At 49.8% G+C, this 135,559-nt stretch overlaps 10 protein-coding genes across 18 annotated transcripts in view; 6 read left to right on the forward strand and 4 right to left on the reverse strand.

The window, feature by feature from the left end:
* Positions 1 to 1,308: 1,308 nt before the first annotated feature.
* Positions 1,309 to 29,207, forward strand: atp10a (ATPase phospholipid transporting 10A). Its single transcript, XM_084675868.1, has 21 exons — positions 1,309 to 2,054; positions 6,347 to 6,551; positions 7,432 to 7,517; positions 9,998 to 10,104; positions 10,201 to 10,332; positions 10,881 to 11,011; positions 11,276 to 11,528; positions 11,882 to 12,099; positions 12,732 to 12,926; positions 14,373 to 14,946; positions 18,487 to 18,590; positions 19,101 to 19,227; positions 19,466 to 19,650; positions 20,440 to 20,803; positions 22,040 to 22,116; positions 23,658 to 23,783; positions 24,795 to 24,995; positions 25,446 to 25,526; positions 25,832 to 25,936; positions 27,118 to 27,305; positions 27,621 to 29,207. The coding sequence occupies exons 1-21, from the start codon at positions 1,627 to 1,629 to the stop codon at positions 28,249 to 28,251; spliced, it is 4,518 nt and encodes a 1,505-aa protein (XP_084531994.1). The 5' UTR covers positions 1,309 to 1,626; the 3' UTR covers positions 28,252 to 29,207.
* A 9,140-nt stretch (positions 29,208 to 38,347) lies between these two features.
* Positions 38,348 to 45,474, forward strand: ube3a (ubiquitin protein ligase E3A). The gene is made up of 11 exons (XM_084675521.1): positions 38,348 to 38,572; positions 39,213 to 39,254; positions 39,520 to 39,815; positions 40,150 to 41,387; positions 41,621 to 41,765; positions 41,891 to 42,096; positions 42,307 to 42,471; positions 42,854 to 43,009; positions 43,113 to 43,186; positions 43,299 to 43,442; positions 43,842 to 45,474. Coding segments are annotated over exons 2-11 (2,547 nt in total). The 5' UTR covers positions 38,348 to 38,572; positions 39,213 to 39,252; the 3' UTR covers positions 43,963 to 45,474.
* A 1,571-nt stretch (positions 45,475 to 47,045) lies between these two features.
* cnga3a (cyclic nucleotide gated channel subunit alpha 3a) lies at positions 47,046 to 51,884 on the reverse strand. The gene is made up of 8 exons (XM_084675522.1): positions 51,784 to 51,884; positions 51,465 to 51,581; positions 50,979 to 51,152; positions 50,614 to 50,673; positions 49,704 to 49,898; positions 49,416 to 49,517; positions 49,201 to 49,307; positions 47,046 to 49,097 (listed from the first exon to the last, which is right to left on the reverse strand). The coding sequence occupies exons 1-8, from the start codon at positions 51,882 to 51,884 to the stop codon at positions 47,710 to 47,712; spliced, it is 2,244 nt and encodes a 747-aa protein (XP_084531648.1). The 3' UTR covers positions 47,046 to 47,709.
* Positions 51,885 to 54,067: 2,183 nt separating this feature from the next.
* Positions 54,068 to 68,732, reverse strand: LOC146254590 (von Willebrand factor A domain-containing protein 3B-like). 3 transcript variants are annotated; one of them, XM_084675519.1, is made up of 26 exons: positions 68,549 to 68,732; positions 68,337 to 68,425; positions 67,993 to 68,243; positions 67,573 to 67,729; positions 67,154 to 67,323; positions 66,613 to 66,719; positions 66,338 to 66,451; positions 65,872 to 66,059; positions 65,595 to 65,749; positions 65,372 to 65,510; positions 65,140 to 65,271; positions 64,634 to 64,732; positions 64,245 to 64,433; positions 63,842 to 63,972; positions 63,616 to 63,752; positions 63,340 to 63,507; positions 62,892 to 62,952; positions 62,380 to 62,536; positions 61,155 to 61,276; positions 60,974 to 61,024; positions 60,596 to 60,788; positions 59,846 to 59,972; positions 59,613 to 59,734; positions 59,343 to 59,474; positions 58,874 to 59,045; positions 54,068 to 54,598 (listed from the first exon to the last, which is right to left on the reverse strand). In XM_084675519.1, the coding sequence occupies exons 1-26, from the start codon at positions 68,676 to 68,678 to the stop codon at positions 54,309 to 54,311; spliced, it is 3,783 nt and encodes a 1,260-aa protein (XP_084531645.1). In that variant the 5' UTR covers positions 68,679 to 68,732; the 3' UTR covers positions 54,068 to 54,308. The 3 variants fall into 3 exon arrangements, with proteins under 3 accessions (XP_084531645.1, XP_084531646.1, XP_084531644.1); XM_084675520.1 differs by having other exon boundaries at positions 64,245 to 64,346; positions 66,338 to 66,454; XM_084675518.1 differs by having other exon boundaries at positions 66,338 to 66,454.
* Positions 68,733 to 69,195: 463 nt separating this feature from the next.
* On the forward strand, positions 69,196 to 93,360 carry tmem131 (transmembrane protein 131). 2 transcript variants are annotated; one of them, XM_084676427.1, is made up of 41 exons: positions 69,196 to 69,384; positions 72,426 to 72,487; positions 72,998 to 73,038; positions 75,402 to 75,470; positions 77,398 to 77,518; positions 78,192 to 78,308; positions 78,418 to 78,540; positions 78,672 to 78,752; positions 79,001 to 79,151; positions 79,451 to 79,507; positions 79,737 to 79,798; positions 79,892 to 80,000; positions 80,323 to 80,431; positions 80,664 to 80,817; positions 80,978 to 81,148; positions 81,479 to 81,589; positions 81,752 to 81,886; positions 82,012 to 82,116; positions 82,450 to 82,536; positions 82,978 to 83,130; positions 83,285 to 83,360; positions 83,605 to 83,719; positions 83,844 to 83,982; positions 84,098 to 84,207; positions 84,323 to 84,395; positions 84,530 to 84,681; positions 84,947 to 85,089; positions 86,048 to 86,234; positions 87,115 to 87,300; positions 87,829 to 87,984; positions 88,161 to 88,630; positions 88,882 to 89,066; positions 89,156 to 89,286; positions 89,487 to 89,611; positions 89,693 to 89,848; positions 90,116 to 90,272; positions 90,652 to 90,767; positions 91,058 to 91,139; positions 91,232 to 91,335; positions 91,590 to 91,735; positions 91,894 to 93,360. In XM_084676427.1, exons 1-41 carry the CDS (start codon positions 69,255 to 69,257, stop codon positions 92,158 to 92,160), a joined length of 5,424 nt encoding a protein of 1,807 aa, XP_084532553.1. In that variant the 5' UTR covers positions 69,196 to 69,254; the 3' UTR covers positions 92,161 to 93,360. The 2 variants fall into 2 exon arrangements, with proteins under 2 accessions (XP_084532553.1, XP_084532554.1); XM_084676428.1 differs by having other exon boundaries at positions 90,119 to 90,272.
* A 42-nt stretch (positions 93,361 to 93,402) lies between these two features.
* LOC146254592 (inosine-uridine preferring nucleoside hydrolase) lies at positions 93,403 to 95,946 on the reverse strand. The gene is made up of 6 exons (XM_084676436.1): positions 95,809 to 95,946; positions 95,351 to 95,593; positions 95,009 to 95,191; positions 94,779 to 94,890; positions 94,461 to 94,597; positions 93,403 to 94,314 (listed from the first exon to the last, which is right to left on the reverse strand). Exons 2-6 carry the CDS (start codon positions 95,531 to 95,533, stop codon positions 93,949 to 93,951), a joined length of 981 nt encoding a protein of 326 aa, XP_084532562.1. The 5' UTR covers positions 95,534 to 95,593; positions 95,809 to 95,946; the 3' UTR covers positions 93,403 to 93,948.
* A 196-nt stretch (positions 95,947 to 96,142) lies between these two features.
* On the forward strand, positions 96,143 to 100,817 carry LOC146254593 (basic immunoglobulin-like variable motif-containing protein). 6 transcript variants are annotated; one of them, XM_084676435.1, is made up of 10 exons: positions 96,143 to 96,274; positions 96,857 to 97,360; positions 97,939 to 98,068; positions 98,347 to 98,442; positions 98,696 to 98,800; positions 98,894 to 98,988; positions 99,072 to 99,204; positions 99,295 to 99,378; positions 99,461 to 99,557; positions 99,685 to 100,817. In XM_084676435.1, the coding sequence occupies exons 2-10, from the start codon at positions 96,868 to 96,870 to the stop codon at positions 99,985 to 99,987; spliced, it is 1,536 nt and encodes a 511-aa protein (XP_084532561.1). In that variant the 5' UTR covers positions 96,143 to 96,274; positions 96,857 to 96,867; the 3' UTR covers positions 99,988 to 100,817. The 6 variants fall into 6 exon arrangements, with proteins under 6 accessions (XP_084532561.1, XP_084532558.1, XP_084532559.1 ...); XM_084676432.1 differs by having other exon boundaries at positions 96,145 to 96,274; positions 96,791 to 97,360; XM_084676433.1 differs by having other exon boundaries at positions 96,147 to 96,274; positions 96,796 to 97,360.
* Positions 100,815 to 103,560, reverse strand: LOC146254594 (betaine-homocysteine S-methyltransferase). Its single transcript, XM_084676437.1, has 8 exons — positions 103,318 to 103,560; positions 103,107 to 103,174; positions 102,720 to 102,892; positions 102,292 to 102,395; positions 101,934 to 102,095; positions 101,630 to 101,835; positions 101,239 to 101,315; positions 100,815 to 101,075 (listed from the first exon to the last, which is right to left on the reverse strand). Exons 1-8 carry the CDS (start codon positions 103,408 to 103,410, stop codon positions 100,987 to 100,989), a joined length of 972 nt encoding a protein of 323 aa, XP_084532563.1. The 5' UTR covers positions 103,411 to 103,560; the 3' UTR covers positions 100,815 to 100,986.
* Positions 103,561 to 103,721: 161 nt separating this feature from the next.
* Positions 103,722 to 114,622, forward strand: enc3 (ectodermal-neural cortex 3). Its single transcript, XM_084676429.1, has 3 exons — positions 103,722 to 104,562; positions 105,773 to 107,579; positions 112,880 to 114,622. Exon 2 carries the CDS (start codon positions 105,781 to 105,783, stop codon positions 107,548 to 107,550), a length of 1,770 nt encoding a protein of 589 aa, XP_084532555.1. The 5' UTR covers positions 103,722 to 104,562; positions 105,773 to 105,780; the 3' UTR covers positions 107,551 to 107,579; positions 112,880 to 114,622.
* A 12,629-nt stretch (positions 114,623 to 127,251) lies between these two features.
* The window catches only part of xxylt1 (xyloside xylosyltransferase 1), a 15,810-nt gene continuing 7,502 nt past the window's right edge, over positions 127,252 to 135,559 (forward strand). Inside the window, exons 1-3 of the mRNA XM_084676496.1 lie at positions 127,252 to 127,463; positions 127,908 to 128,556; positions 131,352 to 131,499. Coding sequence (XP_084532622.1) covers positions 128,035 to 128,556; positions 131,352 to 131,499 — 670 coding nt within the window. The 5' untranslated portion in view covers positions 127,252 to 127,463; positions 127,908 to 128,034. The remainder of the gene's footprint in view (positions 127,464 to 127,907; positions 128,557 to 131,351; positions 131,500 to 135,559) is intronic.

Raw genomic sequence — 135,559 nt, forward strand, 5'->3', positions numbered from 1 at the left:
AGAGCCTGTTCAAACCCAGGCCACTACGGTGAGGCCTTTGCCTATACGAGTCAGAAAATAACTTCTCTCTGAAGGGTAAGATCTAAAACCTCCTGCCTATACCACAAGGGGGCGTGTTTTTCAGGGCAAAACCTGAAGCTTGTGCTGGACACCAAATGGTGCCCCCCCCCCCCTTTCCTATTGATGTACATGCCAAATGATTGTATACATAAAAGCATTATAGTTAAGAGCCCCATTTTAACAGAACCAGACAGAATAGTAACCAATAAATATGAACACATTAGGATAGTTAAATTACAGATTTTACACACCCAGACATCTAACACAATGGTAGAGAAATTGCATGGGCGCCCATATGTATGGAGCCACAGGAGTATTTTCCTGGAGAAAATGGTAGCAGAATCCCCTAGTATTTCAGCCTCTGAAAGACAGGCTGGCCACTTAGCCAGCCGTGGCCCTGTAGGAGATAAATCAGAGGCCTATCTCAGGGCCGTCCGCTGTGATTTGCAATATGACCATCCAGCTGTTGGGCTAAAAAGTAATGGTTGATTGGACTCTGTGGCATTTTGGCACGGGGAACAATTCAATTTCCCTGTGATGGATGGCCAGAGAGAACTGGAACCGAGACAACTGGGGCTGAACCTGACCTCAGAAGCGACCAGCGACAGTACTGAGTCACGTTGGTCTCCATGGCGACCAGACGACTTAAAATATGGCAGCTCGTTTCTTCCATGGCTCAGAGAGCTGTGGTTAAACTTTTTTCAACATATAGGCCCTGCGTACTGTGTTTAATTCCTTTGGTCACTGGAGTATTGGTCCTGTTGGAAGCTGGCTGATTACAAATTAACTGTCCTTGTAAATTAATTATCATTTAGCAGATAGTGTAATCCAAAATGACGAGGCTTACCAAGGGGGGCTTGAACCTGCGACCTATATTGATCTGTAGTCAAACGCTCTACCACTTAACAACTGAAAAAACTATTCCAAAACCATATATAAGATAATTTATTTTATCGCACTGGTTTCTCTTTACAAAAACCTCAAATCCTCAACAGATACTCAATATAGCCTACCGGTATCCCTCGAGCCTGCCGCATGGGAATCAATAGTCAAAACAGACTTTGAAAAACAGAGAAAGTTGTCTGACTTCCCGGCAGAACTGCATGAACTCAAATAATACCGCGTGGCACTTCCATCCAGGGAAAAAAACGCAGCGTGGTTGAGAGGGGCTTTCGGTCGTATTTCGTCAGAAATGACCAGCCTACTCCCTTCCTTCACGCACAACTGTTTGCGCGTAACCTGCACAAATGAGCTGATCTTCATGCATCATACGTCCTTTGGTTTCTAAATGAAGTAAATCCCTGCAGGTTACAGATCGTCGATTGAGGTGAGCGTGTTTCTGTGCCTCGCTACTCGCTTTCAAAGCATCTTCACTCGCAACAGGAAAAAGACAATAAAAGTTTCTTCTACTTAGACCGTAGAGGGAATGGAAAAAGTCGAGGATGTGAGTAAAAAGGATAAACCTGCTTAAAAGGAACGATGCAATTCTGCGGAAACAAAACAGCATGATAACGTAGGCTACTTTCAGACAACGGACAAGAAAAGTTTGGAAGTTTGAGGCAAAGTATGGCGCTAGATGTTGGAGAAGCTGAAGCAACCAAAGGTTCAAAAGTTAAAAAGCAGAGAAAGAAGAAAAACAAGAAGGAAAACAAAGCCAGAACTGTTCACTCAAATATATTGTATGATAACGCGAAAGGAGAGGACAATCCAAACAGACACTATGCAAACAATAAGATTAAAACGACCAAATACACATTTCTCTCGTTTTTACCGAAGAATCTGTTCGAACAGTTCCACAGGTTTGCGAACGTGTATTTTGTTTTCATCGCATTGTTAAACTTTGTTCCCGTTGTTAATGCATTTCAACCAGAACTGGCATTGGCCCCTGTGGTCTTCATTTTGTCTGTCACCGCTATCAAAGATCTATGGGAAGATTACAGAAGACACCGATCTGATCAAGAAATAAATCACATGGATTGTCTGGTATACAGCAGGTAATGTAGCCTACGGATCGATGCATTTGATCCGATTAGCCATCATCTTTGGGCGAACATAGTGTGTCAACAAGTATCCGTTTCAAGGATACTTTGTTACTGTTTGTAGATCAACATCTGGTATTCTACGAACATTATTGTCAAGATAATCGTCGTTTTGCTAAGCACAAGCTGTCCTTTGCAACAGTTAGCCTCCGTTTCTGTCAATTTGCCAAATCGTTGGTAAAACATCACCCTAGATTATCTTTCCAGGTTGTTGATAGTTCCGTTTGAAATATCCAATCGCAATCACATCCAGAATGTTGGATTAGAATTGGTTACAATTCTGCAAACAGCTACTAGCAGTCGGATTCTTGAGTCTGTGATTGATATGGCGGATGATTACAGGCCTCTGGGTCGCTCATGCAGAGAAACCTGGACATTGGAATTAGGATTTTGACACGTAAAAAACGACAACTATAAATAGTGTCTATTGTTCCTTTTGGCAGTTTTTTTTTTTTAACATTTTAGTGATGTTTTCCTCTTCTACTATGGGCCTAACCCGTCTGTTTATCCTCATTTGTAAACAACATCCTCAGTATCTCTGTGGTGGTCAGAAGACCAGCTTCCAACTGCCCGAATATATTGAATAAAAATTGACCTGATCCTGCTCTGGGTTCATGTGGTCTGTAGGATCTCTGTCCATTCTCTTTGCTGTTGCTGTTATATGGACTGTAAGAAGTGTTCAGATATCAGCCCGGCTGTAGAGAACCCATGCTTCACATTGAAAAATCCCTGAACAGGACAAACTTGAGTTCAGGTCTTTGTTGTGTTTTTGCTGTGCATATCTTTTCAAAATTCAGGGCCGAGGAAGATTGGGAAAGTACCTTGACATGCTGGTACTCATTTAGCAGAAGACTGTGTTTCGGGCAAGGCACATTAGGCATGCTTGAAAGGAGCTACACTTTTTTTGTTGTTTTCGGCCCACAGTGTTTACAGGTGACACTTGGAACAGCAAACAAAGTGTTCTTTGTGTGGCAGTAGAAGCCAGGCCGTCTAGTGTTTGAACTGTAATTATTTGTTTCCAAACATTCTCCTGGAAGTGGCTTCTTCGACCTCCGCTTCCCCTAAAGGGATCCTGAGCTGCTCTCTGTTCGCTGAGAAAGTTTGTACTTATTTATTTTCTGGAGTCCCTGTGCTGAGAGCGTACTGCCCCTAATGAAAAGCAGCACTGTCAGCCATGCACAGTCCATGATTCATGGTCGGAGAAAGGTTCAGTGTTTTTGTGACTGTACAGTTTTTAGGTAACTTCTGGCCAGAGCTGTTCTCCAGGTTGGACATGATTGAATTTTCTTCTGTTACTTGTGCTGTGGGCAATATGTAGCAAAACAACCCCAGACCAGGCAACAACTAGGCTATGCGGCAACAATTGTGCAATTAAGATGACTTATCTTTTTGAAATTTCAACAAGCAGCCCCGTTTTCTCTTTCCTCCCAGGTGGTCCGAGTGGCAGTCATTTTCCCAGAGTTTTTCTTTTAACGAACATTTGTGGTAGATCTCAGCTGATACAGGCAGAAAACAAGACCTATTATTCTGTGTGGTTGTCACCCCACAACAACAGTTGGGGGGGGGGGGGGGGGGGGGGTTACATACCTGTGTGGCACAGTTCTATCATTCCAGCCTTATCAAACATGCTAAAGCCGGGGGGGGGGGGCAGATGCTAAACCGGCTTGTGTTTCATCAGCTCTAGGTTGTCCACCTCTCAACACGGGAGGTTCACTATCTACTCTCTTCATTGGGGTCGCGGGCCTGCAACACTTGCATCAGGCTTCTGCTAGATGTTTACCTAATACACGGAGAGACTCACATGCTATTTGGTGTTTTTGTCACCGTCTCAAAGGTCAGAGTGACAATCCTCCTCTCAAGCTACGAGGAATGCAATGTATGAAGGTCGTAAGTGCTCAGATATCAGCAAATATTCCTAAGTATGTTTCTGCGCAGCACATGACAAGTTGTTATAGAAGTTGTTGTTGTTTTTGTGAGATTCCTTTTTATCTTTGCTGAAATTTGGTTGTCTGTTTCATGGTTTGTACTTCCCGGTTGTACTATTTCCCGGTTGTATCGCTTTTATTTGTCTCTCAGGCAACAGGGAGTGACAATCTGCCTTATTTCCCAGGCTGCATTCTACTGTTGGAAGAGGTGATTGCCAGAACTCCAAAGTGGTTAAACAATAGAATTTTCACATTGGGCATAACAAAAACTGGCCCCCACCTAACATTTCCTGTGTTTCCTGTGAATTATAGTTTTTAAAGTGCTCGCATGAGGTTGGGAGTTGTCTGAAGCATTGGTCTGAATACAAAATGAACAGTATTCCAGCTCCTGTTCACAGGTTTATGATTTAAAAAATCTGTTTCCGGGGGTGTTTTAAATATTCAGCCTTGGCTGTTAGATGGAGAAACAAGAATGCAGGGAATTTTCTCTGCACAGAGGTTTGTTGACACTTCCTGCTCACAGTACAGAGTCCATTAATGATATGGCTTCAAAACCTTAACAAAAAACAGAATGGAGGACAATAGAAGAGCATAGGGGTATATGAAATTGTTCAAGTCCCTCACAACATTGATGAAGGGAAGTCTTTGGCCTGTTGGCTACTGGAGTAGGTTAAGCACTGCAGCGCTGAAAGACGTGGTTTTGCGTTTTTGGAATAAATTACTAATTTATACTGAAATATGGACTGGTATCTTCTTTGGAGCTGGGGGGGGGGGCGCATGGTTTCTGAGGAAGTAAATATCTTGTGCAATGTACCAAACTTGGATCAAATCATTTGGCCTTGTTATTTTCTTATTATATTGTTCATGTTCTTTCTCGGCGTTCTGTTGGCTGTGCGTAAAGATGTTTTTTGTGGTGTTTGTCCTGTAACTGAATGCTGATGTGAAAGATCTTCAGGCTCAGTTTGAAATGGAGCATATCTGGAACATGAGCAGAAGTCTGGGAGACCGGGTTGTGTAAGCGACACTATTGTTTACCACAGTCCTCATACACATTGAGATCCATTTAGGCAGATCCTTCATATACCCTTTAGGAAGCCTCTTCATGTTCACAGACACTTCAAGAGGGAGTGGGGGAAGCCGAAACACAACTGATGGCTGAACGTGGAAGCTTTTAATGCAGAGAGAGCTGTGTGAATTAATACATAACTAATTCTGAAGGTTCTCCATGCGTTCAGCTCTTGTGGGCTGGTTTTGGGCTGCTACCATATCTGTAGGGGAATGCATTATTTAGCAATCTCGCTATCAGGAATATTTGAAACGTTTAGAAATGTATCCCTCCAGTATATAATTAAATATATTTTGGGGCGTTCTTATCAGTGTGTTTGCAGCCTGTTTATAATGGTGGATTGAGACACGGGCTGCAGTTATCTCCTATTTAGAGAACTGTATTGAGACATCTGTTTTTGAGGGTAAACAAACTTGGTGGTGAAACAGTCATCGTACGAACTTGTGTGGTTTGGAGAGTCCACTTATTCTGCTGTGCAACCCAGACTGCTTCTATATATAGCTAGCCTTGGTTGAGGGGAAATGATTCCCTCCAACAAGCTTCTCCTTGTGTGAAAGACAATGTATGGTGTCATGTGGGTGGGAGACTTCCTGTTAAAGGGTAGCATCCTCCGACTATCTCTGACCCCATAGACGGTTGTCGTCCACGGTCAACCAGTACGTTGCTATCACTCCAGTGGAATAATCCCAGGTTGCTGCTGGCTGGCCTGGGAGGGCAGGTTAAGTGGTGGTCAAGTTTCCTTTATGATCTTGGATAACGCAGAAGGTTTTCCAGGGACCGGGAAAGAAAGAACCACCGCAAGCGGCAGTTTTCCCGTCCGTGTTTTTCCTGTTAGTCTCTACACCTGGAACAGATGTCCCCACATCACCTCAGAGACAATGGGGCACAAGCTCTAAGGTGGTCGACTGGAGTCTTGTGAGCGTCTGGCTCGTGGGATTTAACCCTGTAGGACCCGGTTTAAAATTACATCACTTTTAACCCTCCAAGCTTGGTCTTTAAAAAAAAGAAAAGAAATTAGCAATTAGAGAGCTAGGGTTAAGTAGTTGCCTATGTAAGCTATGGTAGTCATTCAGTCGTTCGTATCGTTGTGGTTACCCTTCCATCATCACAATATCATATGGCAACAGAAAACAAAACAAAAAAGGCATCCCATTCTCCTATTGTTCCCCATGATAAAACCCTCAAGTGTAACCAACTGATTTCTGTCTCTTAACGTTGTTGTTGTTGTTGTTGTTATGTTCCGTTCCCTGCGGCAGACCAGAGAGGCGGTACGTGGAGAAGTTCTGGAAGGAGGTGCGCGTGGGAGACTTCATCAGGCTGCGCTGTAATGAGATCCTTCCTGCCGACGTCCTGCTCCTCAGCTCCAGTGACCCGGACCGGCTGTGCCACATCGAGACGGCCACCCTGGACGGCGAGACCAACCTCAAGCAGAGGCAGGTCGTCCGCAGCTTCATCGACCTGGTGAGAACCTTGGCTCCTGACTTCCTCCTAAACCCAGTCAGGCGTATGTGGATAGGATACGGTATATAACCTTGGGGTCTTTGTGATGTTTTTTTATGCGTAAAAATAAATAAATAAATAGCAAGTGGTGTAAGCTACGACGGTAAACATCCTATGGCTGTGCCAGTAGAACCCAATTTCTATTCCGAAACACCTATTCATGTCGAGAAACACTCAGACTTACTTAAACTAAAATGGTAAAGCTCATCTCGATAAGCAGTTTAAACTCTACTAGAGGGGAGGGTGGTGGTAGTGAGGAGGAGGGGAAATGGGTAGTAGTGATTATTCCTTCCTTTTTTTTTTTGCGCGTGTGTTTTGTGGATTGGAGAGGTGTTTGTTTTTGGGTCGGTGTGTTCAGCTGGTGGTCTGATTGGCCAGTTCCAGCAGTCTGCCAAAGCCTAGACACAACACCCAGGTGTGAAGCCGTCGTTCTCATCCCTGGCCTGTTTCCCAAAACACAAGCTGCAGAAGAGCACGGTTCCTGGATGCAAAATCCTAACTTCTCCGACTGCATTTTATACCTTTGACCTTGAACCTAAACCCCCACGGGATGTGGACAAAAGCTAATGGACTTTTTTGAGCTAGTCTCTTTGTTTACCCGCACTCCACAAACGAAAGCACTTTAACAGCTCTGTCAGTGTTCTGAAACCAACTTTAAAAAGTTTGTTTTGCCATTCACACACTGGTGGCAAGAATCCATTGGCCTACTTAGTGGGTAATTTCTCAATTTTTATTAATTTTGTCACCTACTCTAGAGATTGTTGATGCATGAATGCTCTCTTCAGTTGAGGTGTCTGTTCTTCTTAAGGACTGAATCACTAAACTAAGTCTGTTCTTGCAGGATTGTGACTTTGACCCTTCGAAGTACAACAGCGTAATTGAATGTGAGAAACCAAACAACGACCTGAACCGTTTCCGTGGCTACATGTGAGTATAATTAAATTTTCCATGCAGTGTAATTTGTCATCCACACACTGGTGCCTGTTAATTGCACAAAACAGCTTGATTCAGCTATAATCATTTGTTATCAGGGTTAATTGTGCTTTTGGTCATTGGGATGATTTTTTTTCATCGCAATAACTCCTAGATGGGGGTAATACTTTCAAATGTCTCAGTCCCGTGGAGCCCATCTTGGTTAAAAGCTCATTAACCAGTAAAATCTCCTGGATGAATGGGTATTTTTGACCCACAAACCAAAGTTTAATAATGTCCTCACAGGGCTGTGCTTTGCATTTCACTTGCAGAAGCATTATTCAGATGGCTTCCCCACTCTATTATAGCGCATAATTACCCAAGTAACTCTTTGCCGGCACATTTCCAGAAGCGATCAGGTCTTCCTTCCTCAACTCTTCCTCCTCCTCGTGTCGAGGAGGGGCAAATCGTAAGCAACCGGGGTCTCCCTGTCTGAGAAGGTCAGAGGTCGCGGTAGTGCAGGGAGCTTGAGGAGATCCGCTCTCGGTGTGGGATCGATACTGCGCTGTGAGGACTGTACATGCTGTTCTCTCTCTCAACTGTCTCTATTCTTAATTTTATACATATGTATTTTGGGGCATTTTTCCTGCTTTATGGACAGTTTCAAATGATGTGTGACTGGGAATTGCATTGAGAAAAAGACTTGCAGCAAAGGGCCAAGGCCGGATTCTGAACCCAGGCCCCCGCAGTAAGGCCTTAGCCTGCGTGGTACGTGCAGTGATTTGGTGAGATACCTCCAGGCTCTCTCCTAGCCTGGGTTAGGGTGTTCCTGGTCTCCAGGCTCTCTCCTAGCCTGGTGTCAGGGTGATCCTGGTCTCCAGGCTCTCTCCTAGCCTGGTGTCAGGGTGTTCCTGGTCTCCAGGCTCTCTCCTAGCCTGGTGTCAGGGTGTTCCTGGTCTCCAGGCTCTCTCCTAGCCTGGTGTCAGGGTGTTCCTGGTCTCCAGGCTCTCTCCTAGCCTGGTGTCAGGGTGTTCCTGGTCTCCAGGCTCTCTCCTAGCCTGGTGTCAGGGTGTTCCTGGTCTCCAGGCTCTCTCCTAGCCTGGTGTCAGGGTGTTCCTGGTCTCCAGGCTCTCTCCTAGCCTGGTGTCAGGGTGTTCCTGGTCTCCAGGCTCTCTCCTAGCCTGGTATCATGGTGTTCCAGGTCTCCGGGTTCTCTCCTAGCCTGGTGTCAGGGTGTTCCTGGTCTCCAGCAGTAGGATGCAGGCCCCGCGGGGCCAAAGAGAGTCCCCAGTGTTGCTGCGGGGCTATGGGGGGCTCCGGCCAGGCCAGCCAGTCTGCTGACCTGGTCGCCCCATGATTATGACATTTATTCCCAGCGTTGATGGGGACCAGATGCTGCCATCCTTCCGTTGCCATGCTGCGCGCGTGTGTGTGGGTGGTGTGTGGGTGGTGTGTGGGTGGTGTGTTTGTGCAACGGTACACTTCCTGGGTAACTATCACAGTCCACTGGCATCACGGTCTAATCCCACAACGTTGCTGGGAGAGAAAGCGGAGAATCCGGAGGTCCGAACTGTGATCCATTTGGTGACTGTGCCCCTGGCTGTGATACCAGGGGCAGACGCCGCCAGAGAGCCCAGGGGCATGCTTATCGATCCCTAATGGCCTATGTGTCAGACTGGCTGCCGTGCGGCAAAAGGCTCTACCACTCCCCCCCCCCCCTCCCCTCTAATGTAGCTAAACATGCTGACAGAGCTTCTTCCCCAGAAGACCCACTGGGAAGGGGCAGGCGATTAAACGGCGCTCCAAACTAACACTTGTGGGCTATTTAACTAACACAGATGTAATCCTCGATTTAGTAATGGGATTAGGGCTGACGTTAAAAGCTTAGCCTCTCTGCACCAGAGGCGTCGAACGCTTTGGCTCGCGCTTAAATCTCTCCCATTTGCATTTGACTTCTTATCCAGGAAGCTTGCTCTCAGAGCTGTTTGAACCAGCCCGCAGGTCCAACTGGTCGTTAGGACTGATGTGGGATTCTGGTCGCGTCTGATGCTTTCTGTCAAGCGTCCTGATTTGTATGCATTAAACTCTGGGATGTTGAGGTGAGATGATGGGGTTGGAGGATGGAGGGTTGCCAGGTTGGCTCCCGTCCCTCCCCCAGAGGTAGCCACCCCGGCCGTACTGGAGACCCTAGGGTATCTCCTCAACTCTACGTCCCGATACCCGGGGAGCGTGTCGAGATACGGTATCCCTCCTGAGGCTCGCCTGTGATTGGACGAGTCACACCGAGTAGAACGCCGAGTGCGCCCCTCCTTCAGATCGACCTCGGAATCTTCAGATTCACAACTTTTACCGTGACCGAGGGCAGCAGATGTGAAATAGCCGTAGACAGGACTAGGATAGGACTCCTTGGTCTGTTCAAATGCTGCTGCATCCTGAGTGCTGCGGTCGCCTGACCAGCACCAGTAATGCTGTTATTTCTGGGCTGTCTGGGACAGTGGGCATCGCAGCGGGAGAAGGGATGGGCTGTACAAGGACAACCTGTTGCTGCGAGGCTGCACCGTCCGCAACACCGAGGAGGCCGTGGGGATCGTGATATACGCAGGTAACCGCCGCCGTGACACCACCGCAGACAGCCTCCACGACCATCCACCACACCCCCAGCCTCTGTGAAGGTCTCCTAACTGTGGGCTCCCCCCAGGTCACGAGACCAAAGCCATGCTGAACAACAACGGGCCGCGCTACAAGCGCAGCAAGCTGGAGAGGCAGATGAACGTGGACGTGTTCTGGTGTGTCATCATCCTGCTCATCATGTGTCTCCTGGCAGCAATCGGTAGGTGTGTCCACAGGTCGGGACGGCCTCTGGAAATTGGACCGAACTCATGTATGTCAAAACGGTCACGAGCATCTGATTGTCTCAACGGGGGGTTTGTTCCCAAGAAAATGTCATTGAAGTGATGAGTCAAAAATCTTTGCGTCTTTATTTCAGTTGCTTGGATAGGTTAGCCGATTTGAGAGCTGAGAACTGTCTTTTTGCTTAGAGATTTGAATGCGCTTTACCGCTGGGTAGTGGGCTTTGAAAACAGCAACATCACAAGTTGTATTCCCAATAGAATTTCATTGAATTTAAATCATTCTTAAAAAATGTTTTCAAGCTATTTATTTTGAATGGAATGGACTGCATTTATATAGCGCTTTTCTACCTTAGCGTCACTCAATGCGATTTACAATGTTTGCCTTTCATTCACCCATTCATACTGATGGTTGTTGTTGACTGGAGAGCTTCTGAATGTCTTCTAGCAACTTGGTGCTGTACCACTGTTTAAATCTTCTACTTATCAACAGCGAGGGTAGAATGACCTTGTTCTGCTGCTGTTCCAGGTCACGGGTTGTGGATGTTTCAGTACGGAGATAAGAGGCCTGTGTTTGACGTTCTCAGTCCTGAGGGAACCGACTTATCGCCCGCCCTGTCGGCCATCTATCTCTTCCTCACCATGATCATCGTATTTCAGGTATGGAACGCCCGGGTCCCAGATTACCAACAACCAATGACGTGAAGATGCTTCTCACCCCCAAAAAAACACAAAAACATATATAAATATAATCACGTATGACCTTCACAGACACTATTATTTACTACAATTGATCTGGTTAGGACTCATAAGCCCAGACAGCAGGCCCTTGATACCAAAACCTCACAGGATGTGGAACCACATTTCCTGTGTATCTCCCACCTCGCAGTCTTGTTTACCATCCCCCCCCCCCCCCCCCTCCAGGTGCTGATCCCCATCTCGCTGTTCGTGTCCATCGAGATCGTGAAGATCTGCCAGGTGTTCTTCATCCACCAGGACGTGGACCTGTACGACGAGGAGACCGACTCGCAGCTGCAGTGCCGGGCCCTGAACATCACTGAGGACCTGGGCCAGATGCAGTACATCTTCTCAGACAAGACTGGCACGCTGACGGAGAACAAGATGGTGTTCCGCCGCTGCACAGTGGCCGGGGTGGAGTACTCCCATGACGCCAACGGTACGAAGGGCCGGGGGATAGCACATGGGGTTAGAGCGCTGGGCTGTGGGTCGACAGGTCGCAGGTTCAAAGCCACGTGCAGCCACGTGCAGCCACACGGCTTCGGATTGAGATAAAGGGACAAAGGGACGTTGCTTTTGAGAGCGGCCGGAGGGCAAGGGTGGGACACGTCGGGCGGTGCTCTGTTTAGCGATGTTTTTGTCTGTTTATACTACGGATTTTGACCGGAGAATCTCTGTTTAGTGGCTGTGACCGTGTGGGATGGGAAGTGGTGTGTGCGCGTGCATCATGCATCATGAGTTTATTTTTCTGTGCGTGTACGTGCATGTGTGTGACCCTCCCTCCCCTTCCAGCTCGGAGACTAGCCATGTACCAGGAGCTGGACTCTGAGGAGGAGGAGTGTGTGTCCCACGGTGGCACCCTGCCCAGACGCGACAGCGTCACCAGCCACCAGAGCGCCAAGGTGGTGCTGCGCTCCCAGAGCACCAAGTCCCATCGCCGGACGGGCAGCCGGGCTGAAGCCAAGCGGGCCAGCATCCTGTCCAAGCACACGGCCTTCAGCAGCCCCATGGTCGGTCCCTGCCTGTCGGCACCGGCACCAGTACACCCTGCTGTCTGCTGGGGGTCCTGTCTGTCTGGCTGTCTGGCTATCTGTTTAACTGTCTGGCTGTCTACCTGACTGTCTGACTGTTTACCTGTCTGGCTGGCTGTCTAACTTTCTGGCTGTTTACCTGTCTGGCTGTCTGGCTAGCCGTTTACCTGTCTGTTTGTTTACCTGTCTGTCTGGCTAGCTGTTTATCTGTCTGGCTAGCTGTTAATCTATCTGGCTGTTTACCTGTCTGGCTGTTTACCTGGTGTCTGTTTGGCTAGCTGTTTACCTGTCTATCTGTTTACCTGTCTGTCTGGCTAGCTGTTTATCTGTCTGGCTAGCTGTTTACCTGTCTGTCTGTTTACCTGTCGGTCTACCTGTTTGTCTGTCTGGCTAGCTGTTTCTGTCTGCCTGGTCATTTTGCCTGTTAGTCCGGCTGTTTGTTTATCTTTTCCTCGGCCTGCGTGTCTGTCTTGTCTGCCTGCCTGCCTGTCTGTCTGTCTATTTTTGTCTATCTATCTGTCTGTCTGTCTGTATGTCTATCTGTCTGTCTGTCTCTGTCTATTTTGGTCTGTCTGTCCCAGGGTCTGACCTGTGTGCTCTGTGTCCTGCAGGAGAAGGACATCACCCCTGACCCTCAGCTGCTGGACAAGGTCAACGAAGGCGGCAGCCAGATGGACTTCATGCGTTTCCACAGCCAGCCTCTCTCCCAACTGCCCTCCGACCTCTGCGACATCAACGACTTCTTCATCGCTCTCACCATCTGCAACACAGTGGTGGTGTCGTCCCCCAACCAGCCCAGGCAGAAGGTGAAGCCCTCTACACGCGCTTGCTTTCCCTGCCCCCCCCTCCCCCTCTCCTCATCCACCCATCTCCTCTCCTCCACGCCTCCCTGTCTCCATTCCTCACCCCGTCCAATCCTACCCTCCATCCATCCCTCCTCTCCTCAACCACTCCTCCCCACCTCCATTTTTCAACCCTTCCAATCTGGTCCTCCATCCCTCCGCCCCTCTCCCCCTCCATCCCTCAACCCCCTTCCACCCCCTTCCTCAAACCATACCTCCACACCCTCAACCTTCCCTTCCAGCCCCTAACCCTCCTCGACCCCCCCCCCCCCCCCCCCCCCTGCACCCACCCTCACCCCAGTTACCATGCAGACCTATAAACCATGTGTGCCCCACTGCCATGACTCTCCTGGGAGAGACGCACAGAGGCTCCAAACTGGCAGCCCATCGCTCCATGCAGCCAGTAGCTGTGTTGGTGGTGTGGGCAGAGCAGAGTGAGGTGTAATGAGTTGTTTAGGGGTATCGATCCAGATGGGGTGACATATAAGACATATGACGATATTCCATCAGTTGGCGGAGAAAACCTGCAAGTTTTGCCGGTTTGCTGTGATTTCTGGAATTCATAAATCTGGATGGTGGTGTGTGTCTTTTCAGTGTGTGTTTGTGTGTCTGGTTGGGTGGGTGTGTGTTTGTGTGTGGAAGTGTTGGCTAATGGAAGCCTAGGTGTGGTCCTACTGTCAGGGTTGGGTAACATCCTGCCCAGCTGTGCAGCCCAGCTCCTGTCCCATCTCCGTGCCAACCCCCTTCCCATCGAACACCTTTTATATCTCTACTGCGTCCCTGATGGGTTTCTGTGTGGAGGATTTTTCAGTTTCCTGAACTTTCTTACGCGCGTCCACTAAACAGTGACTGACCTTTTTAGAACGTGTATGGAAACGGGTCTGTCTAATGCAGCTGGCTTACATGCCGAACCTCAACACTCTGATTGTCCTCACTTTTTTCGAGCTTTTCCCCCAGTTCCTTTTTGTAATTGCCTGTGTTTTATTCTTTTTGTCGTGTGCCCTTGTGCGTAAGCCAGCTGAATGATTAATATCTTGAGTTCTGCTGCCGGGGGTCCTCCGGGAGAGCTCCAGAGTAAAGACCCACGTCGGAGTAAAGAGTTTAGGGGTCTCCAGTCAGGAGGTGTGTTGGCTGGTCTGGAGCCCAGGAGATAGGGCCTCCACTCCCCGGTGTGGAGGAACACCCGGGCTGGAAACCCAGACCAGGAACCACCTCCTAGGTGTGACTGAGGAGTCTCACGTGAGGGGAGGGCACTGGGAGAAGAGTAGATAAGTGTTCGCGTGTCAGGTTCTATCGCGGTATGATGCGGAGATGATGAACAACCTTGTGGGCAGTATGGCCGACAAACCCGGGTGTCGACGTTCTCTGTGTTTTATGACCTCTCCCTCCCCCCCCCCCCCCCACCCGTAGGTGAGGATGAGGTTCGAGCTGAAGAGTCCGGTGAAGACCATCGAGGACTTCATCAAGCGCTTCACCCCCAGCCGGCTCACCTCCTCCAACAGCAGCAGCTCCTCCAGCCTGCTGGCCGAGCGCTCCGCCCGCCGGGGCGCGTCCGGCTCCATGCCCTCGCCCTCCTCGGAGAGCACGCTCACCAAGCTGGACGAGGGGGAGGGGGGGGAGGGCGGCGGCGGCGAAGGACTGGACGCCAACGCCTTCAGCCCCGCCCCCCCCTCCTACGACGCCAAACCGGCGCCCGTCGAGGAGGGCGAGCTTCGCTACGAGGCGGAGTCCCCGGACGAGGCGGCGCTGGTGTACGCGGCGAGGGCCTACAAGTGCTCCCTGGTTGGCCGGCTGCCGGATCAGGTGACCGTGGAGCTGCCTCACCTGGGGAAGCTGAGCTTTGAGCTGCTGCACACGCTGGGCTTCGACGCCACCAGGAAGCGCATGTCGGTGGTGGTGCGCCACCCGCTGACCAATCAGATCACAGTCTACACCAAGGGAGCCGACTCGGTCATCATGGACCTGATCAGGCCTCCGTCTACAGGTAGGCCGGGGGAGAGAGAAAGACACACACAGACACACAGACACACACACAGACACACACGCGGCCAAATGAGGTTCCCAAGGTTCAGACCTCCATCTTTTTCATAAACAAATAACACACATGTAATTATTGGAGTATTGCCCCGCTCCAGATATTAAAATGTGGTTGGATGTGTCACTGAAACTCGGATGTCATTTATGAGCTTGAGCGTCGATACCTGCGGCTGTGAAATCCTGAGCTGGGAGGGCTGTAGAGTTAGACAGTAGTGTAGGTTGGGTTCCTGGATGATGGGGGGTATTTTCAGGCGAGAGGTGATATAACATCGAGTCCCAGAAGAGTACGAACCCACTACGAACATGCTGTTAACGGGGCTGTGTGTCTGTGTGTGTGTGTGTCCCGAGTCCAGACTGTGTGTGGGCCAGTCTGCTGTCTTCCGACTTAATCCTCCTGTAGGATTGATGAATCTTGGCACAGGACCAGAAAGGCTACAAATCACTGGCTGTAATCCAGGCTCGGCCAGGGAGCGAACACCCTAACAAATGGAGATTTTCAGCAGCACTGGTCAATCTGCCGTGATTAATTGCTTTCAATTATGGATAGGTCCGTTTTTGCGGAAGAAAGGCTGTTGTCACATCGTGATGATAACCCCCCTGTGTGTGTGTGTGTGTGTGTGTGTGTGTGGATGGTAGTTACCTCGTCTGATCTGTGTTCTGAGGATAGGAACACCAGTCAGCCCAGTAGAAGTTTCTCCCGCCCATGTGTGTAGCCTGTGAAGGTCGGGTTGGGGGGGGGGCGGGCGGGCGAACAGACAGGGATCCAGACCTTACCTGATCACCTGTATTTTTAGGTCCAACTTTTAACTACGTCGCTCTCTTTCTATTACAATTGCTGAACTTGCACGTCACGCTGAAAACCCCACAGCGTGTTGGCCCCTCCCTCCCTCTGTCAGCAGAGCAGAGCTGGGAGTGGAGGCCTAATGACGGAAACGTGGAGGGGGTTGTGGGTTTTCCAGGCCTGCAAAGACCCATGGAGGCACTCTGCTGTACTGCAGTGTATCAGTACTGCAGTGTTTCAGTACTGCTGTGTATCAGTACTGCAGTGTTTCAGTACTGCTGTGTATCAGTACTGCAGTGTTTCAGTACTGCAGTGTTTCAGTACTGCAGTGTATCAGTACTGCAGTGTTTCAGTACTGCTGTGTATCAGTACTGCAGTGTTTCAGTACTGCAGTGTATCAGTACTGCAGTGTTTCAGTACTGCAGTGTTTCAGTACTGCAGTGTTTCAGTACTGCAGTGTATCAGTACTGCAGTGTATCAGTACTGCAGTGTTCCAGTACTGCTGTGTATCAGTACTGCAGTGTTTCAGTACTGCAGTGTTTCAGTACTGCTGTGTTTCAGTACTGCTGTGTTTCAGTACTGCAGTGTTTCAGTACTGCAGTGTTTCAGTACTGCAGTGTTTCAGTACTGCAGTGTTTCAGTACTGCTGTGTATCTGTACTGCTGTGTATCTGTACTGCTGTGTTTCAGTACTGCTGTGTTTCAGTACTGCAGTGCATCAGTACTGCAGTGCATCAGTACTGCAGTGTACGAGGGCCCCCGTTGCCTGTCCACCAGAACCCAGCCTGGACCCCTCGCTGCCCCGCTGGGTGAAGGACGGCTGCGGGAACGACCAAAAACAACTCGGTCATGGAAATCACCGTCCCTCTATTTTTTTGAAGCACGTCCAGTGGAGTTGTGGGGGGGGGGGGGGGGGGGTTACAAAGGGTTTTATTTCATGGCCGTGTCGTGAAACTAGGTGGTTCCAGAAGTGCAGTGGAAAGAGGGGCGTCCAACGGGAAAACAGCGGGTTCAGAACCCCCTGGGGAGAGGTGCTGGTTCACGCTCAAGGACGCGTTCAACATCACTCTCCGCTGCATTCCATGACAAGGTTCAGATTGGAGCTCTCAGCAGCCTGATGGTGTGGCGGCGCGCAGCTGGAAGGAAACGGGGCCGTTTGTGGATTCAAACATGGCGTCACGTTGTGTGGGTTATGTACTTCCTCCTGCAGTCGGGTTTGAGGTGTGTTGATTGAATATGTTCTTTTCAAACTTCATTATGGAGACCCAAGTTCATCTCAGTCTCAAAGAAATACCACCCCAAATGACTTGAACCTCTCTCCTTGAGCAGTCATTTTTCTTAAAGCGTATATCAGAAGAAAAAAACCCGACCAGGTTGTTTTGACGTCTGAGAGCAGTCGGACCCCAGTGAAATAATTCTGAATTAAAATGTGATTTACAATATGGATTTTTCCATTACTAGAACTCGGCAGCGCGTTCCTGCGTTTTGGTACGCGGCCGAATGTTCATCATCTTAAGTGTCCTCTGCACAGGGCTGTCTAAAGCAGGGTCGCAGGACGTTAGGATTTAGACTTACGAAATGACTCAACTTTACCAAAATATAAAACTTGCAGTGTCGTCTCTTACTTGAATGGAGAGTGAGAGAGTGGGACATTGATCCCAGCCCCAGCCCCAACCCCAGCCCCAACCCCAGCCCCAACCCCAACCCCAACCCCAGCCCCAACCCCAGCCCCAACCCCAGCCCCAGCCCCAACCCCAGCCCCAAACGTTTCATAATTCCAGGCTTTCAGTGCCCTCTGTCCAGGACCAGCCCTCCCTGCAGGCTGGGTGTGTCTGGTGGAGCCCCCCTCGCTACAATGGCTCCTTTCAGGCAGCCAGGGGGTAGGGCGCACCGCGTCACTCTAATAACACTGCGTGTGGAGGGGGGGGAGGCCACAACACACCCAAGTGACAAACTACCCATTTGTCACAATGTAACTTCAGCCCAAGGCCTAGCCAGGCCCCGTTTTAAAGAGGAGTCAGGTGGTTGAGCGGTTAGGGAATCAGGCTAGTAATTCGAAGGTTGCCGGTTCAATTTCCCGAGCTGTGCAAAATGACATTGAGTCCTTGGGCAAAGCACTTCACCCTACTTGCCTCAGAGGAATGTCCCTGTACTTACTGTAAGTCGCTCTGGATAAGAGTGTCTGCTAAATGAATAAATATAAATGTAAAGCGCAGGGAAAACAGTCTGTCTGTCCCTTACATCTGATGCACTCCCAATTCATTTTCTCCGTCATCATCCAGGGGGGATTTAAACCTGTGACCTGCAGGTCTGCAGTCAAATGCTCTACCACTGAGCGACACCCATCCTCAAGGTTGCCAATCCGTCCTCACGTGAGTCTCGATTGAACGTCGTCGACCGAGGACGAGGACTTGTATCGGAGGAGGACTTGTTGTCACGCTTGTTGAAACTTCCTGCTGAAATATCTTAGTTTGTTCTAGCTGAATGCTCTGTGTGGGATGACTAACATGGCAGTGCTGCGCTAAGACACCAGCCTGTGGGTTTGTTTTTGGTGTGAAGGACAGATGGCTCTCATGTGCTTCGTGCGAGAACTTTCAGAGAAAGAGCTGTTAAGTCATTCAGGATTAGAACATGGCCTCCCAGAACAAGATGGAATCCTCCCTTTTTTCATTAGATTTACTCCCCATGTTTTTTTGTGTGTTTCCAGATGATTCCAAAGGAAAGCGCCAAAGAAAGATTCTCTACAAGACCCAGAACTACCTGAACCTCTACGCGGCCGACGGGCTACGCACGCTGTGCATCGCAAAAAAGGTAACACTTACCAGAGAAAACGGCAACACTCCCACACACCCCCCCCCCCCCCGCTACACACGCAGCGCATTGCCATCCGACACCATCCGTTTCCAAACCTGAAACTCGACCGTGACGTGTCACCGAGCCGACCGCGGGGGAAAACTTTCCAGAGAGCCGTGTTCTGGCAGGCTGCGGGGTGGCGCGGCACAGACCGCGGCGTGATTCCGTCTCCCAGACTTACATTGTCGATGACTCAGTCGAAGGCCGGGCCGTTTTCCCCTGCCTGTTAACTCGTGAGATCGTTAAGCTTCCCTCGTGTACGGCGCGTCCTGGTGATGAAACCCTTCCTCAAGGTCTCGCTCGCTCCCACCCGCCACTGGTTTGTTTGCCTCCCCTTGCCCAGTAAGGAGGCAAAAACCTTGTTTTTGAGTTTAGAGTTCACATCAAGATAAAAAAAATGTAAGAAGACTAAATATGGGATTTTACCCTCTGTGTTGTTGTGTGTGTGTGTGTGTGTGCTGGCGTCAGACTCTAACCAAGGAGGAGTATGCCGCCTGGTTGCGGCGCCACCTAGAGGCCGAGACGGCCCTCCAGGGCCGAGAAGAGCTGCTGTTTGACTCGGCTCTGCGCCTGGAGACTAACCTCCATCTCTTGGGTAAACGCACTCCTCGACACCGGCACCAGCAGCGACAACACGTTCTTTCTCATTTCGGAATTTAGAATAAATCCAGATGTTTTTTACAATTCAGAACACGTGTTTATTTTGGGGGTTTAAAGAGAATTTAGAATGCGTTTGTTTTGGGGGGGTTTTTTGGGGCGGGGGAATGTGTAAGGGTCCCTGTGAGGGTCATGTGGGAAGTAAACAAAGCGGTTGTGTGCGTGTGACGATGCAGGTGCGACGGGTATCGAGGACCGTCTTCAGGACGGCGTACCGGAGACCATCGCCTCCCTGCGCAAGGCCGGACTCCAAATCTGGGTGCTGACGGGGGACAAACAGGAGACGGCCATCAACATCGCCTACGCCTGCAAGCTGCTGGAACCTGAGGAGGAGATCATCACTCTGAACGCCGACTCCCAGGTGAGCCCCCGTGGGCGGTTCTGGCTGGCTCGCCCTAGTCCGCTGCCCTCTGCTGGCCCCCATGCAGAGAGATGGATGGAGGGAGTGCTGAGAACGATTGATGGATGGTTTCTGGGCCTTTTCTCTGTGAAGGAGAAGGTATTTGGATGCTGTTCAACACCTCAGCTAACGCTCTCTCCTGGCTAATTATTTTTGGCTCGCGGAGGAGAAAGTTATGCGATCGGGTCAGGCGTGGCAGGGAGTTCTGGCTTGGTCTGGTACCAGGGTCTGGCTGCCAGATGTGTTGAGGGATAGACCGGTGCTGGATACTGACAGTGTCCTCTCCTCTAGCCCTGCCCCCCTCACTCCCCCCACTGACTGTGTGTCTGTAAATCATGCGCCTTGTGTGAAAGTTAGATATAAACTGTGTCCTCAGCCTGACCCTCTCTCTCTCTGTCTTTTTCTCTCCCTGACTATTTCCTTATTTTCCCTCTCTACGCCTCTCTCTCTCTCTCTCTCTTTCTCTCCTCTTCACCTCTCTCTTTTTCTCTCCAACTCCCTTCTCTCCAATTCCGTCTCTCTCTATTTTTCCCTGTGTCTCTTCCTCTCCTCTTCACCCGTCTCTCCTTCTCCTCCCTAACTCTCCCTCCTCTCCAATTCTCTCTCTCTCTGTTTCTCTCTCTCCTCTCTTTCTCTGTCTCTGTCTCTATCTCTCTCTGTCTCTCGCTCTCTGTCTCTCTCTCTCTCTCTCTCTCTCTCTCTCTCTCTCTCTCTCTCTCTCTGTCTCTGTCTCTCTCCTCTCTCTCTCAGGAGGCCTGTGCTGCGCTGCTGGAGGAGAGCCTCCACTACATCCAGGCCAAGTTCCTGTGCCCCTCCCCGGGGGAGGCGGCCGGGGCCTTCCAGCACGACTTCCCCCTCTTCGACCTCTCTCCTCCCCCCTCCTCCTCCACCTCCTCGGCCTCCTCCCAGGCCGCGCCCGTCCTGGTGCACCGCCTGGGGCTGGTGATCGACGGGCGCACGCTGGCCTACGCCCTGGACCGCAGCCTGGAGGACAAGTTCCTGGCCGTGGCGCGGAGCTGTCGCTCGGTGCTGTGTTGTCGCTCCACGCCCCTGCAGAAGAGCATGGTGGTCCAGCTGGTTCGGAACAAGCTGAAGGTCATGACCCTGGCCATAGGTGGGTGAAGCGACGCCCTCGCCTGTGACTCCCCGAATGGCTTTTCAATCGATCGGGTGTGTTTTCGTGGCCTCTCTCGCACCAGCTCGGTGAGATGGTCTTCGTGGAAGCCCATAAGAATGTGATTGGTGAATTAGTCCCACCAGCAGGTGACTGGCTGGTCATGCGCTCGGTCCATTCGTCACATCAGCAAGGGGATTGGTCGATTCGTCACGTCAGCAGGCGATTGGTCGATTAGCCCTGTCAGCAGGTGATTGGCTCGTCATGTGGGGAGACCGGGGCAGCTGGAAGTGATCGCTGCAGTTTTCTTTGAGAAAACCCCAGCTCCTCACCTCCTAAAACACTGTGGCAGGTGATTCCCGGAAAACAACCCAACTGATGGATGGAATGCCTCGAAAGCGGCTCGAACCCCGAAGCGTAGCGTACCCCCCCCCCCTCCCCCCCCCCCCTCCCACATCACTCCTCACTTATCCCCCCGCAGGAGAGGGGCTTCATGGCTGTGAAATATGCTGGCATGGAGCGCGTTGGCAGCCAATAGCAGGCAGAGACCTTCTGACGGACTGCTCCCTCACTCCAGCAGCTCCCCATCACAAGACCTCCATCCATAATCCCCCCTCCATACGACAGCAGTTTCCACTGGTGCCAAAACGATTTGCTTTATTAGGGGGGGGTCCACCATCGGACCTACCCACAACAACGATAATAAAACACCCAGAGATATATATATATATATATGCTGTGTATGTGCCCCCCCCCCCGCCCTCCCTCCCTTTGATAGAGAGGACTTTCTGTTTACGCAGAGGTGTGTTTTGGGGAAGGGTGTGCCGTCAGGATGAAGGTGCTGTGGTGTTCCGCGGGGACCGCTACGGCTCACTGTGGTCTCGTCTGTTTACTGTGTGTGTTGTTTTGCCGCTGCGCTCGGCTAGCTCACGTTTTTCTGCCTGCCGAGCGCTTTTCCGTCTCTGCTGTGTTAGCAGTTAGGTGGAGTGACTTAGTGGTGAGGGATGGGGAGCTTTACACCCTTTACTGAATCTCTCTCTCCTTCTTTTCTTTTCATTCCCACTCTGCTTCCCTGTTTCTTTCTCTCTCTCTCTTTCTCTCTCTCTCTCTCTCTCGTCTCTCTATCCACCTCTCTCCCTCTCTCTACTTCTCTCTCTCCACCTCTCCCTCCTTCTCTCTCTTTTTTTTTTTTCTCTATCTGTACCTCTCCCTGTCCTCTCCCCACATTAATCTCAGGTGATGGGGCTAATGATGTCAGCATGATCCAGGTGGCGGATGTGGGCGTGGGCATCTCGGGACAGGAGGGCATGCAGGTAAGGAGAAACATGGGAGGGAGGGGGCGGGGGGGGGGGGGAGGGAGGTGACGGATGGACAGAGAGATGGGGGGTGCGGGGGTGACGGGGGAGCAGGGTTGGGGTGATTTAGAGGGGACTATAAAAGATATAAAAGAGTGACTGAGTAGATGGGGGGGGGGGGCTACAGGGGGGTGAGGAGGGAGGATGGAGGAGGGAGGATGGAGGGAGGGAGGATGGAGGGAGGGAGGATGGAGGGAGGATGGAGGGAGGATGGAGGAGGGAGGATGGAGGGAGGGAGGATGGAGGGAGGGAGGATGGAGGGAGGGAGGATGGAGGGAGGAGGGAGGGAGGGAGGGAGGGAGGGAGGGAGGGAGGGAGGGAGGATGGAGGGAGGGAGGGAGGATGGAGGGATGGAGGGAGGATGGAGGGATGGATGGAGGGAGGGAGGGAGGGAGGGATGTACAGTAATAGGCCTGGGGAAGCGAGGGATGACATTTAAAAGGGAGATCCAGGCAGAGGCAGGGTAATGGTAAATGGCTGGGTTAACTGGGTGGTTTCCTGTAATGCACTCCACATCCCCACTCATTAACCACACCAGGTACTGTCCTTTGGGCTCTGAGGAACTGTCTGCCATGTGTGTGTGTGTGTGTGTGAGTGAGTTTGTGTGTGTGTGTGTGTGTGTGTGTGAGTTTGTCTGTGTGTGTGTGTGTGTGAGTTTGTCTGTGTGCGTGTGTGAGAGATGTGCGTGAACTTACAGTGCAACTGTGCACCGCGTTCCAGGAAGGTGACCGCGCATAGCAACGACATAGCAACGGAGGGAGCCGTCCAATTAACCTGCAGGCAGGGCTCTGCGGGCGGCACGCAGCACCTCACATCTGTTTAAAGACTCGATATCCTGTCTCTGCACCGCCCGCCAGATTAATCATTGTTAATAAAATTTGGTCTTAATGAGAAGACAGTCACTCCTCTAGAGCCCGCGGTTTGCTGAGGTGGTCTTTTCTCCGCTGGTGCTCCCCCCTCCCCCCTTTCCCCCTCCTCGCGCCGAACGAGGCGCTGTGATTAACTGGCCTTCTCTCTAGTCGGTACCGGTTTCCCCGTGTGGTCGTTTAAGCTCGGTTATGAGGGGCGCAGCAGAAATTAAATGACTGTACAATGAGGCAGCTGCTGTTATTTTGACAGTCGTGAGGCCTTCCAGAAGGTTCCTGGTGTCCCAGGGATCTGTGTGTGTGTGCGGGGGGGGGGGGGATCCGTGTGTCTGGTCGTGTTTGTATTTTCAACGATGCTCCTCAGCTCGCCCTGCGCGGCTCTGAGGAGAGGGAGTCTTTCAGGGGATGTTAAGATAATTTCAGGAAGCTCTTTTAGTCGAGAAGAAGCAGCTGGTTTGTCATGCTCCCACAGCAGGAGTTAGGGTGGGGAAGGGATGTGTGCCTAGTAACGTGTGTGTGTGGGCAATAGTGTGTGTCAGCACTTGTGAGTGAGTGTGTGTGCTCATTAAACATGTTTTTTCACCCGACACTTCCTCCTCTCCTCCTTTCCCTCCTCCCCTCCTCCTCCGCCAGGCTGTCATGGCCAGCGACTTCTCCCTCCCGCGTTTCCAGTACCTGCAGAAGCTGCTGCTGGTCCACGGACATTGGTGTTACTCCCGGCTGGCCAACATGATCCTCTACTTCTTCTACAAGAATGCAGTGAGTGTCTCCTTCCCGGGGGGCCCGGTCTGGATCTGGGACTGTGGCGGGAGACGGGGAAGTCATTGTGCTAGAGGATGATGGTTACAAGATAACCTGAGGGTTAGATGTAGGCTAAACCTCTTTTTGTCACCCTGACTCCTTTCACTTTCATCTTTAGTCCAACACGGAGGTCACTCCAACAAACCAAAACCCCCAAAAATTGGAAGAGGTCAGATTTTTCCTGCTTTGTCCTTTGCTAATATTTTCCATCAATATTTCCAATGTCCCCCATCTGAGCTCTCTACTAAGTGGCCAGCGTGGCCCCCTGTTTGTGTGTCCCATGTTGGGATCTGTTAGATGAAAGCGTGCCTGTGTACAGTCTGGGAGCTGCTGTCTGCTGTCTGGTCTGTGGGCCAGCCGTCCTGTGTGGCCTGGGGCTATGAGATTCTCCCGCGTTTGTTTACCTGAGAACAGCTGCAGATGCTCACTTGGCTCATTCTCCATCTCTCTGCCTTTCCTCCTTTCCCTCCCTCTTCCGCTTTCTCTCATTCCTCTCTCTCTTCACCTTTTATGCCTCTGTCTTCTATCTCCCTCTCTCTCTCTCCCCATATCTCTCTCTCTCTCCCCATATCTCTCTCTCTCTCTCTCTCTCTCTCTCTCTCCTCCTTCCCTCCCTCTTCCGCTTTCTCTCATTCCTCTCTCTCTTCACCTTTTATGCCTCTGTCTTCCATCTCCCTCTCTCTCTCTCCCCATATCTCTCTCTCCCCATATCTCTCTCTCCCCATATCTCCCTCTCTCTCTCTCCCCATATCTCTCTCTCTCTCCCCATATCTCTCTCTCTCTCTCTCTCTCTCTCTCTCTCTCTCCTCCTTTCCCTCCCTCTTCCGCTTTCTCTCATTCCTCTCTCTCTTCACCTTTTATGCCTCTGTCTTCTATCTCTCTCTCTCCCCATATCTCTCTCTCCGCCTCTCTCTCTCTCTCTCTCCCTCCCCGCCCTCCCCCTCTCTCTGTCTCCCCCTCTCCTCCCAGATGTTCGTGGCCCTGGTCTTCTGGTATCAGTTCTACTGTGGCTTCTCCGGCTCGGCCATGATCGACCAGTGGTATCTCATCTTCTTCAACCTGATGTTCTCGGCGTTCCCCCAGCTGGTCACGGGCACGCTGGACAAAGACGTCTCCTCCCAGACGCTCCAGGAACTACCTCAGCTCTACATGAACGGACAGAACTCCGAGGTGCACGTCCACACACACACACACACCTGTGCCCTCAGCCCATCTTTTAAGAGGTACGAAAGCAAATTGGGGTTTCACGGAGGGGGGGTCGTGTGTAGAGCACGCAGCGCGGGGAGGGAAGTTTCCGGAGAGGACGTCCCAGCTGTAGCCTCTGTAGCGGCTGATCCTAACACATCCGTCTCTTGACATCCGAGGAAGGCATGCCTCTGGTTTCTAAAACCCAATCAGCCGCTGAGCCGAATCACCCTACACGGAACAATTAACAGTTAGGGCTGATCTGGGGCCTCTGCGACTCTTCAGAGGACATTTATGATTATTGTTCACGGACCATGACTTCATATAGGTCCATTATGAGGACGTCCTAAGCGGTGGACTGTTTCTGGTACAGACACAGGGGAGCAGTGGTTTGTGATGCTCAAAGCTAAGGCTTTGGTTGGATCTGTGTTTCAGGAGTACAAGCCATACATGTTCTGGATGAACATGATCGATGCCTTCTACCAAAGCCTCATCTGTTTCTTCATCCCCTACTTTGTGAGTGTTTTTTTTTTTTGGGGGGGGGGGGGGTTTCGATTGTGTTTTGTGATATTTTCCGCTGGATTTTTTTTCGTTGCTGACCCTGATTGTGGTCTCTCTGAGACGGCGTTGTCACTCTCCGTCTCACTTTTGTGTCTCTGGCGTTGTTTGGTCACCCTGTGTCTCTCCCTCTGTCTCTCCCTCTCCCTTTCTCTTCTTCTCTTGTCCCTCTCTCTCTCCCCTCCCCATTTCCCTGCTCTTCCCCGTTCCTTTCCCTGTTGACTCCCTCCCCCTCTCCCCCCCCCCCTCCCCTCCTCCTCCAGGCCTACGCTGACTCCGAGGTGGACCTGCTGACGTGGGGGACCCCCATCACCACGCTGGCCCTGCTCACCATCCTGCTGCACCTGGGCGTGGAGACCAAGACCTGGGTGAGGACTCCACCAGCCCACCCGCGCTCCTTCAGTACTAATTGACTGTGCGCTCGAGTTCCGGAATCAATCGAGTTGAGAAATCCGATAAAGAAGCTCACGGCTGGATGAGGCCCTGGTGCAGCAGGGGCTCCCCGACTTAAGCGGGAAAACGTTTTAGCTACAAAGGAAAAAGGGGGAATTTGCGGTAACTGAACCAAAGCTTGTGAGGTTTAGTTGCTGCAGCTTTTTTGGGGGGGGATTAAAAATAATCCTGTTCCTCAGCCTGGGCCCTGGCAGTAGAGAAACTCCCTCTCCCAGAATCCCCCTCTCCTGCAGCCCTCAGACCACCCCCCTGGCTGAGTGTCTGCACCAGCCCGAGGCTTGACAGGACAGTAGGTGTTTCCGCATGCGTCTAGCCGAGTAGATCAAACCAGAAGACACTGCGGCACCCCGAGGCTATCTATCACCGCGGCAACGAGCCCCGTCTGTGCTCAACCTGTCGACGCTGCGTTCCCCTACGAGGCAGCGCAACGCACAGCCGCCAAAATAATGGTTAATTTAGTTGGGTGTCCCACGACCCGGTTCTCAGGTGCGTGTGTGCCTCCCCTAGCGTCCGAGGCTGCTCGCCGGCCGTTTTTAAAACGGATGACCCTGGACTGGATTAAAGCCTTTTCCATTACGCCGGGAGGCTGTAAATTTTGTTTACCTGACAGCATTCGTACATGAAAAATGTCCTTTTCGCCGGGGCGCTGCCTTCCAGACACGATGGCCTCGTACAGGGCAGGGAGGAAGCCCACAGTCCCAGTTAGCCGTGGCAACGCTTGAGAGCAAATGTTCAGCTGGCAGTTCCAGTACCGCCTGCCTGGCTGGCCAGGAAAATAAGTCTGTTGACTGGGACAAGTTTGTGAAAGTCATTCAAAAGGTATGTGAGGTAGGGAGGGGGTGTGAGGGAACATTCTGTATCCCCCCCCCTTCCGAGAAACAGACCACCTGCCCCCCCACCAGAGAGAGAGGGAGAGAGAGGAAGACCACTCAGTCCCCCCCCCCCCCCCCCCCCCCCCCCCACCTCCCTTTAATTGGTGACACACCGGTGGACGTTTCTCCGCGTTGTGAATGTTTTCGTTCCGTGACCAGTGGTGCGGTGAGTCAGCAGAGTCAGATGGCGGTGAGTCACCGTGCCTCTCCCTCCCTCCCTGCAGACCTGGATGAACTGGCTGTCCATCGGCTTCAGCGTGACCCTGTTCTTCGCCGTGTCGCTGTGCTACAACGCCTCCTGCCCCTCCTGCTACTCCCCGTCTAACCCCTACTGGACCATGCAGAGGCTGCTGGGAGAACCGCTCTTCTACCTGCTGTGTATCGTCACTCCCGTGGCCGCTCTGCTGCCCAGGTGAAGTGTGTGTGTGTGTGTGTGTGTGTAGTGTGTTTGTCTGTCTGAATGTCTGTCTACCTCTGCATGTGTACTGAAGTGTGTGTGTGTGTGTTCGTTGGTCTTGGAGTGAGTGCAAGTCTTTCTGTGTGTGTGTGTGTGTGTGTGTGTTACAGCATTCTCAGAGCGGGGTAATGTTGTCATAAGAGTCCTGGGTTATTTCTGTTTTCATTACCAGATGCTTTTATGTTTATTCCAGTGAAATGTTTTTCACATCCCCAGATAGAGCTGCCAGGAAGGTATGTCCTGATGTCTCACTCCCACATTATCTTCCAGATACTTCTACAGGGCGTGTCAGGGCTCGCTGTTCCCCAGCCAGGTCCAGGTTGGCCGGCAGCTGGACCGCCTCCCAGCCGAGACCCGCCGGAACATTCTCAGCCTGAGCGGCTTAGCCGTGGGCGCCCGCTACGCCCTCCGACCCTCCCCCTTCCCCTTCCCCGGCGACTCCTTCCCGAAAGACTGCGGCCTCGGAAGCCAGGGCGGCCTCGGCTGTTCCAAGAGCCCCCTGGAGGAGAGGCCGGCCAGGCCGCGAGGGAAGGCCACCAGCGGCCTGGCAGGGCTCAGAGACAACGACCTCAGCCTCACCGATCCCTTCACCCTGGCCTCCACAGAGACCGACACGCTCCCGTACACCGAGCGACACCCTTCCCCGGCTGAGCACGCGGCCAGCGACCTGGATGCCAGTCTGGACCTCTCCCGCCTCGGTCTGTCCGGCTGGATCAGCTCCACGCCTCTACTCGGCCCGGCAGAGAGCGTCCAGCTCACAGTGCCCCCTGCTGGAGGGAGGCAGAGTGCCACCTGCAGGAGGGACTGTGAGGAGAGGCAGGGGGCTGACCACGCCGTGCTGGAGCCAGGGCCACAGGCCTCACGCGGCCCCAGGGACTCGCTCCAAACCAGCTTACTATGATGGCTCAACCATCTGTACCACGTTACACTAACCATCTGATTTGCACGATAGCTTTATTGAATTTTTATATTTTTTGGAGATATTTTATAAAGTTATAAAAGATTTGTAGGTACTCAACGTTTGTATTTTAGATGTATAAAGTGAAGCAGAGTTAGTCGCTCTGACTGGGGAGATTATCAAACTGGACGGTCGCTTTTTGGGAGTTGGAACTCTGCAGGGGTATTAGAAAGATGTCTTGCAAATTGCAGAGGATTTCTGCTTTCAGCTAAAGCAGACCAAAGGCATTCCATTTCCAGCTTGTATAGATATATTTTGTATATCTCTCTTTCTCTCTCTTATAGAGAGAGTACAGTTATTTCCATGTGTCTTTGATGGGAGAAGGAATCTGTGTTCAGCTGCACGATGTTTATTCCTTGAGCCAGGTCTGGGAGTGAATCCATTCATCTATGTCCAGATTCACAGTGGCCTTGCTCTCCGAACGATCAGTCCTTTTCAATGTGCCTTTTATGCTCCAACCCAGGCTAGCCTCGACGCTGTGGCGCGTTCGTTCGGAAGATTCCACGTGCCTTTTATTTCCCACCAACTGTTACTGGAAGCTTCCCCGTGGTTCTGGTGAGAGAAAGGGGGTCCGTTTTGTTCCATGTGCAACCCTCCTCGGTAGTAGTTTTTGGAGGATGGCGTCGGAGCAGGACTTATTGAGGCTTTTGCCATTACTTGAAACTGTATCACACGCGTGCTGTGTTGAGGCGCCTCGCTTCAAAGCACATCTAGGTCTCGACACAGGCCTTTTTGTTTTATATAACCGTGTGAATGTCACTCAGTTCCTTGAATTTGGCCGTTTTCACCTCTTTATGGCTCCGCTGACCTTAAGTGCATTCCATGAAGTATTTATATAAGCTACAGTCTTAACGGTAGAAGCAGTAATTTTGCAGCAATAAAAAATGTAGTTCTTCTCATCTGGTTCTCCTCAGTTTCCTCCTGTGCTGTTTCTATGGAGACATGTAGTCCTTTACAAAGCCAAGTAATGTAGCCCTTGTGAGAGCCCCTCAGATGCCTCTGAGTGTCTGTCCTGAGCACAGCGAGGTCACTTCTGTGTTTCAAGTCTTCACTCCTTCAGACAGTGTGCGTGGGGTGCACGTGTGTTTGTGTGCGTGTATGTGTGTGTTGAGGGTCAGCTGAAGGTTCACAGACTGCAGTAGAACTGTAAGTTGTAATAATAGTTTTTTGTGTTTTTTTATCTCAACCAATACACACAGTTTACTGGTGTCCCAAATCCAGCATTCCAAAGGACCAAGAGAGTATGACCTTTGACTCATGATTGTTAAGTTTGTTGTTTTTCTGCTACCCACTGCTCCTTCCCAGATAGAATCCAAAGTTGCACTACGGAATTTTCCGGCGATTTGGCAGCCAATGAAAAAACGGCCTGACCATGAGTAACGTGAGCAACATTCTATGGAAGAGCATTCCAAGTACCTTGAGCAGATGGCTTCAAAAGGATAATGTCTAAAATATCAATGCAAGTTCTCTGTTTCTAGTGTGTACTTACTCTGAATTTAAGCAGTCACGTTTGTTACATATTCTTCTCTTTCCTACCAAAGATTCTGGATATATATCCTATCTCAAATCGTACTGTTTTTTTTAATTATTTTTTTGATCATGTTCAGTTACAAAAGTAATTGTTTCTAACTATGCACACGTTGCAACACTCGCATTTGGTGTTGTTTAGTTTAGGTAAATGAAACCATGTTCAGCCATACCATGATGCTAACAGTGCTTTTTCCAAAAACTTCAGGGTTGTACCAAGCAGTGCCTGTAAAGCCTTTTAGCTGATTGTTATGATGCTATATAATGATATGTCCAAATCTGTTCTGACAGTATCATCTCTTGAAGTGTTCGATGGACCAACTGTTATCCAGTCCATCAGGGTGTATTTCCTAAACAGTCACGTTCCTCAACACTGGAAAAGGTTATTTCTTATTGAAGACTTTGATACTTACCATCACCAAGATAACACTAAGATAATTCAGCTGCACATCCATAAGGATTTTAAATCCATCTCTTTTTCATGTGTTTTATTTTTAAATGGTCACCTGTTTCACAGTTTAGGTCTCCAGTATAACATCCATGTTTTGATGGAGGTGTTGCTGTTATCGCGCTGCTGTCTCCTCTCTTCTCTTTGCTGTTGAACATGCGGAACACTCTAGAACTCTGGAACCAAACCAGGCCTCAATTCCTGCTGCCATCTACGGAGCTCTGATAGTTGTGAGCCCTCTTCTCTGACACCCGGTCACCCTCTCCCAGTACTTGACCCTGGGACACCTCCTGGTTTGTTGCTTTGTTCCTTTCACATGGTGGCTGTCATAGTTATCTGTTAATTTGAACTGTCACAGCATTTGTTTGAGGGTTTCCTGTTAAGGGTTTTTTTTTTTTTTACCACCAACAACGTTGTTGCGGTGTTATGTTATTATGGGATGTACTGTTTACGGTGCCGTTGCTGATTCACGGACTTCTCCAGCTGTTCTCTCTGTCTGATGTGGTGTTCGGGCAATGCCTACTTAATGCCGTTTTTAGTTCTGATGCATCTGAAATATTTAATAAATTTAAACTGATTTGGAAAAAGAGAACACCTGTGTCTAATCCTTTTTTGTGCATATCAAAACTGAAACCCTGAGCTGAATAAAAGTAATTTGATAAATCGCTACTTGCAGGTTTGAACGACATCGCGACCAGTGTATTGAGGAACCAAACCGAACCCCCTTCCGTGCTGACCTATGGAGGAGCAGCTGGGAGTGTAACCCCGGGAGACGGATGTTGCTGTGGATCTGGACTGAGGGGGCATATGGTCATCCCTGTCCCAGCGGGGTCCTGGTGGCAGGAGGACTGCGTGTGTATCTCTGTGTTTGCCCATACACACAACCCAGGTCTCTGGAGGGGTCTTGCTGCCCCCTCCCTTGCCCCCTCCCTTGTCACCTCTGTTCAACTCCAGCGGTCAGACGAGGCTTGATGTTGTCCCATAAGCACAGAAGGCACTGCCGTGTCCCTGCAGACCGGGAGTCCCTGCCATAGGTTCAAAGTTTGTAGCTGACTTGGCAACTGTCTGTCTTGTGTGCTTGCTAGCAAACAACAAGGTTTTCATTCAACGTAAAAAGAACGGAACAAAAATACAGGTAATTACACCAATGTCACAGTAACATTGTTAGCCTATATGTGGAGTTGGTCAATCAGTGCTCAATATTTGACGTGCTGGCCACTCCTGGGGAAAATCTTTGTTTATTGAAGGAGTGCCCAAGCCTGATTGTGCTCTCCTCTCCATCCCTCTCCCCCGTCTCTCTTCCCTTGCCCCGGCACGTCTCTCCTCTGAGACCTGGCGGGCGGGCGGGCGGGCGGGGAGGAGGCGATGGGCCTTTACAAGATGAATGATCTTTGGCCTGTTGTTGCAGAGGTTTGCTTTAGCTGTGTGAGCGGTGCATCTGTGGTCCCTCGCCAGGTGAAGCCGTTATTAATGAATTTCTTTTAAGGCGCAGCGAGGGCGATGGGACAGAGGCGGCAGTGCTGATGCCGCCGTTACTCCGCCCTTACCCTGGGATCGGCAAATTACTGACCGTCACTGCACTTTTCAAAAGCAAGTTCCTCATTTTAACACAGATAATGATGACTAGCCCGCCCTTGCGCGATACTCTCTCTATCTCTTTCAGCGCCCTGCTGCCGAGGTCGTATACGCAGACAGATTGATCAGCTGTTTTTTTCTGCATAATATGTGCATCTTTTGCGACTTTGTAGTGCTTTTTGTCTCTCTCTCTCTCTCTCTCTCTCTCTCTCTCTCTCTCTCTCTCTCTCTCTCTCTCTCTCTCTCTCTCTCTCTCTCTCTCTCTCTCTCTCTCTCTCTCTCTCTCTCTCTCTCTCTCTCTCTCTCTCTCTCTCTCTCTCTCTTTGTCTCTCTGAAGTCTTTTGGGGTTTGTTCCTGCTTTCTAGAATATGACCAGGAATAGAGTATGAAATTAATTGCCGTCACAAGCTTGTCCTATCTCAGTCCACGATGATATGTAGCAGGTGACTAATGTGATTGGACGACCTTCTTCTGTGCGAATAAATGGATCCGCTCCTCTCTCCTTTCATCGTCCTGACAACTTTTTTTGATTACCTGCGCCCGCGGGCAGAGATGAGGCTCGCGCAGCTGCAGTTGTGGAGGTTATTTGCATGTTTTCCCGCATGTGAGGCCGGTGGGCTCCAATCGTGAACCACCACGACCCTCTTCACCGTTCATAGTTTTAATAGGTGCAAATCAGAACGTTTCCAATCTCCTGAGCCACCTCATAAAAGTGTCTGCTTCGATGTGACTGCCACCGGGCCGTGTTACAGCCTCCTACCGACTAGTTTATGTGTTGGGCGGTCCCCAACTCAACAGAGGGTGTGGGGGAGACCGGAGAGTAATACTGGCCTCTGATTCACACCCGTGCAGAAGACGTGCGTCAGGCGTCAAGTCACTTTAGGCTCCAATTTTGCAAATGAAAGAGCGGGGTTGGCCAGGGCCATCTGCCTCCATACCCAGAAGACATGGAGAGGCTCTGTCCTCCCAGAGTGACACGGTCGGTCCAAACCTCCCACACCTCTTCAGTGTTCACTCCCCCGCCCCCCACCAACACACACACACTCTTTATTAAGAATGTTATATTTAACGACCACATCCTCAGTTTTAACAACAACAAAAAAATGCCCCACCCACATTTGAAAACAAACCTGCACCTTTGCATACTGCCTGGATGTGCTGTGAGGTAACTGGTACTGTAGTCTATCAGTACTGAGCAGAGTTAGATGATGGGGAGAGTGGATAATGAGAGCCAGCGGTCCAAGTCGGGAGAGAGGTAGGACGTGTTAATTATGCTGGCCATAGACACGGCCCAGAGACCATGCTGTAGCCTGCGGGACTCTGGAGAAGCAGGCTCACCGTGATCATGGAGCACTTGGATTCTCTTTTAATGGCCTCACTTACCCTCGTTCTCTCTCTCTCGTTCTCTCTCTCTCGTTCTCTCTCTCTCGTTCTCTCTCTCTCGTTCTCTCTCTCTCGTTCTCTCTCTCTCTCTCTCTCTCTCTCTCTCTCTCTCTCTCGCTCTCTCTCTGTCTCTCGCTCTCTCTCTGTGTCTCTCGCTCTCTCTCTGTGTCTCTCTCTCTCTCTCGCTCTCTCTCTGTGTCTCTCTCTCTCTGTGTCTCTCTCTCTCTCTCTCTGTCTCTCTCTCTCTCTCTCTCTCTCTGTGCGTGTCTCTGTGCGTGTCTCTCTCTCTCTGTCTCTCTCTCTGTGTGTCTCTCTTTTTCTGTCTCTGTTTCTGTCTTTCTCTCTGCTGGTCCCGTGGCACATTTCCAGGAATCACTTAACGATGATGAGGAAACATTCCTATATAGTGCCCCCTTCCCCCTGTCCTAGGAACAACCTTCCCCCTGTCCTAGGAACAACCTTCCCCCTGTCCTAGGAACAACCTTCCCCCTGTCCTAGGAACAACCTTCCCCCTGTCCTAGGAACAACCTTCCCCCTGTCCTAGGAACAACCTTCCCCCTGTCCTAGGAACAACCTTCCCCCTGTCCTAGGAACAACCTTCCCCCTGTCCTAGGAACAACCTTCCCCCTGTCCTAGGAACAACCTTCCCCCTGTCCTAGGAACAACCTTCCCCCTGTCCTAGGAACAACCTTCCCCCTGTCCTAGGAACAACATTCCCCCTGTCCTAGGAACAACCTTCCCCCTGTCCTAGGAACAACCTTCCCTCTGTCCTAGGATCAACCTTACCCCTGTCCTAGGAACAACCTTCCCCAGGCCTCAGTCTGGCTGGCTGCGTGAACACGGCTGACAGTCGCCCGCCGTCGCCCGCACATATTTCACGTCAACGATGCATCCGCAGGGTCAGACTGATGTGTTCCCCTGGTACAGTGTGCCTCGTGTAGGCGACACCGCGGTCCGTGCTGAACTGTGTGTGTGTGGGGGGGGGGGGCTTCATCTTCACTGTGAAGCCTCTTTCCGTCGTGTTACCCTCTCATCTTGTCCTAAGGCTGACTGGGATCATGAAGGCTGGGATGACTAAACGTGTTTGCCCTCCCTGCGGGGGCGGGGCTTATACAGTGCAGAGCAGGTTTAGCTCAGCGCTGGTCTGTCCGACGGGCAGTCTGTTCAAATCCCTGATTTTGCGGCGTTGAATAATTGAGAAGGTACATGACCTGAGCAGAGAGGTTAGTTAGGAACAGCGCTTGTGTTGTAAAATGGAAATGGTACAGCAGGCCCTTGTGTCAGAGCTGTGGACTGTAAAGCTTTGGTTGGCTACAGATATCGATGGGGCAGCTTCTCTCTCTCTTTCTCTCTCTCTCTCTCTCTCTCTCTCTCTCTCTCTCTCTCTCTCTCTCTCTCTCTCTCTCTCTCTCTCTCTCTCTCTCTCTCTCTCTCTCTCTCTCTCTCTCTCTCTCTCTCTCTCTCTCTCTCTCTCTATTTATCTCTCTCTATTTATCTCTTTCTGTCTCTTTTCTTTCTCTCTGTCGCTATAGTTCTCAGGGTTAGGGTTAGTTTCCACTCTTTCTCTCTCTACCTCCCTTTCTCCGCCTCTCTATCTTTCACTCTTGTTTTCTTTGTTTCTCTTTCTCTCATTCGTATTCCCAATCTCTCTCCATCTCTCCCTCTCCGTAGCTCTCTCTCTCCCTCTGTGATCTGTAGCTCTCAGCAGCTTGCGGTTCTGAAGGACTGGGAGTGCTACGCAGTCCACGCTTCATGGTATTATCAAAGGGCAATTTCTCGAATCATTGAAGATGCTGTAATCAGCAAAATCTAAAGATGTGAAAATGACACAGATTCACATTTGTTTAGCTGAAGAGGTTGACTCACGGTCTCCTCAACAGAGGGAGAAGGGAGAGGAGGAGGGCATTTGGGACGACAGGAGCCATTCTAAATCATTCTCGTAATCCCCGAGAACATGCATTAATCCCAGCGTCCTGGACTGATCCACGTCTCTCCCCCAGATTGTGCCGTTACTGCTGAATGCAAGGTCTCCTATCAGTCACACTGTTACTGTTCCTGTCTCTGTTTCAAAGCCGCACAGAATTCATGAGGTATCATTAAGCACGCCCCCCACCCCTCCCCCCACTCCCCCTCTCCCTCCCGACCCCAACCTTCCAGTCTTTATGGTCTGGACGTGAGGGAGGTAAATCACAGAGTATTACTGTAGATGCGGTGGGAAAAGAAATCCAGTTTGCTTCGTTATTATTATTTGAGGTTCTTGTCCCCGGGGGTGGCACATCTGTTTTAGGTGTCCTGAGACGACCCTCAGGGCTTCACGGAGCCCTGGAACCAGATGGAAAGCACATCATATGTTAGATGTGTCAGAGTGTCATAGCATGATGACAGCATCTGCCCATGTTGGTGTTGACACTGAAAAATGAAACACTCCAGAGGTTTTGTTTTGTTTACTTGTTTACTTGTTTACCCCTTTAAAGAAATGACAGAGATAACTTTGCTCAAATGGGCATGCAAACACAACAACACAAGCACACAAACTGTAACATAACCCATAAGCGTGTCACAGCATATGTGTGTGTGTGTGTGTATGTTCACATTCTGTATTCAATATTGACATCCATTTAGACACCTCTCTATGGAACAAATAGCTACAGTGATTAATTGTTTACGAGATATGCATGGCATAGCAAAAATGTTATCTCCATCATCAATCTTAGGGTACAAACTGATGCTTTCCTGCGATGGCTGCCAGTGTGCCTGAAGCCGGTCTGTCGTGAAGTTGTAGAGACTCCCAGTGTTGGAGTTGGTAACTGCATGCAGTCCCCAAATGCACAGCTCAGTGTTAAACAAAGAAGACATGGATTCCCTTTGTTGTCGTTTGTTACCTTTGTATTGTGTTCCGACTGAGTAATAGGGGCATCCCTCCCTCATAGTGCCGTCATTGACAAGCTGCTGGGGTCCTGTTTAGAAACGTAGCTTAAAGTCATGAGAATGAGACTCTTCCCTGTCTTCACCTCTAATCTAATTGTGTTTCAACTACCCCGGGATTCTGACTCTAGTTAGTCAGTTTGTCACGTGAAATGCCACGTGCATTAAAAGGCATGTTGAGCAGCTGCTTTGACCCCTGGCGACCTCCCTCATACCGCTGGCACATGATTAAACGACCAAACCTTCTCCCTGTGACACGGAGGACTGATAACTGCTCAAACAAAATGTCACAGCGAATGCAAAACTCCATCCCAAGCTGGCACGCGCACGCACAGAATGACAAGCAGTCCCCAACACCATGGGGGCTGTGCACATGGATTAAATAATGCATAATTTACAAGGCACTATTTCAGAATGAGGTGCCATGGGTTTGGAGTACCAGTGACGCATGCCAGTGTTGATTTATGAAAGGTTATGATTCTGATTGCATTGCTTCCCGCTAGCGAGGAGCAAGGTAAACGACCGCGGTGGTGTTCAGGTATTGTAAACCCGTCATAAGCCCCTTAAAAATACTCAGCCGGTAATCCTATCCCATAATGCTCACTGGGGGCTTAAGGTGTGTGTGTTGACTACCACAATGCGGGTCTCAGCAGACCAAAGAGGAAAACCGAGTTAATGAATGTATGTACCATTGAATTGATAACATCTGCAATGCATGAGTGTGAGAAAAAAACAATACCAGAAGGATCAATCATAGTCTGGGTATTATATCCCGTGTGTAGGCCTAAATATGCATCCGCTACTCAAGAATTATGTACACCTCACCTCCCACCTCCAGCCTTACATCAGATGGAAATAAGGTCCTTGTACCGATAGAATATGCCATCTGTATGTAAATAATGACACAAGCAGTGCCGTCGACTTCACCTAGGCCGAAAATGTGTGCGTGTGCGCTTTTGTGAGTGTGTGTATGTTGGTGATGTGTTGGGATAGTAGGCTCAGCATTGTATTAGAAAAGATCTATACAGATGCTGTTTATGTTTTCTCTCCACAAACTTCCTCCCCACCATTAGTATTGTGATACAGTGTCGATGGCTGGCTCCCAGGATGTAAATGAATTGGACTGTGGGTGTCAAGGCCGTGGGTTATTTGATTCATGAAAGGTTGTTCGTCAGTGCCATTTAACTAGATCCTAAAACTGATGGAGAGGAAAGCCTAGAGAAATGAGCTGTCTGGCGAACGCATGCTCCACCGGCTCAGACGATCTTAAAGGGGTCCAGACCACGTGTCCCGTCGACTCGTTTTCTTCCACCCGATTGATATAGGACTCGAGCACGGTGAGTGCTTTAAGTTCTGTAAACAAATGATCATACACACATATACACACACACACACACAGAAACTAAAACGTTGCCTTGGTTTTCTGTAGCGTTTTTTTTTTGCTTTTCACATCTCCAGCTATATCTGTGATGTTCACTTCATTGTATTACATCCCCTTTGAAAAGGTCATTCAAAATGAACATAACTCTCTATCCCCCCTTGCTAAAAAGGTCGACAGTAATATATTTCAACTACAATTGTGTAAAAGGAGGGAAAGGTTATAAAAGGTTTAAAGGAGTTGACAGGTTTTCCCGAGTGTGTTTTAAATATCTTCACATTTTGTTCTGATCAATCTGTTCAAGTTGTTATGGAGACAGTTCCCTTCCTTAGAAACACGTTCACAGCACAAGGGAGAAATAACCATAAATTGTAATTGCGTTACATGCCTGGCTTTGATTGCGGTCATTACTAACCACTGCCATCTTCTGATTATATTTAGTATTACAGGTTGCGATCAAGAACAATTTTGGAAGGACTGTATGATATGCATTTTTATTTATTTTTGGAAAAGGATAAATCCATCATATTTTTCAACACCTTCCCCCCAACACACACACATATTTCACTCTTGCAATTGAAATGTAATGTGTGCAATAATTTTTACACACAACAACTTTTCACTCATTAATTATCAATTCTTTAATCCAATGTAGGCATTAATATCACAACCCTCAACCCTTATCACAAAACTATCCTAGGGCCCCCATCTATCGTGTCGTCATAAGATGAGTTCTGATTGGACGTTTTTTTTGACAAGTCGCGCATTGCACGCTGGGATATATCAGTGTTTACTCAAATGGCAGTGAACATTTCGTGACTTGACAGTTCAGGCCCCAAAACAAAAGTACTGTATCTTAGATTAAAAGAAAATACCAGTATTATCAGAAATATAGAGAAACAGAAATCCACATCGAAAGGACACAGGTTCTCAACGTGAATTAATTTGTGGAGGACTGTCAAGGAGAGGACTTACGCACCGCTGTAGAAAAATCAGTCCCAGTAAACGAAGCTACTGTACTTTGACAGGTCGGTAGAAAAATATAAGCCTACAACCTTTCGTTACTTCTCTACATTTGTGTTAGGAACTTCTTTAGGACATTAGTTTACACCCCGCTGTAAATACTGTATTCATGTATGCACTTATGTTGTTATTTGTCTCATAAATAGAGAGATTTGACTTGGAGGACATCGCTAGAATTAGCCAGAAGCGGCTAAAAATGTCCTTGCCCCCTTCCCCTCCCCTCTTCTCCATGTTGACAAAACTGTGCATGTGCGATGTGAACCAATAACCGTAAACATTGTTGCAACATGATGTTCAAGCAGCATTAGCCAAGGCGACAGTGTAGCCCAGCAATGCTGAATGTGACAACTAGGGGGGAATTGTGTCAACAAGTCGAGAATTAAGTTTTTAGACCGTTGTGTTGAAGGGCTTTGACCTCGTAAGAGGGCTAGAGAAATTGAAGCCATTCAAACGTTCTGCATTCTTCCATCATCCAGTTGGTCTACTGGCACTAGCATCCATATGTATGGCAATGGATACCATGAATTAACATGTTTGGGCCTACCATATTTATGGCAAAAGCTTGGATACCGTGAGTTAACATGTAGGCCTAGTACTACACATCAGGAGATTATACCTCTTAAGATTGCTTTCTTGTGATTTCAGAGCACCATCAAATATCACAAGTGACTCTGAATCAAGCCGAATGTAAGTGGTCTCAGTTGGCATGCCAATACTAATTCCAGTGTTGCCATGGTTTCGTACTGTACCATTTTCTTGATGTGCTTGGTCTAGGACACTGGCCCGGACCATCAGTGACAGTCTGACAGGTGTCTGTTGTTAGATGGCAACATGGGCCAGTGAAGGGCATTTTAAACATCCTTGATTTGTTTTAATGGGTCATTATTTGGATGTATGAGGAGAGCTAGTATGAATTAAACCTTCTCATTTCCTGTTTGAACATTTTGTGCAGGAAGAAAGCGACTGCAAAGCATCTAATCGAGCGCTACTTTCGCCAGTTAACCGAGGGCTGTGGAAATGGGGACTGCACGAATACATTCTGTGCGTCGTGTCTTGATTTTCAACCCGTGGATAGCAACACAGCCGCGGTCAGGGCACTGGAGCTATGTAAGATTAACGCCAAACTCTGTGATCGCCACCCCTCTGACAAAGAGAACGACGGGGCCCATCCGGACGACGGAGCCAACGGCATCCACCCGGCTTTAACCAGAAGCGACAGCGAGATGAGCGCCAGAGAAGACTACAAAGGTAGCCTCAGATGAACCAAACGCACTGCATGTGTCTTCTTTCATATATGTATGTATGTATGTATGTATGTATGTATGTATATATATGTGTGTGTATATATATTTGTTTAGCAGGTAAAATTCATGAGGTCTTTTTTTTTTTTTTTTTACATTATTTTAACCTCTCACCCCCATTTACCCACTCCAGGCCTTACAAAAGATTCCAATACAAAAAACATTTCAGTAATAACAATAAATGTTCTCTTTTTCACTTACTGTATGACCTATCCTAAAACGACAGTTTCCTGTGCTTCCTGTCTGTTTACTCACTGTGACTCTGCTGGATCTGTCCTCAGAGGTGCATTACCTGACCGAACACACAGTGAACAACATCATGGACGCCTGCGAGGCGACGGGCGACTTCTCTCCCATGATCCGGGTGATCGGCAGGATCTTCTCCAACGCGGACGCCCTGGTGCACAGCTTCCGGAAAGGCCGGGTCTTCTGCAAGGACCGACGCGAATCCCGCCCCTCCGGAGACGAGGAAACGGAAGCCGGCGAGGATGAGAAGACGTCGGCGGAGGAGGAGGGGTCAGGGGCCTTTGCGGCGGCGGCGGCGGCAGAGGCGGAGCCCTCCAGGGAGGACAGCGCCCCTTCGAGGTTCGACCCCTTCGACGTGTCTGTGGACATTGACGCGGTGAGGAGGGTCTACGACAAGCTGCTGTCCAACGAGCTGACGGAGGCGGCCTTTCTCAACGCGCTGGTGTACCTGACTCCCAATCTGGAGCTGGACCTGACCTATCTGGACGTGTACGACAGCGACCCCAACTACCTGAACATCTTCATCATCGTGATGGAGAACCGGAACCTCCACAGCCCCGAGTACCTGGAGGTGGCGATGCCGGTGTTCTGCAAGGCCATGAGCAAGCTCCCCCTGCCTGGGCTCGCCAGGCTGACGCGCCTGTGGTCCCGGTATACCGGCGCACAGATCCGCCGCATGATGGAGACCTTCCAGCAGCTCATCACCTTCACCGTCATCAGCAACGAGTACGACAGCGACAACCTGGTGAACGACGACGAGGCGGTGGTGGCGGCCGTCAAGTGTCTGAAGCTGGTCTTTTACGCCAACGTCCTGGCCGGCGACCTGGACGTGGGGCACAACGAGGAGGAGGACGAGGAGCTCGAGTCCAGCGAGCTGACCCTGCAGGAGCTCCTGGGGGAGGAGCGCACCCACCGGAAGGGCCCACGGGTGGACCCCCTGGAGCAGGAGCTGGGCGTGCGCACCCTGGACTGCCGGACGCCCCTCGTCCCCTTCGAGGACTTCGTCAACGAGCCGCTGAACGAGGTGGTGGAGATGGACAAGGACTTCACCTTCTTCAAGGTGGACTCGGAGAGCAAGTTCTCCTTCCAGAGCTGCCCGTTCATCCTCAACGCCGTCACCAAGAACCAGGGCCTGTACTACGACAACCGCATCCGCATGTACAGCGAGCGGAGGATCACGGCGCTCTACAGCATGGTGCAGGGCCAGCAGCACAACCCTTACCTCAGGCTCAAAGTGAGGAGAGACCACATTATCGATGACGCCCTGGTCCGGGTAAGCCTCGGAATGCCACACAGAGTAACAGCACTGGGGGGGGATAATCATGTCTTATTAGCCCTTAATATTATCTAAATTATTATTATTAGTTAATTTAAGAATAATCTAATAATTATTATTATGGTCTGCCTTTAGGCCCTTTTCTCCTAAGCAAAAATATGGTACAGGCGGGATTTGAACCTGCAATGTCATGATCCCAAGTGCCTCTAACCGTGTTGCGTGTGTTTCAGCTGGAAATGATTTCCATGGAGAACCCTTCAGACCTGAAGAAGCAGCTGTTTGTGGAGTTCGAGGGGGAGCAAGGAGTGGATGAGGGAGGCGTTTCCAAAGAGTTCTTTCAGTTGGTTTTGGAGGAAATCTTCAACATTGATATTGGTGAGAATTGCATCTTGACAGACATCACGCGTCAGACGATCATTTCACTTTCTCCGTTTCTGGGTTCGAACCTCCCTTTTTCTGAACTCCTTTCTCCGTGTTTGTCCGTCGCGGTGGCCCCGCAGGGATGTTCACGTACGACGACGACACCAAGCTCTTCTGGTTCAACCCCTCATCGCTGGAGAACGAGGCTCAGTACACACTGATCGGGATCGTTCTAGGACTGGCCATTTACAACAACTGCATCCTGGACGTCCATTTCCCCATGGTGGTCTACAGGAAGCTCATGGGCAAGAAGGGGACTCATCTGGACCTGGCTGACTCGCATCCAGTACGGTAGCATGCTGGAATCTTCCGAGTTTGATCAATTGACATTCCTATCACACACACGCACTTCACGTACACTGTTGGCAGAGGAGGTGATTAGGTGTGTGTGTCAGTGTGTACACGTGTACGTGCGTGTGTGCGTGTGAAGGTGCTCGGTTGACGAGTGGCCCCGAAGAGGCGCGGCTCTGATAAGTTGTGTGGTGCCTTCCGGCAGCTTCTCTACCAGAGTCTGACACAGCTGCTGGAGTACGACGGGAACGTGGAGGAAGACATGATGCTCACCTTCCAGATCTCCCAGACCGACCTGTTCGGAGAGCCCACCACGTACGACCTGAAGGAAGACGGGGAGAAGATCCCGGTGACGAACGAGAACAGAAAGGTGCGTAGAGTCCTGGGCGACGGGGAAACGCACAAAGCGTCTTGTCAGCCCGGCTCCTTCAGGTGTCTTCACACCGTCATGCAGTTGTTATGTGTTTTCGGGGGAAAAAAGTAGTCAGCCTTCTTTGTGATTTTCAGTCATTTAGCAGACGCACTTATCCAGAGCGTAAGTACCGGGACATTCCCCCGAGGGAAGTAGGGTGAGGTGCCTTGCCCAAGGACACAACATCATTTTGCACGGCCGGGAATTGAACCGGAAACCTTCTGATTAGTAGCCCGATTCCCTAACCGCTGAGCCACCTGACTCCCAGTGATGACATTGTGTTGACATGACATTGTGTTCTTGTATCTCTGATTTGTCTCTGTCTGTGTTCGTCCGCCAGGAGTTTGTGTGTCTGTATGCAGAGTACACCCTCAACACCAGCGTGGAGAGGCAATTCAGAGCCTTCAAGAGAGGCTTCCACATGGTGACCAACGAGTCTCCGCTCAAGTGCTTGTTCCGGCCGGAGGAAGTGGAGCTGCTCATCTGTGGAAGCAGGGTAGGGAGAGTCATCTCAGAGAAAGCACTTTTGGTCTTGTTTTTTTTTCTCCGACGCTATCTCTTGTTAGCATTCGCTAACCGCGACTCCCCTGACTTCATAGAATCTTGACTTTGAGGCCCTTGAAGAGACCACAGAGTATGACGGCGGCTACAGCAAAGATTGCCAAATTATCAAGTAAACAGATATGTTATTATGATACATTTCTTGCCATGACACCGTAACATTGCTTGGTTTTTGCTTCGACCAGCAAGCACATTTTTTTTTTTTTGATTTCGCTTGCTTGCAGAGACTTCTGGGAAACGGTGCACATGTTCGGTGTGGAGCAGAAGAGGCTGTTTCTCCAGTTCACCACAGGCACAGACAGGGCGCCCGTGGGAGGCCTGGGCAAGCTGAAGATGATCATCGCTAAGAACGGCCCGGACACTGACAGGTCAGCTCCGGTCCCTTGTTGACGCGGGCTTAAGGGTCGGTCGTCTCCGTCTCAGTCTGCCTCTTTTCTTCTTCCACCCCCTCCTCCATCTCTCACCCCCCCTCCCCCAACCCTCCCCATCTTCCTCCTCTCCGTCTCTCACTCTGTCCCTCACTCATTCATTTACTCTCTTTCTCGGCCTGTCTATCTGTCTGTCTCTCTCACTATCCCTCTCTCTCACTCACTCGCTCTCCCTCCCCCGCCCCCCTCCCTCGATCTTCTTTCACCCTCCCCACACCATCTCTCTCTGATTCACTCCCTCACTCCCATGTTGCTCTCTTTTCCCCCTTGTCCCCTCATCTCTCTTTCTCTCTCTCACCCTCTCTCTCTCACCCTCTCTCTCACCACCTCCTCCTCCAGGTTACCCACCTCTCATACCTGCTTCAACGCACTGCTGCTTCCGGAGTACTCCACCAAGGAGAAACTGAAAGAAAGGCTCCTCAAAGCCATCACCTATGCCAAAGGATTCGGGATGCTGTGATTGGACAGACGAGCCTGGGAACACTTCCTGGGTGCAGTTTGCTATCTTCAGAAGAGGGAAAAGTCAACGATAGGGAGTACAGTGGGTTGAAATGGAAGAACTGCAGTGATCCCGTGCCTGAATACCCCTCACTGTCACTACACACACACGCGCGCGGACACTTCGGCAACCTACACTATGTAGTATGATTGCGATTATTTGAAAAAGGGAGAACAATGAGCAAACCTCCTAGAAAAAAAGATTGAGAAGTTTAAGATTCAAAATGTATATATTTTTACCCAGCGTTCAGCTGGTTTTGTTAACAATGCAAAACCGTAAAGCAGCAAATGCTATCGCTGATGTGTCGGATACATTTTTGGGTCGGCTGCTTGCCTCCTTGCCCCCGTTGCGTTTTGTTGTTGTTGTTGAGGGGTTTGCTCATTGCTCAAACAGTGTGTTCTGTGCCAGGTCTTGGATGACTGTGACCCCAATCCCCCCCCCTCACCCACCCACCCTACACCCAACACTGTTACTGCTTCGATGTTTTCCAAAGACAGTTCTTTTTTTTCTTTAGCTTTTTTTCCCCCCTCTTTTCTTTTCAATGGAGTTTTCGATTTTTGCCGTGTAATACCATTTGAGCAAAATTTCAAGCAGTTTTGAACCGTGTCTGATTGTCGTGAAACTGTGAAAGTGCACTTAACTAGCAGGTCAGTGAACGGTACAGTGTACAGCATATATACATATATATACTGTCTGTCTTTCTAGGAACATGTTCTCCTGTAGATGGACCTGAAGTCTTCCCCTTTCTCTTGCCATCAGTGTGGTCTGAGGCGTAGGACTGCTGTAATCAGTTCACAGACCCACTGTCCCAAGGGTTGTTTATGGTGCTGCTACGCCGGTAATGTGACTTTAGCAAACCAAGCTACCAGTCTTGGCTGGAGTCCTACATCTTACTGTCGTACCGGGCTCCCTGAGGTGATTAGAGTCGGATTCAAACCTATTTTGTGTGTGTGTGTGTGTGAGGTATTTGTTTAACACTGCCATCAATCCTGGCCAGTGTTCTTTATTTTATTTTTTTTGTATCCTGTTTTATGCCATGACAGAATGACTATGCTGTTTAGTTACCACACTTCACTTTACATATCATACTGACGTACTGTAGCAACTGTCTTTGCCATCTCACCTAAGTGGCTTTGCAGTACTTGCCACCACTTCACAGCTGAACTTAAGAGACTGCTTCTTATGCTTGGAAAATGAAAACGTTTTGTTTCTTCATATTGGTTCGTATTGTTTTTAGATATGTTTTTGTGATTGATTGATTTATTATGTGTTATGCTGCACACATTGAAGCCTCTTCGCCCTCCACAAAAAGACAGTGTGTGTGTATTGGTCACAGAGTGGAGATGTACAGTTCTTAAACTGTTTTATTCGGTCAAAGCCTATCTCAGGAGAGACAAGAATGTGTATTTAAATCATCATAACTCACCTGTGTGTATAAATGCTGCAAAACGGATTAAAAGTGGCTACATTCTTTGACTGATGTCATACAAGTGAGAGAATGAGTGACACCCTCCCTCCATACATTCTAGAACACTCCGAGAACTCCAGAACAAGCACAGCACTGCATGTATGCAGGAGGAAAACATGATATCATTGAGTCGACATTTGAAGTCGTCCAGTGTCACATCAACTTTCCAACCTACCTACAACCACCACACTGTATTCAGAGAGGACGACAGCGAGGCCCGGAGCTTCAGTTGGAGGTATTTCTCTCCCAGTTCCTCTCCACCAGGTTCTCCCTGGTCTGCTGGGTTCTGTAGTGCTCCAGGGCCAGGTACTCCCCAGAGGCCGACTCATCCACCCTCCTCAGGGTAAGACTCCTGGAGGCCTCCCCCCCGCCAACCGGCCCCCATCCGCCCAGCTCTTCCTCAATGTCCTGGGCTTCCTCTCTTCTCGGCCTGGCCTCAGCCCGCAACCGCCGAGCGTAGTAGTCATCCACGATCGCCCCCTGTTGGCGGTTCTGCTGCCCCAGGACGCTCACCTGCCCTATGAATAGCCTCATCCTCTCACTAAGGTCTCTTGCTGCTCCGCCGTCTTCGTCCGGGCCTGGGTGGACATGTCCGTGGACGGCCGGGCGTTTGTCGGTGCGGCTTAGAAGGTCGCCACCCTCAGCATGTGACCTTCGCTTTAGCGGAGGGATCTCACGGAGGGGCTGAGGGACGCTTCCCACAGCTGCTGTCGATATCCCCGATCCTGCTGTGAAGGGGTGGTCCGGGGCCCGTGGACGACTCTGTTTGTGTGTTCTCTGGAGCTTTGACCCTGGCTCGGTCCATTCCTGTGGGCTAGCGGTCCTCCTCGCACAAGAACCAAGCCTCGCGACGGACGAGGAGGTCGTCGGCGCCAAGCCGACCTTCCACGGCGCTGACGCGCAGGCTCTTCCCCCGGGCTGGAGGCCGCTACTCGCGGAGGCCAGGGTGGAGGAGGTCTCCACCTGCCGGCTCCCGCTCACCCCGCCGCCGTGTCTCGGCCGCGTCCCGCGCAGCTTGGTAAGGAAGCGGAGGCAGATGGCGCGCTGCTCCGCGCGGAAGGAAGCCTCCGTCTGCCTCTTCAGGATCTCCAGAGAGCGCAGCTGTTTCTCCAGCAGAGCCGCCTCTCTCCAGTGGAACAAGGCGACTCGGTGAGACAGCTCAGAGGTGGAGGTTTTCCACCCGACAGGCATGGCTGTACGCCGCGTCTTCACAGACAGAACCGCTCGGTCGTTCGACGCCGCGCAGGCTCTGCCTTGAGCTGTGTTGACAACCTTGAAACCAAAACATGATCTGTACTCTGTTGCTGGGGAATGAGCTGGCCCATATTGTGACAACAAGATTGAATAGGCTCCTTTCTCTATTCATACTCATTCTGAATTTACAGTAACTCTCCACACAAGTTAGTGATTACTTATCAGGGAACACCGCAAATGCAGCCCTACACTGAGCCAAGAACCCGCCACAACAAACAATGCAGTTTTTAAGTCGTTTATTCAATATTTTGTTTGACAAACATCTGCTAAAAGACAAAATTGGATTTCATACTTGTGTCGTTTATGAGACATTGGAGTGCTTTGATGACAGTGCAACCTAAATTCATGAGTACTGTACAAGCACACAATGTGGTGACATGCATACATGAATTGGGAGCCTTTCGTATCTATTGTGTTGTTCCTTCACATCGTTTGACCTTTCCTCCAGTGAACAGATCAGCCCACAGACTATTGTGAGAGGGTAACGAACCACCGTCAACACACTGGTTTCCAACACGTCACACTAAATGCATTGACACATACAGGAAATCAATCAGTTGTGAAACATTTCATTCATAGAACTAAACTCACATGACAGGAAAACTGTACATTCTCAAAACCACTTATGGTTGTTTGCTGGATTTGTCCTTGACGAAGTGTGGGTACTCTGCTCCTTAAAGGTATCCGCCGTCTTTGCAGGTAACTTCTCCGCGGTGTGGTTCAGGGTGCTTGGTACATCTTAATCACAGCATACCGCAATGTATATGCACTGCATACATGGTACAGCAACGTTTTGACACATTCTTTTTTTCACACAAAGAATACATATTGCATGAATGATAATATACATACACGGTTTTAATGTATAAATGGATATAAATGGGTTGAAAAGTGTCAAACTACCTATTTATAGGTATCTTAAAAAAACGAAAATCTTCCTTTTTTTTTTATACTGTTAAGTCTCTGGGTAAACTGCTGTGAAATGACTAAGTCTTTTTGTCCGGGACCACTTCTGACAGATCCTCGGGGCAGACTGACTTAACTGTGGCCTCCATTTGAGTGATCCTCTGCTTGACCTTCATCTGGCTGGCGGAGAACTCGGCCAGGAGCTTGGCAAACTTGTACTGTATGCCGTCCAGGTTGCTCTCCAGACGTTCGATCTTCTCCTCCAGGTCTTTGGGGTCGGCCCCGGCGTTTGCCACCGCCTCGTCGATCAGGTTGTCCTTCATCAGGATGGCCTTCCCCTTCTCCTCCAGCGCCTTCTTGGCTTCCGGGTACTCAGTCAGAGCCTCCACCAGGTCGTCCTTCGACAGGGCAAACAGGTCAGAGTAGCCCACACTTCGGATGTTGGCGGTTCTCCTGTTGCCCGCCTTACTGCCTTTGATTCCCAGGATGCTGATCTCCCCAAAGTAGGCTCCGTCGCTGAGCACCACGAACTGGGTGACCCCGTCGTCGGCGACGACCGCCAGCTTCCCCTCCTTGATGATGTACATCTCGCGTCCGATGTCGCCCTTCTTGCAGATGTAGTCCCCGGGGCTGAACACCTGAGGCTGCAGCTTGAGCACCAGCTCAATCAGAAGACCGGCTTCGCAGTCCTGGAAGATGCGCACTTTCTTCAGGGTGTCCAAATGGACGTTGATGGCGATCTCGGCCTTCAGCTTGTCCGGAAGGTTCTTCAGCACCTCCTTCTCGTCGCAGGTCTTTTTCTCCGTCCACAGGTAGTCGAACCACTTGATGACCCGGGCCTCCAGGTCCTTGGTGACCTTACGGAACTGCATGTACTGCTTGATGGAGTCGATCTTGGCCTGGAAGTCGGCGCGCGACTTGTTCATGTTGGAAATCATGGCGCCGACGTTACCGACGATGGAGGCGAAAATCAGCACGCCGATGAGGAAGTCGGCGACAACGAACAGGTACTCAATGTCCCTGACCGGGGGCGGTGTCTCCCCAATGGTGGTCAGGGTCAAGGTGGACCAGTAAAGACAGTAGATGTATTTCCTGATCAGTCTTCCGTGCTCTGGGTGACTGATATTGGGGTACACCCAAGTGTCTGTGCCGAAACCAATCGTTTTGGAGATGGCGAAGAAGATGCACGCGTTCCAGTGGATGATGATCAGGATGTAGAGTACGAGATTGCTGATACGGAACACGTTGGGGAAACTGGTCCTGGTCTCAGTGCGGTCGAAGAACTCAAACAGTCGGGACATTTTGAAAAGGCGGTTGAATCGTAGCTCAGGGTTGTTGTAGCCGAACTTTAACATCAGGATGTCGGTGGGGATCATTGACATCATGTCGTATTTGAACTGAGACGTTTGTCTGTATTTTGCCCTCAATTTCTTGGCATCTTTCACAATCAGGCCCTGTTCCAGAAAACCTATCAGAGGTAAAGGAAACAAAATGGTGAAAACTGGGATATCAAATGCACCTCAGTCTTGGCTCGGTTGATCTTAGAGAGGCAGCACGGAAGAGTGGCGGACCTGTTCTTGACCTCACAAACGTGTCAGTGTAGTAGATGATGTCTGAGGTGAGGTCCAAACACATCCATAGAGTCGTGTAAGAGTTCTGAAGTTCATTAAAACAAGCCCTGGAAAGAAGGGGAAAAGACAATCCCATTGGGGTCACTATGGAAACCTGACAGATGGAGAGATGAAGAGCAGAAAAGAGGAGAGGGAAAGAGAAACAAAGATGATACCTTGTCACAAGCATCATCAGATTGTAGAATGTTGGAGCAGCGATGACGGTCAGCCATCTGTAGTAGTTATCATGAGAGGGGTCCATGATCCAAATTTCTTTCCTAAAATCGATGTTTTGGTCAAATTACAGTCCAAATCCAAACATTTTTAAGGATTATTTGCTGTCACAGATGTCATGTTTAAATGATCCACACTGGATTTTGGAAATCCTACCCTTTACAGGTGTTTTGCACAGTCCTGGTATCGAGCTCTAAGCTATGGTTTGGATACGGCGGTGAGATACTTACGGGGGCTCCACTTTCTTTTTCTCATCTTTCTTATCATCCTTCTTTTCATCCTTCTTCTCATCTTTCTTCTCATCTTTCTTCTCCTCCTCTTTCTTCTCCCCCTCTTTTTTCTCATCCTCTTTCTTCTCGTCTTCTTTCTTCTCGTCCTTTTTGTCATCATCTTTTTTTATTTCTTCTTTCTTGTCTTCTTTTTTGCTATGGATCACACGTTTTGCTTTTCATGTTGTTGACGAGAGAGGGGACCTACGAGGCGTTGTCATGGACTACAGTGGGTGAACTACGGGACCATGCTACAGAACTGTAAGTAGTCGGGATATAGAGGGTATGGTGGAGGCTGGATATTTCTAATCAAGTTAGGTTTGGTTTTAGCTCTGACATTGTTAGAGCTGTTAGGGTGCTGGCCACACATATGGCCACTAGATGGCAACATGACACCACCTGAGTATGCCACCTATGAAAACATAGCTTTTTTTTTCTTGTTTATACTATGGTGGCTTTACAGTATAACCAGCACTAACAATGTACTTATAAGGGACACCAAGTCAAGAATGTCCATCATTAGATAAGGTATGGTAAACCTATCAAGCAACATCTTACCATGTCATTTGATAGGTGTTGTGACAATACTGTACTATAATACTAGTATTCTCTATTATGGTTCATAGCTAGCTCTTTCTTGGTTCCTTCCAAGCACACATTAAACTTCACAGCTTCTGGAACTATATGGCATTTAGAACGACTACACAACTTCCAGAACATTATATGGCTTCTAGAACACGGTCTATAGCTTCTAGAACAGTACCGATTTTAGGATGGCTACATGCCTTCTAGAAAAGTCTATGGGATCTAGAATGACTCCAGGCCCACTACGTTTGGTCTCCTAGTTGCTGACCCAGTATGGGAGACTTACTCGTCTGTGTTGTTGCAGTTGTTCATATTGTAAGTGGCCAGTGGCCAGTGACCGACAGCACTTGGAGAAAGATTGAAGAGAGTTTCGTTTAGATGATGCCGTGTCACAGATGAGTGAGACATCTGAATAGGATAGGCATTGTCACCCCCTGTCTGTTTGTGCTCTGTCGTGCTCTAAACAAGGTTACACGGCGGGTCATGACTCATGACAGGTGCAGCGGGTCACAAGATATTTAGTCCACGTCCAGGGAGGAAGGTTTACTTTGAAGCACATTTCACCATTTTGACCATTACAGACTCAATAATCTCTCTCTGAACAGTGTTATGGGCAGTTATGGGAACACTAGCAGTTGAAGACAGACATACTTTCTCTTCCGCAGACGATCGGGGTGGCCCAGAGACTGGGCGTTGCTCTCTCGACTGGAGGCCTCTTTGAGCTCGGGGCCCCTGAAGCGCTCCAGGAACGAATCGGGTCGCTCGACCTCGCCGTGCATTCTGTGTGACGCCCAGTTGCGCAGCATGAACAGGAAGTGAGAGAGCCTAGGAGATCAGCGGGAGGTAAAGAAGGTACGCGGTAACAAATGTTGTGGTTTCTGATATGAGTGTTTCTGGACTGGTGGGTGGCATTGGAGGCAGGGGCGTAGGTTTCATTATACACTTTTTTTGGCAAATCTGCCCCCCCCCCCCCCCCGTTTCATTAAGAAAGTCATACAATGGCCGCATTATCGGGTATCCCAAAAATTCTGTCCCTCCCACATTTGAAAACAAACCTATGCCACTGGTTGGAGGTGGCCTCAACAAAGCTGCCTAAAATCAAACAATGCTGGTGGAATCTGCCGTCTTGCTGAATACCTGGCCATGGCGCCCGCCCCCGCAAAGGAACTCCTGCGAGACTCTGGCAGTCTGCTGGTGGCCACAGACACGACCCCCTGCATCTCTGAGGAGTTGTCCTCACACAGAGAGCGCCCCCTGGAGGAGAGACAGGAAAAAGGAAATGCGACAGTCTAGCCACCGTCTACAGACGTAACCGTTATACACACACGTTAACGTTCCTGATCGTCTCAATGAGGCAATCCTCCTTTTCTTACACCTCCGTCAGCCGCAAATGACTGCGAAATGACTGGGCGCGTTTGATTCGACTGCCGTGGCAGCGCCCGTGGTGAAGTCTGACCTGTAGGTCCCGTTCTCCACGTCTTCCAGCTCAGCATCCGGCGTGCGGATGGATGGTCGATGGCGTGTGGGGTAAGACTGCTCTGTGCAGATCTTGGCCATGGTCTCTCCTCAGGCTCTGCGGCGCAGGGACATCCAGCCTTGTACAACACTGTAGATGACACCAGTCACAGGTCCTGGGTCAACACTGTCACAAAACCCGGCGTCACATTGTCCCAACGTTGCATATGATCATGGTTGTAAGTGTCATAGACACATGGGAATAGCTGTAAGCCTAAGTGTAAGATCGGACACTGTCAGACATGTAGTTGATGTGCTGGCTGAAACCTATTTTCACAATGTAGCTATCTGAGAGACTATAAATAATCGGGATGTATTTTTAGGTACCTCTCCTAAAAATACATCCCGATTATGTCCTAAACACTAAACAAGATCAGTGCCCTGTCACTCACAAAGATCACCTCAGCTTTAGAATAAGTACACTACAGCCTACAGCATGTGTTACCCCTGTCTTTAGGTTATGTGCTAGGTAAGGACTTGTAAGTCTGACGTGATGCACATTGTTGGACGTGAATATGTAAATTATTCAGGGGTGTACCTTTCATTACACAAGGGTGGGGCGTGTCCCGTCTACTTTTTGAAAACGGGAAATCTGTCCCCCCCACACACTTTATATTAAGAGATGTATATTTAACGGCCACATCCTCAGTTATAAAAAAGGCAGCCCCACCCTCATTTGAAAACAAACCTGCGCCCCGTGCCATGAATAATCTTGGTTCAGCTTTTCAGCAGTATGGAAAGAAAAAAACAATGTTTTCAAGTGTGTTTATTTGTTTGTGGGTGGGTTGTTATGTATACCTGTAATGTTCTTGCTAACAGTGTTTGGTGCTGTTGTGGTTTCGGATGGGATTAGGCTAATTAATATTGGCAAGCAAACTTTGTAATGTAGCCAACACTGTCTGATTGATATGTGTGCATGAATAAATGCATCAAATCAAGAGGGGCCTAACTAGTTATTGTTCTCATTCGATAGTTAGAAATGCATTGTTATTTAAATAATTTCAGTAACAATGTAATTGAACTTTAAGTAGCCACTAAAACAAAGCAAGGAAAATATATTAATTTTTTTGAACTGGCACTAAATCTAACTTCTAATAGGAACATGTATCAGTTCATGAAGTTGCATGGATGAATAAAGTCAAAATTCACTAAATAATGCAACATGGTTTATGATGTGTCATACCTTACACCTGCATCAGAGAGGGAAGCAGAGAGAACAAGCTGCACTCCACAGGGAGCCATATTACTGTCAATGTTTTTATAATCCCAAAAACCCTTTTCTTGATTTAACTGCTTTAAATCTTGTTGATGTGCCCCTCTAAGACACGTCACCATGGCGAGGATGTCTATTTACTTACAGGTTCTGCTGTCTGATTTCTGGTGTAACAGATCACGGTTGTAACACGTGCAGCTGCAGATTAGGACTAATACTGTGGAGTTAAGGCCGTCTAAATAAGATCTTGCGGGAATAGTTTATGAACATGAATATAGCCCTGCTCAAATATAATATTTGTAATTGCATGGTGTCCTTTCCCCCTGATTTAACACCAAACAATTACTTCTCACAAAATGAAAAATTACTGTAGGATAATTAAAATACCAACATTAACACAATTAACTATAATGCAATTGTCTCTGTGTACATTTATTGTCAGGGTATTTTCGAACATTTTAGGTGAAACAACGGATCTGACAGTAAAACAATACAAACTTTCTTTCATTGGAGTCTGAAGCCTTAGCCTCACCTGAATGTAGCTTTCTTACGCTGTTTTGCGCATATCGATGATACAGGTAATTCCTCCCAAACTACAGTTGAATAATTCCATTCTGAATACACTTGTAATCCTGTGAATTTCTGATCCGTATTTCCTTATTGTCTGTCGGTAAAGACGCTACTTTTCCATTGCCAAAGTCGTATAATTTGTACGTGACTTTCGGTGTAAGCTCACCGGAAAACCTCAGCACCGTGGACACCGGACAGCTCAACGTGTGTTCTCAGAAAGTGGGAGGAGTCCAATGCAATCATGGGCCTCTGCTGTTGAATATTCATTTGCGAGAACTTTCCCGTCTTATCCCTATCATTTTAGGGGGCCACGGAGCAGCTGTGGGCTTTCAAGTCCCGACTGGATTATTAACTACATTTTGTACATGATCCATGTATATTTTCTCAATTTACACACTTGATACTATAGTAGATAAGTTAATCAAGGAACGTCCACACTTGATTGATTTATAATATCCCATTGCTATATTAACATTCAGAAAATGATTTATTTCTGAATACACAAAAATGTCATCATAAACAGTCCTTATCACTACCACATTACAATATTTTGAATCACAGACTCATGTAAATACACTAAAGGTATCATTTTTATAACATCTAAATCATAATAATAACTTGTTATGGTAGAGCTGAACCATAGTCGAAACAGTATTAACACTAACTTGTCTAGTTTTTATGATTTAGTGGTTCAACTCAGATGAGCTGGTATTAACATCCGCCGACTCCATTTTCTCATCTAGGTCCTCCTTCTCTTCATCCTCCCTTTCACCTATCGCCTTCATCTTCCTCTTTTCCTTTGCCTCAGTTTCTCCCCCCCGCTGCTTTCTGGAAGGCAGGATCTGGTCAGAGGCCATGAACTTGACCTCAACTTCCTGTTGGGAGCCCTCTTCTTCAGGTGTGTTTTCCTGTTTCCTTGCTTTCCTCCGAGTCTTCATGTAGCTGATGTTCCCACCCTCAGCGGCCACTGAGCCTATCAGGGCACAGACACAGCTGTCAATTATAATCAGTTCAGCAGATTGTACTATGTCATCCGTCTGTCCTCAGGGATCATAATCGTATGACGAATCACCTGAAGCCTTGATATACATATGTAAACAACATCTGGTTGTTTGTTTGTATTTATTTTTTATACATTTAATTATTTATTAGTTCATTTCTCTGTAAAGCATCCTTGGGTGTGAGAAAATAGGTAAATATAGAACTACTTTAGATGTTACAGCCAAGAAATAAGATAACAGATTTTGGCATCCCAGAAGTAAAAAGAACAACCCTTAGGACTTCATCTTCAGAGGGCTTATGATAAATCGGAAGTATTCTATGTGAATCACATTTCCATAGGTCTTGAAAATAAAAACATTTGACATGCATATAACTTTTTTTTTTTCCTACAAGCAATGTCACAGAGGGCTTCACATATACCTACAGATAAACACCTGTGACCAACCTACACCCTCAGCTCTCTGGACGTGACTGTAATGCAATGCCCATATTTAGGCTGTCAACTGTTCAGTGCAGCCTGCTGACTGTGGCTGCTGTTCTTATGGCCAGCTCACTGCCTGCAGCTGGTGACTCTAACCTTAATCCTGGGGCCTGCGTTGGTACAGGGCTACATGCAGACACACCAGCGGACTGACAAAATACACAACCAACAAGAGATCTGTGAGAGGGTTTCACTTCTTTCCTAATCAGTCGACGTGTATTTCCTGCAATCTAAAACTGCATGACAAAAAGTCTGAAATGAGCAATCTTCATAAACATCACAGGTTCTTTTTGTAAAATACCGGGCTGTTTATATTTAGCTAACTAACCTAGCTGCTAGGTCATAAGCATTGCCTGTCGAGTAGTGATGAAACAGCTATCTGGGCCTGAGGAGAAAAGCACCATTTGTCTCCAGGCCGGCTTCACAAAGTATCACCTGCTTGGGCTTCAACAGAGCAACCTTTTGTCATCCCAGAGAGACCTGAGCAATCCCCTTGGCAATCTTCTGAGCTTGCACTTCTAATCCCATCTTAGACCTGATCGCCTATCTGAGCCTGCTAACGCCCCCCCCCCCCCCCCCTCCGCCAGCACACAGGTCTGTTGCCTTGGGGAAGCACAGCCCCTTGGACCACATCACCAGAGTCAGGATGGGACGGAGAGGCTTGCGGTGGAGGAGGAACGTAAACATTGGTGCCGGTAATAAAGCCTGGGATCGTCTCTCTGGCTTGAGGAAAAGGGCTCAGCTGGAGTAAGAATAGAGAGTCTGTTGGCCAGGGACCAGATTTGCTTACCTCGGACTAACTGGGGAGAGAGAAAAAAGACAGACAGACAGAACAGAGAGAGAGAGAGAGAGAGACAGACAGACAGACAGACAGAGACAGAGAGAGACAGACAGACAGACAGACAGAGACATAGAGAGAGAGAGACAGGCAGACAGAGACAGATAGAGAGAAAAAGAGAGACAGAGAGAAAAAGGAGGGGAGAGAGAGAGAAAGAAAGAGGACTAAAGGAGGAGAAGAACTACATCATAGCCTTATAATGATATCCTATGGGTCTGAATCCAGCATACCAAACAAACACACTCATGAAGACAGTCAATCGACACAGCAGACCAGGATCTCCCCATCTCGAAATGTTCCCTTCTGAGCAATAAGCCCCTTAACCCCAAGGCCATCTGTCATGAGGAGGGCATTTCCCCAGAGTGTGTGTGCTATCAGCTGTCAGCATGAACGCCACCTGTACCTGTATTTAAACACAGGTATGTGTATGATCACTTTGTGATGAAAACAGAACTGTCGCTTCAGCTTGGTCTGCTTACCTGTCTGCAGATTTCGGAGAAGAGCAAAGCTTAAGACCAGAATGCATTGCTTCCCTTAGCTAGCTCAAGGGGGGGGGGGGGAGATAATCATCAGCAATTAGATTGCTGTTAATCTTTCGATGTCATCTGGACAGTAAATGAGCATGGCCCAGCAACTGTGGCTGGACAATGGGTAGCAGTCAGCACCTGGTTCTACCTTAACTGTTCAAATCAGAAGTCCAAAAGGCCACCAATCAAAGTCCATTATTACAGCTTAATAGGTATAGAATATGGAGGTTGGATCCATTGCATGTTGCCATGGTGAAGAATACTGAATTGAGCCATACACACACACACACACACACACACCCTCCTCTACAATCTGTGTTGGTTGGTTTAGGACATGTCCAGGTGCATTGAGATCTATTGAAAGCCTCTTTACACAGACAGAAAGCAGGCCAATGGTAATTACTTTATTCAAAACCTAGGCTTACTGAGGTGTATCATTTATCGTGAGCAACTATCACAGTACAGCCTCTCTCTCTCTCTCTCTCCCTCCCTCCATCCCTCCCTCCATCCCTCCTTAAAAAAGTGACGTTGTCTACTCCGATGTGAGATGGGGACAGAGAGAGAGAGAGAGAGAGAGACTAAGATGCTGAAACAGACATGCTACTGAGGTGTGACTAAAGCCTGTCGTGCTTTCTGTCCGTGTGGGTCAGAGGACTCAGACCTGCAGCTGTGGACGTCTGGCCCAGATCTACCAGAGACACAGCAGGCTGCTCACAGACACGCTGGTATCAATGATCCAAAAACATCCACTATAAACTGTCAACAGTGAGGTCATGAATGACACAGTGTCCTAAAATGATTCGTGAGAAGGGAAACAATGAATCATATAGAATATACATTGTATTGCGTTTGGTCGCTGGAACTTCATATTGGCCTCTTTAATGATCTGGCAGTGTATGATCACCTCACTCAGGTCAGGGTTGGGTGGGCAGCTTTAACTGTATGCTGGAGGGGAGAGGCATGCTGGATTTATGATTGGGGGTCAGATGGCTGAGTGGTTAGGGATTCGATTCCTGGCCATGCCAAATGACGTTGTGTCCTTGGGCAAAGCACTTCACCCTACTTGCCTTGGGGGGGAATTGCACAAAAAGGCAAACCCATCTGATCCATGACACAAAGTTGCATGCACAACTCGTACAATGTAAACACACACACACACACACACACACACACACACACCAGCGGAGGTAATGCTCTACGCATCACATTACACCCTTAGCCATGGTGACTGTGCTGTCAACACAGTCCCCCCCCCCCACTCCACCCCAACCTTCCGGTCCTTCAGAGAGCCACCCCTCAAGGGTCCTAATCCCCCTGAGCTCTCCTTAATGGTTGCTGGGTTGGCCAAGGATAGCTCATCCTAATGGCGGCCCAGGATAGATCACCTGGGAGTGAATGGCAGGTGACAGTGAGGAGTGTTATCTGATACAGGCCTCGGCCAGTGCTGTGTGACTGAGCCTAAACGGCAGACTTGACCTGCTGTGAGTCTATAGGGTCTGCAGTACTGACCTGCTGTGAGTCTATAGGGTCTGCAGTACTGACCTGCTGTGAGTCTATAGGGTCTGCAGTACTGACCTGCTGTGAGTCTATAGGGTCTGCAGTACTGACCTGCTGTGTGTCTATAGGGTCTGCAGTACTGACCCGCTGTGTGTCTATAGGGTCTGCAGTACTGACCCGCTGTGAGTCTATAGGGTCTGCAGTACTGACCTGCTGTGAGTCTATAGGGTCTGCAGTACTGACCTGCTGTGTGTCTATAGGGTCTGCAGTACTGACCCGCTGTGTGTCTATAGGGTCTGCAGTACTGACCCGCTGTGTGTCTATAGGATCTGCAGTACTGACCTGCTGTGAGTCTATAGGGTCTGCAGTACTGACCTGCTGTGAGTCTATAGGGTCTGCAGTACTGACCTGCTGTGTGTCTATAGGGTCTGCAGTACTGACCTGCTGTGTGTCTATAGGGTCTGCAGTACTGACCTGCTGTGTGTCTATAGGGTCTGCAGTACTGACCTGCTGTGAGTCTATAGGGTCTGCAGTACTGACCTGCTGTGAGTCTATAGGGTCTGCAGTACTGACCCGCTGTGAGTCTATAGGGTCTGCAGTACTGACCTGCTGTGAGTCTATAGGGTCTGCAGTACTGACCCGCTGTGTGTCTATAGGATCTGCAGTACTGACCCGCTGTGAGTCTATAGGGTCTGCAGTACTGACCCGCTGTGAGTCTATAGGGTCTGCAGTACTGACCCGCTGTGAGTCTATAGGGTCTGCAGTACTGACCTGCTGTGTGTCTATAGGGTCTGCAGTACTGACCCGCTGTGAGTCTATAGGGTCTGCAGTACTGACCTGCTGTGTGTCTATAGGGTCTGCAGTACTGACCTGCTGTGTGTCTATAAGATCTGCAGTACTGACCTGCTGAGTCCCAACTCCCCTGAGAGGTGCTGGTATTGGAGGGCCTCTGGCTGGATGGTGGCTCTGAGTGAGACCTGGACTGGGCTGACAGGAGATGCTGCTGCAGGTCCAGGCAGGTCTGCAGGTACCTCCTCTGGCTGATCTTCACCATTCTGATCCTCTGACAGTGAACCTGGACCAGACATGCACGGATGAGAAAACGCCCTATCAATACAAAATGGAAGCGGACAACCCTGTCACATGTGAACCCCTTGGGTTGATTTTCCAGTGTTTGCATGGCAAGCGTATTGGCTTTGCCTCATCAGGGAGAGTGGCAGCGTGAGGGGGCCCTGGATGTGAGGCGCTGGACTGGGTCCCAGCTGAGGCAGGGGTGGTAAGTGGTGCTGGATCCGCCAGCCTGCCTCTCGTCCTCCTGAGCCCCCCCAGCCCAGCTCACCAGAGGCCCCCGGCCAGAAGCCCCTCCACGCACCTTCTCCCCGTCGGGTTGGAGGACGGAAAAAAATCTGTCCGCCCGCTCCAGGCGACAAGGGGTTGCTATGACAACCCCGGGGAGGAAGCGTCCGGCTGAGTGTTTGTCCGCCACCAGGACAAAGTCCCCCATCTGAGGAGACACAGGGGTGAACAGGAAGTTCTGGACTCTGTTTTCTATATGTATTTCATTCTCATTCATTTAAAATGATATTTATATATAAACACACATTTGTCATGTATTCATAAAAAGCATCTGTGTCTGTCTCACTGTTAGACGAGGACACGGCTGGGCCCCTCCCACCAGGAAGAGGAACTCGAGAGGTACGATCTCAGAGCCTCCGCTGGTGAACTCCACCACCGGCCGCCTTCTCACACAAGCTTTCACCGTACCTACGGCAAGCACGGAGGGACATCACAGGAGCCAGAGAGGAAGCACAGTCAAGGAGTATTCAGGGTGTGTTCCCGATTGTTCCGAGTAACATGTTGGTTGGGGTCGCTTACCAGAGTAGTAGTACCCATCGACCTCTGACCTGGCGATTACCCTTTGACCTCTGAGAGGGTCCGAGGGTTTCTGGGATGCCTTCCTGACTGGGGTGTTCGATGAACTGTTAGTGTCGCGTCTTGCGTTCTATGTAAACAGAAGAACTGTGAGAGAACTTTCTGGAGAACAAACCATGCTACTCTCCAGCTACTTCCTCCTCGCAGGATTTGTAAACAAATACTGTAAATAAAACAACATGCAACTAGACTGATGTCAGGACATTTGGAACAAACAGAAATGACTAAATTACTGTGAGGTTTAAAGTATCCTGAAGCAGGTCTAATTTCCCATTGCACTTCAATCACCAGTTGATTACAAGAGAGATTGTGTCTTGTCCGTGCGCAAGTGTGTGTTTGTGTGCGTGTGTATATGTTTGTGTGCAAACCTATAGCAGAGGCTTAACTGATGCACTGTTTGCCTTTGATTGCACAGCTGAAGAATGATTGGATTTATAACCCCCCCTCTTGAACTGCTTGTGTGACTTCAATGTCAGACAAGGTGAGCAGAGTAATCCTCAGTCTCTGACAGTCTGCAGTCTCTGTTTCATTTTGCTGCTGTCACCTTGTCGTCGTCACCCGGCCTCAGAACCACAGAAGAAGAGTAGAGCTTTAAACAACTCGAATCTCAGAGGAAGCCTTCAGATTCCACAGAAGGAAACGGGAAAGTGACCCTAGAGTCCGTCGTGAGAGTTCTAGAACGGCGTGACTCACGGTGAGGTGGCTCCTCCTCTCCTGGGCGGCCCGCTGCAGGTCAGAGGCCTGCTGGAGGAAGGAGAGGCCCATGTGGACCTCCTCCTCCAGGAGAGTGACGTCCTCCAGGGCCAGGGGCCAGCCCAGCCGCTCCAGGGCCTCCAGCAGGGGGGACCGGTGGACCCTGAAGGAGACCGGCTCGTCGCCACCAAACCTTCGGGTCACGTCACCCAGCCAAGTTGGAATGAGACTCCGATTAGCTAGTTCTTATTCTAGCTGTTCATCAACCACCAACACAAAAACCCCAGTCTAAATACCATCTTCATACATTCAATTCACTTTATTGATCTTGTAGGAAAGTCAACATTAGGTTAATCGACTAATAAGAAGTGTACTCACTGATCTTTCTCCTCTTGAGTCAAACATCTCCACACTATCCTGTTCAAACGCCTGATAAAGGAATGAAGAACAGCGGATGTTTTTTCTTTGAGGATGAAGAAACCAACGACGTTGTCGTCAGTCACAATACAGGATGTGGTGTTTGTGTGAGGTCCACACTGAAGGGCTGGGCTCTCAGGACCTTTCATATGCATTCAGAACCTTCTGGAGCTTGATCTTGTAGCCCTCCAGGTTCAGGGCCAGAGGGTTGATCACAGCCAGCTGCTGCTCGCTACCAAGGCTGATGTGCAGGAGAGGACAAGCCTGAAGTGGAGAGAAAAGAAACAGCCCACACACACACACACACATCATCCCAGGCAGTGGTGAACATGCAAACAGAATGGTGTGTGTGTCACTAAGACGAGAAATGATCGTACAATTCCGAGTCCATCAACACGACACTACACATTGTCTCCGGCCTGCTCATCACGGCTCCGTTGCCATGGCAGCGTGGTTTGTCGTCCTTCTAGGCCATTGAGCCTTAAGAGTGTCATCCTCGTGAACCCCACACCGCCGTCATCATCATCACGCTACATACTCGTGCGCTGCTTCCAGAGAGCAGGCAGACACAGGCGCTTGTTTGCAGCCAATTGTTTCTGCTCGGAATGAATGAGGGGGGCTTTCGACAGTTATTTGGGCTCATTTGAATAGAAATGGAAGAAAACAAAACGTGAGGAATGCTGCGTACTTGAGGTGCTCCTTCTATTCTCCCAGTGGAGAACAATAGCTGAGCGTGGACAATGGGAGCCGCGCAGCTGCGCAAAAACACAACAGAGTGATGAGTAGCACACAGGCTTCATCCACACTGAACATGTGCGCTTCGGCTGGACACAAAATTAGGCTCGGCATAGACGTCAGGAAACACTGAGTAGTACAGCTGACTCGGTGGTTTGTATTTCTGTAAAGATGTATCTTGTGGCGTTTCTGTTTTATTGGGATAGAAACTGTGTACAATGACAGGACATGTAAGGGTGAGAGAGAGGGAAGGACATGTAATTTCCTCAGGCTGGAATTGAACCCGGGACCCTGTGGTGAGGCCTTTGTGGTTTTCTGCGTAGATTTCTTGGTCGAATAAAAAATTAATCTTTATATAATAGCTGATTATGGCCTTGATGAGTGTTTGCCTTGATTTGTTCCAACTTCTACTCATCCTCCCACTCTGAAACACTGAATCATCTGTGGCAACCGGACCTATTCCAATCACAACTCTGCCCCCTGCAGGATCTCAAAAGAAACACAGGCATGGAAACGGAATAGCTGTTGGCCGGGTTACCGACAGTGAACCAATCATGACCAGGCAGACACATCCGTTAAGACCCACTGACTTGGTGGTAGGTGGCACACTGGCCAATGACGTGCAAGCATACCTCATCGAAAACTTTGGAGAAGACCTGTTTGTCCAGCAGGGGGAGGTGTTTGGGGGTGTGGAGGATGGAGTACGGAGTCACGGCCTCTGTAAAGGTGAGTCTCCTGGCCTCCAGACTGTTGCTCTTCAGCCACTCAGCAGACGGCACATCCAGGGACCTGGGACACACGTGCAGGTTTGATGTGAGCGGACACACCCCCCCCCCCCCCCGTTACCGTTTGGAGAAACCCTTCGGAAAAGTGGGAAGCTGTTGAACCAAAGGGGTTCCTTTCTTTTTGGTGTTACCCATCCCTCCGCCCTCTAGGAAACTTGTGCATGAACCATCCATGATGCTTCATGCAAAATCAAGCCCCTTGCTTCACCCTATATCATTCCTATCGCTTTTGGTTTTAGAATAAGTAACTTGGATACAGAGAGAATGTAGTATATAACAGACCAATAGGCACCAGACAAGACCAGTCAAAAAGGCAAATCAAAACCCCAAACGAATCAGCTCGACACCATAATACTCACTGCCTTGGTTTGATCCTTTCCTGACTTGTTGTGTTCCCATCCGAGGACCCCAACCTCAGTTCTGTCAGGAAATTAGGAAGGAACAGTTCAGCTAATCAACAAAACTGCTCTCCAACGCTGCACTCACCTGAAATTACCGCTCATTACATTTCAAAGGAGCCTCGGGGGAAACTTTTATTTTGAATTATCGACTATTACAGTCCAAATGATTTTGGAGGAATTACAGCCAATCGTGGGTCTCCTGGAAACCGCAGTACATGATTGGCAGTTATAGAAGACCCTGCTCATGAGTTTGATTAGAGCCTCTCTGTGCCTCTCCTACTCACTGTCTAGCTTTACTTGAAAATTGAAACACAAAAATGGCTTCCAGGAAAGTCATTTAGTTGGGGCGTGGGGGGGGAGTCTATCCCCAGGTAGGCCTTGTTATTGTAGCAGCGTGCTGACTCACTCTGGAGGACTTGCTCCTGCTTTTCAGCGTTCCTCTGGAGGAGGAGCTGGGTCTCGGACAGCATCCAGTCCTGCGTGGGGCTGGGGGGCCTGTCGGTCAGGGTGGGGTCCTGGTCACTCCTACCCAGACCGCTGCTCACAAGTCCCAGCATGCCCGCGCCAGTTTGTCCTTCGCAGGTTAAACAGACACTGATGATGGAATTCTGAGATCTGCTTATTAGGTACGTTTGTTTTGTTGCACTTTTTTGGGGTGAGTGATGGTTGTTTTTATAATAACCTTCATGTTCCTCTGGTTTGGGCTGGCACCTCTCCGAATGTTGTCGTTCGACGGCACTTCTGAGAGGTTCCTCTTTCTGGTGCTGTGTGCTCTTCTGCCAGGTGGGGGCGCTGTTACCCTTCTGACGTAATCTTCCACTGTAGAAACAGCTGGGAAATGGTCTAAGCTGTTCCCTAAAATCAGTGTCTGGGGGTCAAACAGTTATGTTGACACATAACGATCTCACCTATTGATTTCTCTCCTGCTCTCATGGTGGAACGCGTCCAACATCACACATTCTGCACGGAGACTCCGGACTCGCCGGAGGTCTGCCTCCCCTCTCTTCATCTCCCACTTCAAAAGGTGGATGTCCTCACTCTTCATGGGAAAAATACAACAACAGACTATTCGTTGACAATTTCCAATATTTGTTCAACATTTGTTTACCGTCAAACTGATCTAGGGGGCTATGGGACCATATCGTTGCTCTAATAAGCTGTGTGTCAGAGTGTCCACAGTCTGGTGATGATTTTAAACACTGACAACTTCAGCCTGCTTGTTGTACAGCGTGGTAAACACAAAGCATACGCCGCTCAGAGGTTTGGATAAAGGATGTGACATCAGAAGGCCGTGTCTCTGTGCTGGCTCACCTCATAGTGCTGGGGGAGGGGGGAGCCCTGAGTGGCAGGGTGATAGCAGTGGAACCTGCCCTGTGTCTCCCTGGCCAGATCAAGCAGGAAGTCGTTGGCCTCCTGGTCATCACAGTTAAAGGAGATGGTGTGGACTGGTATACTGGTAGAGCCCCAGCGACGAACCTGCTCCAGGATGCTCCCGATTGGCTGAGAGGTGTTAGTGACAAAACGGTACGCTCAACGGGCTGAGGTCAAACTAACTTTGAAAGGCTGTCGGCCCCCAGTTATCTGCTCCATGAAAAGAATCGCAGGCCAACAGTGACAAGGGGTGGTTTTGATCTTTGACCTTGCAGTAAGATAAGCCTGACAAACTGTGATCTCCTGCCACTGAGATGATAAGGCTGTACCTGGTCAGGCCTCCCATCCGTCAGCAGGTAAACAGCTTGCATGTCCCGGTCAGTGAAGGCCTGACCTAACGCTTCCAAAGTATTGGTTGAACCTGCGGCCTAAAAACAAGATTTTCTTTTAGCCATAATAGTAAACACGTATGATAAATGAATACAATTAGCTAATGTAATGGAGTTAAATGCTTTACAGTTATATCATTATCTAACTGAATTTCCCCTTTGTAATTCCATCCACCCTGAAGAGATAACTCAGTTAGCATATTTCCATACAATACTGAAATGGAAGTAAACACAGGTTCATTTGAAAATGCTCACTCATCTGATAAAGTCTGTATTTGTGTTGATGTAAAGCCTGTTTTACTGGTGTCGGTTAGAAATAGGCTACCTCTTCTCATTCTCCACACTGGGAAATCCAAAGCAACTGTTAACTTCCTGTTATCTTTGTGGATGAGCACCAAGCTTTAGCAGATCTACAGCAGCTGTTTTTAGAATCGGACCCAGCTCACCTGCAGCCCTTTGACCCACCACCAAACACTGTCCAGGCTGTGAGAGTTCACGTCTGTCAGCCTGCTCCTCCAACACGCTACCCGTGACCCGAAGGCCACAACGTTAATCTTTGACTTTTGACAAAGTTGTTCCTGCAAAGATGGAATCCACATTGTTATGAACTCTGAAACAATGTGGGTGTAACTGTACCATTAAATTTTTTTTCTTTTTTAAAATAAATTGGATAGTAACTTTTATTAGTTGGTGGATCTTGTCTTTAAGCAGAGGCAGTTGGTCTCTCATTGACTCGGAAGTATCGATGAGGAGGTAGAGGTGATCTTCTAGAACAGTCCCAAACAAGTCTCTGCTTCCACTTCTTAGCCACGTTAATCTGAACAGAGACCAAACATCTTTCCTTCAGAAAACCCCTTGTTGACCAAAGGCAGATGGGACCTCATGATGCTTCATACTCTACCTCCTCCCGACGTTTTCAAGGAACGCAGCCATCCTCTCTTCATACCACCGGAGCTTCTCCGCCGGGACGTAGACGTGAACGAGAGAGTCGTCACGCCACTTCGTGTGAGCGAAGCCTTCACAGTACTTAGCGTTCACCAGCATCTTTCTCCTTCCCTTTTGAGAAAATGTATCAGAGTGGAGGAAGGGATGACGGGTGATCGAACTATAATAATAACAAGCTATTCCATTAGCCAGAAAGAAAACGTTATTTATGGATAACAAACCAGTTCACTCACAGCATCTGATTGGGTGGTCCCGTTTGTCGGTTGGCATTTGACTTCAACGACACCATCAGAGTGGCGGAAGGCACAGTCCGCCAGAGCCCCAAAGACGTCTAGTTTCTGAGGGATCAATCCAAACCTCGACAGCCACTCCCTGGAGCTGAGACTCTCAACCGGTGAACACACGTCTGGACACATGGAGTCTGCTCATAATGAGGTGAGGTTCAGTACTGTGTAACAGTTAGGCTCCCAAGATTTATTCACATAAATATTGTTTACGTTTTTGGGGGGTCTTTCGTATTTGTGCGGCAGTATAAAACTGGAACACTGAGACATTTTTTCGAAGTTATTTTCGTTTCGTTATTTTATTTTAATTCTTTACAAATGTTTTGATCCGTGCCTAAGACTTTTGCAATGTATTGTATGTGGGCCAGTTCCACTTGCATGACAGACCACTCATGAAGCTAGGCAGAGATCTCACCAGGGTGTGTCTGATCTGCGGTCACCTGTCTCTGGATGTCCAGAACAACGTCCCTGGCCCTTAGAGCCTCTTGTCTCTCCCACCACACCAGATAAACATCCTCTCTGATCCCACCTCCTCACACACACACACACACACACACAAACACGCGCGCGCACGTGTTTTCAACACCCTCATGACATTTCATAATATGAAACTAAATGTATTTGAACTTGATTAATAACGACCTTAACGAAGAGGGTCATTCAGCAGCCAGGAGGGCAGAGGTACCGTACCTGGGGGACGGGCTGCAGGCTGGGGTGCTGGCTCACTGCTTCTCCACCTCTCTGCTGAGACTAATGGCTCACCTTCGCCCCCTCTCATCCCTGTGTAAGCATGAAACCTCCAGGAAAGGACAGAGGCAAGGTCGAGGGTGAGGATCCCCCATAGTGATTCAGCTGAGTGACCTTCCGTCAACATTCAAAGACGACGGTAAAGATCCTTTCAGGTTTGATTAATGAGTTTGGTGCTCTTGTCCTCATAGCTGGAACACTCAGCATAAACAACAGGACATGACAAGTCAATGTCCAGTAATCTGATTGGCTAACCTTTTCTTCAGTATTGATTGGTGGAAACTTGAGGAACTTAATTTATTGAGTTGGCGGGTTATTAGCAATGCACTTCGCATCGAATGCATTAGACAAGACTCAAGAACAGGACAGTGCAAACTGGGTACAAATACATAACGGAAAACGATGTTGCATGAATCATGACATTGCATACATAAAAAGGGTTGTTATGGATGATTTGACCTCGAGTGGGGGTTCAGGTCTTTACCTCCCAGCAGTGAGCTGTGATAACGCTCTCAAAGCAGCAACAGTTTCTTCCTCTTTGGACTGGAACGACACTGTATGAACTGGTTTCATGTTCCCTGAAGGTCTGTACCGCAGCACGTCTGTGACACTGCCTTCAAAATCTCCAACAACAAACAAGTAGACTGCTTGAATCTGTTTGAAGAAATGTAAAATATATATATATATATTATGGAGAGCTATATGTTATGTTTTTCAACTCTGGTACACAAGTGGCAACAAATTGAGAGCAGCACTCAAATTTAGGGGGTGGTGTTGAAGGGCTACGGAGGTCCTGTAACCGCCACAAGCGGTTCCAGGACCTCCTGGGGGGGGTACCATGCTATTATTCCCATCAACCCATCCACCATCAGGGACACCCTGGGACCCAGGTCGCACACCCACCGTTGGCTCCTCCATGGCCCTCTGCAGGGCAGCAGCGGTGGAGGCCGGGCAGGACGGCTCCGGGGCTAGGCCACGCAGCCACTTCTCCGCAGCTCGGAGGTGGTACTCGGAGGCGGCCACGGCTCTCCTCATCCACGTCCTCACGGAGATGCCAGAGCTGCCGGCAGACAACGTCAGGGGCGTAGGTTGGTTTTCAAATGTGGGTGGGACAGCCCCCGAACAGTGTGACAGCTAGGCTACGATTCAGTTACCGGTACATCACACATACACAACAAAAAAAGAAAAGAGAAAATAAAACTAGCCTATTTTATGTGAGGTTTTTCTCTATGTCTAGAGAATCATGCAACAATCCTTTTAGTGGCCCTGTTGATAACAGGTGTGCGGACACGCTAACTCAGACATGGTGAAGAGGTTCCTCACCAGATCAGGTTGAACTTGGCGACCCGTGACACCTGCTCTTTGAGGACCCTGCAAACAGCATCCTTTCCTAGCTGGTCCTGAGACCCGATCCCACCACCGAGGTCCACAACCAGGCTGACAGCATCTTCCTGGATCACCCCAAACACCTGTCTGCTGCCTGTGGTGAGCCAGGCCATCCTGCAATGGTACAACTGGGCTTTCTCCTCCAACAAGAAGCACAGTTCCTGCAGTCGCTCTGAAGTGGCTGTCAGCTTAAGCAGAAGAAGAAAAAAAAGATACTAAGCATGTCCTGACTGAGGCCATCAGTTACAACTAAGGATACAGTAGGCTATAAATGAATTTACGTTGTAACAGCTTCCATCTTTGTTGAACTGTGGAAATAAACCTTCGCCATACTGAGAAGCTACAGACTTCCTCAGAGACTGGACATAATCTGGAGGGGAAGCAACACGAATTACAATGAGGGGTATGTCAATAAACCTTGTGTTTAATGTATGATATGACATATGATGTTTAGTTTGATTAATGTGACTAACGACTACAAGTAGTTTGCTACCTTCGCTGTGCCTAAAGCTGATTTGGTTGATGATCTGGGAAAGACAGAGTTTGCATTCCTTTAGTCCGTGTGTCTTCAACCACACAGGCGAGGAACTCATCTGTTCCACGTCCTCCATAAACTCGCCCATTTTCAACGAAAGCTTCTCAAAAAGTTCCTAGAGAAACAAGCAGCCGGTCTGTTGTTGACGCTAGAAACAGTGGAGTTGCTAGGCTTTGTCCAATCACCTTCCACTCTACTTTTGACCACCCCTTGCACCCCCCACCCCTCGCCCCACAAACACACACGCACACACATTCACACACAAATACACACATACACACAAAAGCAACATTGACTTTATGCAATATGTCCACAGTAATAAACATGTATTATTTTGGCCTAAAGTATTTAAGATGGCATTCCCATTGAGGAGCTATATTGGAGGTCAATAAGAAACTTTCACAAAAAATGTAGTTTGTATACTGATGGGGGTTATAAATTATGTAGCCTAATCCTGTTTTATACTTGTAAAACTAGTTGCATCAATATGGAGACAAAACTGGATTGGATTAATATTGCGTACTGAAGTGCCAGCATAGCACATCCGACCGACAAGCGACTTTCCACAGCTCTAGTTGTCGTGTCATCGGACTGAGCAGTGTTTATATTATCGGCATGCAATCAGCCGCAGCAGCATTCAGATAGCCAGCGACCGAACAGAAGCATGAGCATGGATAGCCAGAAAGGAGTACAGAGTTTACTTCAGTCATCAATAAGATCAAAAACAGTATGTATTGGAATCGTGCGGATTTTATTTATTGCCTTCGTTCACGCGGCGCAGGCAAACAAACAAGGTTCGTACGTTTTCAATTGGCATAATTTTCACTACTGTACTGGCGTGTGTAGACAGCTAGCTATATAGCTGGCATATAGTCTCAACTGAACTGGCTTGCTAGCGAGCTGTGCAATGACTAGTCTACTGTTTCAGGCTGCACTGTGTGATATGTCTAATTGCCTATCTGCTGAGCAAGTTGTTTAATTAAACAGACAGCTCAGTTAACTTCTAACTGAAAAACCGACTTCAAATATTTGACAGCAAATCACTTATTTCGCGTCCCATTAAGCAGAGTACGGCCTTTCAATGGGCAGCTGAGCTAGCGAGCTAGTTAGCAACCCAGTAGTCTTTAAAGAACTGCATTAACAACGCTGACAAAACTATGCGTTTAACGATAACATCTTTATACATTTTTGTTCTATGGGTTGTTAGAGCTCGGGCTAAAATATGACACCTGGTTCAGGGTAACATGTGTTTCAAATCAATTACACGCGTTAATTAGTTCTGAAATGTATTCAGCAACATGACTAGCCTGCTAACTAGCTAGCTTGTAGTTCAGTGGATGTTTTTGTCTTGAGCTAAGTGGGTACAGAACCTTTTTAGATCGTTCGTTAAATATACGTTTCTTTAAAAATAATTAAACAGGCTATGCTGGTTAGGGACATTTCCAGCTCTGTTAATGTGGCATTGGTTGTTGACTAGTTAGCTAGCTGTCAGGACCATTCAAAGTCATGCTAACATGATTGACCGTCAGGATCACCCAAATACCGACGCAGCCATTCAATTGACAGCTTGTCTTTAATTATCTAAATAAACCGAAATAACAGAAAGAGAAACCAGTGCTTTTGGTAATTAGATAACCAGCTTCATTGCGAAGTCAAATGTAGCTTGTGAGGTTGAAGCAGCCTGCCTATCAGTGTCGATAACGGTGGTCGTGTCGTGTCAACTAATGAATAGCAGCTCCCTAGCTAGTGGAAAAAATAGACTAAAACATTAAAGCATCTTCGGCTGAATAGGAAAGTGTTGGTTATATTAGTTAAGAACTGTTATTTTTTAGTATTCTGTGCTCTTCTCCCCGAACCTTCCTCTTGCCTGTTGTATAGTGTGTATAGTAGTACTAGGTTGTAGTGGATTTTGACGTTCATTATTACCAGGGGAAACTTTATGGCAACTATATGGTTATTTGGCCTACTACAACGTGTAGTATTTAAATGCTACACATCCTGTGAATTAACACCTACCATTTGAATATACTGTACCCCCCTCCTCTCTCTCTCTCTCTCTCTCTCTCTCTCTCTCTCTCTCTCTCTCTCTCTATCTCTTTCTCACCGATATTTTTGTATTCAAAACTGTGGCTGGTCTTGTAAAACAGTTACAGGCGTATCCATTGTGTGATCTGCACTGTATCTTGGACCAAGAATTGGGTGTGATCCTTGCCCTCACCACTGTCACTGAATGGCTAAATCTGGGCAGGATTAGGCTGACTGTGACTCATGTCCACCTTGAGAGGTAGCTACCTCTAAGCATAGCCTGTGTGGAAGTGCAGGCCTATCTTGGTCCCCTTCAGGATTAGGCTAGTGCCTGCCCAGTACATTATTCTACTGCCATGTAAGATTCTAAGATTCTAAAAGATGGAGTAGTCCGAGATGTCAACCATACATCATGATTATGACCTTGTGATATACTATTCTTATAGATTTGTAGTCCTTTGTTAGTTCTTTAATTTGTTGGTGTACAGTTAGCCACACTAAAACCTCTAAGTCACCTTAGATTCACACCCATGTCTGACCCATGTCAAGGCCACAACTTCCTGATGTAACTGTGGTGTGTTCAAATACAACGTACAAGATTTAAGCTGTTTCGTCCTTCACACAATATATGTTTATTATATGTTCATTTAAAAATGTTTTATTTGTATTTATTTTTTTAAATCCTTAAGATGCAATGGTTTTTCACTTAGGTTTGCACCTACTTGTGAGGGGGTGAAAGTTGTGGGAGCGTTGCCATGGTATTGGCCCACGCAGCCCTGTCACAAGGCGTACTTATTAGAAGATTGTCCTGTTCAGCATACATTCAAAAGAAAGTCCATTCAAAGTTCATCCTCTCGTGTTTCACTTTAAACATGCTGAATTCTGTAGGCTGGAAAGTTTGAGTGAGAGTTTGTATCTGGGCTGTAGAGTGTTAATGTGTCAATGTGATAACCATTAGCAGCATGTGGAGGTGATTATTAGTGTTGGACTGTTGGAAGGCGTATTGGGAGGGGCAATGAGTTCACAGACTCTTGAACAGAATGGAATCTCAAAGGTCAGGGGGCAGGGACACCGTTTACATTTGATGTTGAGGTTCTGTTTGATTTGCAGGTGCTTTCATCCAAAGCAGCGTACCAAGTGGTACATGAAAAAGTATAGCAGAAGATCAAGGATCATGAGTTCAACAGCACAAGGCCCATCTTTATAATCAGGTGTTAGAGCAGATAGCAGGATCGTCATCAGACTGACAATTGAATATTGTCTATATTTAACTTTGAACAAAATAATCATTCATCTCACGTGGGCACATTTGAGTTCAACAACAATTTAGTAATTCGATTGAAGCACCTAATATCTCTGTAGGGTCTGATTTTATATTTATAAAATATTTTTCTGACTGCAGGCTACTGTACCATTACAAGCACTGTGTTTGTCTATGCAAAGCAGCAGTAATCTTGCTGCCTATGGGGGTAGTTCCAAACCAGATGACTCGCAAACCACCCTCAGGCAATATTGAGTTTCTTGTTTCTCTTTATCAAAGGCAAATGGCTAGTATCAATAACAAGCAGATCGTAGCCATGTGGAAAAACACAGCAGATTCTCATCTATGCAGTGGGTTTGATCGGTGGGTGATCAATTACCATGCAGTCAATCGATTTAGTGGCTAATCGATCATCATGACTTTTTCAGATCCATGTCCATGAAGCTAATTATTGATATCCCAATGGCCTCGAGATCTCTGTCCGCCCAACAGGGTAGTCTGGTTCAAATCTAACCTGAAAAAAAAATACTTTCTACTTTTTCTTCACAGCATTTATTCAGTCGGACACAATTCTAGAAGTGCTTCATTTCGGTGAAGGAGAACTCTTGCAGGTAAGAGCGACATTTGAAAGCTCATATTTATTTTTAATTTTTATTTTTACTGGTTTCAACTGCCACACCAAACTGTTGAGCAAACGGTGGGTGTATTTTGTTATTGTAGTAGTGAAGTGTTGAATGCTTATAAATACACCAGCAGTACGGTGCTGCGCCACCACCCTGGGGGGGGGGGGGGGGGGGAGGGGAATGTCTTGTACGCTTGTCTGTGGTGAGGGTGGCTTACTTGGCACTGGTGTAGATAGTACAGGGATTTCACTGCACAAGATGATACACCACACACACACGTGCGCACGCGCGCACCACACACACTGTACCCATACTGTCACATGCCAGAAAGTTGCCTCAAACAGATCGCTCTAAAAGTCTCTATTTTCTGCTGCCTAATGTGATGGCTGGATCCAAAAGGACCCATATCTATTTTCCACCAAGCCCACCAAATCCTGCACATTTAGAATAGACAGTATCAATTTTAGGATGTTCATTGTTTCCTCTTTGCTTTCACAGACAGAGTCCGACATTGATCTTAGTTTATATCATCAAAAAAGGTATGTGTTTATTTGTCATACTAATACCTATAATCTCGAAGACTTATGTTCAAATGTAAATAATGTACTTGGTTTTCCTTGTCTCTCTCCATGTAAAGCTTTAAGAACACCTTTAGTGTCGTTTACAAAAAGACAGATGGGACAAAATGTCCTTTTCCTGTGTCATGCCTGTGGATATTCTACTTCCTCCTTATTTCCCTAAAGCTATTTTAACAACCACCGTATATAATGGCTTCCCATTCAAATTCATCAACCAATCACAACCTCCCACCACGTTGGAGAGTGGGCTGTCATTTCACACCTGTTAGTTGCCCTGCTGTGATTGGCTGGGTGTTTACGACACGCCCACCCAAACGAGGCTGCGCTCCTCTAGAAGAGACTTCCGCTGCCATGTCAGCAGAAAGTCTTTCAAACTCGACACAGCCTGTGTCACTATATTTAGCCCCCACCCAGTTGAGGAATAGGTCTTTTGATGTTTCCTACTTTTCTCTTGTCTGCACTGCTTCCGTGGGGAAAGTCTGTTGGGGTGCTTCCTTGCTTGGGCTCATTATCTGTGTGTGAACAAGTGTTTGTTGTGTGGTCCGATACATTCACCCTATGTCATATCGCGTCATAATCTATCAGTGTTATCCTCGTCGTGGATGTGACAGCGTTTCCCCCCAGCTCTGTCACTGGGCGTTGGCTCCCAGTGTCTCGAGGAGCGAGGTGTGTTCAGGTGTGGCTGCCGTAGGTCACGGGCCTGGGCTTCCTTCTGGAGCTGGTCACTCAACACAGCTGGAGGGGGGAGCGGGAGGGGGAGGAAACCGCTGTGGGTTACTCCCTTTCTAATGAAGCACCTCTGCCTGTCAAACCGTCGTCCTCCTGTGTGGCCGTCTGGACTCTGATGCCGATTTAACGACAGCAGCCGCCTCGCCACTGCAGTTAGCGCCTTCTTAGATTCAACTCTGTGGTGCAAGGGCTCGTAATCAAAGCAATTTAATTGGGCCAGACTAAGACTTGATGGACACTCTTTTTTAATGTTCTATACCTTTTTATGTACTGCTGGAGGTGGACAGAGAGGGGCTAGACAGGGTCACTGGCAGGGGAGAGCCATGGAGGAGGGGGAGAAGGCTTGCAACCAAAACTGTTTGTTGATCCACGATGAGGAGCCCTTGCTGGCACGCCCAGCGTGTGCTGAAGGCCAGGCAGGTGTGGAGGGTGGCTGTGTGAGTCAGGCTACCCAGGAGACGCAAACCCTTACCAGCCTGGCTCTGTCATCACTGGCCCCGCCGCTACATCAAGACGTTCCCCCCTAAACTGGGAACACTGAATCCGTGCTACCTAAGTCATAACACCCCAGGGTAAAGATGGAGTCATTAGCTTTGACTGTGCTAGCGCATTATCACCTGAAATATGATGGATAATTACTCTTATGAGGGGGATGGTATGAGAGGATCAGTGACAGGCAGATAATCAGGTTTTCTCTGTTGGCAGATTTTCGGATTTCTGTCCGCTGATCTGATTGTGTGTGCTCAGACTACATTGAGCGTCGGAGCAAATCTCCCAACAGTGTTTGCCATGCGGTGGCCTGAGGCGTAGTCATGTTTCCCAGCCCACATCACTTACCCTGCTCTATTTGCATGTCGTATTTCCATAATGGGACACCAGACACCTTCACGGTGTGTGTTCCGCCTCCCCATTCAGCCAGGCCCGTCAGCCGATTCACACTGAGCCAACCTACCAAACACTGTTGTTAGGCGTGTTTGGTAGGTTCTTCATTTCTTACCCCTCCCTCCCTCCCTCCCTCCCTCCCTCCCTCCCTCCCTCCCTCCCTCCCTCCCTCCCTCCCTCCCTCCCTCCCTCCCTCCCTCCCTCCCTCCCTCCCTCCCTCCCTCCCTCCCTCCCTCCCTCCCTCCCTCCCTCCCTCCCTCCCTCCCTCCCTCCCTCCCTCCCTCCCTCCCTCCCTCCCTCCCTCCCTCCCTCCCTCCCTCCCTCCCTCCCTCCCTCCGCCTGTTTCTGTCTGTCAGTGTCCCAGGCCCACACCTGTGAACTTGATGCTTGCTGTTGTTTCTGCCATGTGAGAGAGAGAGAAACACCACACGCTAGGGTCTCCCGGCGTGTGTGTGAGTGTGAAAGAGACACTAGAGAAGGGGGGGGTTTCGCAGGAGCCATCCTTTGTCTGGCTGATGGCCTCGTGTTTATGAACCCGCATGACTCCTCCATGTGCTAGCCGCGGTCCACAGACTGTGGTGGGAGTCCTCGGAGCTGCCCCTGCACTGTGTGTGTGTGTGTGTCTGGGGTGGTGGTCTCAGCATGGCCCCCAGGCCGGGCGGCCTGCTGGTGCTGCTGCTGCTGCTGGCTAACCTCTGTGCTCTCCGTCACAGCTCGGCCCCACACAGAGGGAACTGCCGGCCCATCCGCTTCGAGCCCCCCATGCTCGACCTCCACGAACAGTGAGTACCGCCCCCTCCTCCTCCCCCTCCTCCTCCTCCGCCTATCTTTTCTGATCATGTGGTTTAACAGCCAAGTAGGAACAAGTCATTGGCGTTTGGTGCATTCCAGTAAACATATCTGTTGTCAGGACGGTCTGACTCATCTCCTGCGCTACGCGTTCCTTCATCTGTGTTCACTTTTGTGAGTCACGTCTGTGGAATGTGGTTGTGCCGTGCCACATGGTGACGTCTGGTGTGTGTGAGAGGATCTGCTGGGGGTGTCCAGGAGCCTGGAGCCTGGTGTGTGTCAGGGGATCTGCTGGGGGTGTCCAGGAGCCTGGAGCCTGGTGTGTGAGGGGATCTGCTGGGGGTGTCCAGGAGCCTGGAGCCTGGTGTGTGAGGGGATCTGCTGGGGGTGTCCAGGAGCCTGGAGCCTGGTGTGTGTGAGGGGATCTGCTGGGGGTGTCCAGGAGCCTGGAGCCTGGTGTGTGTCAGGGGATCTGCTGGGGGTGTCCAGGAGCCTGGAGCCTGGTGTGTGTCAGGGGATCTGCTGGGGGTGTCCAGGAGCCTGGAGCCTGGTGTGTGTCAGGGGATCTGCTGGGGGTGTCCAGGAGCCTGGAGCCTGGTGTGTGTCAGGGGATCTGCTGGGGGTGTCCAGGAGCCTGGAGCCTGGTGTGTGTGAGGGGATCTGCTGGGGGTGTCCAGGAGCCTGGAGCCTGGTGTGTGTCAGGGGATCTGCTGGGGGTGTCCAGGAGCCTGGTGTGTGTGAGGGGTTCTGCTGGGGGTGTCCAGGAGCCTGGAGCCTGGTGTGTGTGAGGGGTTCTCCTGGGGGTGTCCAGGAGGCCTCGAGGAAGCTTGAGCCTGGGTGTGGCTGCTAGGGACCCTAACTGGAGTACACCCATTCATATGTCTGGACGACATCAAAAGTTCATGACTAGATTAACCTCCCCCCCCCCCCCACACACACACACAAACACACACCAATGTTGACAGAGGAAGCGGTGCCTCTGTCAGTCTTGTAGCCTGCGCTGTCGGGGGCAACGAGCTGGGATCGCAAAGTTGGGGACCTTCAGCCCTTCCCCCTCCACACACACACACACACACACAGCTGTCTTTGCCCCCCACCTCTCTTCCCCCTGACTTTCTTAATAAACAACCCCCTTATCAGCTGTTCTCGTTTGTAAGGGAATCAGCGTGTAACCTTGAGAATATCTCAAGTTCCAACCAGCAGCACGGTAATAAAGACCAGCGTAAATGATTTCCCCCACCATGAATCAGTCTGACGGTGCTTATCTCCCCTCAGATAGGGCCTGCTTCCTGCAGGGAGCAAGGAGGGGTGGTGTTTGATGTTTTGACCAGCTTGGGGGGGGGGGGGGGCGGGGGGGCGTCTGACCCCGACCATCCCCTGATTAGGTGTCTGCACCTGATCTGAAACCTAACTCCCCCCTGACCGCTTGTGACGGGTCAGAGAATGACCCCCCCCCCCCCCGAGTCTACAGAAGTTCATGTCGATGCTTTTTTAGGGTGTTTTTTAAGGGGGTGTTACTTTTTGGTTGGATGATGAAAGCAAGCTCTTGACGTCCGAACAACAACAACAACAGGACCCTCTGGTGTCTGTTAGCACCAGCTCTCTGGTGATGTGTTAGGGTTAGCAGGCCCCAGGCTGGCCCCTTGACAGGCTCCCCCATCCCAGCCCTGCGCAACGCCTCCCCCCCCCCTCCCCCTGATAGTGAGCCGTCTTCCTCACATGTAACTTTAATTTGTTCAATTTGGATGCCCTTTTATTTTTTTTACCTCAGATTTGACTTCTGTGTTTTGGTTTTGTCTGTCGATCTGAAAAGATATTTACCCGGCCCCTTTCATTCACTGATGTTGCTCATCGTGTAAAGTCCTGTGGACCCTGATTCTCTCTGTCTCTCTCTCTCTCTCTCTCTCCTCCCTCCTCTAGGCCTGTGGGGATGCCAAAAATGGAAAAGGTTTATTTGCATAATCCGAGCTCCGAAGAAATAAGTTTGATATCAATATCAGCAACAACTGCACATTTTCACGCATCCTTTTTTCAAAATAGGGTAAGCATTTTTTTGTTTTTTATTTGCATGTATACATTTACTTTCCCTGGTCGTCAGAAGCAGGGAAGGTTCCTCGGCTGGGAGAGTGCACTCTTACAGCCACTGTGTTGTGTTGTGTGTTGGGGTGTGAACAGTGTTGTTATGGGGTGTGATACTTACTTGTCATCTCAGAGATAATTAGGGCCTTTAAAAAACCCAAAGTGTTCCTCCCCTTCAGTTTAGGAACAGAAGAACAAGAAGATGTGTCCTATTTAGTGCTGAGGCTGGGTGGTCACCTACTGAGGAACAGCTAATTAAAGGAGTCCAGAGCCGGGCTTGTGATGGGTGTAATTTATTAGTGTCACACCTGTTCCTGATACACTCGTAAATTGCAGCCTCGGTGCTCGTGTGTGTGTGTGTGTGTGTGTGTGTGTTTGTGTGTGTGTGTGTGTGTGTGGAGGGTTAGGCTGGCCAACAGATGCACTAGAATGTCATCAGACAGGCCTTCCTTAAGATGACCGTGTACATCATAAATCAAGCTGAAACGTTGGGCAGTTGTAGTGTGTTTGGGCTCTGTTCTGGACAGGACTCGTGTCTGGGAACACGATGACTGCTCTGACAGCGTGCTGTTTCTGTCTCCTTTCATGGGGTGTTTCGGCCAGCTCCCTGATGAGTGTTTCTGTGTCGGTTTCAGGTGATTCCTCCGGGGGGAAACACATCCTTCGACGTGGTGTTTCTCGCCCGGGTTGTAGGGAACGTAGAAAACACTTTATTTATTAATACATCACACCACGGGGTGTTTACATACCAGGTAAGCTACCGAAACTCAGTAAACACAAACAGTGTCCCATTTTTCCTCTGGAACGTGATGCTAATTGGACTGGGTGGTTTGGTTTCCCCTCTCGTCTTGGCTGCTGCAGGTTTTCGGTGTTGGAATCCCCAACCCTTACAGACTCAGGCCCTTCATAGGAGCCAGAGTCCCAGTGAACAGCAGCTTCTCACCGCTGATAAACATCCACAACCCCCACAGTGAACCGCTGCAGGTGACCCCCTCAGAGCACCCTGTCTGTCTGTGCTGTATTCTGACGGTTCAATAGCGGTCCAGTACCTGACTGACTTCAACATGGGTGGGATGGAGTTTACTGAGGGTGCGTTTGTTTCGACTCCCCTCCAGGTGGTGGAGATGTACTCCAGTGGTGGCGACCTGCATCTAGAGTTGCCAACGGGCCAACAGGGAGGCACCAGAAAACTCTGGGTGAGTTTCAGCTCTTCTGCGCCCGGCGTGAGACCCCCCACCCTGTGAACTAAGTCATGTTCCCTCCGCCAACCGTGTGCCATGTATCAGGGGCCTGGCTTGGTTTTCAAATGTGGGTGGGACGGCTTTTTTTCTGAGGGTGCGGCCGTTTAAATATTTGTATCGAGAGGTTGAGGTCGTTGCTGAGGCGTGTTCCGGTGGCTAACCCGCGGTCGTGCACGGCTGCGTGCGCCGGCCGCTCGTTTCAGGAGATCCCCCCGTTTGAGACGAAGGGGGTGATGCGGGCCAGCTTCTCGTCGAGGGACGCAGACAACCACACGGCCTTCATCCGGATCAAAACGAACGCGCCCAACCAGGAGCAGTTCATCATCCTCCCTGTGGAGGTGGAGGTCACCTCAGGTGGGTCCCCCCTGAACCCTGACCTTTGACCTTTTTGTGTGTGACCGGGGACCCGTGGTGAAGACGTAGTATGACCGTATGGTTGACCAACACATTGAGAATTTCCTTCATATCTTGATCATTCTTTTCATCCAATTTGTATGTTACGGAGGCATACCCGATTTTCATATTAGTTTGAATTTTGTATTTGCTTATCCACTTGCCTGGCACCTTTCAACGTTACACCTAAAGACTGTTCTGCTGCTTTTCTTCCTGGTTGTGTCTCTTCTCTGAACTCCTCCTTTGCCTGGTGTTTCCAGCACCTGGTATATACTCGTCCACAGAGATGCTGGACTTTGGTTCGCTACGGTCACAAGGTACGCGGTTGTACAAACGCCCCAAAACACTCCATCCAGGACCGCCTTGCCATATGTCACTGACCATGCGCTTCTATTACCTTTCTTCTCTCTCCTCGACTCCCTGTTTCTCTCTGTCTCTCTCTCCTTGACTCTCTCTGTTTCTCTCTGTCTCCCTCTCTCCTCAACTCTGTTTCTCTCTCTCTGTCTCTCTCTCTTCGACTCTGTTATTCCTCTCGTTTTGTTACAGATCGTCCAAAGCAGCTAAATTTACACCTGCTGAATTCGGGAACAAAAGACGTCCCAATCACAGTAAGTTGTTCACTTCCTGCTCCGGTCGCCGAGGCGACGATGACACGGCTCGGTACCTTCTGGAAGGTGACTCTCTTGTGTTTTCTTCCTCAGAGTGTCAGGAGCACACCGTCAAACGAAGCAGTCTCGATAGACTTTAAAGCCATCACGCTGAAAGCAGGAGAGAACAGATATACCAAAGTTGCAAGTATCAGTTTTGATGGTAAGTTCTGGACTTGAATAGTCCAACCCAGAATGTTGACCCTGTGGTATGCTGAGGAAGAGAGTTATTTCCTGTACCCTGTCCCGGCTCCAGAGGAAAAGATTAAGTTATTTCATTTACAAATTGCTAACCTCCACGAGCACCCCTGTATGAAAATCACATTAAATGATCAGATATGCATCTTTAAATTGTTGTCACGGGTCAGAGACACATTGTTGTAAGCTCGTTAAGGAGAGAGAAAGAGACTTGTGTTTTGCATGGCTCTGGAGTCAACACTGTGGCAGTCTTTCCCTGATGAACTGAACTTCTGCTTCTGTTCCAGCTTCTAGGGCACGAAAACCATATCAGTTTACTGGTAAAATTACAGTGAAGGCGAAGGAGAAAAGCTACTCTAAACTAGAGATCCCCTATCAAGCAGAGGTCCTGGAGGGGTGAGTGTTTGGGCCGGGCTGTGAACCAGGGGTTCATGTCATAGTTTTAGGAGGGGGTCAGGTCTAGTGCTGGGGTCAGGGTTGGCACTGGGGCAGTGTAGTTTGGCCCGTCAAGTCCCTGAAGGTCTGGTCCCGTCTTGGCAATGATGTAAACATCCTTTGGGGGGGGGAATGATTGAATTTCAAAAGCAAGCCCAGGTTGATGGTGGCTCCTGTCCTTGGTCTGGGGTAGGTACCTGGGCTTCGACCACACGGCCACCCTGTTCCACATCAGGGACAGCCCCGTGGACCCGGTGGACCGGCCCATCTTCCTCACCAACACCTTCAACTTCGCCATCCGGATCCACAACGTGTCCCTGCCGGAGCTGGCCAGGACCATGTTCAGGGTGAGCCCTGTACTGCAGCCCTGCAGCAGCCCTGCTGAGGCCACACCCACACAGTCCTCCTGGAAGACCTTCTGGTGACCTGTCCTCTCCTCCCTCCGCTCTCCTCCTCCTCCTCCCCTATGTTCTCCTCTTCCTCCCCCCTTCCACCCCCCCCCTCCAGGTGCACAACTTCAGCGCCCCCATCCTCATCCCCCCCCAGGAGTCACGCTACATCTTCTCCCTCCTCTTCCGGCCCGTCCGGCCCTCCATCCACATCGACAGCAACATCCTGCTCGTCACCAACGCCTCCAAGTTCCACCTGCCTGTCCGTGCCTACACCGGCTTCCTGGAGGTAGGCTTCGCTTAGCGACCACACAGGAGGGCTGGGGGGGGGGGGGGGCGGACTTTGGCAAACTATCTGGCAAACTAGCCTTCTGACTAGTATTTCACAAACTAAATACACACTCGAGGTCTAAGTACACTGGCATCTTTCATACGCACTGAAAGCATCATTCCTGGTCAAATGGGCTGTTTTTTCCCTTGAACTGGAAACCATTCAAATTAGATCTTTTGAAATGTTTGCATATTTGGGGGGTTAAAGGCTTCGTTCCGTGCGTGCAAGGCCGTGGTATCTGACTGGTTCTCTGTCCCCTCGTGTGTGTGTGTGTGTGTGTGCGTGCAGCCCCTGGTCTTGTCCCCCAGCCTGAAGGAACACCAGCTGGACTTTGGCATCCGCAGCGTCACAGACACCAGCAGCATCGTGTTTGTGGTGATCAACAGCAACCCTATAGAGGTGAGGACTCCTTCTGACCACCCCCCTCAAGAAGAGCAGCCTCCCTTTGAGCCGACGGTCTTTTTTTTGCTCTTTCCTTCCTCTTTTCTTCTTTTTCTGAAATGTCTGTTCCCGTTTCCCTCCCCTCTCCTCCCCTCTCCTCTCTCCCCCTCCCCCCTCCAGCTGGAGATCAAGTCCTGGCTGGTGACGGGGGACAGCCTCTCCATGGAGCTGCTCAAGACGGAGAGGGGGAATCGGACCGCGGCGCTGGGGCGCCTCCGAGAGCTGCACAACAGCTCCGCAGCGCACCACAAAACGGTGAGGGCACTCACCGTCAATCAACGGAAACACCGGGGGAGGGGGGACTCGGGGGGTCGGGTCTGCCATCCTGGCTGCATGGATGCGCCGTGTTTTGTGAACCCTTCTGCTGTCTCCTGGTCCAGGCGATCCTGGCGTCGGGCTACTACGCTGCGTTCAGGGTGACCCTGGTGGCCAGGGCCCTGGAGGGGGTCTACGACGGGGCCGTCCACATCACCACAGACTACCAGGTACGCACACCTCCCGGCCCCTTAGGCCCTGCCCTGCAGCCCTGCTCTGTAGCCCTGCTGCCATGCAGCCCTGCTGCCCTGCAGCCCTGCTGCCCTGCGGCTGCAGGGTTGGATCCCAGACTCCTGTCCTTGTCGACGAAGTGTCCTTTAGCAAGGACTCTGAGCCCCTAGTGTGTGTATGTGTGCGCATGTAAGAGAGAAGAGAGCGTGTGTGAGTGTGAATGAGGCAACAATTTAAAGCCCTTTTGAGGAGCGCTAAGGTACTAAAACGCTGTATAAATGCAGTCTCATTACCGTTCACCTTCTGACAAAGTCTCCCTGTTTCTGTCCCAGATATTAACCATCCCCGTGAAGGCTCTCATCGCCGTGGGAACGCTGAACAGCTCGCCCAAACACATGGTCCTGCCGCCCTCCTTCCCAGTGAGTCGAAACTGCCTGGTCTGACGGTGGCGCTGGCCTGTCATGGCAAACAAACAGCCCCCTGTGTTTTGGTTTGTTCTGCTGGTGGAGAGTTCTCTTGACTGCGTGGCTGTGTTGAGGAGGACGCCTCAGGATTTTGGAGGCCTGTCGGACTGGATTACATGTGGAGGAGGGGGATGAGGGAGATGAGGAGGGAGGGAGGGAGGTGTAGTTGTGAGGGTCCAGTTCCACTGAGCCAGCTCTAACAGTGTGCGACTGCTCCAATTTCAGACACGGCGGGAAGAAAACAAATATTCTCTGAATAAACCAACTCATTGTTCCGCATGCCAGCCACCCGAGGGCTGCTCACGCCTGTGTTTCCCTGCCTGTGTGAGCGTGGCCTAATTGTGAACGCACCTGTGTGTGTGTGTGTGTGTGTGTGTGTGTGTCCTCTGACTCCAGGGAAAGATAGTCCACCAGAGTCTGGGCATCCAGAGCTCGTTCTCCCAGAGGGTTCGTTTACAGCAGATCCGCTCTCTGACAGAGGACGTCCGGTTCTACTACAAACGTCTCCGTAGCAACAAGGACGAGCTGGAGCCCAGGAGAAAGTCCAAGGTTTGTGTGTGTGTGTGTGTGTGTGTGTGTGCGCGCGCCCTCAAACGGTGCCCTGCTGCCTTGATATTCACTAAGAATGTCGACTGGTTACATTTTGTGTCTAATCGTGTGTGTGTGTGTGTGTGTGTCGGCTCTTTCCCTTCCCTCCACACAGGTAGCAAATATTTATTTCGATGCCAGCTTGCAGTGTGGCGACCACTGCTACGTGGGTCTCCCCTTCGTCTTGAAGTGTGAGTACCCTGGAGATTCTCGTCTGTCCTGGGTTTGGGGCGAGGCGTTCGCCTGCCCTGTACCTGTGTAGGGTGCAGCTAGCAGTAAGAGGATGTAGGAGAGTTCACATGCCGGCTTGTTGCGGAGGGTCAGGGTTAGGATTTAGGTAACGCCAAGGCCATATTAAGGTACCGTCGAGGCAAAGATGTCGGCGAGCGTTTTGAGGTGACGTGGAGGGTGTCGTTGGTGTGTGTGTGTTCCCAGCGGAGGCCCGACCCCACGGCCTGGCCCTGCAGGAAGACATCTGGGACGCGGACGTGGACCTGCACCAGAAGCTGCTGAGGCGCTGGAAGGAGCTGAAGGAGCGCTCCAGCCACGAGTGAGTCACATGACGCCGGGGGTCCAGGGGGAGGGGGAGGGAATATCCGTCTCCGTCACTTCACACAGTGCCTGCTGTTCCGCTCACACATCAAGGGGATGGTTTTTTTTGGGGGGGGGCGCAGGATTGAGGCCATGTTTGAGGTGAACACGGACCTGCAGAAGAGCGTCCAGGCCCGGGTCACCGCCCAGCTGACCTGGCCGTCGCTGGTCAACTCCTCGCAGCGAATCACCTTCCCCCTGACCAACACCAACAGTTCCTCTGTGAGTTTGGCGATGAATAAAGCGCACGTGTGTATTTGTCCTGCATGCATGCAAGCTGTAATGTGTGTGTGTGTGTGTGTGTGTGTGTGTGTGTGTGTGTGTGTGTTTGGTGCAGGAGGAGGAGGTGGTTCTGGAGAACCCCGCAGATGTTCCTGTCTACGTCCAGGTTCTCCCGCTCGCCCTGTTCCCCAACCCGTCTGTGTTCACTGGGAAGCTGGCTGACAGGTAGGAACCACAGAACACTGGAGTTCTTCTCTGGACCGGTCCAGATTCAAACCTGGTTCCACCTGGTAACACACCCTCTCCCCTGGTAACACCTCTCTCACGTGCCCCCCGCTAGGTTCCCACTAGGGAAGCTGTCCAATATCAACATAGACACAAACACGCTGGAGTTTCAGGTCAACAGGAACATGGTAGGAATGATCCTCAACATCTTACTGGCTCACTGTTTCAGCTGTACTTCATTGAGAAACTCAGAAGTCACATCTTCTTTAAAAGGGATTCTGCAGGTAACACCATTTTTACTGTGTGTGTGTGTGTGTGTCAGAACTCGGTGTTAAAGAGCAGCGCAGGCTTTGTGGAAGGTTCCTCCAAACCCTTCGTCTACAACCTCGTCCTGCTGCCTGGCGAGGTCAGATCCTTCAACCTGAGGTTCACGCCTGTCAGCAACCACTCAGTCTCCTCGCTGCTCATAGTCAGGTATGTCTCTCTCTCTCTCACACACACACACACACACACACAGTTTAACAGCTCAACCTCAGTAACCTCCATGTCTTCTTAACACACCTCCTGACCTGTGCTGATAGTTAACCTCAGTGTTAAACTCCTGTTCTGTTTGTTTGTGGAGAATTTGCACCTATATCAAAACTCCACGGGGGTGGACGACGACACACACATTCAGAAAGTCTGTTTGTTGTTGTTTGCAACAACAACAAAAAACAATCCAAATGCATTTTTCTTTCAGGAACAACTTGACGGTGATCGATATGATCATGGTCCAGGGCCAGGGGGCCACAGAGACCCTGAAGGTGGCAGGGAAGGCCCCAGGACCAGGCAGCTCCCTGAGGTTCAAGATGACCGAGGGTCTCCTCAAAGACTGCACAGAGAGTAGGTTCCTCCAGAGCAGCTCCCTCAAAGACTGCACACAGAGTAGGTTCCTCCAGAGCAGCTTCCTCAAAGACTGCACAGAGAGTAGGTTCCTCCAGAGCAGCTTCCTCAAAGACTGCACACAGAGTAGGTTCCTCCAGAGCAGCCTCCTCAAAGACTGCACAGAGAGTAGGTTCCTCCAGATCAGCGTCCTCAGTCTGCACCAGAAGCTTCCTCACAGACTGCACACAGTGTCCACCCCCCCCCCCACCCCCCCCTCTCAGCTCCTAATGTAAACAAAAAAATTCTGCTCAGTGAGTTTTCCCTCAACCTGTTTGAGGACCCCTAGTTCCAGACCCGGGGGGGGGGGGGGGGGGGACAAGGTGGTTTGGGGGGAGTTGTGAAGTTTGGAGAATGCAGGCTTGGGGTTCCACGCCAATGCTGTAGGCATAGAGCAGTACAAGGAGCAGCTGTTACTGGTACTGTAGATGTAGCTATGGATACAGTATATATTATATATCACACACTGTACATAACCTCTACTACAGAGGTCTTCAACCCTGGTCCTCAGGGACCCCCTGTCCTACACGTTTTAGACGTTTCCCTGCTCCAACACACCTGATTCAAATGAATGTTCGTTAACAGGCTTCTGCAAAAGCAGATAACGACCCACTCATTTGAATCAGTTGTGCTTGAGCAGGGAAACATCTAAAACATGCAGGACTCTGGGGGTCCCTGAGGACCAGGGTTGAAGACCTCTGCTCTACTAGAAGGAACCGAAACAAACCATTTGTATTCATTCTCGATTGTTTTACCGTTCTACTGAGTTCTACTGTTTCCACTGCGTGTGCCTTTCTGAGTCTTTCCACTGCATGGACGTGGCCTGCTCAGGCCACCAGCAGACGGGGGGGGGGGAGAGATCCTCAGGATGTGCCTGTGCTGTCATCCGAGCTGACGTCTCCTCTTTGGTCTCGTTCAGAGTCGAGGACCAAGGAGCCCAACTTCACCCTGCGGAGGACCTTCAGGGTGGAGAACACCGGCCTGCTGCCCATCCACATCCAGTCCGCCCAGATCAACGGGAAAGCCTGCGAAGGCTACGGATTCAAAGTTCTCAACTGTCAAGAATTTGCACTTAAGCCCAACGCTTCGAAAGACCTTGTCATATTGTAAGTGGGAAGTGAATGCGGAATGGCAGGGGGAGGGGGGGGGGTGTTCTGGGTAAATGTGATGCCCACAGCTGGCTGGGGTTGCAGAAGTAGGCCAGCGCAGGGAAAGAAGTATCGCAACAATCGCGTGTGTGAGGCCTCAGCAGCAGCAGCAAGAGGATAGATGGCTTCTCTGTTTCCCCCCTTCCCCTCCCCACACGCGCTCAGCTCTCGTTTCACTTCAACCTTTTTAAACACCCAACACACACGTTGGAAGGCCTGGAGGCTGCTGCTGCGGGCCCTGGGTCTCTGTGGACCAGAGGGGATGAATAACTGCGATTGAGACGGAGGAAGAAAACGGGCTCTGTGTCCTTGCGCAAAGCCGCTAATGTCTGCACTTCCCTGAAAAGACGTTCTGGCTGGCTTGAATCACTGCGAGCATTAGTCACACAAGCTTTAAGGGGCGGTCGGCAGGATTTTCAGTGATTTCATAAACTAGGGTGCATCTGCCTGAAATAGTCCTGACCTGAAGGAGATAAGACCGCTTGCAACATCCATGATTAACACCCGCGTGTTCAGACCATTTCCTGCTACCGTAGGGCTATGGGTCACGGGGTCATACAAGTGTAGTGTAACAAGTGATTTCCGTGACAGTGTAGCAGAGATATGAGTGTTAACAATGTCTAAGCAGGATGTCCTAGCCCTTCCTCACGTCTCTTTTTCACATTCACTAATGGAGTGTACAGACTCGGTCACGCCACCACTAAATAACCTGGTCAAATTCTCTCCTCCCCCCATTCTGTCTCCTCGCCGTTCTCTCTTCTCCCTCTTTCCTTCTCTCTCTCTCTCTCTCTCTGTCTCTGTCTCTGTCTCTCCCTCCTCCCCCGTCTCTCCGTCCCAGGTTTACACCTGACTTCACGTCCTCCCGGGTGATCCGGGAGCTGAAGCTGGTGACGGCGGGCGGCTCAGAGTTTGTGTTTGTGCTCAACGCCTCTCTGCCGTACCACATCCTGGCCGCGTGCTCCGAGAGCCTCCCCAGGCCCAGCTGGGAGCTGGAGCTCTACGTCATCGTGTCCCTCATCATGAGGTCAGTGCGGCAGCCACATAGCTAGCCTGGCGGCCACATAGCTAGCCTGGCGGCCACATGGTCAGACTGGCGGTCTCATGATCTGCCTGGCGGTCTCATGATCTGCCTGGCGGTCACATGGTCTGTCTGGCGGTCACATGGTCTGTCTGGCGGTCACATGGTCTGTCTGGCGGTCACATGGTCTGTCTGGCGGCCACATGGTCTGTCTGGCGGACACATGGTCAGCCTGGCGGCCACATGGTCAGCCTGGCGGCCACATGGTCAGCCTGACGGCTACATAGTACGCCTCGCTAAACTGCCACATAGAGGCTACATAGCACGCCTAGCTAAACTGCCACAGAGGCTACATAGCAGGTGGTTTATTATTAAATCCAAGACCACAGATGGTCATTAACGTCTGTCGATGGCATCAAGCAGGATTAATTGACACCATCTACAGGCAGGTTAATGGCAACTGCTGCCTTTTGATTGAATAATCCTCTGTCCCGTATGTGGGTTGTTTGTAACCCCAGGCCTGTGTCTCCCCAGCTCCATGTTCCTGCTGGTGATAGCCACAGCCTACCTGGAGGCCCAGGGCATCTGGGAGCCCTTCAGGAGACGCCTGTCTCTGGAGTCCAACCCTCCCTCGGAGACAGGCCGCCCCTTCGACCTCAGGGAAATTGCACGCATTCAGAGCGACACAAAGTGAGTGAATTTACAGCGTCACCCTATATAGACCGCAGAGGAGGGAAATGGCAATTGAGGGGAAAACGTCAGTTGAGGTGGTGGTGGTACTGAGCACCAATGGAATAGGATGACAACACAAAAACGTTTTGTGGTTGTGTAAACAGGAAAGCCCCTCTGTGTCTCGTGTGTTTCAGCTTGAATGACTTCAGCGACTCACAGCAGAACCCCTCGCGGGGCGTCTATGGGGCAGGGGGGGCCTCGCGGGGAGGGGGCCGGCAGGGAACCAACCGGGGGCCCCCCGACCCCGACAGCCAGAGAACCAGAATGGGCTTTGGCCGCTCCACTATGCAAGCCTCCTCCTCCTCCTCCTCCTACCAGCTAGCCAGAGGAGGGAACCCCCCGGGCCAGGAGGGGGCCGGGGGGGCGGTGGCTAGCCAGCTGCCCACCCGGAAGGCCCGCAGCTCCAAGCATCCGGTTGTGGGGGTCACGGAGCTCCAGGCTCAGGGCTCGACGGGGTCGCCGCTGCCCCAGCACAGGGCTCTCTGCACGGACGACCCCGACTACGCCAGCCTGCTGGGGGCCATGGACAACGACATGGAGCGACCAGAGACTCCGCTGCCGGAGGCCTCGCAGGAACAGGCCTCTCAGCCAACACAGAACAAAGGTGAGCTCACAGTCCAGCTGCTACCTCCTCCTCCTCGATCACAGCAACCGTGGCCTAGGTGGGCTCTGGAAAGATGAACGGGCTGGAAGGAAGGAAGTGAGAGAAGGAGTGTGTGATTAAAATAACTTCAAATGAATTCCCGTTGAAATTCCCATTCATAATTGATCAAAAAATGATTCTGTGTCTGAGGCAGAGATCCCAGGTAAATGATACCAATGGTTCTTTGTGTGTATGTGTGTGTTTTCCCGTAGTGCCGGAGTCTAAAGGGAAACTGCGGGGTAAAACTAAAGCCCAGAAGAAGAAGGAGGAGAAGGAGAGGAAGGCGAAGGGAAGGACCCAGGGAGACGAGCTCAAAGATCCGCTGGCCGACAACGATGACAGCTCCTCCACCACCACGGAGACCTCCAACCCCGACACGGAGACCAGCACCAAAGAGGTTGGACACACACTCAACGTAAACACACACACACAAATTAGTTTTACTCGCGTTACGAGGTCTTGCCCTCCTCCCTCCCCTTTTGTCAGGAACCAGTGAAAAAGAAAGGGCGAACAGTCACCTCAGAGAAACAAAAGGAGGACATTTCGTCCTTCCTCGCCAAACCCCAAATCAAGAAACAAGCGAATGCGAAGAAGGAGCCCCAAGTCGAGAAGTCCAGGTTTGTTTGCCCTCGTAGCGAGAGCCAAGCCTCCGTGTTACTTCTGATAACCTCAATGGCTGGGCGTTCTTAGAACGCTCCGAAGATGCTCTGAGTTTTAAGAGCTTCTTTACGAATCTGGGAAACCCGGCCAATGTCTTTATTTGTTCTTGTGGCTGCCTATGTCCCTCTGCTCACCGTGACCCTCTTGCTGTTGTTAGTTCCCTGGAGCTACCGTACGTCACGCCACTGGAGAACAAACAACGCAAGACCTTCACTTCCAAAGCCCTGGTCCACCCTGGTCCACCCAGTGGCCCCAAAACAAGGACCCTGCAGAAACAACGCCGTGAGTCCCTCACTATCTCCACTACTTTCTTTTCTCAATTTTTTGTTTAGTTTTTTGACTCTGGTGTTCTCTGCGCCGCAGTGCATTGTGGGAAGGCGGAGGAGGGGCGTCCGGCTCCGCTGGTGACGCTACCGTCTGCCAGTTCCGTCCCAGAGCTGCACCACAGCAGCAGCTCCGAGGGCGAGAAGGAGTTTGCTGCTCCGGAATGGGACGTCCCACTCTCCAAATCCTACAATCGTGAGTCCCATATCCCCTCCCCATATCCCTGCAGGAAAGGAAGGGTAAGTCCCTTACTTCCAGGGTCAGGCTTTAGGGTAAACAGGAACGTTCCACCCGGCTCATAGGCCACCAGCCCACCTAGATTTGTAGACCCACCAGTCTGTCAGACAACCATAAGACTAGAGCCTCTCTCTAATAAGTGTTTGTGGTGTTTGTGTTGCGCGTTGAATGCAGTACTCCCCAGGCTGTATGAATGAGTCACAGCGGTCTTCTTCTCTCGCTCAGCAGAGGCCGACAGTCTGCAGCAGATCTCCATCCGTACCATGAACGCAGACTCCTTCCTCAAGAGGCCCCTCTCGGCCAGGACGGGCTCCCCGCCCCCGCCCTCCTCCCCCAGCCTGGTCCCCAGAGGAACGTACAGCAGTGTGCTCAACGCCAACAGGTACTGACCCCCGCCCCCACCCTCCTTCCTCCCATCCTCTGTCAGGCCCGGCCTCCGCACACGCCCTGGCCTGGCTTGCCAGACGGTCTTGTCACACATGCCCATCTGGGAAGTCGTCCTTGGAAACTGTTTGGAAAAGGGTCACTTTGGGGGGAAGAAATACTTTGGAGGTGATTGGATGAACCATCTGTCTATCACAGACTAGCTGACCAATAGTTCTCGCAGGACACTAGGTCCGAACCACATTGGTTTGGACCAATCAAACGGATACGGTGGAGCTTGGCTACATGGATTTCTGAGTGGTTGTCATCTTAGATACCCACCTTGCTTCAGCCACAGTCCCCACCTCACCAAAGTCCCCTCTGCGTTTCTGCTTCAGTGAGACCCACTTGAAGAAGGCTCCCGGGAACAAGATGAGTAACCCTGCGTCTCTCCCAGGGAAGGACGGCAACCCAACGTTTGCAGCCGTCGCCGCTGGATACGACAGAAGTCCAGGTGATCCACAGACATCACCTCTGACCTCACCGTGCCTAACGTGGCACTCGATAAGATGTCAAATAATAGCAACGTATTTATTTAGCAGACGCTTTCATTCAAAGCGGACATGCAGGGGGGGATTAGAACTGGTGACAGCCTGATCTGTAGTGAAATGCTCTAAATGCTGAGCCGTACCTATCCCATTCCTTAGCTCACCTCGTCTGCAGCACTGTTGAATAGCCTCTGCAGCTGTGGCACACAAACTTGAGTATGAGACCTGTTTGTGTTGTTGTTTGTGCCGTCGTCAGGTGGCTCTGGCCCTGGTAAGCCCGAGCCCCAGGTGAAGACTCTGGGTCACATGACGTCCGTCGAGAGTGACAGCTCTGACAGGTGACACATTCTGTGCTTCACCTCATCAGAATAATCATTCAAATATTGTGTCATGCCAGTTTTTAGTTTACAACAAATCTTTTTCTTCACAGCTCTGGATTGTGGAGTCCCATTGATAGTGCCAACAGCCCAAGCTATAATTCTGTCAACTCCTTTTCGGCGTTTGGACCCAACAACTCCTTCAACCTGACAGGGGGTGAGGAACTGGAGTCTTGCGAGGGAGAGCACGTATTGTATAATCGCTTGCTGTGTTGTCATGGCTGGGTGTGGGTCTGAAATACCCAAACAAATACTTTCAGTGCACGAATCCGTCCTGTATATAAACAAACCCAAACTCACAGCGACTCCCAATTAAAAATAGAAAAGTCACCACAGCGCTCTTTGACGTCCTCGTTGACCCGGTCTGTGTGTTTACTCGCTGCCTGTTCTCTCTGTGTGCGCTTGGTTTAGTCTTCAGCGGGATGTCGTTCCCCAAGCCGCCTGAGCCTCAGCAGAGCTGGTCAGAGTTCAGCCCCGTCTCCTCCTCCATCTGGGACGTCCCGAGCAGCGAACCCATGCACACCTGGCCAAGCAGCTCCCCTACGGTGCCAACCGCGGTAGGACCCCCACACACACACACACACATGCGCGCGCACACACAGACACCTGGACGTCCACGTCCCACAGTCCACATGCTTTAAAATATAAATAAATGGATGATGATGGTGCCAATGGCCGCCCTCTAAAGACTCCTCTCTGTTGTGTCTTTGTTTAGTCCATCCTGGGCCACACGAGGAACCCCTGGTCCACCACCACTCCCTACAGCAGCTCCATCTGGTCCACCAGCCGAGACCCAGCCCTGCACTCCTTCTCCGCGCCCTCCGGCCCCCCCTCCGCCCTGCCCGACCTGGGCAGCGTCCCGGCCCCGCCGCCCCCCCCCGGCCCCCCCGAGATCAGCCGCAACTTCAACCCCTGGAGCATGTGGGGCCCCACGCCGGGGAGGCGGGGCTCCGAGCCCTGGCCCAGCAACTCTGACCAATGAGAGAGCAGTCGAACGTCCACCCCAACGAACACGGACATGTTGTCGTCAAGGTTACTTTGTTAATCGGTACTTTCGTTCACTCGGACGTAGAGCCCTCTTTTGAATCGCCATCGGTCGGAAACGGTGGATTAAAGATGGCGACATCCACGTTCCGTTCCCCCTCAGTTAAAGGTGCTTTGCATTCAAAGCCGGGAAATACATTTAAAAAATATATATATATATATATATATATATTTGGATTTGTTTTAGCAATAACCTTTTATATGTATGAAGCTTCTTGAAGGTTGGAAGGTGACAATGCGAAGCTGTTCCTTGGTTCCATGTACCCCATGATGCTGCACTTATGTTTGAGAGGTTTATGTCATGGTTGTGTTGGCCTCTGTTTGAAAAGGCCCCCAGGTGGACATCCACACGCACTCTGTTTTATAGGTCGGTTCCAGTTTTTACACAGTCCTGGCGTCAGTATATTTTGTAAGTTGAGGAAGAACATTCAGGAAAACTTTTTTTTTTCAGCGATTATTACGCCAGAAATACCATTTTATGATCAGGATATCGTTTAACCAGCTGAGAGCTTAAAGCCCAGTTGTTTTTTTCGTCAAGATCACCGATTGGCCGCGAATCTGGAAGACATTGTGTTGATGTTACTTATTTTTAAATTGGGTTCAGCTGAAAGTGAGGGGGGAAAAAAAAGAAGCTTTTTGTTGGAATTGATATTAAGTTGGTCATGTTAAAGGGATTAATGAACTTGATTACGTTTGGGGTAACACTTGACTGTGATTTGACATTGTATGTTTTTGCATTGTAATATCTGTAATGAATACCTTGTTATTGTTCAGTTACATCCATATCTTGATATGGTCTTTAGGTTACAAGTATAATGAGTTATATGAGGGGAGGGCAGGTCCCTGCAGAATTAGGTGGAAGTTGTGTAACATCCACCCTTTCTATTATAAAACAAGATCAATGCCAACAACCATTTACCCCTTTGAGTGTCCACCCCACAAACACTTGTTTAGTTTCGGATAATAACCTATGCAGCTCAACTGTTAGAGCATGCGACTCTTGTGTGATGATCATGTTGTGACACTGGAGTTAGTATGTTCTAATCAATGTCAACTCCAGGTCAAGTGTTACTCATGTTTGTACTGTTCATCACTTGCATTTGTCACCCAGTTGAAATAAAAAGGTATCTGACTGGAACAGGAAGAGAATTAAATGTAACGCAAAAGAAAAGAAAAAACATTTGTATGCTTTCTACAACAATTTGTAGTTTATATGACCAGAAAAGTTTATATATCCATCACTACTTCCTAAAAGATAGTAACACTTATATAACCATCACTACTTCCTAGAGGATAGTAACACTTATATAACCATCACTACTTCCTAGAGGATAGTAACACTTATATAACCATCACTACTTCCTAGAGGATAGTAACACTTATATAACCATCACTACTTCCTAGAGGATAGTAACACTTATATAACCATCACTACTTCCTAGAGGATAGTAACACTTATATAACCATCACTACTTCCTAGAGGATAGTAACACTTATATAACCATCACTACTTCCTAGAGGATAGTAACACTTATATAACCATCACTACTTCCTAGAGGATAGTAACACTTATATAACCATCACTACTTCCTAGAGGATAGTAACACTTATATAACCATCACTACTTCCTAGAGGATAGTAACACTTATATAACCATCACTACTTCCTAGAGGATAGTAACACTTATATAACCATCACTACTTCCTAGAGGGTAGTAACACTTATACTACTTCCTACAGGGCAGTCTAAGGGAGGCCGTGAGGAGCTTTCTAAACTTGTCCAGATCGCACGTCTTCATCACGGACACGCGATGGCTCTTCTTCAGCGTGTCGGTCTGATCCAGCGCCATCATCCCCCGGCACAGCGCCCCCTGCAGCTCCACACGGACGGCGCACTCCACGCTCTCCGTGACCACGCTGCCGTCGACGCACGCCGCGACGGCGTAGGCGTCGTAGGACACGAAGCCGGAGCCGAAGAAGACGTCCCTCTTGGTCCTCAGGGCCTCCCTGGAGTAGGCCCAGCAGCTGGACGTGATCCTCTTCATGAAGCGTGCGGCAGGGGCGTCCTGGTTGACCAGCTCCTCGAAAAAATCCTGCTCGATTCCAAAACAAACATTCCAAAAACACAGATTGTCTTTTAAGGCATTTTTCATGCTTCGTTGGGTCATTCGTTAGTCAAGTGCAAGAAAAACAATATATTATCACATGACGTATCGCCTTGCTGGTCGGTTTATCTTACCCATGTGAGTTTATTTCTGCAGCAATATTCCCATGATGCAATGTGTGTGGGGCAGAGATACTCTTCCAGCACTACATAGGCAGATTCTGGGTCCATCACAAAGTTAAACTCTCCGCACAGACTCACATTTCCTTTCCCTGCGAGATGAAACTGTCAAAAGGGCATGTTCCATAGGAGATGGAAGTAGACAACATTACTTATGATCACTAGATTCAAGGACACTCTGGTAGGTCAGGTTTCCAACACTTTCATTCCAAAGTATTTTAAAGTTCAAGAACCATACCCCAACAGATAAAACATATTTTAGTTTATGATTACCTTCCATGTTCCCTCCCATTATAAACAAATCCTTCAGCTTTGCAGGAAATGTAGGATCCAGTCTGACTGCAAGAGCCAGATTTGTGAGTGGTCCCAGGGCTACCAGAGACACCTAAAACACGGTAAGTCAAAGAAAGTAGTGCAATTGTCATTTTGACCACAAGAGGGAACCCACACACTAAAGTATCTGGTTAGAAGGAGTAAATCGCACAGAAGGGCATTCATGTTACCTGCTTTTGGTTATCAGACACAAGCCGGATCAAGGCGTTGACAGCGCTTTCTGTCTGGATCTTCTCTTTCCACAGTGGATCTCTATCTTTTAACACATCCCCAAGCCCATCTGTACCAAAGTGGTCCGTTATGGCGTTGGTGGCCCCAACCAAGGGACCTGTTGAACCTTTGTACACCGGAATCTGGGGGAATAACATTACAAGTCCAGCACCAAAACTTGGTCAAATAAAACGAGTGTAATAACATTAAACAATGCAAATCCCCGAATTACGTTATTTTCAACCCACGGGGTGCCTTAGGCAGATTATTTAATCGTTAATTTACAGTTCACACTGATATACCTCAGAGCGTTCACAGACAGAAAGCACGTGTAGCACGTTCTGGCAGACGTGCTCCACATCTGTATTCCCGAAGCAGCAGGTGATGCCGAGAACATGAACGTCGGGCGCAGCCAGAGCCATCATTATCGCCTGGGCGTCATCTATGCCACAATCTGTGTCAATCACCACCAATCTCTTCGTCATGATCAGTTTCTCCAAGAGGTAGAAGAGAGGGAACTCTTTGACAGTAGATATGTGTCTGATCTGTTGTGGTCAAGTTGCAAAAAGTTAAATCGTGCACATAGATCAATCATTGACCACTGACAGGAAATCAAGATAACTTTGCACTTCAATCCGAAACTTTATAGCCTAATAACCTAGGCTTCTTACGTGACTGTGACTTAATAGCAGTTATGTTTTCATAAACTGAAATACTGAAAAATATTGTGTTTAATATGTGTTTACGTTTGTTTTCTCACCTAGCAGAAGAAATTCTACTGTGCTTCTGAACTTGACCGTGCCTTTACTCCAGATCGAGAGCACAAGACGGCGATCATATTTGTTCTACATAACTACAATGGCACGCTCTGATTGGTTTAGACATTATAATGATTGACTTGGCTGGCACAACAGTCATGTTTAAGATTTGTATAACATCGGGTAGAATGCAAAGATAAATACAGTAGCATATTCAAAATCGGAATACAATTTACAATTATTTTTAACGTTTTCCTCTAATACGTGATGCGAGAATTTGAGAAAACATTTGTGTACACCCCTGTTTTACGGAATGGTACAGCCCAGTCAATGCCGTGCAGCGGAAGAAGATCCAAGCCGTCAGGAACTCAACTCATCATCTCCATTTAGTGCTCGGGATACACATTTGTTGAATGTGTAGGATTTCATATCAATCTTGATCGATGTGATATCAGCGGCCATTGCAAGGTATGTGTAACATGCATACCAAAACCTTACATTTTTGACATGCGTTAATGTTTGATGGTTATTATTACACCTTAAGCCATCGCTGTCCAATGTCCAGTTTATATCGAGCTGACAGGTCAGATTTTTGTAATGGTTGTCGCAAAAATGATTACAGTCCAATTGTGTAACTATTGTTAGCTAGCCGGTTTTTGTTTACATGCCTGGTAGCTTTAACATAATGAGTGGTGGTCTAGACAACGCTTTCGAATCGTCCCTTCCTCAAAAGACGCAAAGGTGCACCGCCCATAAACCGTTTCTTGATGTGAGGGATAAATTGCTTTACGTTACATTCTTATTAATAGACAACTACTGTGCACTTTAATAACAATAATGATTAAGTTATTATCTGTTGTTTGCCACCAAGCTGTCTTGAATAATTGCATCCTTCAAACGTTTTGATGTGTTGTCACCTATTGATACCATAACAGGGTTTTGATTCCACAATTTGTTGTGTTGATCAACGTATCTCTTCTGCAGAGTAGACGGCCAGTAAACACACGTTCCTAAAACGTCCGGCTGCAATTCTCCCTTTCAACATCCTAGCTTTCCGTTCAATGCCGAACGCTGCAGAAGACCAAAAAACAAAACAGTCAGTGCCCGACGACTCGGGCACGATGCCCCAGCATTCCGCTAGCAGAGAGGAGGAGCACAGCCTGTTGGGCCCCCTGGGCAAGGAGGCCCTGAGGGGCCGGCGAGCCTCCAGTGCTGAGCTGCAGCTGCCCTGGACCTGCCCTGTCACTCACTCCCGGGAGAAGTTCTACACCGTCTGCTCCGACTACGCCCTCCTCAACCAGGCAGCTTCCGTGTACCGGCCCTCCGGGAGCTCCAGAGAAGCGCTGCCACCCAGTCAGCCGGACGGCCGAGCCCCCTTTGGGATGTCCAACTCTGGGGACGACTACTCCAAAGGCCAGGCTGGTGGTGTGGATGGGGACTGTGACATGGAAGAGGTGTCTTCAGACGGCAACGTGAAAACAATTTTGGCATGGGAAATCGACACGACAGACTTTGATGCGGTGCTCACCCGGAAAACCGGGACAAGTAAGCAAGGTCTTTAAGCAGCACTCGCTTTTCAATTCCCTGTGGCTTGAGCTGCATTTATAACACAGCCTGACTGAATGCAGGAATGCCCATTATGAACAGGATTGTTGTTTGTCTTTCCTGCTCCTGTGCTAAGCGAGAGCTGCCAGGTATATGAGAGCTGGTGACCTGTGAGCCTCAGTCATTGATGATGTAACTCTAACTCTGCCAGCGACAGCAGAGCTGTTCAGAGAGCAGAGACGTGGAGCAACAATGGACATTACTGTCTGTTCAGTTATCCAGCAGCACTTTGCCTTTTCATTTTCTGGCCTCTTTGCAGCTTTTTATTTATTGATAAGACAGTTTGAGAGACAGGAAAGCAGGGAGCGATCAGGAAATGGCCCTGTCAGAATCAAACCCCACCTTGAAACCTTTTTATTTAAGTTTGAAAACAGTGGTTTGGCAGAACTGATCCCAATACAGCAGACTACACAAACACACGTGTGAATGTTGGCCGTTATTTTGAAACCTGAGATGGTACATTCTGAGATGGTATGTAAATAAAACGACAACAAAACAACATCTCTCATGTCACATGTTGTTTCTAGGCAACATAAAGAAGTCCGGTTCTAAGAAGATGAAGTCGCAAGACAGACCCAGCCGAAACCTGCAGGATGTTCCTTCACGCGCCTCCCCAGACGACATCAAGCAGAGGAAGGTTCTCGATCTCAGGAGATGGTAATTCTGAGCTTGTTATAACAGTTCCTTTCCATTTAACAGTTTAGTCCTTCAGCAGACCTTTTGCTTTTTATAGAAAGCAATGTACAAATAGTGCATGTAGAAAGCGCAGCAGAAGGATCTGTTCTGACAATATTTCGGTCGTCTGAGTCAAGGAACTGGTATGTAACGGTAATACACAACACTGTAAAACAATTGTACCCCAATATTAATCGTCTCAAGTCATTGGCGTCATCATAGAAATGGAATCTGAGCTTTTCACTCATTCTTTCCTCCAGGTATTGCATCAGCCGCCCCCAGTACAAGACCTCATGTGGAATCTCTTCTCTGGTATCCTGTTGGAACTTTCTGTACAGCACTCTAGGAGCAGGGAGGTACGGCCTGTGATTGTAGTCATACTGTCGGGTAACCTGTAGGGTCTGAGTTGGTAGCACTACTGTGATTGTAGCAAGTGATATACTGTGAGTAACCTGTGGTGTCTATATCTAAAGCACTCAAGGAGGTATAAAAGAGAGTAGCCCCTTTACTGTTCCCCAGTGTGTAAACTGCTTGCGTCATTGTTTTGTTTGGCTTTAATAATGTATGAAATGCTTCAGACTATAATCGTTCCTGTTTTGTCTTTTGCAGCTTGCCACCCATCTCACAAGATGAGGCCTTGGAGATTCTGGGATTCCAGCCACCTTTTGAGGAGATCAAGTTTGGCCCTTTCACTGGAAACGCCACTCTGATGAGGTACCAAGATATTCTCAAACTCTATCCAGGCCATCTACTCCCAATCAGGAAACTGGATCCCAATTAGCCGAATGTTTTTTTTTTTGTAAACAGATGGTTCAGGCAGATCAATGACAACTTCCGAGTCCGTGGATGTTCTTACATTCTGTACAAACCGCACGGGAAGCACAAGACTGCTGGAGAAACGGGTGAGCGGGCCACACAAACTAGCCTCGGCTCTCGCTCTGTCTAGGAGGGGAAGAGGTGACTAACCCCTGTGTTGTTGTTGAAGCCGAGGGAGCGCTGTTGAAGTTGACCCAGGGGCTCAAGGATGAATCCATGGCTTACATTTACCACTGCCAGAACCATTACTTCTGTCCTGTTGGCTTTGAAGCTACACCACTCAAAGCCGCCAAGGCGTACAAGCAAGTTCTTGTTGTTTCTTGGCCTGCTAATGAAGACATGCTAGTATATTTCTTGTTTTAAAATGCTAAATATGTATTGTCTTTTCACAGGGGGCCTCTGCCAATTAATGAGACGGAGCACTGGATTCTGATTGGGGAACCGAGCCGGAAGCACCCAGCTATTCACTGTAAAAAGTACGGACACTTTTGAATTCAACATTTTAGACACTGGGGAATTTATTTAACTGCCGTGTCATTGGCCTTCTTTCTGTTTTAGATGGGCTGATATTGTCACAGATCTTAATACACAAAACCCAGATTACCTGGACATCCGACACACAGAGAGGGGCATACAGTGTCGCAAAACCAAAAAGGTATAAGTTCACTAAAAACACTCAAGGACTGCATGTTGTTTAAAAACAGAAAATTAAGTCAGGCTTGGAGGTTGTCATTTGTTGTTGAGTGTTGTCATGCCAATAGAACCATGCCCCTTTCTGGCAGATTGGAGGGAACCTGCACTGCCTCATGGCCTTTCAGAGGGTGAACTGGCAGAAGCTAGGACCCTGGGCTCTGAACCTGGAGAACCTGCGTCACGATCTCCACCACCAGGGCGGCGACAGGGCGCAGGGAAGCACCGGGGAGGGCTCGGAGGAGAAGGCCTCGGCCAGGCACCTGTCTTGCCTGGGTCGGTCCCACAGCACGGGGAACCAGAAGGAGGTGGCGTGGAAACGCCTGTCCAACACTACCGAGTACCGGCACCGGAGCTCTCCAGAGAGCGACCTGGAAGAAGACGTCACCGACTGATGCCGGCTGGGTGTCGCGGCCGTCACGGATGGATGCCGAGTTCTCCACACTGCTGAGTCGCTTTCTAGATCAAGAGGTTTCGAACGCGCTACCACATCATGATGTAAACCAAAAATAGAGGGGAAGGTCGTCTCGTAACCTTGGGTTGCATTCCCAGGGCATTCAAGACTTTACTTATCTGCACATGGATTTTGTGGCTCGCTACATAGGGGCAGGATAGAATGATACTGAAGTGCCATGCACTTCGTAAGTCCTTATAGAGTGTATTGCTTTTAATCATTTAGTAGTGTTTAGAAAACCACTATTAATCTCAATGTCTGACATTGTTGCATATACAACGAAGGAAGAACTATCCTAATTCATTACTGTTTAGGAAACATAAGTCAAAGGCGTGTGTTTTTAAACGGGAAGAATATACAGTACAGTGACTTTTGTATAAAGGTCTTTTAAACTAATGACTGAGCGGCCGACATTCAGTGTTGGCCCTTTGTGAACCCGGGTTGTGCAATATCAAGACAATCTGTTCTAGAACACTGAAAGAGAGAACCAGAATGCTACGTTTGTATACGAACGTCCAGTAGGAGGTCAGGATGATAGGATCGATATGATGTATTTCTATATATTGGTATATTCGACCTTGTCGGGATGCAGGAGGAGAGGATTGCATGCTTGCTCCTGTAGTTGGTGTGTAGTTGGTTTCTCTCCCCACTGTAAACCTCTCTGGAGGGCTGACTGGCCCAATCTTTGCTGTAAATGTGTCTTTCCAGTGAATCTACCATAGTCGAGCCTCCTTTTTTGTTTTATAAATAAATTAAGATTTCTATACATCATCATTCTTATTCTTTATTGACAACAAATTGACAACAGATTACTATAAATGCATTTATATTACTATAAATTTCCTTAAAAGCCTGTTGGAAGTTTGTATTCATATTGTCAAATATAGCTGGTGCATGTCTGCATGGAGTTTACAGCCTGTTTTATTCCACATCGTTTTAATCACACCGCGCGGTCCTGTGAGTGTCCAGTCCTCTGAAGCTGTTGACGCAGCTCTGCTATTTGGGCCGGGCGAATACGACAACACCCTCCTGTGGAAGAACCGATCACAGGACACGGTCAGTGAACAAGGAAGAGTACTATCGGATTCCTAAGTCTATCGTGTTTTGTTTTCCCGTCTCCCCCGCTCAGTTCTGCCAGAGAAGATAAGCGTATCCGTCGATGGATCTGTGTTTCCCTCCCTGCATGGCTTACCTATGAGTGACGCTCCCTGGGTCATCCACTCGACACACAGCTCTGCTATGGGCACAATGGTTTCCGAAGGCCTCCACCTTGACGTGAGAATCAGTTAAAAGGTCTGATGAACATCAATGTCCTGTCTACAGTAGCCTTTCTCCATCCTGGTCCTCGGGACCCACTGGTTCCCTCTTCCAACACAGCTGACTCAAATGAATGGGCCTTCATCAGGCTTCGGCTAAGCTAGAAAATGGGCTTTCATTTGAACCAGGCATGTCGGAAGAGGGAAACCTCTAAACCATGTGGGCCAGGGGGTCCCGAGGACCAGGGTTGAGAAAGGCTGATATCTAGTCTTGCCAGACGTGGGTTGGGTGTGATGGGAGATTATTTTGATTTCTGTCAGCCTCACCCAGACTCCACATCCCACCCCTCCCCACTGTTGGGGTAGGCCACCCAGCCAAAGTCTGGGGTCTTCTGGGCCCCGGCCGAGGCCAGCAGGGGTGTGACCAGGCCAGGAGGGCAGCAGTTCACCCCCACGCCCACCACCTGCTTGGACCTGCTGGCCATCTGGACGGCCTCTGTGAACCGTCTGCCGTCGGACACGCACCTCTCGTCCTGAGGGGAAGCGGTTACACACGTGATTGGGACATACGATCAGCCATGTCCCTCGTCATGGCAACTTGTAGCTTGTTATCCGCGGCGGCGGCGAGTACCTTACAGGAGAACGAGAGCCAGGCCGCGGCGTTGGGAAACTCTCGGAGAAGCTCCACCAGAGCCTCGGCCTCTTTGACGCTGGGGATGGTTTCCATGGCAACCACGTCGGCCCCCGCCGCGACCAGGCACTGAATCTGAGGCCGATGCCAAGCTTTCAGCTCCTAGGGGTGGGGGGAGGTAAGGGCAGGAGAGGTGCTTTCAGCTGTAATTACCCTTCATCACCTTTGGGTAAGTGTTTTCTTTGCCCTCTCTCCGTCTCTCGCCCCCCCTCTCCCTCTCTCTCCCTCTCTCTCCTGTCTTGTTATTAACGTCTCATCGTAACGTCAACATGTTACTGTCAGTCTCCCAGCCGCTCACCTCAACACTCATCTCCTCCGCGTAAACTCCGGTGTACTCGGAACCGTCATGGAGATAAGCGCCGTACGGCCCGACTGAGCCCGCCACCAGAGGAACCTGCCGCTCTGAGAAGACAAACCAGAACGTTTGGCTGACAGACCCAGACTCTCTCCTTGACCTTCAGCTGTTCTCCTGCTCTAGCAGCTGCAGAGTCATAGCAAGCCATAGAAATGCTCCGACCGATAATCAGGCACAGCGCATGGGTAGTTAGCATATGATTATAGAAAATGCTTGTCCCTACCGATATTCAAACCAAACTGACACCCTTGCGTCATATGGCCTACTGTAGTCATTGCTGTTTTTACAGCCTGGCCAACCCAGACCGCTTTGGCAGTGCACAGAGTTGGGCTTCTTCAGTGGTGAGGAATTAACTGTGCAGTGAAGCTCACCAGGTGAAGGGTTGTCTGTTGTGAACTGTTGCACCGCCTCTCTGGCCAGACATACTCCTGACATGAGCAGTTCCCCCGCCTGTTCAGAGTTCATGCCCAGGTGTGTGATAAATCCCTGTATGCTAGCTTGGTAAGTGGCCGTGGTGATAACGTCTGCTCCACTGCAGAGGAATCTAAATGCGAGACGAATGAGAAGAATGTGTGGTTCATGCGTATTACAAAATATGTAATGTCGTGTTCAGCAGATGTCATTGAGCAGATGCTTTGATTCAAAGCAACATATGGGGATTCACATCTTCATCTGCAGTCAGATGCTCGCCAACTGAATTATACCTTGTACCCGCCCAAAATCAAACTGTACAGACGAAGGTTTGGTTTTAAACTTACCTAGAATGAGCATCTTTTACAGCCTGTGGGTTAGTATGCAATATTCTTGCACTCCACAAAGGATCCCCCTGTGCAAAAACAACATGCAGAAGGATGTATATTGCCCAGCTTGCATTGCACATTAACTCACAGTTGAACCAAGGTACAACGAATACATCCGAAATCATCATCACATGTCAGATATAGATCATCTTTTTTTGAGACACCTTACCTGCAATTTCAAACCTGTTGCTTCCAGCTCAGTTGCCAAGCCTCCATCCAAAACAAGAGGTCCACCACTGACCGATTTAATACGAAACGCCATGGTCACTGGCCGACTGAATAAGTAACTTGTTGAGATATAACCCTACTCCCGCAAGGGCAACGCCCAATGCGCAGCACAGGTGTTTTTAAGAAGTCTAAAGTCCAGATATTTTATGGTCCAGCCACCTTTGCACAGCCCTCAAGGATCCATGACAAAACGCACTTCCGTCTCCATGTTTTTTTCAAAGTAAAAGTCTCAGAACAAATTCATGAGCCGTTCTTGGTGTTGGAAAAGTTTCGTATGTACGTCTCCTTTTTACCACTAGATGGCATCATGTCTATTTGCATTTATGAAGAGGGAGTGGAGTCCAAGAGAGTTCAATCTATTTCGTCACAATTTTGAGTAGCCTACATGATACTCTAGCATCGCACATTCCAAAATTATCCTTTTTTCCTTGTCACAATTTTGTATGGGATTTGACGCCTTAAATGTTGCCCTTTTCTTGTTCTGCATCAGCTGGTTATTGTGACTTACTGTGTGACCACTGGCCTTATGGTTAAAGGTTTGATAGGGTTTGGTACATTATAGCAACACCGTTGAACGAAACCCACCCATCTCCCACCCGCTAGAAGCCTAAGGGGAATTGTGTCGAGATAACAATAGGATAGTGGGTGTAAGGAGGATTCAGAGCGGATAGGCCTACATATACTGCGCTGACTTAGACTGAAATTCCCACTGGGATTTCTGTCTATGCCCGATACATTTAAAAAAAGATCTATGGACCCAAGCTGATTCACACTAATTGCTCATATAAACCGTTTTTCCCCCCTCGGTAATTGTCTAAGACACTATTGGACACGACTGCACGGGAACACAGCTGAGTAGGAGGAGCGAGCTGGAGCAAGACTGCACGGAGTAGCGCGCACAACATTCACGGTTCCACCACGCTCCAAGAACGTGTTTGGCAATTGAATGTCTACGAAGAACTTAGCGAATATTCGCGTTTACTGTCAGATCGCGAACGCGAAGAAAACAGATGGGTCACCAATTTTCAAGCTTGCTAAGATATAAAAAACAACTTGAATTTTGTTTTCTTCAGATGAAAGTCATTTTAGCGACAGTGTGAACAAAACAACTGCTGCAGAAGTTGGAATTCCATCCATCAGTGACTTATCGGATTTCTGCTTTGCTACGCTAGTTGAAGCATTTAAGGTAAGGAAGATGATGATTTAGAAGGCTATCGATCGCTAAGATTTGTGCTTCGATGCTTCCGAAATGTTACTACTTGAAGCTTACATCCGATCCTTTGATCCAGCCCTTACAATTGTTGTCGTGAATGTTTGCCAGGCTAAGTTCGGAAGAAAACTGAGCCCAAGCATGCTTGACACGGTTTACATTTACTGCACCGAACGAATTAGATTTCACGCCTTGTAGTATTCCGATCCCCTCTCGGAAGTCTCACCTTTCAGTCTTCTTGTCCAAACCCGTAAATTATAATTGATAAATGCATCATACGTAAAAAATACACGTTTTTGTAGTCTCATCTTATTTTGTGCATAGTTTTTGTACAAGTCACATTTTCAAACGTACTTAAATAAAATGGTTTTATAGAAAGATAAATGTTTGAAGTTATGTAGCAGATTGAGATTTGTAATTCGATTACACAGGGTGAAGTTAATCAAATGCATATCATACTTTCTTCTATATTGCACAATTCCTACAGCACATCATTTGGCCTTCAAGCGCTTGTTCGGGGAGGTGTCAGGTTTTACACTGGATCATCAGAGCTGTGCTGTAGGCGCCGTCAAACGAGTGCTAGCCAAGCAAAAGTTTGACCGTGTGATTCATAAATTTGAAATGCGGATAAAGGTCAAGGAAGAGGGTGTTCTGTACATACCCAGGTGCTTTTACATTCATCACCATCAATCACTCAAATGAACCTCTTATGAGGTTTGAAATCAGCACTCGATTTGAAGGTGCAATCTGATTTGAGAAATGACCTGCCAAAGCGACTGTGTACATAACATCAGCGCTTGTTACTGAACAGCGCTTATCAGGACTCCTTTCATCTCTGCCCGAGTCCAAAGTCCATTTCCTGTTTCGCCAAGCCTTCTGATAAGATTCATGGTTTATAGCTGCTGTGTTGTCTATGTTCAGCCAATGACAGATCACAGGCACATGACTTGACCATTTAAATGTTACACAATACTAACACAATACTAACATTCATATTTTATAGTTTGCTTTTGACCGGAAGTACAGCCCATTATGTAGAGTGTTACTTAGACTTTAACAGCTGCAGCAAACTACTGTTGCAGCTTTTCCATTCCCATTACATCACACAGGCCACCCATTGTACCAACCGATAAAATCTACCCGGCTCCTATGAATTATTCATTGTTGTTTTTTGTATTTTGCGAAGGTCCCAGGATGTCTGTGAGCAACCACGAGAACCGCAAGTCCCGCTCCAGCTCCGGCTCCATGAACATCCACCTCTTCCACAAGACGTCCCACGCCGACAGCCTGCTGACGCAGCTCAACCTGCTCCGCAAGCGCCGCGTCTTCACCGACGTGGTGCTGCGCGCCGGCAACCGCTCCTTCCCCTGCCACCGCGCCGTGCTGGCCTCGTGCAGCCGCTACTTCGAGGCCATGTTCAACGGAGGCCTGAGGGAGAGCCGCGACGCCGAGGTCAACTTCCACGACTCCCTCCACCCGGAGGTGCTGGAGCTCCTGCTGGACTACGCCTACTCGGCCCGCGTCCTCATCAACGAGGAAAACGCTGAGTCGCTGCTGGAAGCCGGCGACATGCTCCAGTTCCACGACATCCGCGACGCCTCGGCCGACTTCCTGGAGAAGAACCTGCACCCGTCCAACTGCCTGGGCATGATGCTGCTGTCGGACGCCCACCAGTGCCAGCGGCTCTACGAGCTCTCCTGGCGGATGTGCCTGGCCAACTTTGCCGCCCTCCACGGCACGGAGGACTTCCTCAGCCTGCCCAAGGACAAGCTCCAGGAGCTGATCTTCAGCGAGGAGCTGGAGGTGGAGGACGAGAGCCTGGCGTACGAGGCCGTCATCGACTGGGTGAAGGCGGACGGCGAGCGGCGGAGCGCCGACCTCCCGGAGCTTCTGCGCTGCGTGCGCCTGGCGCTGCTGCCCGAGAGCTACCTGCTGAAGAACGTGGCGTCGGAGGAGCTGGTCATGGGCCACAAGGTGGGCCGGGAGATCGTGGAGGACGCGGTGCGCTGCAAGATGAGGCTCCTGCAGAACGACGGCATCGTCACGGGCTTCTGCGCCCGGCCTCGCAAGGTGAACCAGGCCCTGCTCCTCCTGGGCGGCCAGACCTTCATGTGCGACAAGGTGTACGTGATCGACCACAAGACCAAGGAGATCACGCCCAAGACGGACATCCCCAGCCCGCGCAAGGAGTGCAGCGCCTGCGCCATCGGCTGCAAGGTCTACGTGACGGGGGGGCGGGGCTCCGAGAACGGCGCCTCCAAGGACGTGTGGGTGTACGACACGCTGCACGACGAGTGGTCCAAAGCCGCGCCCATGCTGGTCGCCCGCTTCGGCCACGGGGCCGCCGAACTCGACCACGTCCTGTACGTGGTGGGGGGCCACACCTCCCTGGCGGGCTCCTTCCCAGCGTCCCCGTCCGTGTCCCTCAAACAGGTGGAGCAGTACGACCCGCAGACCAACAAGTGGACGCTGGTCGCTCCTCTCCGAGAGGGCGTTAGCAACGCGGCGGTGGTCGGCGCCAAGAACAAGCTGTTTGCCTTCGGGGGCACCAGCGTCAACAGAGACAAGCTCCCCAAGGTGCAGTGCTACGACCCGGGCCAGAACCGGTGGACTGTGCCGGCCTCGTGTCCGCAGCTGTGGCGCTACACGGCGGCGGCGGTCGTCGGGAACCACGTGGTCGTGATCGGCGGCGACACAGAGTTCTCGGCCAGCTCGGCCTACCGCTTCAACAGCGAGACGTACCAGTGGTCCAAGTTCGGCGACGTGACGGCCAAGAGGATCAGCTGCCACGCGGTAGCTTCCGGAAACCGCCTCTACGTTGTCGGGGGCTACTTTGGGGCGCAGAGGTGTAAGACCCTGGACTGTTACGACCCCTCGACGGACACCTGGGACAGCGTGACCAGCGTCCCCTACTCCCTCATCCCCACCGCCTTCGTCAGCACCTGGAAGTACCTCTCGGCCTAGCGACTCACGAGGGCTGGTAGCGGTCACTGGTGAGTACCGTCAAGACTCCTCTGGTCCTATTGGGTCTGTTGAAGTGGGGTTTAATATATTCCTCTATTGATTTTAGTCGGAAGCTCAACCCTTATGTATATCTCATGAGCCATGGAGGCGGTCAAACGGAAAGGCGAGTGGAGAATGAGAACCACATGTGTCTCTTCTGAATCCTCCCAGCAGTGTTATTAATCACGGGCAGGAGACACAGCCTATGTCCAGCTTTGGCTCCATTGTATTCCCTACAAAGGCCCAGCTCAGAGTATGGATATTAGAGTGGAGGAGCTACTATTGGCCAGAAGCCCTGTGCGTCCCTGCAGACCGCAGGGTAGTTCTGCAGACCCGTTGATAGGCAGCTGAGATCTCTCCTCTGATTCATGTTCTCTAAGAACTCACCCACACAGAAACAGTGTAATGATTCTATATCTGTTGTTAGGGGAGGGTACAGCTCAGCTCACAGAGAGGTTATAGCTCAGTGGTTAGAGTATTTGAATTCAGATCAAGAAGTCGCAGGTTCGAGGTTCAAATCCCTCCCGGTACTGTATGTCTCTTTGAATAAAATCATCCGCTAAATGAATGTATTACTATGTACAATGTCAGTGTTTTGGTTGTCTCTCCTTAATCGCCGAGGTCCGTTATGGTTCGCTGGACCTGGACACTTAAATCCCCTGACTGTTGTCACGGTTGCCAGCGGTTACGGTTACACATGATCTTATGGCGTCTGCCGGGTGTTGGATAAACAGAGCGAGCGCTCCGGGCCGACTAGCGTAGCTTGAGGAATGTCGGAGGGGTAATTACAGAGCTGCCCCCGAACAGGAACACAGGGATCAGGTCTGTACTTGCAGGACAGGCGGGCAGCTTAGCTCAGCTGGCTGGCTGATTACCTGACTGGCTGTTTTTTTGGCAGGCAGGCTGACTGGTTTGGTTTGCTGGCTGGGTTTTTCATGCATGCTGGTTTGGTTGGCTTGGCTGGGTTAGCTGGCTGGCAAGTTTGCTGGACTGGTGGCCATGCTGGCTGGCTGCTCGACTGGCTGGTTTTTCTGCAGCAGATCCAGTTGTGCTGTCAAGCCTCGGGGGTAGAAACCTCCAGGAATCAGCAGGTGTCTAATCTCACAGCTCTGTCACCCTCACACTGAGAAATGCTGAGACACAGTCTCCTCCAGGACAGGGCTGAAGGTACGGTAGGGAGGGGGGCAGAGGGAGGGGGGCAGATGGGGGGGGGGGGGGATGTTGCACAGGCTTGAGCATGAAGCTAGTTCAGATTTCCTGACTGTTGGCCTGTTTGGTCCTCTGGGGTGGGGGGTCTGTACTGTCAGAGAGCTGGATTGAGAAACATGATTTGCAGCGCGTGTTGTCAGCTGACATCCCTGAACTCTCACGATGAGTCAACCGCATCTGCTGCCGGATCATTCCGTCTCCTTTGGGGAGACGCTGTTTTTGCTCATTCTCCGTGTTCCCAAACATGGGAACATACATAACTAAACAAGTCCCAGAGGAGGTGGAGGAGATGGATTGTGCGTTCACAGAAGGCCCTGTGTCCTCCCGGGGAAATGGATGTTGTCAAGCTTGAGTCCTAAGTGCCAAACCTGCCAAGTCGTTCCTCTGTGCAAACAAACCTCCAATCTGGGACCAGCATCCATCTCCTGTCCTGTCACCGGAGCGCAACCATGCTCGATTAATACACCTTGACACGCAGCCTCTCCCTCAGGGAAATGGAGGTTCCGATTTAAGGTCTTTACCATTAGAGCATGTTGTCTAACTTGGTTTGTTGTGGGAGTAGGAGAGACTGTGTGAGGCCTGTCTGGGCTGCAGAAAACAGCTGGTTGAGAAGTAGAGAGAGAGGTAGAGAGAGAGGTAGAGAGAGAGGTAGAGAGAGAGGTAGAGAGAGAGGTAGAGAGAGAGGTAGAGAGAGAGGTAGAGAGAGAGGTAGAGAGAGAGGTAGAGAGAGAGGTAGAGAGAGAGGTAGAGAGAGAGGTAGAGAGAGAGGTAGAGAGAGAGGGAGGGAGAGGGAGAGAGAGAGAGGGAGACGGAGAGGGAGAGACAGACGGATAGACAGACGGAGAGAGACAGACAGGCTGGCTGAGCTGAGGCCTCTAGTCACCCAAGCCTTTCCGAAGCCCACAGACTTCAGTTTGCTACTACTCTCTCTTCTGGCCTTTACGTTTTAATGACAGTCTGGATCCTGGAAAAAGACTCGGGTTACTGGCAGCTTGCTCTACCAGTGTGGATCTCAGCTTGGCGCTGGAGCACTCAGACCTTTCTGTGGGTCCCTGGGTCCCTGGGTCATGCCAGGAACAGAAGGAGGAGGAGGGTCGAGAGAGGGATGTGAGAACGAGAGACACAAAGAGAAATTAAGCGAGAGATGGATACAAGAACGAGAGAGAGAGAGAGAGAGAGAAGTTGGCCTATAATGAGACAGAAAGAGGGAGGGAGGGAGGGAGGGGGAGGGGTGGAGAGAGCAGTAGAGAGGTAGAGGCTGTATTCTGCACCGTTTGGCAGCGTAGGAGCGCCAACTAAAAATATTTCTGCTGCTCCCAAGGCTGTCAACGTTCAACTTGGGTCACAGAGAAACAAGCGCTCTGGAAAGCTTGCGTGTGTGTGTGTGGGAGTCTTATCTCGTGGGGTAGCGCGTCTGAATCCCTGTCAACTGCTGGTGGTGGTGGTGTTGTTTTATATGTTTTGTATTGGTTGTGAAACCACCCAGTTATTCCCTTATTCTTTCTCTCGCAGCATTTACTCAAACACACACGCACACATGCACTCTCACACACACACACACACACACACACAGGCGTTGCATAGCTGGCATGACTCCTTTAAAAAGCCAGCCATCCTCATTCTAATTTAAGGAGGAATGAGGGTGTGTCATCGACCTCTATTAGTAATGATTTGTCAATGTATGGTTTGTGGTCGACCTGACTTCTGTAGTCTCGTGCGTGTGAGTGTGCGAGAGAAAGAGAGAGAGTCTTTGGTCTTAAGAGCCAGGCTCGTTGTCACCACCTTGTCCTGACCTCTACTCTGTGATGGGACCCACCTGGGCAGTGTGTCTCCACAGACAGCTGCTGTCAGAAGGAGAGGCCGTCGAGGGCGGAGGAGGGAGGGGGGAGGTTGTGTGAGGGAGGGGGGAGGTTGTGTGAGGGAGGGAGGGAGGGAGGGGGGGGGGAGGAGGACCGGGTTGAAAGAGGCTCGCCACTCAATACTAATGTTTTATTAATGCCCGCCTTCTGAGACCACCAGGAACACACACTCAATGAGCCTTTTATAGTAGCATCTGGGTACTCTCCACACACACACGCGCGCGCGCACACACACACACACACACACACAGGGGGTAAGCACGTGCATCTCGAGTCTCCAGAGTAATCAATCTGTCCTGTTCTGGGCCTCAGTGCAGCCTCATTAGCATACACCTAATAGAGTTTTTATTGCTCTTTTCTTCGCGTTGCCAACACAAAAGAGCAAAACGGAAAAAGGTTCTTATGAACCGTTGAATAATCACCGGGAAAATATAACTCGATTAACTGTTTTTAAAAGCACATAAGCCACCGTGACGGGGTTCTTTACAGGAGGCGCGCGCGCGGGCGATTCATCTGAATGGCGTCAGTTAGCGCCCCGGAGGAGTGAAGGGGGGGGGGCTCGTTCGGGCACAGCGGCAGCCTTTGTGTCGCGGCGTGTCGCAATCGGGCTCTGAAGAACCTGGTTGTTGTAGGAGTTGGAAGGGGCCACAGCTGACGGAGAGACGCCCAGTAATTGGCTGTGGACTGTTGGTCTGTCAGAGATGGCTTCCTCTTATGTCCATTCAGAAGCCGGAGAAAAGGGCCTGTCTGTGCTGTGATTAATGCCAGTACAGTCATTAACCCTGGGTGCTAGTTAGTAGGGTTCTGTTGGACACAAGCGACTGGAGCTTAGCATAGGTGTGGTGCGTTGTGGGTTTAATTTTATTTATTTTTTTTCATTTCCCTAATAAGCAGTTCTGGTTGGAGGTGTGACTTTGCTATCTGAAATGGGACTGTTTGTGTGTGTGTGCGTGTGTGTGTGTGTGTGTGTGTGTGCGTGCGTGCGTGCGTGTGTGTGTGTGCCCCAGTAAGGCCAGGCTGTGAGGTCTGGTGTTGGGCAACGTGAAGGCTCCTGTAATGGAGAGCAGTAACAGGAGTGTTACAGTGACAGGAGCCAGCAGCAGCGATGCTAGTCAGCTACTTCAGCTGGGGACACGGGATTCAAAACGGCAGCAAACATGCCTCATGACACACACATACAGTACATACTGTGTGTGTGTGTGTGTGTGCGCGTGTGTGTGTGTGTGTGTAGCCCAATTCATGTTCCGGGCCTACTGTTCCCCCTGAGTGGCCCTGCTGTAGGTTACTGTGTCTGGAGCCCATTGTTGTTGTTCTATTGTAAACTAACGGAGCCTGTATGGAGATCCTTTTGTCTGTGTCTTGCCCAAGCGTACTGTATAGTGTAGTGTATTGTTTGGGAAGCCTAAGTTATTGGTGGGTGGGTGGGTGTGGCAGGTGGATCTGAAGAGACTCTTCCATAATGTGCTGCAGGCAGCTATGCTAATGAACTCTCCCCAAGCTTCCCAAACAGCCTCCAGCAGAGTCTAACTGACATTTCTGAGGGTCTTTGTAAAAACAGGCCACACACACATCCAGACGCACTCACACATGCGCGCGCACGCTCTCGCTCTCTCATAAACACGCAATTTTGGCAGAAAGAGCTCTTAAATCACAGTGGCACTATCTCCAAAATGCTAATTCGGCATATTTCACGTTCCCCCCCTCCCTTGACAGCTTCCAGAACGTTCCATCTGAATAAAGATCTTGAATATCTCCTGAGGGCTCAAAACACAGGAATATGTGCAGCAAAAATCTCTCAAGTATCTCACAATTTAAATATACTGCTGTACAAAAAAAAACACATGGAGGCAGATATAAAAAACTATATGTGATTGTGATGTTAATAATGTAACAATATAAGAATGGTAGCTGATACATTTCAATGTATGTATTTCTCAATGTAGAAATATCTCAAGCTCATAAACCAGAAAGCTTAATTCCAAATTGTTGGGAGGATTTGATGTGAATAGTTCCCTGTCATTATTCATTGTTAATGGTATGTCCGTAAGCCTGGTAATATGGGCATAGATAAGCTGCTCATGACTGCATTCTTCAACAGAAATCTCTGGTCATGTGGTCCCTTCTTCATAGATCTGAATAGAGTGCAGAGAGTTCAGCTCAGAGTTCTTGACATGCCTAACTAACATTATTTGTTTCTCTCCTTCTCCCTCTGTCTTCCTCAGATCGGCGGTGGTGTCTGGAATGCAGGCGCGCGTCTCTCTTCTGAGTCTGCAGAATGCCGGGGGGAGGGGGGGTCGGGGAGATATGTCGTCTCCTCCGACTGGCCTCACGGACAGACAGGAGTCCTGGAGCTGAGTGCCTCAACAATAACCCACGGTTGACGAGGAAGACTGGAAGACTCACCTTGGGCTGGCCCTGGTCTGCCCACTTCCTGGCGTGTCTCGTGTAACTTCCCCATGTAGAGACGGGCCTGAGCCGTACCACCGTGCCTAGCTTAACTGCTCAGAGAGAGAGAGAGACAGAGAGACAGAAAGAGAGGGGCTGGAATGTCTGGCCAGCCTTGGACAGCTATCTCGGAGGAACCTTCTCTTAGTCTCTTGTCCAAGGCAATTGTCCCAGGCACAGGAAGTTCTGCTCTGGCCCTGTCCACCCCCGCCACCAGAACCAGGAAGCCAGTCAGCAGATGACTCCTTTTATCAACCCCCGGAAAGACCCGTCATTGAGCCGGCACCCTGACAGACTGGTTCATGTGCCTGGCTGGCTGGTTTATGTCTGGTTGGCTGACTCGTGGCTGTGGTTGGCTGGTTTTATGCCCTTCCTGTGCGGGGGCATTGCTGTGCTGCTCAGGTACTGGAGAGGAACTTAGAAATGTCTTCTCTGGTTTGGACTCTGGAGAGTCCATTCTGGGAAGTGCATGATTTTAGTGCACAGAACAATCTTCCTGGTATTTTTAGACTTGGACTCCGACTTCCTTCAATTTTGGTCAACTAAATTTGTATCTTCTTCCTCAACTTAACTTGGTCGGCTTAGAATGTGAACCATGGTTTGAAGATGCATATTTGGCAATTTTTTTTTTCTCTCTCTCGAAATATGTTTGTGTCTGTTTTTGTACCGTGTGTTTATTTTTATGTGTCTGTCTCAGGGGTTAAGTTATGTAGAGTTCCGAAATTCCTGTCGCTCGTTTGGTGTCTGCGCTGTTCATCTCTCCGGTGGCCTCAGAGATGTTTTGAAATGTTGAGCTTGATCTTCTGAATGTGCTGGACCAGTGTTTCTGATGGCTCATTCATGCGGAGGGTGACGTTGAAACACGTAACTGACACAACCACAATCTCTACACAACCAACTGATGCTTTGCCAAATTACAGCACACCAACCAACCATTAGGTCACCCATTACCACACAGCACCTGTACACTCAAACACACCAGTCTTGCCAAAAATGGATACAAAAAATTAATGTTCACAAGACTGGAATTCTCCTGGATCCTAACTGATAATAACACGTACAGATCTCTAAACGTCTTGGTAAATATGTCATTTTAGACGGACAGTAACATTTTTTACTCTTCGGCCTCTGTCTATTGTTTCATCTAATGATGAGTCCAGCCATTAAGCGTAATTGTAAAATTTTGTACGTTTTGTAGAAGCCTTTGATTTGCACATTTGTATAAAGTGATTGTCTTAATTTTTTGTATTGCTGTCCTAACGTTTTAGGCCTTGTGGATAATCATAGCCTTTTTGTAGCACACGTTTAAATTCTGCCTATTTTATAGTTATACAGTTATTTCTTTTGATTTAAGTTATAAACAGAACCATTTAGAACCGGTCATACAGACCTCTAGACCTATCTTGCCAACTGTTACATGTCTAAACGATGCTTTTCTACTTTGTTGTGATGTGCCATTTGTTACGAAACATATGACATTGTACATTTGTCAATAAATCTCATCAGGATGCAAAACTTAAGTTCAGGTGTGCGTCCTCTGTTGTCGAGAGAATGTTGGGGACCTTCCGCTGTGTCTATAAAGCGCTGACTGCAGAGTCATCTCGGAGCACTGGTTTGGAAGTCTGGATATGCGTTTAAACAGTGACAGTGACCTGACAGTGTTCAAGCTCTAGTCTACACCTTTCCGTCACCCACCGTCTCTGGAGGAGGGCAGATCTGGCTGATTCGCTCCTCCTGAAGGTGTTTTCAGTTTTCCTGGGAGTTTTTCCATTGTCTTCTATGAGGGTTGAGGTGAAAGAGAGGAAAGAGGGAGGAGCATAAACACAGGGAAAAATAGGTGGTTTTGAGGCGGTTTTCCGTGTGATGCCACTGGAGGGAGTGAGATGTTGATTTGTGTTTGAGGCGGGGGCCGAGGTGTGGGTGTACTGCGGTTGGCGCTGCTGACAGCCGGGGCAGACAGGGAGGAGGATAAGCCCCGGCAGGACAGGGTGACCCTGTGGGAAGGATTCAACGCCCCCGCGTAGTCTGGAGCCGGGCACCGTAAGTCAGACTGGAAAGTCTGTCCAGCTGAATTCTTCTGTGGCAGGATAGATTAAACTCGAGGATCCCATCCAAAACAACATCTGTTGTATTTCAGCCTCGTCTCCCCCTCTCCTGTTTTTCTGCCGTTCTCCCTTCCTCTCCCACTGGCTGTGGTGGACTGAGGCCGGAGCCCCAGGGGGCTGCTCTGGGTCAGGGCAAACAGTGGCTACTCTGCCCAGGCAGCGAGGCCTGTCCCTGGGGTGTGGGCCTATGTTCCTCCCCTGGTGATGGGGATGGAGGAGAGGGTGACCAGGGAGAGGAGGCCCATGGAGGAGCTGCCAGATGGGGATCCCCCCCCTCCCCCAAAACAGCTGGGCCCTCGGCCCTGGAGGAAAGGCAGACAGCAAGAGAGGGAGAGAGAGAGCTTTTTAAATGTTCACACGAAAATGTGAAAATAATACATGGACATTTATGGAAAACAAACTTGTTTACCCATATCTGGATTAATCACAGTATTATTAATGTCTCATTGAAACACACAGACACGCTCTGAAGCACACTTTGTCTCCCGAATGTTGTCGACATCAACAGCAGAGCACTGAGACACAACGAACACTCATGAACCGTGCCGACATAATCGAATCATCATTAATTCTTTTCAAAGCCGAGGGAAAAACTTCAAAGGGGCTTTTGTTATTCCATGTCAACAACGGACGGGCAAATCAAAAAAAAAGAGGGGGAAATGACATAATCTCCTGTCTCGTCGTGCATGGACCCAGACGGGCCTGTGTCCTCTCTGGACCTGGTCAGACACAACGCACCCACACATCAAAGACAGGAAGCGTCTCTCGCGCTCTCTCTCTCGCGCTCTCTCTCTCTCCAGGGCAGTGTTGGCGCGGGCCGGCCGAGCGGACAGGCTTGGTCAATAGCCCATTGTCATGCAAAACAGGAACGTTTCAAACAGATTCAACCGACGACACAATTAAACCGCCGCACAAAGTTAGACATGAGAGAGTCGGCCCAGAGACAAAAGAGACTCACTCACTGGTTACAGAGAAAGAGGGGGGGGGATGGGGGGGGATTACTTTAACCGTCACCCAATCTGGACCAAGGAGTGAGGGTGTGTGTTATTGAGTGTGTGTGTGTGTGTGTGTGTGTGTGTGTTTGTGAGTAAATGTGTGTGTGTTAGTATCTGTTAGTAACCGTGAGTGTGTATGTTAGCGAGTTGATATGTGTGTGTGAGTGTGTGTGTGTTAGCAAGTCAGGGTGCTTGCTCAAGCGTACGTGTGCATCAGGAGGGAGTTCCTGCCCCTTGTTAACCCAGGAGGACAGGCCCAGTGAGGTGGAACTGGGGGGGGGGTCTTCCACCTCTCCTCCCAAACGCTGGCGCGTGTCTCTGGCCTGCGCCCCCCAGCTGTGAAGCCTCCCTCCACACAAAGGCTCCAGGAGAGTCCAGACTGGCCCTCAGGTCCCCTGGGAGTCAAGGCCCTGCACACCTGACCTGGAAGCCCCACGGGGGGAGGAGAGGGGAGGGAGGCAGATCGATGGACGCTCAACTCCCTCCAAGCTGGAGAGAGCAGGCTGTGGCCTATTGTTGTGAGGTGGAGAGGGAAGCGTCCGGTGGAGTCGAATCCGTCTGGAAGAAGCTGACAGTGGTGATGGTGGGGATGGAGTGGGGATGGGGATGAGGATGACATGGGTTAGCCCACAGCCACCTCATGCTGCTGGCCTGCTCCGAGGCCTGGGTCTGGTGTCCCAGGTGGTGCTGAGGTGTCTGGATGTGTGGACTCCAGAGGTGGTAGTTAAGGTTTCAGCTGTGGTGGTGTTGGATTGAAGACCTTCATTTGTCTGTCTGTGGATCCACACCCAAACAGCTACAGTCTCTTGGTCTGCTGACTGATGTGACGGGGCTGAGGCAGCAGTGAGGCAGAGGACAGGGTTGAGGCTTGTAGTGAGGCAGAGCGGTGCTGACAGATGGATGTTGTGATAAGGTTTGAGGCAGCAGTGAGGCAGAGGGCAGGGTTGAAAGGCAGTAGTGAGGCAGAAGTGAGGCAGAGCTGCGCTGACCGATGGACGTTGTGATGAGGTTTGAGGCAGCAGTGAGGCAGAGGACAGGGTTGGGAGGCTAATAGTGAGGCAGAGCTGTGCTGACAAATGGACGTTGTGACAGGCTTGCGTCTGCTGCCAGAGACAAACAGTCTTTAGATGGGGTGAACCTCTTCCCACACCCACCACACCTCGTCTAAGCAACATTCTCACCTTAATCACTGTCACAACACGCGCTCTCCACACACACGCTTTGCTGTTTTACTGCTATTGGCCTCCAGTCCCACATTCCTACAGCCTCGTTGTTACCACAGGCGTAGGCCAGAGTCTGTATTTGTAAACGCACACACATCTTCACACACACACTGTCCAGGGTGTTTATCTTGCGACCCCCCCCCCCCTCCTCTCCCTGGCGCTGGGCGTCTCCTCTATAGAGGGTCCTGAGGGTCCAGCCAGGTCTGTTTGGAGAGGGACAGCGGCGTGTCGGGGAGAGTCATCCTGGGGCCTCAGGACCAGCGGGACAAAGGCTCCTGAGGTCAGACTGAGGTCGGGCCGCGGCAGGCAGGCAGGCAGACCCTGCCTGGCGGACATTCCTCACACGCCGGGCATACTTGGACTCGCGTGGCATGGAATGTCTCTCTTCCCATTGGACGTTGCGAAGCCGCAGCGCAGGCCTTTGTTCCGGGATGAGGAAGGCTCTGGAATTTCCTTCCAGTCTCACAGATTCATTAATAAAACAGAAATATATTCCCACTGGAGGGGGGGGGATGGGGGGAGGGGGCGAAGGCACAGAGGGAAGGCTTCACAGTCTTGCTTGAGAACACCGCTAAACACACACACACTCCCGTACAGACGCACACTCTCTCAAGCGCACACACCCACCCACACACTCTCTCTCTCACACACACACACCCACACACACTCCCTCTCTCACACACACACCCACACACACTCTCTCTCTTTCTCACCTACACACACACACACTCTCTCTCTCGCACACACACACCCACACACACTCTCAAGCGCACACACACACCCACACACTCTCTCTCTCACACACACACCCACACACTCTCTCTCTCACACACACACACACACACTCATCTCCCCCCCCCCCTTAAAAAGGTTCAAAGACTAGCAGCAGCACGGCAGATGCACCCCCCCCCCTCCCCCCGCCCCCCCAGATTCTGGAGGAGGATGATGATCAGAGTGCAGACCTGCCACCAGGCACAGTGACTGGGGCCACGAGGCACATCGTCTCTGCTGAAACACTGTGATCTGAACTGACACCCAGATGAATAATACAGCAGGCTGAATCAAAGATGAGTGTGTGTGTGCAGCAGAGAGTGTGTTTGTATTAGAGCTGTGTGTGTGTGTGTGTGTGCTGCAGAGGAGAGTGTGTGTGTGTGTGTGTGCTGCAGAGGAGAGAGAGTGTGTGTGCTGCAGAGGAGAGAGAGTGTGTGTGCTGCAGAGGAGAGAGAGAGTGTGTGTGTGCTGCAGAGGAGAGAGAGTGTGTGTGTGCTGCAGAGGAGAGAGAGTGTGTGTGCTGCAGAGGAGAGTGTGTGCTGCAGAGGAGAGTGTGTGTGCTGCGTGTCTCCGTGCTGGGAGCGTCATCCTGCCCGCCTCAGACTTCCTCAGCTCGCAAACTCTTTGTTTGTGAGAAGGCCTCACACATACTCACAAGAAACTCCTGGTCATTTCAATACTTCCTCGGATGCAGGAGAGACAGCAGAATGCCCTGTTCTCATTGGCTGCCAACGGAGACTCCGAGGGGGCTGAGCGGAATGATTGAAAGGCAGGGAGGGGAGAGGGCGGGGAGGAGAGAGGGAAGTGTAAAATAATGAAGACACCCCACAGAGGAACAGAGGCAAAGGGCCTTGGTGGAGTTCGGCGAAGCGGGAGAGTGACAGAGAGAGAGAGAGAGAGAGAGAGAGAGAGGGAGGGAGGAGAGAGAGAGAGAGAGAGAGAGAGAGAGAGAGAGAGAGAGAGAGAGAGAGAGAGAGGGAGGGAGGAAGAGAAAGGAGGGTGGGAAGAGAGGGGGATGAGCCGTAAATGTTCGTACGAGGATGGCGGACAGTGCTGCTCCAGGGAACACGATCCATCCCTGACATCAGGGGCCGATTGTCGGACAGCCACACCTGGGAGGTGCTGAGTGTCCCGGCTCGGAGACAATCTGGAGAGTGAGAGGCGAGATTCTCCATGTGTCTGCTGCTGCCGTTTCGAGATCTGAGAGCTGGCAGGCAGCCATGATGTCATCAGACTGTTCCAGTTTGGGTTAGGAGACTTTCAAACACACACACACATACACACACTGTACAGACACACCTGCTGTTCACACACACATACCGGTCGTGTGTACACACAGTACACGCGCACACATACTGCACACACACACACAGGAATCACACACCCACTGTAGACACACACATGCACAGACACATGCCCCTGCTGCTGTGCTGTTGTTTTGGCAGGCTGTGGTCTTGGCTAAGCCTGTCAGAGGGGATGTCGGCCGGCCCGCTGTGTGAGGCTGGGAGGCGACTGGTCTGTTTCAGTCCCCACGCCAGGACCCCCTCCCCCCCCCCAGCACCACTCCTGAACAAGAGGGCCCCCCTGGGGAGCGACTCGGCCTCCGGGAGCCACCGTTGTCTCTGCTGATGAAAGGAGCTCCAACCAGGGGGACTGGGAGGGGGATGGGGGGGGACGACCGTTACTCAAGCCCCACTTTGCCTTTTGGGAGCTCGGCTCGGCTCAGCCGTCCGGGCCCCATGGAAAAACCCGACTCCTCTGCGGACAGCCTCACACGCTGCAGTCCTCGGGGACTAAGTCACCGTTATTGTTTGGGTTCTTCTGAGGCAAATAAGCCAGTGTGGTTTCCTTAAAGAGACAGGCACGCCCCCGAGACAGGCGTTAAGTCACACTGTCGACGGTTTGCTCGCTGGTTTTGTTGGTGGTGGTTGGTGGGTTGTGCTGTGGCGTGACCAGCTGACCCTGTTCGAGGAGAGGGATCCTGCTGGAGGCCCGCGTGATCTGAGCAGCGTTGCCCAAAACGCACGGCCGGAGAGAAGACACAACAGCAACTCATTTTTATCTCAGGAGGGGGAAAACATTACAGATTCTTTGGAAGAAAGTGTTTTCCGTCTTGACTTCCAGGAGGCGGTTTGTTTTGGCAGCTTCTGTGTTTGGCTCAAGGTACAGACTTGTCTTGTGGAAATGCCTACCAGGGGGGGAATTTTATCTGCTTCGACGGCCACAAAGGCCTCCCACACAAGCAACCTTGAAGAGAGTGAATTCCCAGGCTGAATGAGGAGAATATCTGAGACGGCTGTGAACTAAAAAGGCCTTTAGTAAAAGTATCACGTGAACAAATATACTTTCTACAGTTTCGATAATGCTATTTAACGCTTTGACGCATGCTACACATACTGTTCTTATGACACAGGCGGTGAGTGCGAGAGCTGAGTGTGTGAATGACCTGCAGAACCCAGGCAGGGCAGCTGAGGTATGTGAAGGGAAACTTCTCTGTGTGAGTCAACAAACCATGTTTGCTCTTCTCAGGAGAAAGCTGGTCACACAATAGCGTCCAGTGACTGATCCGAATGTATGTGTGTGTGTGTGTGTGTGTGTGTGTAGGAAACTGGACCAACCAGCTCCACTGACTGTTCACCTTTTGAGTGATAAATGCAAACCTTGTGCACACACACACACACACACCCACGAGTGAGTCAGAAGCAGACTTCCTCCTAGATCCATGTCCCCTCTCTGTCCTCCTGTGCTACTGGCCCAGTGTAGGGCTGTGCCACACCTGATATTTCCTGTCCTCCGGTCCTCCCTGTGGAGGCCCTGAACAGGGCCCTGCATTGTGTTCCCTCCTCAGAGATCAGGTGAGCAGGTCGCCGCAACAATGGCATCCATTCACACACATCCCCATGACTACCAGGCTTGCTTTATTGCCTACCCTAACAACCATAAAAAAGGATGTGGGCTGTACAGTTGCTTTCAAATGAAATACACCCGCAAGCAACTCATTACACACGTAAGTTTACAGCACCCCTAATGAAGTAAAACTGTAACAACGACTTCAAAGGTAAACAGACGTGGCGCTGCCAGGATTGGGGAGCTGGAGCAAGCAGGGTGGTTGTGCAAACAGAACCTGCAACTGAAGACACCTTCCCTCCTCTTCCCCCTCCTCCCCCTCCTTCCCTCCTCCTCCTCCCCCTCCCCCTCCTCCTCCTCCTCCTCCTCCTCCTCCTCCTCCTCCTCCTCCTCCTCCTCCTCCTCGGCTCTGCAGTGCGGCATGTTTATACAGTGTGTTATCGTTCGCTATCACCCGGAGTGTTGCCAGAAGAAGCGAGAGAGAGTGCTCTTTGTGTCCGTCGACAACAGCGCCTTTGTGTGTCACCTCGTCCCAGAGACTCCTGCAGAACATCAGCAGGAGTAGATAGGCTCGGGATAGATCTGAGAGAACCACGTCTAGGGAACCCCCAAAGACCCCATGAAACCCCCCCTCCCTCCTCCTCCGACCAGTCCCCCACCCTGTCTCACCCCTCGCCTGTTCCACTTGGACTCGGCCTTATAGACAAAAGACACCAGACAGTCAGTCAGGAAACTAGGGTGCCCACTAATCATACCAGACACAAAAATGGAGGCACCAACCAGTAGTGTCTTCTCTTTCACAATAACAAACACCAACTGCTCTCCTCTTCTGTCATGGTTAAGCAAAGGCGCCCAGACCACAACACCTGAAAATAGCCCTTTGTCTGCCACTAGTCAGCAATTAAGAAGTCTAGTACAAACAGTGGTAGAGGCATGTCTCCTATTGGTCGACAGTCCTTGTCCTCAAGCCAATCATAGCCCAGACAGTGGACCAGAACAGGAAGTGCCTGGGTGGTCATAATAGTTTTCATGCAGGGTGGGATTCACATGAAGGATGTTGCCGATAAAGAATCCAGATCCATAACTCAAGTCGGCAGTGTCCGTAGGAAAACTTGGACAAAAAACAAAAAAAATAAGGTGACGGACTAGAAGGGAAGTTAAGTTGAAAAAAGGGAACATTTAAGTGAAAGTTGCAAAAGCAAGGACAAGAGCACATTTTACACCTAAAAAATGATGTCTCTAAGATATGTGCGCACAGATTCCTCGTTCTGGTTGTGAATGAAAGGGTAAAAGGGTACAAGGGGACTGGGGGCTGGGGGCTGGGGGCTGGGGGCTGGGGGCTGGTCCACTGTCCGGAGGACTGACGAGATATGTGGAAGAGACATTCAGTCAGCCATCAATCAATCAATCTTCAATCAATCAGAAAATCAATCAATTAATCAGTCAGTCAGCCAATGAACCAAGCAATCCGTCAATTAAGTACAACAGCGAATCGGCCAGCAGGCCAGTCAGCCAGCACGCCAGCCAGCCAGCCAGTCAGCCAGTCAGCCAAGTCATCCAAATAAGTCAGATGAGGCAAAGTTCACTGCTCTACTTAGAGCTGGCAACAGAACAGTCCTGGCAGATTCACATGAACTCCTGGCAGATAAACTAAAGGGTATGAACGAACAAGACTTAAGCCCACTTAAAACAACACAATCGACGTTCCTAAATCATCTTGTCAGGGCGTTAAAGCCCTTGATGAAACAGCAGTGCCAGCAGTGGGATGCACCAGGGTGATCTATGGCAGGGATTAAGGGCTTGAACCAGGGAGAGGCAAGGAGGAGAGGCTGGCTTTACACCAGAATGTGTCTGGGTGAGGTGGGGTTGGCCCAGGTGGACCGTGTGTCTGGGGTCTTAATCTGGTGAAGGGAGTAGGAATGGTGCAGGGGTGAGTGTGTTAGTGTGTGTGGGGGGGGTCTTATCTGTGTAGAGGGTGAGAGTGGAACAGGGAGGTGTGAGTGAGAGAGAAAGAGAGAGAGAGAGAGAGAGAGAGAGAGAGAGAGAGAGAGAGAGGGAGAGGAGAGGATAAAAGAAAGAGGTATTGCGAGTCCCACCAGTTTTGCCATGGTCACAGACTGCGAGGTGTAACAATAGACTTAAATCAAGAGTTATGTTACAACACTGCAGTCGGCAGATGCTGCCACATCTGCAGTTCAGCGGGCCCTTGAAGACCTGTAGTCATTCAATCAGCACAACATTCAATACTGAACCAGGAGTAATTAAAAACTGTCTAACCTTTGACCTCATGGTCATTGATTCTTTGGCATTGTGTGTAAAGTTGCAACTAGCTAACAGTGTACAGTACAGCATAACTAGCTAGCTAACAGCGTTAGCGAGTATGGACAGTGCAGCATAGCTAAATTACTAGCTAGCTAACAGTGTTTGGATGCTAATTTAAGAATCCAAGCATTTCTGCAAGGACTTCACCGAAGACCAGTCCACTCTTTGAATACAGCTTTACAGTCTGAAACACAGGAGACACACACACTCGCTGGCGCAAAGGAGAGACATGAACACACACGCACACACAAGCTGGACCACAGGAGGGACACATTATTCGTCATAGTAACTTGGAGCCCGAGGCCCTGTATGAAGCTTAGAGTGCCATGCAGCAGTATTATGGGGTGTTTGTGGGATAGAAAGACAGATCCGAAACACATGCTGCTCTTTCTGCTGACACAGCACTTTGAAGGCATGAGTTCTCAGAGGCTCTGGGACGAGTCCAACACACACACATGTGCACACACACACGACACACGTGCACACACACACACAACACACGTGCACACACACACACGACACACGTGCACACACACACACGACACATGTGCCCACATGCGTGACTTTAATCCTAAGGCCCTACCCCATAACAAATAAAGGTGTGACTCCTTGTTCTCACATCACAGCAGCAGCAGGCTGGAGGAGAAAGGCTAAAGGGGTGTATGTGTGTGGTGTGTGGATCTCAATATCGTAAAAGGCCAACCCTGGGTATCATCCCTCTGCTTCTCTCTCTCTCTCTCTCTCTCTCTCTCTCTCTCTCTCTCTCTCTGTCTCTGTCTCTCTCTCTCTCTCTCTCTCTCTCTCTCTCTCAGATGACCCTGTGTTCCCAGTCCAAGGTGCAGGGTCTGCACCAGTCCTCCCAGTCAGGCCAGACCAGAGCCCAGGATCGGAGGGCTGTGAGCGACAGCAGAGGAACGCTCCGAGCTGGTCGCCCTCCAGCGCCTGATGACAGGGTACTGCTGGGTAATGACACCCTGCGGTTTCTCTCATCCCCCCCCAGAGCTGCCTGGATACTGAATTGTAAACACTCCTCTTCAAACACAGCCCACTCTCTCACAGGACCGGGATATCCCCACCGATTGGTCAAACTCTGATGTTGGCATGGTGACAATAAACAAAGAGGTTAAGCACATGTTTTAATGAACCCATTGTTGGATCTGTTTGTGCTACAGGGAGTCAGCCAATCAGCCAGCCAGCAGCCCTCTAACACTAAGGCATGCAGGCAGACAAACAGCCATCAGGCACACAGACGCAGATAGACAGAAGTCTGGAGATATTGGAAAACATCTCAAATGGGATAACCAGATCAAGAAGAGATCGTCATGCTCCTGAAGGCCTCTACGCAGCCTCCTGAATGACCTGGATTGTTGTCAGACCAACCAGAGGGACGCACATCCAATCACAGACAACCGATAGGCGTGTGTCGGCCAATTAGGGCTGGCGGATGGCACGCAAAGTTGTGTTTATGATGACATCACCGCCAGATCGGCGACAGGGCCAGTTAGACAGACAGGGAGGTAAACACACTGGCCCTGAAGCAACCAATCAGGACCAGCTCCTCAGGCTTGTCGATAATTCAATCAACTACTCAATAACAAAACCAATCAATCAATCTGATAATAATCCAGTGGTCAGAGGTCACAATGGAGGACGATGATAAAATTAGTGTAATCAAGCATGTGACTGGAATCCAAATGACTCCTCCGGTCATGTGAAATGTTTAGAGGTGTGTGAGCGTATGTGTGTATGCATGGTTTGTGAATACATGTGTGTTTACAGGTGTATGTGTGTGTGTGCACATGTTGTAGATGTTTGTGTGGGGGGTTAGTGTGTGTGTTTAGAGGTGTGCGTATGTTTGCATTAGCATTACACTGTATTAATACACCCACAACAGGTCTGGTAACAACCTATCAAGTGTCTGCTAACACCAATCACATGGTCCTGCTGGACCTATAGGAGCAGACATAACCTGATTGTCCCCACCACACTTCTCCCAGACACATCTGTTCACACACTAGCTGAAATTACAGTAGCTGGCTTCCTCAAACCCTCCCGAACTGAAACTCACAACAAAAGCACACATTGTACTGTGGGAGAGATAGAGATGGATTGACACGGAGAGCGAGACAGAAAGAGTGGAAGGGAGAGAGAAAGGGAGGAGGAAGACGGATGGAGAGAGAGAGAGAGAGAGAGAGAGAGAGAGAGAGAGAGAGAGAGAGAGATGTGTGTCTGTGTGTGGGAGTCTTGCTGGGTGACTGGTTGAGCACAGTATCATGATGTCAGGGGTGAGCTATGGGGGTATAAGCATGTGTTTCTTCTCTGGCTGGCTCCTGCTTATCAGACAGACCATCGGTAAACAGGTTCTGGGAACAGACGCGAGGGGAGGGAGGGAGGGAGGGGAAGAGAGAGAGGGGGGAGACGGGAGGCTAGCAGCAGGCAGCAAGAGGCTGTGCCCACATCAGGCCAAGGAAGAGGAGAGCAAGTCGAACACGGCAGGGTAGTTCAGCGCTGTTCTCCTGGCTGAAAGTTCGAGTCAGGAAGCCCTCAGACTGCAGGCTGGTCTGTCGAAGAGAAACCCCTGACGTTGGGCACCTCACCTCCACCTGGGAGCAGCTATACGGTTCATTTTAGGACACGAATTTGAAGGTTTTAAACTTGATCGGGTTTACCCAACATTGACTCACCGACGGGCAGGCCTTTCGACTTTGTGTATGTGTGTGGGACAGAATGTTTTGTCTGGCCTACTGACTCACAACTCTTTTGGTAATGCAAGTGTAGTAGTGGCTGTGTGTGTGGTAGGAGTGTGTGTGTGTGTATGTGTGCGTAGGGTAGGTGTGTGAGTGCGTGTGTTTGGTGTGCAGTCTGAGTGTGTGTGTGGCAGGCGTGACACAATCCCAGTCGGTATGACTTAGCAAACACCCATAAGTGCTTTCACATCATGGAATTATATTGAAGGTAGACTGTGATGGTTATTATCAGTGACAACACTGGCTCGGCTCCAACCACCCAAGACAGAGTTTTGTGTGTGTGTGTGTTTGTGTGGGGGGCAGTAGAGGACTCACTCTTGTGTCGCCAGAGCTCCCAGGTAAATAGGATTGGCACAACAGCCTCCCCTGCTGTCCATATAGTGTACTTCCCCCCGACTCGCTCATAATAGAGAGTAGCGCTTATATGTTGTGTACCTTGGGAAGGGATACATGTGTGTGCACACAGTCTAGGGCCTGGTACTGGAGCTAGTCTCTCTAGGGCCTGGTACTGGAGCTAGTCTCTCTAGGGCCTGGTACTGGAGCTAGTCTCTCTAGGGTCTGGTACTGGAGCTAGTCTCTCTAGGGTCTGGTACTGGAGCTAGTCTGGTCTCATGCGGCACACCTGTGCATGTTGTATGAGAATGAATGAATAAAGGAAGGAATAAATGAATGAATGAAGGGATGAAGGCATTAATGATTGTCTGTCAGTCTGTGGATTGTCCCTTCACACTTGTCCCTGTGCTGACCCTTGCTTGTTTTTGATTCCTTGTACTTGTCCCATGTTACACTTATCTCTTCCTGTACAGAGAAGGGCCAACGTGAGTCCTAACAGAAGATTCAACACACTTTGTAAAATAAAGGGTTTTTATTATGAGGGGACCCATTTAATAGTTTAATTTCAGAAAAATAATGAGGCTATGATAAAGAATACCCAAACAAAGCACAATGAAAAATTGATTTGAATGCATTCGTTTATAAAACGCCCACATTCAAAACGAGGTACAAACTGAATGTATAAATAACATCCAAAATACAGAGCGTCAGCTAAATGACTAAATGTAAATGTAAAATACAAACAATGACAAATTGCGCTCTATGCCTTTAAGACGTTCTCATTAGACGTAAGTGGTCTTCCGGTGTCGTACTCTTCGCAGTTTTAGCTGCTGTTTAAATCGTTCATAGTATTATTAGGTTAATATCCACTCATTTAGCATGGTGAGGGATCACAAGATACAGTTGTTTCATACTTATATGACTGCCACCACACATACCTCGCCCCCAACTAATCAATTGCACTTGCGCGGGATTACACGTGTGGACAGTGTTTAACGACTGACGGTTTCATGCACTGGTACAGTATATATTATGGACTATTTTGAAAACGCCAACTAGTAAACTTTGAAAGACCTATAACTCGCTTTCCGTATACCCCGCAAGGTTTAGGGGTTATTTAGCAATCGTTAAAGCCTCTTTCGCTACATAGGTCAGCAATATACATCCAAGCTGTCACACAGCCGAGCTTGCGGAACTGGTTCAGAAACGAGTTTAAGAGCATACATTTTGCTACTAAAATAGTCCGTGAACTTTTAATAGGAACGTACGTTTTGAGGAAATAGGGAGAAAACTGTACTGCAGTTTGTTTGGACGTTAGCTAGCCATCTTAAGAGCTAGCTCTATCTGGGTAGCTCTATGCAGAAATTGCTAATGGCCTATCCTTAACGTAAGAACTTCACTGCCTAACCCTTAACCCTAAGAGCTCAGTGGTGACTAATTTTATTCCATGCACTCTTCACAGGAAAAGGAGTACTGAAACTGCAACCAATCTATTAGTATACAAGAACCCAGGATGTTGCGGTCAGGATTCTTCTTCACATCGCCCCATACGTGACACATCACCCTATTAGCCCCGTGCTGGAGTAGCAATGGGCATCCTGAGAGCTGTGGCCAGCACCATGGGCAGGATCAGCACCTTCAGGTCCTATCAGATGGTTTTGCTTCTCGCGGCAGCGCTGGCCGTCGTAGCCTTCTACTACTTTGGGTCCGAGAGGCAGAACTTCTCCAGCACCACCAAACGCATCAAGCAGACCCAGGCCAGTCACAATGCCAACAGGAACGACGCCGACCTCTCCCTGGACACCGGGCTGGGGCGCCTGGGGGAGGGAGGGGGAGAGGAGGAGAGAGAGGAGGAGGAGGACGGGAGCAGGAGGAACAACAGCGGAGCGCACAGGGACGGCCGCTACCACGTGCTCATGATGTTCACCAAGGTGGACAAGAGCCGCAGCCTGCAGGAGAAGTTCCGTGTGGCCATGTTGTCCCTGGTGAAACACGGTCGCTTCCTGGAGGGCGAGCGGCTGGTGCTTCATTTTGTCACGGACGAGCTGAGCAGAGAGCTGGGGGAGAGGATGCTTCCGGAACTGCTCCTGGACTCGACCTTTCAGTACGAGGTGAGCCTGCGTGACCAGGGACGTCAGTCACCGTGGTTACAGTGGGGTCTCCAACCCTGTTCTCCTGGAGAGCTACCTTCCAATAGGTTTTGGCTCCTGTTTGATCTAACTTGATTCAAACGTTAGAAACAGGTGTGCCAGATTCAGTCATTTTCCGAGGGAAACCCCACAGGAGGGAGCTTTTGTGGAGCAGGTTTGGAGACCACTACAAGACAGATGGATGGACAGAGAGTTACAGTACATTATTCAGTACTATATCAATGGCCATTGTTAGCATGTCAAGTTCACTGGGTTTGCGTTGTTATAGAAAGTTGAGCGATAGGTGAACCCGACTTCATAAAAACAGGGGTAGTCTCGCTTAATGTACCAATCCAAACTCATTCAAAACAAACCATATACAGTCATTCACCATTTTCAACACCAGAGGGCAGTGTTGGCCATTAGACAACAGCTAAAGTAAAGGATGCGATTGTGATGCAACTGTTTGTTTATGTCTAAAGCAAGGACATATGCCAGGATTTGTATCCCTAGATGAGTATTGTTACGAGAGAGGATTATTGTTAGGGATCTCATCTCTACAGAGGAGTATTGGTATGTATTGCATCACTAGAGATGCGTATATTTATGTAGTACATCTCTAGAGAGGAGTATTGTTATGGACTATATAACTAGAGAGGAGTATTGACTACATCACTAGAGGAGTAACTGTTCCAAGACCCCTGTTCCATTAAGGTAGTTCACTGTGTTGGGCCTATGTATCTATGGAACAAAACAGTGCTCTCCAGGTGCTGTGTTACAGGAAGCTACGTGATGTAGCGGCCGTCCAGAGGCCTGGTAGTCCCATCCACTTCCTGTTTTCTGCCCCGAAGCAGGCGAACCAGGAAGGCCAGAGGAAATGCTGTTGATGATGGCTTCCCTTCCCAGGCCAGGAATCTCTCTTCTGCTCAGGGTTAGGGTTAGGCGTCGTATCTGTGTGTGTTTAAATCCCGTAAATGTGACTTCATAAAGTGTGGAGTGAGATTAAGGAGTGAGTGTGCAGGTAGTGTGCATGTCAACCAGAAAACCGCTTTCAGAATCAGAATGGGATTTATTCGCCATGAAAGTTTGCACAGACAAGGAATTTACTTTGGCAGGAAGGTGCATACAATAAACATATAGGAACCTAAAATTAAAATATGTGGACTATCTATACTAAGGGTACATGAACTAGCAGTACTAAGTGGAATTAGAATTAAATACAATGTACAATAAAATAAAATATAAGTTGCCAGAAATAAAATAGAAGTTGCTAAATTACAATATGAAAATACAAAAAAAAATACATCAACAAAGCTCGTGTTCCTCTGCAATTTGGAAAGAGAACTCGATATTGTCAGACTGAAAGATTAACACGATGTCCCTGTTCTCACGTGTGACTCACTTGCTGTGAGGGTTGAACATCTATTCCAGGCCACTCGCTTATTTATTTATTGAATTTCTCTAGGTTTGATCTCCGTTTAATGTTGACTCCTGTCATCCCCATAAAGACACAGAGCCATCTAATTCAGAGTTTGAAAGAGATCAACAACATTTAGCTTAAACTAGAAATAACGTGAAGTTTTGCACATTTTGTACGGCTCTTTTTAAAATTCAAGCAACAGTCATATTCTACAGATTTTATAGTATTCTTTATTATAATTGATTTCCTAATTATTTTTGTCTACATCTCGTCTCTTACACATGTATTACACTACTATATTGCACATGACACTAAACCAGATTCAGATGCTGAAATAGAACTCGAAATAACTAGTAGCAATGGGCCTGTTGATGAGAAGGTAACCATCGACACAGCGTCCACCTCTTCTCAGACCTCTCTAGTTACGCCACGTTCCCACTGCAGAGGATCCTAACCGGCTGTGCCGTGCGTCTCCACGCGGTTCTTCTGGACGAGTGTGAGATTTGAATAGTGGAGCCAAAATGAAATGCTGTATATATACAGTATATGTGTATATGTAGACGCATGAAATCTAGAATTTACACCGTGTGTCACCCGGTACCCAGGAGGTTCCTGAATGCAATACACGTTTTGTGATGACATGGTAAAATGCATGGTTTGTAAAGCACTGGTACCCTGTTTCTGTATCAATGGAAAAGCAGCCCAGTTTTTGGTGTTTATTGAACAGTAATCTCTGTACTACTGTTGCACAATGGAAAATCCCCAGCAGGATTGTTGTGATTCCAGACATACTGCAGGCGAGGGGCTTAAAGTAATCTTTTATGGAACATTAAATGTTGTCTGCACATTGCAGACACGTGGTGTCATCATTTGTTCCCCATATCGATGAGGATGTCTGTTAACGTGCTCTGTGGGGACTCTAAGGAGTCTATCTCGAGGACAGTAACCAGGGAAACGCATTTTTCGTTGACAGGGTTTATAAAAAGCCCGCATAAGAGCCTGTGGTTACTGCATTTCTACAATCCTCTTTCAGTAAGCCAGTTAGAGATCGTTCAGATCAGCTTCTGCTCTCCGCGGAGCACGATCTGATCCACACTTCCTTGGAGTTACAGCTCCCGGGAGACCCATGCGAGATGTAGGGGGTCACCTCCTGCAGTGGTCACCTTCTGCAGGGTCACCACCTGTCGGGGTCACCTCCTGCAGGGCTCATTTCCTGTATGGAGGGGGTCACATGCTGTACACCCCCACCTATAGGGGGACAACCCGTAAGGGTCACCTCCTGTAGGCTTTGAGGGGTCCCCTCTTCGAGGGAGGGGGTCGTCTGTGTTCCTGAGGTTCTGATGTGTTGCGGCTGCAGGCGGTGTTCCATGACGTGGAGGCGCTGACCCAGAAGCTGTTCCCCATCGTGGAGGCCATGCAGAAGCACTTCAGCGCCGGCTCCGGGGCCTACTACAGCGACGCCATCTTCTTCCTGTCCGTGGCCATGCACCACATCATGCCCCAAGGTACGCCCGCCCTGCCGCACACTGCTTCACATCATGCCCCAACACGAACGTAACGCGCAACGTCTGTCGTGCAGTTTGTCAAACGTCGGTTTTGAAATATTTTATATGTATTCGAACGTAGCTCTCAAATTTGAAGCATGAAGTGTTTGTATGCGTGTGAGAGAGAGCGTGTTAGTGTGTTAGTCTGTGAGCGCGAGTGTTTTTGAGAGCGTGAAAGAGAGCGAGCGTGTCATTGTGTGCTAGAGAGAGAGAGTGTTAGAGAGTGCGGGAGGGATGGCCAGAGGGAGCGCAGCAGGGGGGCTGTGCACAGCTGGAGAGAGGAGCCCAGGCAGGTGCCTGACCGACACGTGGCGTGGAGGAGTGGTCCCGCAGAGGGAGGCTGCCCCCCTGCCCCGGCAATGACGCCAGCGATGACCGCCTCGCTGGGTGCTGGTCCTCGCTGTTCACCCGGTGTAGCTCCTCCTCTCAAGCTGCTCCCACAGTGTAGGAGCTCCTCCCTCAGTCTTGTAGCTCCTCCCCCAGTGCCATAACCCTTCCCACAGTGTAGTAGCTCCTCCCTCAGTGATGTAGCTCCTCCCACAGCATAGCTGCTCCTCCCACACTGTAGTAGCTCCTCCCTCAGTGATGTAGCGCCTTCCACAACACAGTAGCTCCTCCCATAGTGTCGGAGCCCCTCCCACAGTGTACTAGATGTTTCCCCTGTACTGTCTGTGCTCCCTAAGGGCTGGTAGTTGCTATCTCAATGATGGCAGCTGCCACATCTCCAAGTAAATGTTCCACTCCTCGCTGTAGCTGATCAGCGTCTGGAAAAACAAGTGTCAGAAGCGCGACTCTGATACGGAAAGGAAAGTACGTAATGGAAATGCACTTGGGTGGTAATCTGTTTATTATCAAAGCCCTGCAGAGATGCAGCACATGCAACAGTACACAGATGTCATGTTTTAGGCTCCTGTCAGCCCCTGGAGGGTTCTGTCAACAAGTCTGGTCCTGACAACCTCCTGCCATCCCTCCTGGACCCCATCTTACTATAGATTCTTTGAGAGACACAGATGCGTTTCAGACAGCCCGGTGGCCTGCAGACACACGTTAGTTCATACGTGCAGCTCATTTTGAGAACATGTTTGGACCTGGACGGCAATTGGAGGACAGATCTGTCGCTACCTGATTCCAGCGACCCTCCCTGACCTGTTACCCGGCAGTGAAGGACCCCTGTTATATTGCAAATTCACTGCAAATCTGTACTTGTCAACATTAAATGCATGGTTGTATTAGAGCCGTGTAAAATGTTTTCGTGAGACTAACACTGTTTTAAGGCAGCTGTAATGACGCAGGGTGTAAACAGCCTGTATGTTGCGCAGGCTAGGAGGATGTGTTAGCGCAGCACTTCAAGGAATCACGATGCTGTCATCAGGCATTTCCACGGACACCGCAGGGGTCTGTCTGCTCAGAATTTCCTGGTTCCCTCCTGCTGGGCCTCGTCCAGTTATCGAACATTGCATCAGATCCATACAGCCGTGTGAGAATGGCCTTGCCCCAGAATGGGCTGCATGGTCTGGGTGAAGCTACCGGTATGCTGGGCTGGGTTAGACTGGGCTGGGTTGAGTTAGGCTCAAATGGACTGGGCTGGGCTGGGTTAGAGTGGACTGGGTTAGACTGGGCTGGGTTGAGTTAGGCTGAAATGGGCTGGGCTGGGTTAGACTGGACTGGGTTGAGTTAGGTTCAAATGGACTGGGCTGGGCTGGGTTAGACTGGACTGGGTTGAGTTTGGCTCAAATGGACTGGGCTGGGCTGGGTTAGACTGGACTGGGTTGAGTTAGGCTCAAATGGACTGGGCTGGGCTGGGTAAGACTGGACTGGGTTGAGTTAGGCTCAAATGGACTGGGCTGGGCTGGGTAAGACTGGACTGGGTTAGACTGGACTGGGTTGAGTTAGGCTCAAATGGACTGGGCTGGGCTGGGTTAGAGTGGACTGGGTTAGACTGGGCTGGGTTGAGTTAGGCTGAAATGGGCTGGGCTGGGTTAGACTGGACTGGGTTGAGTTACGCTCAAATGGACTGGGCTGGGCTGGGTTAGACTGGGCTGGGTTGAGTTAGGCTCAAATGGGCTGGGCTGGGTTAGACTGGACTGGGTTGAGTTAGGCTCAAATGGACTGGGCTGGGCTGGGTTAGGTTGGACTGGGTTGCAGAATCTTACGTACAACATTTAGAATGCATGTTCACAACTATAAAAGACCTGGCCCCTTCCGGAAACGTTTAAATGTCACGTTTAAATTTGGCATGCCCCTAGATGATTCTGGTCGACGGTTGATCATGAGGATGGTTCTAGAAGATCGATATTCCTCACTATAAGGACTACTGGACAATACCACTATGAAAGAAGCTTCAGAACTATCTCTTCATAAACTGCCGTTTGTTGCTCTGACAAAGAGCTATTCCAATCCCCAGTGTGTCAGAGGCATTGTCACCTCACGCAGAGGACAGCAGGAGTGAATGGGAAATTGGTTTGCCAACCTCCATCACGGCATACAATAAGGAAGCAGGCTGCAGAGTGAGTGTGTCACGTTCGGTGACCTACATACAGTCTGCTCTCAGCCCCCCCCCCCCCCCGCCGCCGCCGCAAGAGAGAGAGGAAGAGGAGCGCGCGAGAGAGACCCGCCATAAGAGAAGGGGAGAGAGAGACACCTGCCATTAGAGACAGACAGAGGGAGGGGGAGGGGGGGGGAAAAGACACTTTGGCATGTGACAGCCAACTCCCCTAGCACGGGCGAGACGCATCACATCTTTGAAATCAGCTGACAAGCTCAACCGCGGCCTCCCAAACCTGTTTTGACCTTTTGGATCCTCCTCAGGCTTCCCTGAACAAAACCCAACCCCGCCCCCATGCCGCCGCGTGCCCGCAAGGGTGGGGGTGGGTGGGGGGTATTAATGTGACAACCAGGTTGACCTACTTTGCGCTGGCCGTGAGGGCGTTCGATAACCCCCCACATGGCAGTGTCTAGGGGCTGACGCAGGCCCAGCGCCATGGCGATCGACGATGCCTCAGGCTAACCCTGTTAGCTCGCTGGTCCTCCACCTTCCCCTCACAGGTCCCCCACCTTCCCCTCACAGGTCCCCGTGACCTGCAGCTACTGCCGTGTAGAAATAGAGAAGCCCCTGATGGATTTGAGCTCGTCTACTGCTCTGAGTGCTTATTTGTATGCGGCGCTCGAGTCATAACGATGGAGAGGGTTGTGCGGATGGTCAGAGACGACATCGCTACAGAAGTGAGTTGGGTCCTACGTCACTAAAGAGGAGCCTGGTTCCATCTCTGCAGAGTCGAAAGATCTCTGCATTCCAGCCTTACTCTGGGTGGTAGCCAGGCCCCCGTTGAGCTTCGTTGCGCACTTGCATACGTGCACGTACGAAACTGGAGTACGTGGAGGCACTAACCTTCCATGCCTTCTCCAGCATCTGAAGCACTTCCTGGTCTTTCATCACCATGCCAACCAGTCACAGGAAAACAGAACAATGAACAGGTCCGTTTTGTCCTGACCTGGTGATTGTAACTGCCCATGCAAGCGGTGCTCAACCGGCCTGACTGCAGCTACAACCCTGCATCAGATCAGAACAACTACGCCCTGCATCAGATTAGAACAGGTGCAAGACAACCCTGCCTCCGATTAGAATAGCTGCACCCTGCCTCAGATTAGCACAGCTGCACCCTGCCTCAGATTAGAACAGCTGCACCCTGCCTCAGATTAGAACAGCTGCACCCTGCCTCAGATTAGAACAGCTGCACCCTGCCTCAGATTAGAACAGCTGCACCCTGCCTCAGATTAGAACAGCTGCACCCTGCCTCAGATTAGAACAGCTGCAAGACAACCATGCCTCAGGGTTTTCTAATGCAACCCTGAATTAGATTAAAACATATATTCAACATGTATCAGATTAGAACAGCTACAGTTTGTATCCGATTGTATAGGATGTAACCTGTATCAGCTCCGAGATCGATGCTGCTTATTGGTCCTCTTCACAGAAATGTCTCTGACTTTCCTCACCTAATCTGCACGGTACCATATTAGG

Source organism: Hypomesus nipponensis, chromosome 16 (assembly GCF_054491055.1).
Source record: "Hypomesus nipponensis isolate SF chromosome 16, ASM5449105v1, whole genome shotgun sequence".
In the NCBI taxonomy this organism is placed as follows: domain Eukaryota; kingdom Metazoa; phylum Chordata; class Actinopteri; order Osmeriformes; family Osmeridae; genus Hypomesus; species Hypomesus nipponensis.

What these genes read in the sequence shown, in the direction of transcription:
- atp10a (XM_084675868.1), top strand. Translation starts at nt 1,627, where the DNA reads ATGGCGCTAGATGTTGGAGAAGCTGAAGCAACCAAAGGTTCAAAAGTT. An exon ending in CCAACCAGCCCAGGCAGAAG is followed by an intron (nt 12,927 to 14,372) that starts GTGAAGCCCTCT and finishes CCCCACCCGTAG; the next exon opens with GTGAGGATGAGGTTCGAGCT. An exon ending in ACTTCTTCTACAAGAATGCA is followed by an intron (nt 23,784 to 24,794) that starts GTGAGTGTCTCC and finishes CTCTCCTCCCAG; the next exon opens with ATGTTCGTGGCCCTGGTCTT.
- ube3a (XM_084675521.1), top strand. An exon ending in CGCCAGAGAAGACTACAAAG is followed by an intron (nt 39,816 to 40,149) that starts GTAGCCTCAGAT and finishes ATCTGTCCTCAG; the next exon opens with AGGTGCATTACCTGACCGAA. An exon ending in TGACGAACGAGAACAGAAAG is followed by an intron (nt 42,472 to 42,853) that starts GTGCGTAGAGTC and finishes TTCGTCCGCCAG; the next exon opens with GAGTTTGTGTGTCTGTATGC.
- cnga3a (XM_084675522.1), bottom strand. Translation starts at nt 51,884, where the DNA reads ATGGCCAAGATCTGCACAGAGCAGTCTTACCCCACACGCCATCGACCA. An exon ending in GTGGAGAACGGGACCTACAG is followed by an intron (nt 51,582 to 51,783) that starts GTCAGACTTCAC and finishes TCTCTCCTCCAG; the next exon opens with GGGGCGCTCTCTGTGTGAGG. An exon ending in AAAAAGAAAGTGGAGCCCCC is followed by an intron (nt 49,518 to 49,703) that starts GTAAGTATCTCA and finishes CATCGATTTTAG; the next exon opens with GAAAGAAATTTGGATCATGG.
- LOC146254590 (XM_084675518.1), bottom strand. Translation starts at nt 68,678, where the DNA reads ATGGGCGAGTTTATGGAGGACGTGGAACAGATGAGTTCCTCGCCTGTG. An exon ending in GGACCACCCAATCAGATGCT is followed by an intron (nt 65,750 to 65,871) that starts GTGAGTGAACTG and finishes TTTTCTCAAAAG; the next exon opens with GGAAGGAGAAAGATGCTGGT. An exon ending in GTTCTGAATGCATATGAAAG is followed by an intron (nt 61,025 to 61,154) that starts GTCCTGAGAGCC and finishes TTCCTTTATCAG; the next exon opens with GCGTTTGAACAGGATAGTGT.
- tmem131 (XM_084676427.1), top strand. Translation starts at nt 69,255, where the DNA reads ATGAGCATGGATAGCCAGAAAGGAGTACAGAGTTTACTTCAGTCATCA. An exon ending in GGCGCAGGCAAACAAACAAG is followed by an intron (nt 69,385 to 72,425) that starts GTTCGTACGTTT and finishes TTTTCTTCACAG; the next exon opens with CATTTATTCAGTCGGACACA. An exon ending in TGGCCAGGACCATGTTCAGG is followed by an intron (nt 80,818 to 80,977) that starts GTGAGCCCTGTA and finishes CCCCCCCTCCAG; the next exon opens with GTGCACAACTTCAGCGCCCC.
- LOC146254592 (XM_084676436.1), bottom strand. Translation starts at nt 95,533, where the DNA reads ATGACGAAGAGATTGGTGGTGATTGACACAGATTGTGGCATAGATGAC. An exon ending in AATGGGAGGGAACATGGAAG is followed by an intron (nt 94,598 to 94,778) that starts GTAATCATAAAC and finishes TTCATCTCGCAG; the next exon opens with GGAAAGGAAATGTGAGTCTG. An exon ending in GCAGAAATAAACTCACATGG is followed by an intron (nt 94,315 to 94,460) that starts GTAAGATAAACC and finishes GGAATCGAGCAG; the next exon opens with GATTTTTTCGAGGAGCTGGT.
- LOC146254593 (XM_084676430.1), top strand. Translation starts at nt 96,471, where the DNA reads ATGCCTGGTAGCTTTAACATAATGAGTGGTGGTCTAGACAACGCTTTC. An exon ending in GGAAACGCCACTCTGATGAG is followed by an intron (nt 98,801 to 98,893) that starts GTACCAAGATAT and finishes TTTTGTAAACAG; the next exon opens with ATGGTTCAGGCAGATCAATG. An exon ending in CCAGCTATTCACTGTAAAAA is followed by an intron (nt 99,379 to 99,460) that starts GTACGGACACTT and finishes TTTCTGTTTTAG; the next exon opens with ATGGGCTGATATTGTCACAG.
- LOC146254594 (XM_084676437.1), bottom strand. Translation starts at nt 103,410, where the DNA reads ATGGCGTTTCGTATTAAATCGGTCAGTGGTGGACCTCTTGTTTTGGAT. An exon ending in CAACAGGTTTGAAATTGCAG is followed by an intron (nt 103,175 to 103,317) that starts GTAAGGTGTCTC and finishes GTTTTTGCACAG; the next exon opens with GGGGATCCTTTGTGGAGTGC. An exon ending in CCAGGGAGCGTCACTCATAG is followed by an intron (nt 101,076 to 101,238) that starts GTAAGCCATGCA and finishes GTTCTTCCACAG; the next exon opens with GAGGGTGTTGTCGTATTCGC.
- enc3 (XM_084676429.1), top strand. Translation starts at nt 105,781, where the DNA reads ATGTCTGTGAGCAACCACGAGAACCGCAAGTCCCGCTCCAGCTCCGGC.